The sequence below is a fragment of the Notechis scutatus genome, chromosome 6 (assembly GCF_049901735.1).
Source record: "Notechis scutatus isolate UNSWTSFEM ecotype Mainland chromosome 6, rNotScu1.2, whole genome shotgun sequence".
NCBI lineage: Eukaryota > Metazoa > Chordata > Lepidosauria > Squamata > Elapidae > Notechis > Notechis scutatus.
The window spans coordinates 82206049-82345491 of NC_142014.1; the positions used below are offsets into that span (position 1 = coordinate 82206049).

The 139443-nt window shown below is 48.0% G+C and overlaps 6 protein-coding genes across 8 annotated transcripts; 2 read left to right on the forward strand and 4 right to left on the reverse strand.

The window, feature by feature from the left end:
* Positions 1–9623: 9623 nt before the first annotated feature.
* Positions 9624–20840, reverse strand: LOC113432180 (C-type lectin lectoxin-Lei1). Of its 2 annotated transcripts, XM_087969001.1 has the most exons (5): positions 20736–20840; positions 17444–17541; positions 14540–14677; positions 13339–13453; positions 9624–9890 (listed from the first exon to the last, which is right to left on the reverse strand). In XM_087969001.1, the coding sequence occupies exons 1-5, from the start codon at positions 20791–20793 to the stop codon at positions 9829–9831; spliced, it is 471 nt and encodes a 156-aa protein (XP_087825127.1). In that variant the 5' UTR covers positions 20794–20840; the 3' UTR covers positions 9624–9828. The 2 variants fall into 2 exon arrangements, with proteins under 2 accessions (XP_087825127.1, XP_087825126.1); XM_087969000.1 differs by lacking the exon at positions 9624–9890 and having other exon boundaries at positions 13217–13453.
* Positions 20841–27209: 6369 nt separating this feature from the next.
* On the reverse strand, positions 27210–32751 carry LOC113427842 (C-type lectin lectoxin-Lio1-like). 2 transcript variants are annotated; one of them, XM_026690380.2, is made up of 6 exons: positions 32648–32751; positions 32078–32151; positions 31090–31187; positions 30203–30340; positions 28643–28757; positions 27210–27450 (listed from the first exon to the last, which is right to left on the reverse strand). In XM_026690380.2, the coding sequence occupies exons 2-6, from the start codon at positions 32133–32135 to the stop codon at positions 27362–27364; spliced, it is 498 nt and encodes a 165-aa protein (XP_026546165.1). In that variant the 5' UTR covers positions 32136–32151; positions 32648–32751; the 3' UTR covers positions 27210–27361. The 2 variants fall into 2 exon arrangements, with proteins under 2 accessions (XP_026546165.1, XP_087825134.1); XM_087969008.1 differs by having other exon boundaries at positions 32612–32712.
* Positions 32752–46132: 13381 nt separating this feature from the next.
* On the forward strand, positions 46133–50193 carry SCO2 (synthesis of cytochrome C oxidase 2). The gene is made up of 2 exons (XM_087968996.1): positions 46133–46240; positions 49085–50193. The coding sequence occupies exon 2, from the start codon at positions 49096–49098 to the stop codon at positions 49996–49998; it is 903 nt and encodes a 300-aa protein (XP_087825122.1). The 5' UTR covers positions 46133–46240; positions 49085–49095; the 3' UTR covers positions 49999–50193.
* Positions 50194–53205: 3012 nt separating this feature from the next.
* On the reverse strand, positions 53206–87412 carry NCAPH2 (non-SMC condensin II complex subunit H2). Its single transcript, XM_087968987.1, is given in 22 exon segments — positions 53206–53551; positions 54915–55064; positions 58588–58689; positions 58927–58982; positions 71137–71196; positions 71352–71460; positions 72749–72819; positions 73189–73242; positions 74979–75083; positions 75695–75761; positions 77617–77688; positions 77786–77898; positions 79297–79392; positions 80212–80366; positions 80494–80573; positions 82850–82921; positions 85052–85139; positions 85983–86038; positions 86586–86608; positions 86611–86686; positions 87207–87226; positions 87229–87412. Coding segments are annotated over 22 exon segments (1851 nt in total). The 5' UTR covers positions 87314–87412; the 3' UTR covers positions 53206–53410.
* A 69-nt stretch (positions 87413–87481) lies between these two features.
* On the forward strand, positions 87482–111988 carry LMF2 (lipase maturation factor 2). Its single transcript, XM_087968986.1, is given in 17 exon segments — positions 87482–87642; positions 93080–93333; positions 95427–95455; positions 97458–97654; positions 101924–102102; positions 102927–103065; positions 103879–104004; positions 105310–105415; positions 106435–106531; positions 107770–107952; positions 108709–108726; positions 108728–108878; positions 110044–110155; positions 110453–110561; positions 111593–111815; positions 111818–111856; positions 111859–111988. Coding segments are annotated over 17 exon segments (2145 nt in total). The 5' UTR covers positions 87482–87542; the 3' UTR covers positions 111942–111988.
* A 6211-nt stretch (positions 111989–118199) lies between these two features.
* MIOX (myo-inositol oxygenase) lies at positions 118200–133847 on the reverse strand. The gene is made up of 11 exons (XM_087969160.1): positions 133777–133847; positions 133314–133339; positions 130851–130984; positions 129438–129518; positions 127559–127721; positions 126957–127024; positions 125914–126023; positions 123436–123503; positions 122502–122551; positions 119857–119969; positions 118200–118308 (listed from the first exon to the last, which is right to left on the reverse strand). The coding sequence occupies exons 1-11, from the start codon at positions 133845–133847 to the stop codon at positions 118200–118202; spliced, it is 993 nt and encodes a 330-aa protein (XP_087825286.1).
* Between the last annotated feature and the right edge of the window lie 5596 nt (positions 133848–139443).

Below are 139443 nucleotides of genomic sequence, written 5' to 3' on the forward strand. Positions count from 1 at the left end.
TTTGAAAAAGGTGTTTTTACAAAAAAAACAACAGCTGGGCTTTCTTTGTTTTTCTTGAAGACTTTTTGCTTCTCATCCAAGAATCTCTGCATTCCCACCAGAGGTGGGATTCAGCCGGTTCTGACCAGTTCTGGAAAACCGATAGCGGAGATAGCAGAGAACCGGCCAACCCCGTCTCTTCTCTGCCTCCCATTGAGTCCCAGCTGATCGGCTGGGTCTCCTTTGCTTGCCCTGCCCAGGAGAATGGAGCTGGAAAGCAGGCTAGTGGGGTGGGGAGGGAAGGGGGATTTTGCAGTATATCCTTCTCCTGCCATGCCCACCAAGCCATGCCTACCAAGCGACACCCACCAAGCCACACCCATAGAATGCCACACTCAAGCCACGCCCACAGCTGATTGCCTGGGTCTCCTTTGTTTGCCCTGCACAGGAGAACGGAGCTGGAAAGCAGGCTAGTGGGGTGGGGAGGGAAGGGGGATTTTGCAGTATATCCTTCCCCTGCCACGCCCACCAAGCCATGCCCACCAAGCGACACCCACCAAGCCTCACCCATAGAATGCCACACTCAAGCCACGCCCACAGCTGATCGCCTGGGTCTCCTTTGGTTGCCCTGCACAGGAGAACAGAGCTGGAAAGCAGGCTAGTGGGGTGGGGAGGGAAGGGGGATTTTGCAGTATATCCTTCTCCTGCCAGGCCCACCAAGCCACGCCTACCAAGCGACACCCACCAAGCCACACCCATAGAATGCCACACTCAAGCCACGCCCACAGCTGATTGCCTGGGTCTCCTTTGGTTGCCCTGCACAGGAGAACAGAGCTGGAAAGCAGGCTAGTGGGGATGGGGAGGGAAGAGGGATTTTGCAGTATATCCTTCCCCTGCCACGCCCACCAAGCCAAGCCCACAGAACGCCATGCCCACCAAGCCACGCCCACAGAGGATCGGCTGGGTCTCCTTTGGTTGCCCTGCACAGGAGAACGGAGCTGGAAAGCAGGTCAGTGGGGTGGGCAGGGAAGGGGGATTTTGCAGTATATCCTTCTCCTGCCATGCCCACCAAGCCATGCCTACCAAGCCACACTCACCAAGCCACACCCATAGAATGCCACACTCAAGCCACGCCCACAGCTGATTGCCTGGGTCTCCTTTGGTTGCCCTGCACAGGAGAACGGAGCTGGAAAGCAGGCTAGTGGGATGGGGAGGGAAGAGGGATTTTGCAGTATATCCTTCCCTTGCCATGCCCACCAAGCCACACCCACAAAACCAGTAGTAAAAAATTTGAATCCCACCACTGATTCCCACCATATGGGAGGTACTCAACCCAGGTTAAGAAAATGGAATGGCTGCTCCTGGCTTCCTCCAAGCCGCAGAATAACTAAGCAAGCATTGTGATTTGTGTTCAAACTGCTCCAAGTATTTCTCAGAGTTGGATTTCTCTGCGTGTTTCCTGAATCTAGTTGAGGTTCGGCTGCTGTGAGAAACTTGGCGCAGTCACTTCTCGGGGTTTAACTCTCTTTGAAAGCCTTCCTAGAAGCAGTTTATTATTTCGTTATTTCTTCCAGTTTTGAAATCTCCAATGTTTCAAGCTGGTCCACCCTCTGTAGCAGGGGTCGCCAAGCTTTTGGACCTCAGGGACCACCAAACTCATAATTTCAAATCCCACGGACCACTCATACCAATTTCGACTATCGGTGGCTTGTTGACGTTGGTGGGAAAGTCGGTCCCATATTCCAGAGCTGCAGTAGTCACAGGACTGGCTCTTTGGTCACCCTGGAGCAACTGCTCCTCCACCCGGGTGCACCAGCCTGCCAGGGACTGGAGGAGGAGATGCTCCGGGATGGCCAAAGGGCCAGTCCTGTGACTACTGTGGCTCTGGAATATGGGACCGACTCTCCCACCAACGTCAACAAGCCACCCAGGGGCGGATTTCCCTCCCCTGCCATTGGTCTTACCTTCCAGTTCCAGCTCGCGTGGCTTTACTCAAGGTTTGCGCTCGGTCGAGGGGTGGGAGCCAGCAGGTGGGCGGCACAGCCTTGTGTTCCCACACAGCCTGGATTAATTGCTTTGGGGGGGACATTTCTCTGCGGACCACCAAAATTTTCTCGCGGACCACCAGTGGCCCCGGCCCACTGGTTGGCGACCCCTGCTCTGTAGGATGCAGGCCCATCAGTTCAACCACCCCTGAAGCCTCTTCTGTCCAACCTCCAGGATGGGGAGCCCAACAGCTTTAGAAAGAGGGTATTCTACTGTTGGACAGACCTTTCCCCATATATTAAAATCCTATATTTTCCAATAATTGCACCTTCATAGCCGCACCCATGATTTCTGGACTTAGTTGCCAGAAGAAAAGGTTTGCTAGACAAACCTGCTTGGTGTGGCTCTCCAAAGGGTAGGTTCAGACACGAATTCATTTCTTCAGGACCTGGGACCACCTAATAAGGACCCCCCAAACTCCCAAAGCAGCGAGGGGTTTTTGTTTTAGCTAAGGGTCAGCAAGATCAGTGTTAAGCATTGAACAAGAGAGCCGCACAAAGCGTTGTGACACAATGCTAACAAGCCAACAAGTTGTCTTCTTCCCTTTGAAAACCACAAGAACGACAACAAAATAAAAATAAAAACCCCAGGAAGTAGAGGAGAAGGAACAAGTGAAATCTTTAAGCAATCCAAGTGCATTTGCGGGAATTACCACGTCAAAAGTCTGCTCGTCCATTATTGCAAAATGATTTATATAAACCTGCATTATATTTATGCACACACACACACACACACACACACAAAATCCTAGTCCCAACATGGGATTAGAACTCATAGAGACCGTCTGATTGGCCCAAAGTCACACAGTTGGCTTCCATTTCTTATTTTTACAAATAGAGTCAAGGTGGAGAACATATTCCACACACTATCCTCCTCCACCTCTTTTCCCTACAACAACAACCCTGTGAGGTGATTGGGCTGAGAAAGACGGACTGGCCAGTGGTGGGATTCAAATATTTTTACTACCGGTTCTGTGGGTGTGGCTTGGTGGGCGTGGCAGGGGAAGGAGGCTGTAAAATCTCCAGTCAGAGGTGGGATTGGCCGGTTCTCCAAACTACTCAAAATTTCCACGACCGGTTCTCCGGAACTGGTCAGAACCTGCTGAATACCAAAGTCACCCAGTTGGCTTTCATACCTGAAGCGGGATTAGAACTCCCCATCTCCTGCTTTCTACCCTCATGCCTTAACCACTAGACCAAACTGCCTCTCAAAGATGGCTCGCTTGCCCCGAAGAGGTTGCCTCCTCTCATGTGTTGTATGAGAAGCCCACACAACTGAAACTATGGGTCGCAAAACTTATTTCTTCCCCTGCTATCCTCCAAACAAAAAAAAGCAACAACACCTTGTTGGCATTTGATGCTTGCAGACATCCGGAGGGCATCAGGCTGGGGAAATTGGAGTCCCTTAGAACCATGGGGATGGGCGGCATATACCTTTAACAAATAAATAAGTTGCAAACGGGTTCTTGGCTTTACTAAACTAAAATAGAAAAGATCCTCGAAAAAATCAGGAAAATTTTTTCTCTCCTGCCGACAAACAGCTGATGTTGATGCCAAAGCTGGCTCTTTGGCGATACACTCCCCACCTTCAAACAGGAGCAACTAGGAATGACCCAAAATGATCCTCAGGTGTTCACGGACCTACCTGGGAAGAGGAATTTTGAAAATTGCCATTTTTAGGAGGAGCGGTCAGAGGGCCAAGTCTTCACCTGTTTTCTTCCACCTGTTTGTTTCGTTTAAGCCAGTGGTCACCAACCAGTGGGCCGGGGACCACTGGCGGTCCACAAGAAAATTTTGGTGGTCTGCAGAGAAATGTCTCCCCCCCCCACAAGCAATTAATCCAGACTGCGCGGGAACACAAGGCTGCGCTGCCCACATGGCCCGTGAGAACACAAGGCCTGCGTCACTTGCACTGTGCACAACACGAGGGAGTGAGGGAAGGGGGGGAAGGGTGGAGGGGGGGACTTGCCTCACTCACCTCACGCACCTGGCCTGGCCAGCGGACTGCTTCTTTCCGCTTCTTTCTTCTTCTGCTTTTGGCTGCACGCAAGGAAAGCAGCAGAAGTCTTCCTTTCTCTCCCCCAAACTCTGTCAGAAGTGAGTCTTTGGGACCCTGCAAGGCCTCCTGCTCCAAGAGGCTGCGCCGGCAAAGACTCATTTCTGGCGGAGTTTGGGGGAGAGGAAGAAAGACTTCTGCTGCTTCTGCTGATTTCCTTGCATGAAGCCAAAAGTCTCTCTCTCTCTCTCTCTCTCTTCCCCTGAGAACGGAGCTGGAGACGGCATCCTGAGGTTCCAAATAAAGAACGATCGATCAGTAGGAAAACGGGGTGGGGAATTTTCTTGCAGACTTTTTTGGGGATTTTCCCAGGGTCTCTGGTCTGCAGGATTTAAAATGATGAGTTTGGTGGTCCCTGAGGTCCAAAAGGTTGGTGACCCCTGGTTTAAGCACACCTTGGTTTTAATTGCCTGTTTTGACATTTTCTTTTTCCTTTTCCTTTTTCTTTATCAATGTCAATATGGAAAAAGATCCTTTTTGTTTTGGCCAGGGTAGATTTGTTTGGCCCTTATTCCACCCCCAAGGGAATGGATGCCAACGTACTTACACACTCATTTTTTGTGGGTCAGTGTGAAACTCAAAACTTGGTTTGCAAAGCATTCCAAAGCAATCAATCCAAAGCTGATTTCTTCAATTATGTCCTGGCACATGTGTCAAACAGGTTCAGTGGTGGAGGTCATTGTGGCTGATTGAACCCTATCCAGAAAATTTGGGAAGGGGGCCTGGCTTATTCCTTGACCTTTGCCAAAGGAAGCCACTGTGGACTTCTGACTTTTGGTCACCTTCAGGTGTTAGTTCTATCGTGTTTCTCCAACAATACGACCTTGTCAAGTAGGAAGACTCTGCATGTTTTCTAGGCATAAAATGAAATTAAGACCCTCCCCCCAAATTTAGTCCTATTTTAAAACATGCAAAATGGGGGGAAGGGCGGGCGGACTTGCCGTTAGGAGCGCCCTGCGGGCAGCAATTCCTTGCCACCAGCTGCTCCTAATGGGCGATCATGGCAGAGCGCGGAGAGCTCCCTACTCCTGCCAAGCACCTTTGCGGCAGACCCAAGACCTTCAGCGCCCGCCGCTGTTGATTTCCCTTCTGCCCATGCCGCCGCCGCGTTTGGAGCTACCACTTCCACATTTGGAGCACCACTGCTGTTTGGAGCTGCCGCTTCTGCATTTGGAGCTAACGCTGTGTTTTGAGCTTCCACTTCCGTGTTTGGAACCCCACCGCTGTTTGAAGCACTGCCGCTGTTTGGAGCTCCACCACCATTTGGAGCGCCGCCGCCACTCCAAACACGGCAGCAGCTCCAAACGCAGAAGTGGCAGCTCCAAACATGATGGCGGTGCTCCAAATGGCGGCCGCACTCCAAATGGCAGCGGCACTCCAAACACAGAAGCGGCAGCTCCAAACGTGGTGGCGGAATGGGCAGAAGGGAAAGCAACAGCGGCGGGTGCCAAAGGTCTTGGGTCTGCAGTAAAGGTGGGAGTAGGGAGCTCTCTGAGCTTCGCCATGATCACCCGTTAGGAGCGGCTGGTATCAAGGCTGCCCGCGGGGCACTCTAGATGAGGATAAAAGGGGGGAATTAAGTCACCCCCGAAAAGACGGTCTAGCTGTTTTTTCGGGGCTCAAAAAAATATAAGACCCGGCCTTATTTTATGAGAAACACGGTAAAAGTCAGTAGATCTGTTAGCGTGCCTAAACAGAATCCCAGCCGGAAAGGTAGATTAAAATCTCTTTATTTGTGCACACGAGAAAAGAGAAACATCTCACCCAAAAGAGGAGAAGAGGGACCCCTTTTAAAAAGGTGGAAAGTTGCTTTATGTACAGTTCAAACATTTTGGGTTTGGAATGAGTTATTTCATTTTATCCCTCTGTGATGAAGCATGCATGCTCAATAGCTTTAGTAAGGTGGAGGGAAAGGTTCCCCTCCTGGCACATCCGTGCTAGTCGTTTCTGGCTCTAGGGGGCGCTGCTCATCTCCATTACAAAGCCAAAGAGCCAACGCTGTCCGAAGACGTCTCCATGGTCATGTGGCCGGCAGGACTGAACTGTTCTGACCCAAACCTTGTTCCAAGGAAACAAAAACCAGATGGAGGTAACAGCAAAACCTTTTAATGATACTTTACGAATTCTGTTCCTTCCCGGCTAAAATGCTGTTTCAAATTAATGGTCTCTGATAAGAACGAGCCTTGCCAAGGTGGTGCAAGGCTGCCAAGAACACTAGATAAAGTTGCCAAGAAATATTTCAAAATACAAAGAATCTCCACACACCAACCAAGGTATTCCGAACGTCCACAAGGCTTGAGTGCAAAAACGTCTTTGCTTCCTGCAAAGAACTCCGGTTTCTCAGCTGGTTTTTATCCCTTAAGGGAGGGGGCCATCCCCTTGCAATCTTACTCCCAAGTCGCCCATGCTGTTGCAGCTGCTCTTTCCTTCTAGCAGCCCTGCGCGCATGCGCACTGGGCACAGGCTCCTCGGGGGCCTCTTCCTCACTGCTGCCAGCCTCCACCATCTCCAAAGGCAGCACTCCACTCCCTGATGGTCCTGGCCCCATCCCTGCATCACACGCAGGCCCCTCATCTGAGTCCTCGCTCTCCGAGACCTCAGCCGTCCGCACCTGCTGCCGGCGAACCACAACATAAATGCCAAAGGCGCACTGAGCAACGCTGTGACCTTCCCACTAAAGGGGACCCTATTTTTCTACTCGCAGTTTTTACATGCTTTCAAACTGTTAGGTTGGCAGAAGCTGGGACAAGTAACGGGAGCTCACTCCATTACGTGGCGCTGGGGATTCGAACCACCGACCTTCCTGATCGACAAGCTCAGTGTCTTAGCCACTGAGCCACCGCGTCCCTTCATAACTTTTGTATGTGACCTGTAATATTTCAAAGCATCCCATAATGATCTTCTTTATGCTCATATTCAGGAGGCGTGTTTCCCACATTCTAATGAGTTACTACAGTTCAGGCCAATGTACAATAAAAGGAGAATATTTGTCCTTGGCAAGTTTGAACCAGTTCTTATCCGACTCTGCATTCCTCACAGAGAGCTTCTGGGTGATTTCAAAGACATCTTGATCTACTGGGAACATGAATCAAAGAAACTTCCAGTGACTGAAGGCATTAATCAAAGACACACACACACACACACACACACACACACACAGCCTTCTGCTGATGGGTCTCTGAGAAAGCCTCAGCTAGCATTCTGTGCGACAATAAACTCTCTTTGGAACACATCTGAGCATTTGTCTTTTGTCATGAAGTGGCCTGATGTGGGGCTTGGGGTCCCCCAGGCACTTTCACGGAGACCCTCCTCCCCTGCTTTGGCTGGGGAACCCCGAGGGATCCACATAGCCCCTGGGTCCTATTTGGGGGACATCCCTCTTTTTATTGGCTTATACCATAATAAATAGGGGACAGCACAGCATCCTTTTGGGGTGCCTGTCCTTCAGCCCATGTTGTATCAATAGAGGAGAACCTTTGTAGCTCTGGGTTGAACTGTGGGGTCCTTGGTGGGGTCCTTGGAGCTTGGTGGTTTCTTTGCAGCCGTTACATGACCCAACTAGGTAACATCATCAGTGCTAGAAGGGAGTGAGGTTTGCAAAGAGGAGGAGGAGGTGGAAGACGAAGGAGGGAAGGAAGGAAGGAAGGAAGGAAGGAAGGAAGGAAGGAAGGAAGGAAGGAAGGAAGGAAGGAAGGAAGGAAGGAAGGAAGGAAGGAAGGAAGGAAGGAAGGAAGGACTGTGGGGTCCTTGATGCTCTCTGAGCTTGGTGGTCTCCTTGCAGACATTTCATGACCCAACTAGGGAACATCATCAGTGCTAGAAGGGAGTCGGTTTGGGGGAGGGGAAAAGGAGGAGGATTGTGGGGCCCTTGGTGCTCTCTGAGCTGGGTGATTTCCTTGCAGACGTTTCCTGACCCAACTAGGGAACAATATCAGGGATAGAAGGGGCTTGTATATGAATAGAATGCAAGCTCCACTCCCTTGTGTAAGCACTGCATGATGTTACCTAGTTGGGTCATGAAACATCTGCAAAAAAAAAAAAAAAAAAACCACTCAGAGAGCAACTGAGGACACTACAGCCAAGTTATGTTGTGCTGTCTTTTCTGTGCATCTTGGCTCATCAGCAGGAACTGTGAGAGGGATGTTGGAGTCTTAGTGGACAACCAGGTAAAGAGGAGCCAGCCATGTGCAGCAGCAGCCAAAAAAGCCAATGCAATCCTACGTTGCATTAGCAGAGGGAAACAATCGAGATCAAGGGAGGTACTAATACCACTCTATAAAGCCCTAGTAAGACCACACCTAGAGTCCTGCATCCAGTCTTGTTCACCACATTATAAAAAAGATGCTGAGGCTCTAGAAAGAGTGCAGAGAAGAGCAACCAGGATGATGAGGGGACTGGAGGCTCAAACATACAACGAACAGTTGCAGGAACTGGGCTTGGCTAGTCTAGGGAAGAGAAGGACCAGGGGAGACAGGAGAGCATCTTCCAATATTTGAGGGGCTGCCACAGAGAGGAGGAAGGGGGTCAAGCTATTGTCCAAAGCACCTGAAGGCCAGACAAGGAACAATGGATGGAAACTGAACAAGGAGAAATTCAACCTGGAAATAAGGAGAAATTTTCTGACAGTGAGAACAATCAACCCATGGAACAGAAGTTGCCTTCGGAAGTTGTGGGAGTGCCATCACTTGAGACCTTCAAGAAGAGACTGGACTGGCATTTGCCAGAAATGGTGTAGGGTCTCCCGCTTGGGTGGGGGTTGGACTAGATCAGTGATCCCCAACCTTTTGACGCCGTGGACCGCATCAGCTGGGCGCCGCGCCGGTCGATCACTGGGCGCCGCCATCTTTTCGCAAAAAGATGGCGGCGCAGCAGCTTTTCGGTAGAAATGGCTTTCTACCCGGAAAAGCTCACGAGCGTCGCCGCCATCTTTGATGAAAGCTTCCGTGAGCTTTCTACCGGAAAAGCTCACCGGAAGCACTTTACCAAAAGATGGCGGCGCCCAGCAACCAGCGGCCCGGTAAGACTTGTTCCGGGACCGTCCCGGTCCACGGACCGCGGTTGGGGACCCTGGACTAGATGACCTACAAGGTCCCTTCCAACTCTGATTATCTGTTAATCAAGGAGAGATTCAACCTAAAACTAAGGAGGAATTTTCTGACAGGGAGAGCGATCAACCGATGGAACAGAAGTTGCCTTCGGAAGTTGTGGGAGCTTCATCCCTGGAGGCTTTCAAGAAGAGACTGGACTGCTCTCTATCAGAAATGATGTGGGTCGGGTCTCCTGCTTGGCCAAGGAGGGGTTGGACTAGATGACCTCCAAGGTCTCTTTTAACTCCGATTCTGTCAGCTCTGCAAGGAGCCCAAGCCTCCAATGAAAATGAGGATTGACCAACAAGGAAGCCTCCAAGCATTTTAACGGATGCTCCTTCCGATGAGATCACAGCCCCTCCCCACCCCACCCCCACCCTCCCAATGCCAAGCCCCGCCATGTAGACGTCTCGACGTTTGGACCTCCACCCTCTCCCGCAGAATAAACCAGGCCGGTTGTGCTAAAACAGAGTTTATTTGACCTTCCGGCCCATCGGGGGGAGCAAAAATCAGACCCAAGCTACCGAAAGCATCCATGAAGCGAAGGGGGTGCATGCAAAGCAGAGATTTTTGGCAGGTGGGTTGGGGGGCGCCGTGTATCTGTGCGGCGGGGGCTTCCTTGATTCTCCAGGTTTCCTCAGGTGCTTCCCACGGACTGTGGCTACATCTTGCAGATGAAACGATTCTTGGATTCACACTTGGAAGCTTCCCAACTAGAATGCCCTGGGCGGAAAAAGAGAGAGAGAGAGAGAGAGAGAGAGAATGGCAGTTTTGGGCAGCACAAGAGAAAGTTTTGCAGCGAAATCCCGCAGGTGGAGATGGATCTAGGACATCACTTCAAGGTCCCCTCCCTCTCGGCCAGGGGGACATGAGGGTACCACAGGGGAAGAGGATGAGGGTCCAACAGGGTGTAGTAACTTGGATAATTTACCCGGCTGTCCGGTTTATTTTATTTTGTCTTTTTTTTAATTTACTCATTTGCATCCCACCTTTATTATTTTAATAAACCACTCAAGGCAGCACACACCTTCCTCCTCCTCCTCCTCCTCCTCCTCTTTTTCCCACAACAACGACTTCAGCAATAGAGTGGTCAATGTCTGGAATACTCTACCCGACTCTGTAGTTTCTTCCCCAAACCCCAAAAACTTTAACTTTAGACTGTCTACTATTGACCTCACCCCTTTCCTAAGAGGTCTGTTGGGGGCGTGCATAAGCGCACCAACGTGCCTACCGTCCCTGTCCTATTGTTTCTCTTATTCTTCTTTTATCTTTCTTATATGTACCCATTTCATGTATTCACAACTATGTATACACTTATACTTATTATCTTGTAAACAATTGGCAAATCAAATAAATAAATAAAATAAAATAAATAAACCTTGTGAGGTGGGTTGGGCTCAGGGCTGGGATTCAAAGATCACAGCAACCGTTCACTGCCTGGTTGCTGGGTGGGTGGGGCCTTTTGGCACTTTCTGTTTCCGGCTTCTGGTGGCCCACCAGAGCCTGGGGGAGGCCATTTTCACCCTCCCAAGGGTCTGGAGGAATCCCCTGAGCCTCTGGGAGGGCGAAAACAGCCTCCCTGGGGCTCTGGAGGCCCTCCGGAAGCTGGAAACAGGCTGGTTTCTGGACTTCCAGAAGGCCCATTTTCCCCCTCCCAGAGCCTCTGCACAGACCCTGCACTTACCTGCATCGCGTGGAGACCCCTGGGAGGGGAGGGGCGGGGGGGTCGGGCCAGCGGGGCAGTTGACATACCGGTTTGGTGAACCAGCTGTAACTTTAACATCCAGTTAGCTTGAACTGATCCGAACCAGTAGAATCCCACCCCTGGTTGGGCTTAGAGAAAGCAATTGGCCCAAAGTCACCCAGCTGGCTTTCATGGCTAAGGAGGGACTAGAATTCCTTGTCTCCTGGCGATTGGCCCAAAGTCACCCAGCTGGCTTTCATGGCTAAGGAGGGACTAGAATTCCTTGTCTCCTGGCGATTGGCCCAAAGTCACCCAGCTGGCTTTCATGGCTAAGGAGGGACTAGAATTCCTTGTCTCCTGGCGATTGGCCCAAAGTCACCCAGCTGGCTTTCATGGCTAAGGAGGGACTAGAATTCCTTGTCTCCTGGCGATTGGCCCAAAGTCACCCAGCTGGCTTTCATGCCCAAGGCGGGACTAGAATTCCTTGTCTCCCGGCGATTGGCCCAAAGTCACCCAGCTGGCTTTCATGGCTAAGGTGGGACTAGAATTCCTTGTCTCCTGGCGATTGGCCCAAAGTCACCCAGCTGGCTTTCATGGCTAAGGTGGGACTAGAATTCCTTGTCTCCTGGCGATTGGCCCAAAGTCACCCAGCTGGCTTTCATGCCCAAGGCGGGACTAGAATTCCTTGTCTCCCGGCGATTGGCCCAAAGTCACCCAGCTGGCTTTCATGGCTAAGGCGGGACTAGAATTCCTTGTCTCCCGGCGATTGGCCCAAAGTCACCCAGCTGGCTTTCATGGCTAAGGCGGGACTAGAATTCCTTGTCTCCTGGCGATTGGCCCAAAGTCACCCAGCTGGCTTTCATGGCTAAGGAGGGACTAGAATTCCTTGTCTCCCGGCGATTGGCCCAAAGTCACCCAGCTGGCTTTCATGGCTAAGGCGGGACTAGAATTCCTTGTCTCCTGGCGATTGGCCCAAAGTCACCCAGCTGGCTTTCATGCCCAAGGCGGGACTAGAATTCCTTGTCTCCCGGCGATTGGCCCAAAGTCACCCAGCTGGCTTTCATGGCTAAGGCGGGACTAGAATTCCTTGTCTCCCGGCGATTGGCCCAAAGTCACCCAGCTGGCTTTCATGGCTAAGGCGGGACTAGAATTCCTTGTCTCCCGGCGATTGGCCCAAAGTCACCCAGCTGGCTTTCATGGCTAAGGAGGGACTAGAATTCCTTGTCTCCCGGCGATTGGCCCAAAGTCACCCAGCTGGCTTTCATGCCCAAGGCGGGACTAGAATTCCTTGTCTCCCGGCGATTGGCCCAAAGTCACCCAGCTGGCTTTCATGGCTAAGGAGGGACTAGAATTCCTTGTCTCCTGGCGATTGGCCCAAAGTCACCCAGCTGGCTTTCATGGCTAAGGAGGGACTAGAATTCCTTGTCTCCTGGCGATTGGCCCAAAGTCACCCAGCTGGCTTTCATGGCTAAGGTGGGACTAGAATTCCTTGTCTCCTGGCGATTGGCCCAAAGTCACCCAGCTGGCTTTCATGGCTAAGGAGGGACTAGAATTCCTTGTCTCCTGGCGATTGGCCCAAAGTCACCCAGCTGGCTTTCATGGCTAAGGTGGGACTAGAATTCCTTGTCTCCTGGCGATTGGCCCAAAGTCACCCAGCTGGCTTTCATGGCTAAGGAGGGACTAGAATTCCTTGTCTCCTGGCGATTGGCCCAAAGTCACCCAGCTGGCTTTCATGGCTAAGGAGGGACTAGAATTCCTTGTCTCCTGGCGATTGGCCCAAAGTCACCCAGCTGGCTTTCATGGCTAAGGCGGGACTAGAATTCCTTGTCTCCTGGTGATTGGCCCAAAGTCACCTAGCTGGTGTCAGTTTTGGAAGGCATATTTTACTTAGAAGCTTCCAAGCTGCCACATCTTTGGGCCTGGGAATTTGGGAGGGGGGAATTTCATGGAGAGGTGGAAGATTAGACATAACAACCTTATTCCCATAAAGTCAAGGACAAGTGACCCTGCACCTGCAAAGCTGTGCCTGGAAGAATGTCTCCCGTTGGGACAAGGGTTGATTGGGCCATGGGATGGACTGGTGGGTGCAGGGGATGATGGGTCTCTGGACTTTCCGTTGGGAAGGGGAAAGCCAGAACTCTCAGATTTAGGTTTTCCCCGATGTGCCCGTTTGGCTCCCTTCATAAATTCTTCCTGGAATGAACATTGTTTCTGAGTGCTGAATAAAGTGGGGAGTTTCGTGGGAGTGCTGATAGCTGGCTTCCATGTCTAGGCAGGACTAGAACTCGCAGTCTGGTTGGCCCAAAGTCAACCAGCCAGCTTTCACAGCCAAGGCAGGACTTGAGTTCATGGACTCCTGCTTTCTAATCTGGTGCCTTAACTACTTCACCATCGGTGGCCAGGGGCTCAGGGTTCGAAACAGGGTCCTGTTTGGGTACTTATTGTGGGAAGCGCTCCTTGGGCTCCCTCCCCTCCATCTCGGCTTACCTGAGACACTTCTCAACTTAGCGCAGTACTCCTCATGATCAGTATTGCCGGGTTCAAATATTCCCCAGGATGTATAATCAAAATTGGAGCCATCAGTCCACTCCCAGGTGCGATTCTGTAATGACAGAGGAGCCATGTCAGCCAACTGAGGAAGGGGCTCTGGCTATGCAAGGCCAGGGGGTAGGGGTACACCAAACTCTCTCTCCCCCCTCTCTTTCTCTCCCTCCCTCTCTCTTTCTCTCTCTCTTTCTCTCCTTCCTTCCCTCCCTCCTGCCTCTCTTTCTCTCTCCCTTTCTCTCCCTCCCTCCTTCCCTCCCCTCTCTTTTTCTCTTTCCTCCCTCTCTTTCTCTCTCTTTCCCTCCCTCTCTTCTTTTCCTCCACCCTCCCTCTCTCTCTCTCTCTCTCTCCTCTCTTTCCCTCTCTCTCCTCCACCCTCCCTCTCTTTCTCTCTTTCTCTCCTTCCTTCCTCCCTCCCCCTCTCTCTTCCCTCTCTCTCCCTCTCTCTCTTTCCTCCCTCTCTTTCTCTCTCTCCCTCCCTCTCTTTCTCTCTCTCCCCCCTCCCTCTCTTTCTCTCTCTTTCTCTCCCTCCTTCCTTCCCTCCCCTCTCTCTTTCTCTTTCCCTCCCTCTCTTTCTCTCTTTCCCTCCCTCTCTTTCCCTCTCTCTTTCCTCCACCCTCCCCTCTTTCTTTCTTTCTCTCCTTCCTTCCCTCCCCCCCTCTCTCTTCTCTCTTCCCTCCCTCTCTTTCTCTCTTTTCCTCCCTCTCTTTCTCTCTCTCTTCCCTCCCTCCCTCTCTTTCTCTCTCTCTTTCTCTCCTTCCTTCCCTCCCTCCTGCCTCTCTTTCTCTCTTTCTCTCTCCTTTCTCTCCCTCCCTCCTTCCCTCCCTCCCTCTCTTTCTCTTTCCCTCCCTCTCTTTCTCTCCCTCCCTCCCTCCCTCCCTCTCTCTCTCCCTTTCCCATGTGGGGACTCCTGGGAGGGGCTGAGTGGGGACTCCAAACCAGATGTAAAATTAACATCCGGTTCTCCTGAACTGGCGTGAACCAGCTGAATCCCACCCCTGGTCTTATCCAAGGCAAGAATATTCCATAGGGAGAGAGATCTGTGACTCCCATGGGAGGGCTGGTTAGTAAAAAAAAAAAAAAAAAACCACCATCAGAAACAGTCAAGATAAATCGATAAAGATTAACATCAGAGAGGACTTACTTTCCCTGGATCATTCAGTCCAATCCAGACATCAGTGATGACCAGTCTCCTGAAGATCGCCGTTTGGATGTAACGGGACTCTATTTGGCTGTGGATGGAGGCCAGATGGCTGCTGTTATGAAGCTGCACGCAGGATGCCTGGGAGAGAGAGGCGCAACAGAGAAACATCCTGGTTCAACAGAGAAGGACCCTGCGGTCTCTGTGCATTTGTAAGGAGCCGCGGTGGCGCAGTGGTCAGAGGGCAGTACTGCAGGCTCCTTCTGCTGACTGCCGGCTGACTGCAATTTGGCAATTCGAATCTCACCAGGCTCAAGTTGGACTCAGCTTTCCGTCCTTCCGAGGTTGGTAAAATGAGGACCCAAATTGTTGGGGGCAAGAGGCTGACTCTGTAAACCGCTTAGAGGGGGCTGTGGAGCACTGTGAAGCAGTATATAAGTCTAAGGGCTAAAGAAGGAAGGGAGGAAGAGGGAGGAAGAAAGGAAGGAAGGAAAATAGAAAATGGGAAGAAAGAAAGAAAGGAAGGAAGGAACAAAGGAGAGAAAAGGGGAAGGAAGGAAGGAAAAGAGAAAAGGGGAAGGAAGGAAGGAAGGAAGGAAGGAAGGAAGGAAGGAAGGAAGGAAGGAAGGAAGGAAGGAAGGAAGGAAGGAAGGAAGGAAGGGCAGTGGTGGCACAGTGGTTAGAATGGAGTATTGCAGGCTAATTCTGCCCACTGCAAGGAATTCGATCCTGACCAGTTCAAGGTTGAACTCAGCCTTCCCTCCTTCCGAGGTGGGTAAAATGAGGACCCAGATTGTTGGGGGGACAAGAGGCTGACTCTGTAAACCGCTTAGAGAGGGCTGTGAAGCACTGTGAAGCAGTATATAAGTCAAAGGGCTATGATTGTTAGAGTTTGCAGCAGAAATTCAAGTCCAGAAAACACACAGATAACTGATTCAGCAGGTTCATTAACTTCTTTATAAACATAATTAAACGTACAATACCAGTAGTTTCTTCCAACGCGGCATAAGCAAAAACACGAGCAGAAGCATTTCTCAGCCAAGCCCACAGAGCCAAACCACACCCAGGCTGCCAGCTCCCATTGGCTGGTCTGTTGCCATGCTTACTTTGTTAACCATGTCTCTGCCAGTTAATGAATATACTCTGACAAAGCCTCCATCTTGATTTAGTAGAGACTCGTAGCTGTCCTCAGCTTTTGAACAATTCCCAATTCAGAAGTTAGAACATCTGCTCCCTCCTTTAATTAAGACCCTAGGTTGAACCCATAGATCAACCTTTTGGGTAGTGGGGGTCCACATGCTTCCTGCCAGTGAAGCCCCCTCTGACACAACAAAGGTGTGTGCTCCCCAAAGTTTCTGATAGGAGCAAAAGGAAAAGTTTGCAAAACTTTGGAGGGCGCCCAATGCATCTCAGCCTTCAGCATTTTGGGAGACGTCCATGCCAGCGCCTGTCCGGCTGTCATGCCCTGTGGGAGTCTGAATCGGAGGAGGAAGATGAACAGCTGACAGGGGGCAGAGGAGTGGCTCCATTGGCTGTGGAGGAAACTGGGGAAGGGCAACATCCAGCTGGGCAGAGCAGGGAAGAGGTAGAGCAAGGGAGAGGGAATCTGGAGGAAGACCCAGGCCCACCCCCTCTTCATCCTAGAGCACGCAGGGAGGAACAGAGAAGAGAGCAACGTGGGTTGCATGGCTTACAAGGGAGGAAAGGGCCCTGATTCCCTTCACAAGGCACACCTGGGAAGGGAGTTTAAAGGAGAGGCAGATGGGAGGGGCGATTGTGGGGGAAAACGCTGAGTTTCACCTAGTGTTGGATGCTGTTATCTGAATTCCTGGCATCCTCCCAACCGATTTGATTTACTGCCATGTTACTTCAATTCTGGAATTCCTTATCTTGCCCTGCCGGATTTATTACCTGATCTTGCCTTGTTGGGTTTATAATTTGAAGTTTTCTGTTTACAACGTTTGGACTGAAGTATCTGCAGCCAAAGGCTGTTGCAGGTTTGTGGGTGAGTTTTTCTCCAGACCGGAGAGGAACCGGCAAAGTTGGAGCTAATAAAGGAACTCGTACTTATTCTCTGGCTGTGTTGCATTTGTGCCACACCCCTTTGGGTCATCACACCGGCTTTTCTCAATCCATCTGTCAGATGCCACTTTATGCTCGCTTGCGTTTCGCTGCCAAACAGCGACAGTCTGTCATGAACTCGGGATAGGGCGGATGGGAAGCGGGTGGGGGGGCTTGGGGGGAAAAGCCCTTCTATGCAATACAGCCACTCCCTCTCGGGCCAAGCTATCTCGCAAGGTTGTTGTTGGGAGGAAAATAGGAGGAAGAAGAAGAAGCATTGGCGCCATGTTAACCGATTTGAGTAATTTATAAAATAAAAATAAAGATGGGATATAAATTCATAAACAACAGATAAATACATTGGAAAAAACCACATTAAGGAGAGGCATTGGTGGAGATGGATGGCAGGAGTGGAGGAAAACGAACCAGGAAAGTTGCAATGCCCTGCCCTTCATGGGCCCCATAGGCTACCCATAAGGCTGCTGCCATCTGCCCATCTTGTGCCCAGAGGCAGGGGAGGAATTGGCAGCCAGGGGCAGCAAACTTTTCCCTGCCATTGTTTCCTCCTGGCTCAAAGAGTGGAAAAGGGAAGCTCAAATGGGCCCAGGTCCTCAGAATATCTGGATTTCAGGCTATCCTAAAATGTTGACCTTCGCTAATGTTTGTAGGCAGGCCAGTCGAGAGAATAATTGCATTATTTTTTTTTGCTATTTTTGCATTCACCCAGCAGTGTCCCTCCCCTTCAGCCCAGCCAGAGGGGTCTTTGGGGGGGGGGTCTTCCAGGCTCTGCCTACACTTCTCCTTTGCCTGGGCTAAGAGATTCACAGGCACACAAGCACTTCTAACCTCGGCATCTTCCCAGGACTTCCATTCTCTGATGACCCTGTAGCAAAATGTCCCAAGGGAGATCCAGTCCGAGGGGCAATGATGATCAGCTCCAATTCCTGTGTGGGGAGAGAGGAAGACCAGTGAGTAGGTGGCCAGGAGAAGAGGAGGAAGAGGAGCTCACACAAGAACGAAGCCGAAAGCACCAGCCTGAAGATGGCGAGTGGGACCTCGTCGAAACATCGCCAAGATACTCTCAATCTTACACGGGAAAAGACCCGAACACACCAAGACCCACACACACACACATATATATATAAATTTTTATTGTACATTTTCCTTTATCATCCATCCCATTTCCCTTTCTGCATGACCGTGTATTGTCTATATCAGTGATCCCCAACCTTTTTTATGCCGCGGCCCAGTACCGGCATCAGCTGGGCGCCGCCATCTTTTTGATGAAAAAGTGCTTCCGGTGAGCTTTCTACCGGAAAAGCTCACCGGAAGCACTTTTTCATCAAAAAGATGACGGCGCCAGCAAACCAGCTGCCGGTAGGACTTGTTCCACGGACCAGTACCGGTCCGCGGACCGGTGGTTGGGGATCCCTGGTCTATATCATGTCTTTTTAAAAGGTACATAATAATATAGACCCTAATTATAACCGTTATTGTCATAAAGATGCCATAGAGTCTCCATCTGTAGTCACTCCGTCTACTTGGATCTATAGCCAAGTACCGTCCAGTGGTGATATTACTTATAGCATCGGCAGATGGTCCAAACCTCGGTTAGAGTTAGCCTCGGTTAATTTCCCAGGGGTGGGGCTGCTGGGGGTCCACAGGGGTTCAGGAAATCCCCTAGCGAAGATTCTGTACCGTTCAGAGACACACACCCCCAAATCCCACTCCCGGCTGGCCCCGTCCACTCCTCCCCTCCCTCTCTTCCCGGGAGTCCCCACGGGGCCCCATTTGGATGCAGGCAAGTGCAGGGCACACCTGGAGCCTCCGGGAGGGTGAAAAATGGGCCACCCAGAAGCAGAAATGGGCCCGTTTCTGGTTTCCAGGGAGCCTCTGGAGCCCAGGGCGGCCATTTTCACCCTCCCGGAGGCTCGAGAACAGCCTCCTAAGCCCTGGGGAGGGCAAAAAGGCCCCTCCCCACGATGCAGGAGGCAGGCTAGGCCACACCCACCATGGCCACGCCCACCCAGCAACCGGGCAGAGAACCCTTTGCTCAAATATTCGAAGCCCGCCCCTGTAATTTCCTTGTCTGGGTTGACTCTGTCCACTTGGGTTGCTTTATCATTCAGCCTTCGGTCCGATCTAAGTATATAAAATCATACATTGCAATGTCCTACCTGTCAGTGAATACTTCAGCTTCAACCATAACAACACAAGAGCACACAATAGATGCAAACTCAAGGTTAATCGCACCAAACTTGACTGAAGGAAATACGACTTCAGCAACAGAGTGGTCAATGTCTGGAATACTCTACCTGACTCTGTGGTTTCTTCCCCAAACCCCAAAAACTTTAACCTTAGACTGTCTACTGTTGACCTCACCCCCTTCCTAAGAGGTCTGTAGGGGGCGTGCATAAGCGCACCAACGTGCCTACCGTCCCTGTCCTATCGTTTCTTTTTATTTTTCTTATATGTATCCATGTATTCATAACTATGTTTTTACTTATACCTATTATCTTTAAGTGATTGACAAATCAGATAAATAAAATAAATAAGTGCACAGTGCAAAGCCAGAAAATGGGGGGTTATTTTTAACGAACTAGATTCCATGACAGTGGTCACTTCAGGCTTGCTACACAATCATTTGGTGCCAGTCTGCCATGAACTCGGGGTGGGTGGGTGGAGGCTTGGATGGGAGGGGGAAGTTTTCCAGGGAAACAAGGTATATGGCATCTCCCTGAGACACAACTTCAAGGTCAACTGGCTGGGAACAGGACACACCCAGCTTCATTTGAAGGACATGTGGCTCTAGGGTGCGAAATGCAAACCTTTCCCTGGGAAAGTCTCATGAGCCATCTAGACTACCACAATGGGCTTCATGAGTGGGGGGGCTACCCTTGAAACACGCTCGAAATTTCAACGGCTGAAGAAGGCAGCACCCAAGCTGTGATCCAATGCAACACACAGGACGCCGATCAGTCCTGAATGATTTGCGTTGGCCTCCTCGAAATTGACATAAGTGTGGCCATTTTAGTTAGTCTTAGTATATATTCTTTTCCTTATTTTCTCTTTGTCCGTCGTGGGGGGAAGGGTTTCGGGCTTGATACATTCCTAAGGGGGGAGGAGTGGCGATAGAGAGAGTTGTTTAGGCTAGCTAGGTGGTTCTTCTTACCGTGGGAAACGAGCTGTCCTTGCTTGGGCCCCTTGAGGTGGACTTTTATGACATCAAGCAATGTTGAATTACTTCTATTGGAGAATGTGACTTTGGGGGGTTGTTTCTAACTTGTAATATTGTGGGGTAATTCCGGGTTGTGTCAGATCTGGAATCACCACGGACTTTGCCAATGTGATGTTTTCGTAAATAAAAGAAATCTTTTTTGAAGATGGACTTTGTATTTTTCTTTTTAAATGGATTTCATCACTTGGGAACCTGACATTATAGATGTTCCACAGCTGCTTGAGGGGCTTCAGGGGGTAATTAGTTGGGGGATTGCCCCCCCCTTCTACCCACTGAAGAGGGGGGCCCTTCTGAAGATGCCCAGCCACCTGTTAGGCATAAACTTTTGTGTGGCTCCAATCGAGCAAAATCCCTACCAAGGAGCAGGGCCCCACTCTTCATAACAAACACATGCATTTTTTTTGCCAAACTTTTCACTTTTAATTAATTGTGCATTTCAATTGCATGGATATAGCTGGCTTTTTGCAAATGGAGTTCGGCAGAGGTGTAAGGTGGGATTAAAGAGGAAGAAAAAACAATTTCAGGGAGAGGATTCTGGAGGGTCAAATCAGGAAAGTGTTCAAAGCAGGGGTGGCATTATACCGGTTCGGCCAAACCGGTTGCTCCAAAGGTCAGCTGAGAGGGAACTGGTTCATTCCTATGTTCTTCTGTTTGGCCCACCTGCCCACCTGGGCTCTAGGCTGTCCTTTATTCCCTGCTTTTTCAACCTCAGCTGCTTTGCACGGCACAACTGACTGCGGTGCACACCGTGTGTTGCACACAGGGCTTGCAGGAGAAGGTGGTTTTCCAATGCCGTGCACGCTCACCAAACCAGTTCTTACACACCGGTTGAATCCCACCCCTGGCTCAAAGGCAAGAAAGTTGTCTTCTCCAGACACCGGAGACCCTGTTCAAACTCACCATTTAGGGATAAAGCCACGACCAGCAAGCTCAGGCTCACCAAGAGGAATCGCCCCATGGTCTTCCTTCCTTCCTTCTCTGCAGAGGCAATAAAAGAGGGGAGAAATTAAAAGGGGAGGCAGGCCATTGGGAAGCCCCCCCCCCAAGGAAGAGGGACCCCCACATTCAACCCAGGACTGAGATTGGAATCAGTTGTTCAGCTGGACCCTGTTCTTTCTTCCTTGGTCATGTCACAGCCTTGGTACTTCAAAGACCCACCAAGAACTCACCACATTTGCAGATGATACTAAGCTGGCAGGAATAGCCAAAACCCAAGAAGATGAGCTCAAGATCCAGATGGATCTTGACAGACTAGAGCACTGGGCTGTATCTAACAAAATGAAATTCAATGTAGAGAAAAGGAAAGTCCTACACTTATGCAAGAAAAACCAAAAGTACACATATAGACTGGGTGAAACCAGGCTCAATAGCAGGAACTGGGAGAGGGATCTTGGAGTCTTAGTGGACAACCAGCTAAATAGGAGCCAGCCGTGTGCAGCAGCTGCCAAAACAGCCAACGCAATCCTAAATTGCATTAGCAGAGGGATACAATCAAGATCAAGTGAGGTACTAATACCACTCTATAAAGCCTTAGTAAGACCACACCTAGAGTGCTGCATCCAGTTTTGGTCACCACACTACAAAAAATATGTTGGGACTCTAGAAAAAGTACAGAGAAGAGCAACCAGGATGATGAGGGGACTGGAGACTAAAACATTATGAAGAACAGTTGCAGGAACTGGGTCTGGCTTGTCTAGGGAAGAGAAGGACCAGGGGAGACAGGAGAGCATCTTCCAATATTTGAGGGGTTGCCCCAGAGAGGAAAGGGGTCAAGCTATTTTCCAAAGCACCTGAAGGCCAGACAAGGAATGATGGATGGAAACTGAACAAGGAGAGATTCAACCTGGAAAATAAGGAGGAATTTTCTGACAATGAGAACAATCAACCCATGGAACAGAAGTTGCCTTCGGAAGTTGTGGGAGCTTCATTACTGGAAGCTTTCAAAAAGACATTGGACTGCCTTCTGTCAGAAATTGTGTAGGGTCTCCTGCTTGGGTGGGAGATTGGACTAGATGACCTAAAAGGTCCCTTCCAACTCTGTTAATCAGTTAAACCCCTTCACTGCTGTGTCATGATTATGGGGTGGGGGCTCCTGAAAAGGTCTCTTCTATATCTGTCTGTCTGCCCCAGAGATCCCCAATAGATCCTTTGCTGTCTGCCTGAGGGACCCTCCTGCAGCCCCGCTGCTGCGACCTGGACATCACCTGCAGGGCCCCCCCACAAGAGATCAGAGGGAGGGAGAGAGATGCAGGTGGGGTCTCACCTGTCAAGTGCCCCCAGGTGTGAGAGTCGCACTCACCTGTCCACAGATAGAAAGTCTTCTCAGTGGCAACTCAAGGTGTTTTCCTCCTGCCGAGGGAATGGAGGCATTTATAGGCAAGGCAGGGGGTGGATTTCTTTAGGGAGGGAGGGGGGCACGGAGGGAGAGAAGGAAATTGCTCGAGGAGGAAATGTTTGGTCTAACCACCAGGAAGTGGGAGAAAAGAACTTTAATCCGGCAGGATTTGCATCCCAGCAGGACAGAAAATCCTGCAATGTGTAAAATGGTCCCAGAGGTCATCCAGTCCAGCCCCTGCTCAGCACCCTGGACACATAACTATCCCACTCTAACCTCCTCTGGATGCTGGGGTTGTTGTTGACAGGTCAACTTTCTCTTTTCGTGTGCCAGATATTTCTAACTTTGGCACCTGGAGGGAGGAACAGCCTCCCAGCATCCTCCTCAAGGAGGCCTTCGCTGTGTTCCACACAAGAGGCCAAGACCTCAACCCAGGTTAGGAAGGCGGGTTTTGCTGTGCCTGGCTTCCTCTGCACGACACGCTTGAGCCACTGGGTCGCAAAGCGAGCTTTGGGATTTGCGTGAACTCCAGGATTTCTCCGAGTGGATCAACATGGCGTGCGAATCTCATCGAGGTTTTGCTGGTGTTGAGAGGCTGTGAAGGATCCCTTGGCAGGGTTTCTCCCTTCAGGGGGAGCCACTCGTTTTATTAATCTATTTCTTTCCAGTGTCCGATGTTTCATGGGATCAGAGCTTATCCCCGAGGCGTTTTCTCCTCATATTTCAATGAAATCTGCAACGGGGGTGGGCTTCAAATTTTTTAGCAAGGGGTCTCTGCCCGATTGCTGGGGGGGCATGGCCATGGGGGCGTGGCCTAGTCAGCCTCTGCACCATGGTGGGGGGCATTTTTGCCCTCCCCAGGCTCCAGATGGCGAAAATAGCCTCCCAGGACTCCAGGAGCTCTCTGGGAGCCACAAACGGGCCCATTTCTGGCTTCCCAAATTTCCAGGAAGCCCGTTTTTTGCCCTCCCCGAACTTCCACACGCACCCAGCGCTTACCTGCATCCAAAACAGGCGACGTAGGGACTCCAGGGAGGGGAGGGCAGGGCCAGCCAAGGGTGGGATTTCGGGGTTTTCCGAACTGCACTGAATCTTAGCTAGGGGATCTTCTGAACCCCTGCGGATCCCCAGCAGCCCAGCCCTGGTCTGCACCCACGGGAAGCCTCCCATTCGTAGCTACCCTGGGGCCCAATTAAACTCTAATGACAACAAGGCGCCGTTTCTTTGGAATTTGGGGCCCCCTAACAAGGATTCCCCCCAAACTCCCAGAGCAGCACTTGAGCTATCGTGGTTGGCAAGCTCAGTGCTAACAATGGAACAAGGGAGCCCCGTGAAGCATTGTGACATCCAGGGCCGTGAGCCAAAAGTGATCTTCTCCCTTTGAAAATAAGACCAGGAAGGAGAAGTGGAGAAGGAACAAATAAGCGAAACCTTGAAACCATCCGAGGCTGGATTGGATTAAGTGTCCTGTACGGGAATTATCGCGTCAAAAGTCTCCTCATCCCATATTGCAAAATGTTTTATATAAACACAGATTATATTTATGCACGCACGTCTGCAGAGGTGTGTGTCTGCATGCACACACACACACACACACACTGCTAGTCCCAAGGACTGATAGTGTCCTTCTAAGTGGTCCAAAGTCTTCCAGCCAGTTTTCATGGAACTAGAACTCACCGTCTCCTGGTGATTGGCCCAAAGTCACCCAATTGGCCCTTCTGCCTAAGGTGGGACTAGCACTCACTGTCTCCTGCTTTCTACCGTCGTGCCTTAGCCACTAGACCAAACTGGCTCTCAAAGATGGCTCACTTGCCCTGAAGAAGTGGTCTCCTCTCATGCGTTGTATGAAGCCCGCACGACTCAAAATGTGTATGAAAATACGGAGAAGACCTGCACAATGTTTACTTCACAAGCTGGCTTTGACCCCAAAACTCCTTTGCCACTTGCCAGCCTCCAAACAAACGTGCTGGCATTTAATGCTTCCAGATGTCCAGAGTGCATACAACCTGGGGAAATTGACTGCGTGCTCTTTTGTCAGCTCAAAAAAACCTCATCTGGGAATGGTGTGAGGCAACCACCAATACCCCAGGAGATGACCTGTGGGACAACAGAGGCCGCAGCCCTTTGCTTTCCACCTGTGAATGAATCTGTGTCACCACCATCAAGAATCCTGGAAGTGTGTCTTTGCAGAAAAAGGGAAGAAGGAAGGAAACAGAGGAGGGGGAAGCCCACCCTTTCTTACATCTCATGAAGTTCCCTCTAAGAGCCCCTCACCCTTTTTCCTTCCTTCCTTCCTTCCTTCCTTCCTTCCTTCCTTCCTTCCTTCCTTCCTTCCTTCCTTCCTTCCTTCCCTCCCTGTGGTGACAGTCTGCCATGAACTATGGAAAAGGGGAGCAGAGGATGCTTGGGGAACGAAAAGGAGCCACTGCGCTTTATCAAGAAGCTGCTTCAAGGTCACCCAGCTGGAAGAAGGAGGGAGTGGCATACCAGAGCATGCTTGAACTGACCATAAGGAAAAGTGGACTTCATTAAACTGGACATACCCAGTTCCTGCAACCCTTCTTCAAATTTTAGCCAGAAGTGGTATTCAACCGATTCACACTGGTTTGCACGAACCGGTAGCAATGATTTGGCATGGGTCTCTGAATGGGTGATAACCCCTGGCTGGCCATGCTCTGGACCTGGTCGCCCGGTCACTCACTTGCCTCGGTCTCTCTCCTAGCTTTCCCTACCATGTGGCAGCCATGGCACAGCTTGGGCACATATGTAGCAGCCCCAGGAAATCCACCCAACTGCCCGCCCTCCTGGAGCACCCATTCTTCCTTTTCCTGGCAGACGCACCTCTTCCAGCCCAGCCCAGCCCAGCCCAGCCAGCCAGCAGGTGGGTGGGTGGATTTCCCGGGGGCTTCTTGCCCCTCTTGTTGCGAGAGGCCTGCAGCTGCTGCATGCTTTTTTTTTGGTGAGGCTGGAGTCCAGTCCCATCGAAAAAAGCACGCCCTGTTCTATGTGCCAGGCCCAGCAAGTCCGAGCAGCCAGCGCATAGAACAGGGCGATGCCAGACCTTTGGAGAAGTGGAGCAAAGCCAGAAACCAGTAATTTTCGCTGCAAGAAACCTGCCACTGCCGCGTGTTCTCCAGCCCCACCGAAAAAAGCACAACATGCGCCGGCCCATTGGAGAAGCGGAGCGGCAGCTACAGGGTTCTCACACCGAAAAAGGCGCAGCTGGAAGAGACTCTTTTTTGGTCTCCAGCCGCCTCTTTCGCAGAACTAGAAGCCTCCCCAACCAGCCGGCTGCTCTCCTCCTCCTCGGCCATACAGAACAACCAGTCAGAGAAGGAGGAGAGCAGGCAGACTCGGCAGGCAGTCGCGATCTTTAGTTGGGCGCTTTTTTTTTGTCAGCCCAATGGCGGAGGAGGAGGAGGAGGGGGAAGGTATGTAGGAAATCACCCTGTTTCTGCAGCATCGGTCATGTGACTGAGCGGGTATGGGCCAACTCGACATCACTCGCAGCAAGGTGCCACATCACCTCGCCGAGTTCGCCATGCTCACCGAGTCACATCACCACTAAGCCACACAAGCCACGCCCACAGATCTGGTAATAGAAAAATTTGAATCCCGTCACTGTTTTTGGCCTCCAATTCCCCTAATCATGCTTCTTGCTCTTCTCCCCACTCTTTCTAAAGTCTCTTTGGACTGGACTCTCTGACGGTGCTTTGGGTGTTGGAACTCTGGGCTTGTGGGCATTGCTACTTCCCTCTTTGCCACGTGGGCCTAGTTTATGGAGCATGGGGAATCCAGAGAGAGGGAAAACTGAGGGTTGAAGTTCACTGGCGCCATTGGTGAGTTGTTTGACACCGGGATAAGTGATCAATAAACTGACCCTACTCCGCGTGGCCAGAGTGACTTGGGTCAGAACATGAGGTGGACATGGAAGGAAAGCATTGTAGCACCAATGGTTATTTCTTTGGAGTCACACTGCTCCCACTGCCACATCGTTGGCATCTGCTCGGATGACGAAGGATTGTTCGGGGTCATTCAGCACTGATTCTTTTGCAAACAATTCTTCCAGTGTTTCAAGTGACTTTTGGCAGGTTAGGCCCCACTGTAGGGGTTGTCCCGGGCGGGTTTCCGTTCCTGGGCTCCCTGTTTTTAGGAGGTCTGTCAAGGGTTTGGCAATCTTCGTGAAGGAGGGGATGAATTGTTGGTAGGAGTTTGCGAACCCCAAGAAGCTGTGTAGCTGCCTGTGGGTGAGAGGAAACTGCCAGCCTAAGCCAGCTTTGCTGTGGTTCACTGGCAACTGGTGCAGCCGGCAGCGGAATTGGACAGTGGGGAAGAACGGGGACCAGGACAGGAGTCTGGGGAGGCTCTGAATAGAACAGAATAGAACAGAACAGAACAGAACAGAACAGAACGGAACGGAACAGAACAGAACAGAACAGAACAGAATAGAAAATAGAAAATTATAGAAAATAGTAAATAGAAAATAGAAAATAGAATGGAATGGAATGAGAATAGAATAGAATAGAATAGAATAGAATAGAATGGAATGGAATGGAATGGAATGGAATGGAATGGAATGGAACGGAACGGAATGGAATGGAATAGAATAGAACAGAATAAAATAGAATAGAATGGAATGGAATGGAATGGAATGGAATGGAATAGAATAGAATAGAATAGAATAGAATAGAATAGAATAGAATAGAATAGAATAGAATAGAATAGAATAGAATTCAGGTCAAAATAGAATAGAATAGGATAGAATGGAATGGAATGGAATAGAATAGAATAGAATAGAATAGGATAGGATAGGATAGGATAGGATAGGATAGGATAGGATAGGATAGGATAAGAATAGAATAGAATAGAATAGAATAGAATAGAATAGAATAGAATAGAATAGAACAGAATTCAGGATAAAATAAAATAGAATAGAATAGAATATAGAATTCTTTTTATTGGCCAAGTGTGATTGGACCCACAAGGGATTTGTCTTTGGTGCAGAAGCCCTCAAGACTCTGAAGAATGAAGGAGGCCAGTCATGCTAGATAGATTTTTATTTGACCTTCTGGCCCAACAGGAAGAGCAAAGTCAGATCCAGGATGCAGAAAGCATCCATGTCCACGAAGTGATGGGTGTGCCGAGCCGAGATTTTGGCAGGCAGGCAGGTCTTTCCTTGCCTCTCCAGGCTTCACCCGGTGCTTCCCTCACCCTGCGGCTGGAACTTGCAGACGAAATAACGCCCGGACCTGCAATTCTGGTCGTTCCATGAGAGGTACCCTGGGTAGCAAAAGAGACGTTTCTGACCACCCGGAGAGTTTTCCTGCCTAAGGTGAGCCTGCAATTCACCGTCTGTTGGGGATTGGCCCAACGTCATCCTGCCGGCTTTCGTGGCTAAGGTGGGGCTGGAACTCACCGTCTCCCCTTTTTCTAATCTGGTGCCTTAACCACTAGTCCATACTGCTTTTTAGGCTGCTCTGGTGAGTTATTATTGGCCTGAACCTGCATTAATAGTTCTGTTTTGTATAAATAAGTGGCTGAGATTTATCTCATTGCAGTGCGGTAGACCTTTGACAATAGCAATAGCACCTAGACTTATATACTGCTTCATAGTGTTTTACGGCCCTCTCTAAGCAGGTGACAAAGCCAGCCTCTTGCCCCCAACAATCTGGGTCCTCATTTTACCGACCTCGGAAGGGCGGAAGGCTGAGTCAACCTTGAGCCTGGTGAGATTTGAACTGCCGAATTGCAGTCAGCCGGCAGTCAGCAGAAGTAGCCTGCAGTACTGCACCATGCCACTGTGGTTCAATAATAATTTAATATATTAAATTATTAAATTAATGTATTAAAGCAAGGAAAATGACCATGCAAAGCCAGATGTCCTGTGACAATGATGGGCTGAGGAAGTAGGTCAAGATGGAGATTGTTTGCTTAATTAGGAGTAATTCTGAGTATTACAGGCCCTGTAATTATTTGGGTATACAGTTTGAGGGTTTGAAGAAAGTGTGGCTTTCATTTTTAATGGCGTGCCCCATGGACCTTTTGTCTTCCCTTGTCTGTATAGAGGGTAGGACTGTGGAGGCTTAGAGATTCAGGACGTCAACAAAGGCCATCCGTGGCCAAGGGTTCAGGGTACCAAGAAGGGGTGGGATTCTATCGGTTCGGCCTGGTTCGGAAAAACTGTTATCTCCGAGGATCCGCTGGGAGGGAACTAGTTCGGTTTGCTCTGACGAACAGCAGTTGGACCCACCCTCCCTGCCCGGGTTCTAGGCTGGGCTTTATACCCTGTTTTTCAAGCTCAGCGGATTGCCGCGCATCAGCTATTTAACACACAGGGATGGCTGGAGAAGGCCGGTAGCAAATGCTCTGCGCACGCTCACCAGACTGGTTGTTGCATTCGTTGAATCGCACCCCTGGTCCCCCTGATTGTGGGAAGCACATCTTCCGCTGCCTCCCCTTCATCTGGGCTTACCTGACAAGCTCCACAGTTCGACGCAGTACTCATTCCATAAAGAGTTGTTGGGTTCTCCTCGTTTCCAGGATCTGTGGAGGAACCTGGAGCCATCACTCCACCTCCAGATGCGTCGCTAGAATGACAGGGAAGCCATGTTAGCCAACTGAGGAAGGGGCTCTGGCTGTGAGGGCCCAGAGGCAGAGAGAGAAAAGTTGATAAGTTTCAAGGGGAAGACCCTCTTTCTCTCCCTCCTCTCTCTCCCCCTCTCTGTCTCCCCTTTTTCTCTCCTTCCTCTCTCACCAGAGTTTCAACCAGGTTTAGAAACCAGGTTTAGAAACAAAAGAACAGATTGAGTATAAACCAGAGTCCTTCTTGTTAGGGATTTTCGATAAACAGCTATCAAAAAAAGTGAAGTACATAACAATACACATATTAACAGCGGCCAGACTAGCTTTTGCTCAATGTTGGAAGCTACCTCACATACCTATAGAACAGATGATCATCCAAAAAATCTCAGATTGTGCAGAAATGGATAAACTAACTTTAGCCTTAAAAAGTAAAGATTCTTCAATATATTATAACAATTGGAATTGCTGGTATAAATGGTTAGAACAAAGACAGATTTTATATCATAAGGCAAAAAAGAATAAGACAAATTTATATGAGTGATATATAAACATACATATGGATAAGGTGTGCGTATATGGCATAAACCAAGAAAAGAAACTGTCAAAAACTGTCGAAAATGAGAATGTTTTTAAGTGATTTTCCATTCTTTTTTCTCTTTCCTTTCCTTTTCTTTTTTGCTCTTCTATCTGTGTATGCGTTGTTGATTTGTTTTTAATTGTAAAATTAATAAAATTTGTTTTTTTTTAAAAAAAAGAAACCACCCAGGGGGCCCTCAAGAGGAAAGGAGGCCCTGGTACTGAGATAGGGGCCTGGGCAGGATCCGTCCCTCTGGGGCTTTGAAGACAGCACTCAGTTCTTCAACGGGGCAGGAGGATTTGGTAAGAGGGGAGAGAGAGAGAGACCGGATGGGAGTAAATGTTTTTTTTCTATGGTGTTATCCAGTGGTGGGCTTCAAATAATTTAACAACAAGTTCTTTGCCCGGTTGCTGGATGGGCGTGGCCATGGTGGGCGTGGCCTAGTCAGCCTCCTGCACCATCCTTGGAGCAAAAATGGGCTCTGGAGGGATCATTTTCAACCTCCCTGGGCTCCGGAGTCTCTCTGGGGGCTGGAAATAGGCCCATTTTCACCCTGGGAGGCCCATTTTCCACCTCCCTGGGCTCTACACACCCCCTGCACTTACCTGGGATCCAAAACAGGCCACGTGGGGACTCCTGGGAGAGGAAGAACGGGGTGGGGCCAGCCAGTCGTCGGAGCTACCGGTACGCCGAACCAGATCTAAAATTAACACCCGGTTCGCCCAAACCGGTGCGAACCGGCTGAATCCCATCCCTGGTGTTACCCAAGGCAAGAACAGACAGATCAGTGGCTCCCATGGGAGGATTCGTCAATAAAACCCCTCAGAAACCGTCAAGCTGGATCCATAAAGGTTAGCATCAGAAAGGACCTACTTTCTCTGGATCACTCAGTCCGATCCAGACATTGATGAGGAAGACATTGTGGGAGATCAACTTGGCCACGTAAGCTGACTCTGCCCAGCTTTGGATGGAGGCGAGGTGGCTGCCTTCCTCCTGTTGCCTGCAGGACATCTGGGAGAGAAGGACGACAGAGAAGGAGTGTCTTGCCTCCGCATTTGTGCATTTGTGCATGTGAGAAAAGCTAGAAGCCAAAAGGCTGCGAGTTCTAATCCTGCCTTAGGCATGAAAGCCAGCTGGGCGACTTTGAGCCACTGCCTCCCTCTCGGCACAATCCAGCCCACCGGATTGTTATTATGTGGAAAACAGAAGGTGGAGGAAGGACTGTTGTGAGTGTTGGCCATCTGGAGTTATTTGTAAAATAAATAAAATAAACGTGGGAGAAAACTAAAACAACAACAACAACAACAACCCCACATTAAGGAGAGGCATTGGTGGAGATGGATGGCAGGAGTGAACAAACCAGGAAAGTTGCAAACCCCTGCCCTTCATGGGCCCCATAGGCTACCCATAAGGCTGCTGCCATCTGCCCTTCTTATGCCCAGAGGCAGGAGAGGAATTGACAGCCAGGGTCAGCAGATGCTCCTGGCTCAAAGCGTAGAGAAAGGAACTTTAAATGGACTCAGAGAAACAACCCATAGAATCATTTAAGACTAACCTATAATCATACCCTTTTCATACATCCTCCTCCTCCTCCTCCTCCTCCTCCTCCTCCTCCTCCTCCTCCTCCTCCTCCTCTTCCTTATCCTCCTCCCTCCATTTCATCGTAGCCAGAGGGGTCTGGGGGACTTTGCAAGGCTCTGCTTAAGACTTTTGATTTCTGCCTAGTCTGCGAGATTCACAGGCACACAAACATTTCTAACCTCTGCATCACGCCAGCTCTTGAGATTTTTGAAGACCTTGTAGCAATGCCCGTTAAAGGGGGACCACTCGAAGGGACAGTCGGGATGGGCTCCAGTTCCTGTGTGGGAAAAGAGGAAACCCAATGAAAAGATGGCCAGGGGAGGAGGAGGAGGAGGAGGAGGAGGAGGAGGAGGAGGATAAGCGGGGAGGAGGAGATGGAAGAGAATGAAGAAGAGGAAGAATAGGAGATGGAGGAGGAGGAGGAAGCGGAAGAGGAGAAGACAGCTGGGTCTGCAGAACATGCTTGACCATCTTTTTTAAAAAAATATTTTTATTAAACAATTTTTTCTCATTTTATAACACCATTTTCATTCTTTGCAACTTTTCAGTTTCGGCATACACATGTTTTACATACATTGTCGCTATAATAAAAGCACAAATATTAAGACGTGGGAAAATACCCGAAGAAACCTAAATACCACACCCACACCCATATATAGTTCCACTGTAATAGCATTATATCTACTATTTAACCAATTATACCATGTGTTCCAAATCAAATAATATTCAGTTTCTCCTCTATCTTTTATTTCTATTGTTAGCCTATCCATCTCAGTACATTCTAATACTTTCTTTATCACAGACGGTATAGTAGCCATTCTTGATCATCTTTGATGACAATAAATTCAATCCAGCTTGGGTTACAGACGCAGTGACTGCAATTTGAAAATTGTCCAAAGCCTCGTGAGGTTTAGTCTTGGTTCAATTTGCAGAACTTGGGCCGCGAGTCCCCAACGGAGCCAATTTTGGCCTAAGGGGTTAAGGCACCAGGCCGGAAAGTGGGAGATCTTGCCAACAGAGACATACGGTGGGATCTAAATTGCACCGTAAGCCAAACATGAACAAAAGCAACTTCAGGAAGAGGATAATGGGGGACGACAAATCAGGAAGGGGTTCAAGGCAAGAGAGTTGATCCCTCTGGACACAAGAGACCCTGCTCGAACTCACCCCTTAAGGAGAGGGCCACAACCAGCAAGCCAAGACTTAGAAAAATGAATCGCTTCATGGTCTTCCTTCCTTCCCTGCAGAGAGAAGCAAAGAGGGGAGATGAAGAAGGGGGAGGGGTCAAGGCCCTTGGGAGGGGCTCCTCAGGAAGGGGGACCCCCCATCACCACTAAGCTCCAAGTCGGGAGCCCCCATAGTTTGTCTCCCAGTTTTGGGCTCCCCACCTGGCCCCCATTTCTCCCTCCTTGGTCACACAATGGCTTTAATGGGTTAGAGGAGAAGTCTCCAAACTTGGCAACTTTAAGACTGGTGGACTTCAACGTCTGGGTTAGAGTATATCCTGAACTAGCATGTCTTGATTGGGGGGGGTTCTTAAGAAAGGCTCTGTCCCCCAGAGACCCCCCAAAAAAAGATCCCTTGGTTCTTGCCTCCCAGATCACCTGCTGAATCATAAGCATTGCCTGCAGCCGCCTGGAAGAGAGATCCCTTCAGGTGGAGAGACACAAACATAGGAGTGGTCTGGCACAGGGGCCTCACCTGTCAGGGGTGCACAGGTGAGAAAGCTGCACTCACCTGTCCTTTTGCCTTCACAGGTAGCAACTCTGCTGAAGTCTGGCAATTAGGAGGCTTTCCCTCTTATAAAGGGAAGGGAGGCATTTATAGGCAAGGCGGGGGGGTGGATTTCTGTTTTGGGTGGGGGGGTGCAGAGAAAGAGAAATTCCTTTGTGTGCAAGTTTTGGTCTAAGTGCCATGATATAGCTTGTTTGCGCGCACACACACACACACACCTACGCACAAAAACTTAATCTCACAGGATTTCCAATCTGCCAGGTGAGAGATCTCACAGAGATAAATCTGCAATTTGAGGTCATCAGGCCAAGCCCCAGCGAAGTGCAGCAATCCAAGGGAAAGCCCCCCAGATACATGGCTGATTATAGCCCCCTTGAGGGCATCCAGACAAGGGGAGCCCCCCCCACCATCTGGGTCTCAGGGCTTCTGTTGTCAGATTTGTGAGCGAGATTTCTCAAACTTTCCTTCAGGACCTGCAGGGATGAAAAGCTCCCAGCATCCTCCCCAGGGAGGGCCTTCGCTCCCTTCCCACAACAGGCCAAGACCTCAACCCGGGTTAAGAAAAGGGAACAACGGCCGCTTCATTCACACAATCTGCTGAATGAGCGGCTGGGTTTTGAAGAAAAGCCAAACCACAAACCACACAGGGGTTTTCACCAAGTCTCCCCTGCAAACTCCCTACGACACAGAAGGATAGGAAGCTGAACAGCTGAAAAAGACCTTGTGGTCCATCACAATTTATGTTGTTTTTATTTTATTCCTCTATTTTCTTTGGATGAGCAACTTTATCCCAGCCATGTTCAAACTCAGTTACTGAGGACAGGCCCGTCCCCTGTGATGGATGCTGGTTCCAAGCTTTGACGGCTCTTTCTGTGAAGTCCAACTTTCTAACGTGGCTTCCCAACATCCCTCCCATCCGTTTGACTTCATGCCTCCATGTTCTTCTTGTGTTTTGATGAGCCCAAGGAAAGAGTGAGTGAGTGAGTGAGTGAGAGAGAGAGAGGGAGAGAGGGAGAGAGGGAGAGAGAGACAGACAGACAGACAGACAGACACTTTTCCACGTCATTCTTTTAATTTGGGACCAAATGAAACTCTCTGTCAGGTGATGCTCCATTCAAAATCCAAGAAAGAAATACTTAGACTCTTTTAATTAGAGAAAAGATATATTTTACTGGAAATCAAGTGGTAGCAACAAAAGAATTCTGAATGAGAAAATGGGTGTGTAAATCACATATACAAAGTAATGGCAACGTTCCCACCCCCAATAGTTCAAATGGTTCTTCCAATTAAAAGTTGTGAATATCATCATGTGGGCATCTCCAGGTGGTGATGAAGTTTCTGTCCGTTGAGCTTGGCATAGTTTGACAAAGGGTTGCAGCTGCGCATAGCATAGGATAGAAACCTAAGCAAGAATCTACCCCCCCCCCCAGTTTATACAGTTCTGGTTTGTAACACCTCCAGCTCACTTCCCATAACCATTCTCCCCCTCCTCCCCCCGTTACTTATGACAGCCGAAAGATGCAAAGCAAAGGGAGAAAATCTTGAAGGCTGACATTCGGCCCTCCTAAAAAAAGACGTTAGTCCTACAAAAGAAAAAAAAAGGTAATAGACAATAGACAACAGCAACATACTTATTCTCTTAGGGTTTATCAGGATATTTAGTACGAAATGCCTTGATAAGTGTAGGAGCTCTAACATCCTTCTCATTCACCCACTCAGCCTGGGAAGGAGGAAAATGTTTCCAAGCAACCAAATACTGGAGTCGACCCCTTCGTTTTCGAGAATCCAAAATTTCTTTAACTTCAAAATTTTGTTCACCTTCAATCAGCAATGGTACAGGAGGATCAACCCGAGTTGGTCTCAAGTCGGAGGTATGTTCAGGTTTTAATAAACTAACATGGAAAACAGGGTGGATCCGTCGAAGAGTTTTTGGTAATTTCAGTTGGACTGCCACAGGGTTTACAATTTGTTCAATTGGGAAAGGTCCAACATACTTAGGGCCAAGCTTTTTTGACTTTTGGGTGGTTTGCAAATACCTGGTGGATAAAAAAACCTTGTCACCCACCTGATATGGTTTTTGTGGAGTTCTCTTTTTATCTGCAATTTTTTTATGAGCTTGATGTGCATCATCTAGTGCTTTTTATGTGATTTACGCGCCCATTTTCTCAGATTCAGAATAATGTCAGGTGATGCTCCATTCAAAATCCAAGAAAGAAATACTTAGACTCCATTAATCAGAGAAAAGATATCTTTTACTGGAAATCAAGTGGTAGCAACAAAAGAATTCTGAATCTGAGAAAATGGGCACGTAAATCACATATACAAAGTAATGGCAATGTTCCCACCCCCAATAGTTCAAATGGTTCTTCCAATTAAAAGTTGTGTATATCATCATGTGGGCATCTCCAGGTGGTGATGAGGCTTCTGTCCGTTGACCTTGACATAGTTTGATAAAGGGTTGCAGCTGCGTTCTCCTTTCTGCGTGTGCCACAAAATGAAACCCACCGTCCTGGTTTCCACTTAAGCCTCAGAAGAACTAGCCAACCATTGTAAGTTGTGTTAAAAAAAGAGGTGGGGATATTCCTCAGAGCGGATCAACATGTTGTCTGAATCTAGTCCAGGTTTTGCTGGTGTGAGAGGCTTAGCACCGTCACTTCTCGGGTTTTGAACACTTTTCACAGGGAGCAGCTCGTCTTATTAATTTTATGCCTTTCATTTTTAAAGTGTCCGATGTTTGAAGCCAGTCCCTGGAGCCTCCAAAAGAGAAAACACCACAAAGCATCAACGCAAAGTGCCACAAGCCCAAAGTTGTCTTCTCCCCTTTGGAAAGGAAAACAGGAAGAAAAGTAGAAGGAACAAGGAAGCCATGCGGGACTAAATAGTTTGGTCATTAAATGTCCTTTATCGGAAATACTAGCTCAAGGCTTTGCTCAACCCATATTGCAAAATGTTTTATATAAACCCACATTGTATTTCTGCACAAACATACGCACCCGGACACAGAGATTTATAATCCTGTACCTTAAAACACAAGAACATTTTGTTTCTTCTTCCCAGGCTGTCTACCCTTAAGTGGTGGAACAGACCAAGACATGAACAGTTTCAACTGAAGGCACTTTGGTATTTCGGACCAGCCGTTTGTTTGTTTGAATCTCAACTTTATTTATTTTATAAATCACTCAAGGTGGTGAATAGACTTAATATGCCTCCCTCCACTTTTCCCCCACAGCAACAACAACCCTGCGAGGTGGATTGGGCTGAATCCCTGGCAAAAATTCACCCAGCTGGCTTTCATGTGCTGATGAACCTGGATATTTGCTCTGTTGTGCACACCGTCCTTTCTTTTTTTCTGACCGAAAGAAACGTTCACTCCCAGCTAAGCCTTTAATAACCATAAAGCCACAAAGACCTTCAGGCTAAACGGCAAAGGGTAAGGCGAGAACAAGAATTCAGACATTATTGGCCTTAAGAGGCTGTCTTCGTTTCTTAAAATAGAATAACAAGAGCTGGAAGGGGACTTTGGAGGTCTTCTAGTCCAACCCCCTGCCTAGGCAGGAAACCCTACACCATTTCAGACAAATGGTTAGCCAACATCTTTAAAAAAAACTTCCAGTGTTGGAGCATTCACGACTTCTGGAGGCACCAATTAATTGTTCTAATTGTCATTGTTCTCCTTAGTTCTAAGTTGTTTCTCTCCTTGATTAGTTTCCACCCATTGTTTCTTGCCTTCCTTTCAGGGGCTTTGGAGAATAGCTTGACTCCCTCTTCTTTGGGGCAGCCCCTGAGATACTGGAAGACTGCTCTCCTGTCATCCCTAGTCCTTCTCTTCCCTAGACTAGCCAGGCCCAGTTCCTGCAACCGTTCCTCATATGTTTGAACTTCCAGTCCCCTCATCATCCTGGTTGCTCTTCTCTGCACTCTTTCCAGAGTCTCAACATATTTCTTAGAATAGAATAAAAAAATACAGAAGAACAGAGATGGAAAGGACCTCAGACATCTTCTATTGCAAGGGTCTCCAAACTTGGCCACTATAAGACTTGTGGACTTCAACTCCCAGAATCCCCCCAGCCAACCAAATCTGGTCATTCTAAGACTTGTGGACTTCGACTCTCAGAATCCCCCAGCCAGCCAACCAACCACACCAGGGAATTCTGGGAATTGAAGTCCTAAAAGTTGCCAATCAGGGAGAGGCCTTGTTTAGTCCAACCTCCCCCCTACTCCATAAGGAGGAGAGAATCTCTGAATCAAGGCAGGAGGGCAGAACCACCAATGAGTTGGGGGGTCTCCGATCTCTCCCCCACTTCAGGCCTCCTCAAAGGGGCTTCTCTTTCGGCCAGGTGGCTGTAAAACAGGCTCCGGCCCAGGGAGACTTCCAGAGGCAAAGAAGAGGTTTTTCCGGGGTGGTGGTGCATTTTCAAGTGGGGGGGAGGACCCTTGCAGCCGGGATGGGCTCAGGATCGCCCCGGCTTCATCCAAGCCCATGCAGTCACTCCAGACCTGGATCCTGCACCCTGAGTCCAAAAGAGGGCTGTGAAAATATCTACAGACCTCTCACATCCCAGATTCAACTCCTTCCCTCAAAACGACGCTATAGAGCCCTGCTCACCAGAACAACTAGACACAAGGGGAGTTTTTCCCCCAAATGCCATCCCTCTGCTAAACAAATAATTCCCTCAATACTGTCCAACTATTTACAAAATCTGCACCACTGTTATTATTCTCATCGTTCCTATTACCTATCTCAGTGATGGCTAACCTATGACACGCGTGTCACTCGTGACACGCCGAGGCACTTTGACTGACACGCCTGTTGGTGTGGGGAAAACCTGCACATTTAGAGGCTGCCTGTGCTCTGCTCCAATCCCTGCTCCCTGCTTGTGGCGTGGAGGCGTGGTGTCACCGCTGCCGTGAGATCTTTGCAGCAGAGAGCCAGTTTTAACCGCCATAAACTGAGGTTTGTCAGTTTCATTACCTCAGGAACGCTAACAGGAGGAAAGGAGATCCATGAGGTTCACAGCCCTGTAAGGTGGCCTTCCGATCCCCACATCCTGCACCTGCAGCCCTGATACCAGGGAGACGAGTTTCACAGCCCTGTGTGATCACCCCAACCCAGTCCGTCATAAACCAAATTATTGATATTTCTTGAAGTGACACACGACCCGAGGAAGGCTACACTTTTCCCCGATTTTCGACACACCAAGCTGAAAAGGTTAGCCATCACTGACCTATCTCATCCCACTTATGACTATAACCATGTTGCTTGTATCTCTACAATTTATATTGGCTGTCTCCGACTATGATTTGATTTCTTATTGTACCCTATGACTATATTCTATATACTGTATACCCTATTGAAGCAGTATGGAAAATGCTTAATAAAGAAGATAAACATTTAGCAGAAATCTCCTGACCCCATGCCTTGCTTCTTGTAAAAATATTGTGTAAAACCACGAAACTGCTGAACTAAGGAACTGGAACTAACTACGTTACTGTAAACAAGGGTGGACATGGGAAATAACAGATGGTGTAAGATAACTGAGAAATCAAAAATTGTACTTCTCATTTCCTCTATATTTCCTTTATAGAAATGTATGCATTATTCTCCTTTTTTGGTAAAATGTTTGAATAGAAGGAACCCCAGGCCTAGTCTGAGGTCAGGATACGTATAAAAGTAATGTCTCAGGAAGAAAATCTGAAATGCTCTGAACCTTGAGATGGAAAGGACCTCAGACATCTTCTATTGTAAGGGTTCCAAACTTGGCCAACCTAAGACTTCGTGGTCTTGTGTCCTGAATCCCCCCAGAACCAAATCTGGTCATTCTAAGACTTGTGGACTTCGACTCTCAGAATCCCCCAGCCAGCCAACCAACCACAACAGGGAATTTATTTATTTTATTTATTTTTATTTATTTATTTGATTTGCCAATTGTTTACAAGATAATAAGTATAAGCGTATACATAGTTGTGAATACATGAAATGGGTACATATAAGAAAATAAAAGAAGAATAAGAGAAACAATAGACAGGGACGGTAGGCACGTTGGTGCGCTTATGCACGCCCCTACAGACCTCTTAGGAAAGGGGTGAGGTCAATAGTAGACAGTCTAAGGTTAAAGTTTTTGGGTTTGGGGAAGAAACTACAGAGTCGGGTAGAGTATTCCAGACATTGACCACTCTATTGCTGAAGTCGTATTTCCTGCAATCAAGTTTGGTGCGGTTAACTTTGAGTTTGTATCTATTGTGTGCTCTTGTGTTGTTATGGTTGAAGCTGAAGTATTCATTGACAGGTAGGACATTGCAATGTATGATTTTATATACCCTGCTTAAATCAGACCGAAGACGGCGTAATTCAAGGTTTTCTAGTTCTAGAATTTCAAGTCTGGTGGCATAAGGTATTCTACAACGAGTAGAGGAGTGGAGAACTCTTCTTGTGAAATATTTCTGGACTTTCTCAATTGTGCTAATATCAGATACGTAATGTGGGTTCCAGACTGATGAACTGTATTCGAGTATTGGTCTAGCAAATGTTTTGTATGCTCTGGTTAGTAGTGTGATATTACCAGAAAAAAGCTACGTAGGATTAGGTTAACAACTCTTAATGCCTTTTTGGCTATGTAGTTGCAGTGGGCTCTAGCACTTAGATCATTAGAGGTGAGTATTCCAAGGTCCTTTACAGAGCTTGGGTCATCAACAAGATCTTGACTATTCAGCTTGTATTTTATTTTCTGATTTTTTTTGCCAATATGTAAGACAGCATTTATTTGTTGAGATTTGAAGTTGCCATTTGTTTGACCATTCTGATACATAGTCAAGATCTTTTTGTAGGGTAGCAGTATTGTCTGTGGTATTGAACAGCTTTACATCATCAGCGAAAAAGAACGCAATTGCTCTTAATATGATCACAGAGGTCATTTATGTAGAGTATGAAGAGAGTTGGTCCTAGAACACTGCCTTGGGGGACACCACTATTGACAGGTACAGAATTTGATAGGACGCTCCCAATTTTGACCATTTGTTGTCTGTTTGACAGGAATGCTTCTATCCAGTTATTCATTTGTCCAGAGATACCATAGGATTTTATTTTTAGGACGGTTTCCGGTTTGTCGGCTTCGCGAGCGGTAGGGATTCGCGAAGCTGCGCGATCCCTGCCGCGCTAGCCGTTTTGGGGCTCCGACCCAGACGGGTGCGGAGCAAGGCTGCCCTGCAGGGGTAGCTGAAGGTAAGGGGGATCCGGAGGAAGGGTTTGGGGTGTTGCAGACCCCCCCTGGCCGGCAGAACCCCTGTTACCAGGACGGTGCAGCGGCGGTCCGTAATGGCCGCCACAAAGAAGTTGACAGCCGGGCAAGTATGCGCAGGAGGAAGAAGAGAAAGTTATTGAAAGTGAAAGTTCTTCTTGGTTGACCCAGGGCTTTGAGATTTATCTAATTTAATTCCTGGAAAAGATGGTTTTTTGATGATTTTTTCCACAAGAGAAAAAAAAAGCGGCTATTTTGAGGTGCTGAAGGGAAAGTTTACTCTCCCTCCCGACGGAATTAAGCCGGAAGGGAGAGGATAAAGAAAATATATAAATTTGGATCTTGTTGGAGGAGATGCCTTGAAGACTTGAGGACAGAAATACAATCTTAATAAGGCTTTAAAATATAGATTTGGACTCTTTTTTTTTATTTGTTTGATACCACCCTGGAAGAGGAAGGGGGAATTTTGGCTTGCTTGGATTTATTGAGGATTGTGGATTTTGGGATTGTTTTGCCTTTCTCTCGGAATATTTGGTTGGTGTAAGAAGGAAGAGGAATAAAGAAAAGAAAAGATTTATTTATAATGGCTTTCCTTTTTGAAGACCTGAGGATGAATATGAGCAAACAAAAGCAGCCTGCAAAGATGGCATGGAAAAAGCTTTTTTATTTCTAGAAATGGCGCTGGTCAATTACCAACAGACAATGGAACAGATGGAAACGGAAGAAGAACAACAAGGAAGAGACGAAGACGCCATCTTCATTGAATCCCAAAACTTATCTAAGGAAGAAGGAAGGAAGAGAGTAAGGAAAATGAAGGACTTAAGATTTAAAAAAACATTTGAGAAAGAGAAAAATATGATGCAAAATAAATATAATGATAATAAACAAGAGAAAAAGGAACAAAACAGAGAAGGGATCCCAGCAAGGCAGAGGTTAGAAGAAGAAGGGGGGTAGGAAGATTTGGTGGGGGAAGAAAGAAAGGGGAAAGGCGGAGAAAAGCCTCAAAGCTTTAAAATTGGATGGGAGAAAAGGGATTTTTTTTAGAGACAAAGGATGAAATATAAATTTCTGTAAGAAAGATTCTGCTAAGGTACAGAAGATGGTATTGTAACATTTATATTTGAAATAGTAAATTAGAATGGCTTAAGATTTAATAAGAAATTAAAATGTTGAAGTTTAAAATTGAAATGTTGAAGTTTTTAATAATGATTGATTTAATAATGATTGATTTTAGAAATGTAATAAAATATCGAAGGAAAGGAGGATACAATGTATTTAAACATTTTTGGTGGATAGAATGTACCAAGCAGAACTAAATTGGGTATTTGTTATGTTGAATGTTAATTTTACTAACTTAGGGGGAGGATAGAAAGGCATCATACTCTGATTAGTGATTTCAGGAGAAATTCTTTTTATTATAAGAAGAGATAGAGGGATAATGAATGGGCAAAAGATACAAATTTAATGATTTAATTAAGATGGATTAAATAAGATAGAATTGTGAAGAGTGATATGCGCTATTATTTTAGCCCATGCAAAGAGAGGTAACTGGGGCCAAGGTACTTTACTAAAAGATTTTTTTATGTTTGTTTGTGTTTGTTTGTGTTTTATGAGAATATTGGGGAAATTATCGTAGAAAGACAGGGAAAGATTTAATATGTAATGATTTGTTTGTTGTTGAAACTTTTAATAAAACTTGTTTTAAAAAAAAAAAAAAAAAAAAAAGGATTTTATTTTTAGGAGTAGTTTGTCGTGTACCACTGAATCAAAGGCTTTACAGAAGTCTATGTAGATTGCGTGCTATTGCTTTGCCCTGGTCGAGTTGTGTCGTCCATATGTTTTTTGCAGTGTAAGAGTTGCAGATTACAGGATAGTTTTTTTCTGAAACCAAATTGTTTATTGGAGAGTAAGTTGTTTGTCTCTAAGTGGAGGATGATGGATTGGTTAATAATTGATTCTATGACTTTACAGGTGACGCAGCATAAGGAGATTGGCCTGTAATTTTCAACTAGGCTTGGGTCTCCCTTTTTGAAGATGGGGATGACTGTGGCTTGTTACCATAGGTTAGGCAAGGAGCTGGTCCTGAAAGATTTTTCAAAGATTATGCTTAGAGGTTTGGCTATGGCAGTGGATAGCTTTTTAAGAAGTAGGCACATATTCCATCCGGTCCAATAGATAGAGATGGTTTTAGATTGCGTAGTGCTTTTTCAACATTGTCTTCTGTAAAATCGATATGTATTAGATCATTGTTGTTATCTGTGGTACGGCTAGGAAATACTGGGCATGATCCATTGCTGTTTACAAATACTGAGCCAAAGAATGTGTTAAAGATGTTGGCTTTAATGGTGTCGTCGTTGCAGTCTTTACCATCAGGTCCTATCAAGGGTGGGATGGACCTTGAGTCTTTTAGTTTGTTGTTTACAAAATTGTAAAAAGCACGGGTGGAATTGGTGCTTAGAAGGTTTTCCTCTTGTTTAATGTGATAATTGATGCATTCGGTCTTTATCTGGTGGCATAAATTTTTGTATCGGCTTTTGAAATTGGCAACGTGACCAGATTTGTTTTTCCGCCAGAGTGATCTCTTTTGGATTGAAGTTTCCTTATTGTTATGGGTAATCTGCTTTTTGTTTTGTTTTGGGAGTTGTTGTTGGTACATATAGTTTGATGACTCTTTTGACTTCAAGTAAAAATGTGTTGTAATGGTCTTCAACAGTATTGCATCCAGTGAATAGAGATTGCCAATCAAGGGATGAGAGATCGTTGTCTATAAGATCATAGTTGCCTTTTTGAAGTTACAATTGGGGATTACATCATTGTGGTGATTTTTGTGTGGGCATATGTTGAGACAAAAGTCAATCATATTGTGGTCACTGCTGGAAAAGGGTTCTTTAGTTTGTATTCCGTAAATTAAATTCAAACTATTGCAGAAGATGAGATCGAGGCAGTTGTTTAGTCTAGTGTTGTTGGTTACTAGTTGTTCCAGTCCCAGATTTGTAATAGCATTGTAGAAGGTTGTGTGTATGATTTCAGTTGTACATTCATTTAGGGTCCAGTCAATATGAGGTAGATTGAAATCACCAAGAAGGATAAAAGGGTATGGGCAGGATGCAGCCCATGTTAGTAATGTATTTAGCTTGTTTACATGTTCGATGTCATAATCAGGTGCTCTGTAACATAGTAAGAATCGAATTGTGATATTTAAGGATAGTTCACAGATGATAGTCTCAGGAAGAGCAAGCTCCTGGGTAACTTGGATATTTTTTAGATGTAAGGACTTTTTATAGAAGATAGCAACACCACCTCCTCGACGATTTTCACGATCTGATCGGTAAACATGATAGTCTCTTACTGTGGTAATGGAGTCGGGAGAGATGCATTGAGCCATGTTTCACAGACAAATATAATGTCGAATTTAGGCATATTTAGTAGGAGGAAAAATTCAGGTATTTTATTCACGAGGCTTCTTGCATTGAGTAGTTTGCATTTAAGGCCGGCAGTAGTTGGAATTGAGGTAGTTAGGGCGTGCATGCCTAGTCTTGGGTGATGGTGGATCCGTTGAGGTAGGGTTGTGGTTGAGGGTTAAAGCTGAGTTGCGGGTTGCGTGGCTTACCTTTGATACAGTCAGCATGGTAGTCAATGTACAGGGCGAAACTGGGAACTGAAGTCCTAAAAGTTGCCAATCAGGGAGAGGCCTTGTTTAGTCCAACCTCCCCGCTACTCCATAAGGAGGAGAGAATCTCTGAATCAAGGCAGGAGGGCAGAACCACCAATGAGTTGGGGGTCTCCGATCTCTCCCCCACTTCAGGCCTCCTCAAAGGGGCTTCTATTTCGCCAGGTGGCTGTAAAACAGGCTCCGCCCAGGGAGACTTCCAGAGGCAAAGAAGAGGTTTTTCCGGGGTGGTGGTAGTGGTGGTGCATTTTCAAGGGCGGGGGGAGGACCCTTGCAGCCGGGATGGGCTCAGGATCGCCCCGGCTTCATCCAAGCCCATGCAGTCACTCCAGACCTGGATCCTGCACCCTGAGTCCAAAAGAGGGCTGTGAGAATATCTACAGACCCCTCACATCCCAGATTCAACTCCTTCCCTCAAAACGACGCTATAGAGCCCTGCACACCAGAACAACTAGACACAAGGGGAGTTTTTCCCCCAAATGCCATCCCTCTGCTAAACAAATAATTCCCTCAATACTCTCCAACTATTTACAAAATCTGCACCACTATTATTATTCTCATCTTTCCTATTACCTATCTCAGTGATGGCTAACCTATGACACGCGTGTCACTTGTGACACACCGAGGCACTTTGACTGACACACCTGTTGGTGTGGGGAAAACCTGCACATTTAGAGGCTGCCTGTGCTCTGCTCCAATCCCTGCTCCCTGCTTGTTGCGTGGAGGCGTGGTGTCACCGCTGCCGTGAGATCTTTGCAGCAGAGAGCCAGTTTTAACCGCCATAAACTGAGGTTTGTCCGTTTCATTACCTCAGGAACGCTACAGGAGGAAAGGAGATCCATGAGGTTCACAGCCCTGTAAGGTGGCCTTCCGAGCCCCACATCCTGCACCTGCAGCCCTGAGACCAGGGAGATGAGTTTCACAGCCCTGTGTGATCACCCCAACCCAGTCCGTCATAAAACCAAATTATTGATATTTCTTGAAGTGACACACGACCCGAGGAAGGCTACACTTTTTCCCGATTTTCTGACACACCATGCTGAAAAGGTTAGCCATCACTGACCTATCTCATCCCACTTATGACTATAACCATGTTGCTTGTATCTCTACAATTTATATTGGCTGTCTCCGACTATGATTTGATTTCTTATTGTACCCTATGACTATATTCTATATACTGTATACCCTATTGAAGCAGTATGGAAAATGCTTAATAAAGAAGATAAACATTTAGCAGAAATCCCTTGACCCCATGCCTTGCTTCTTGTAAAAATATTGTGTAAAACCACGAAACTGCTGAACTAAGGAACTGGAACTAACCACGTTACTGTAAACAAGGGTGGACATGGGAAATAACAGATGGTGTAAGATAACTGAGAAATCAAAAATTGTACTTCTCATTTCCTCTATATTTCCTTTATAGAAATGTATGCATTATTCTCCTTTTTTGGTAAAATGTAACAGAAGGAACCCCCCGGCCTAGTCTGAGGTCAGGATACGTATAAAAGTAATGTCTCAGGAAGGGCTGGGGGTTCGAAATCTGCCATGCTAATGCTCTGAACCTTGTGCACAAATAAAACCTGTATTCTCCAACCTTTCGTGGTCTTGTGTCCTGATTTGGAAGTAAGATTTTCTGCAACACTATGACTATATAACCCTATGACCATTATTGTTATATCTTATGATTCTTGGTGAATATATTTTATTTTTTCTTTATGTACACCAAGAGCTTCTGCACCAAAGACAAATTCCTTGTGTGTCCAATCACCACTGGCCAATAAAGAATTCTATTCTATTCTATTCTATTCTATTCTATTCTATTCTATTCTATTCTATTCTATTCTATTCTATTCTATTCTATTCTTCATCTTATTCTGTTCTATTCTCTCCTGTTCTATTCCATTCTCTTTATTCTGTTCTTTATTCTATTCTATTCTATTATTTTTTTCTATTCTTTATTCTATCCTATCTTACCCTGTCGTATATTTTCTTTTCTTTTCTATTCCCATTTTTCTATTCTATTCTATTCCGTTCCGTTCCATTCCAAAAGCTGCTCCTGGACTCTATCTATCTATCTATCTATCTATCTATCTATCTATCTATCTATCTATCTATCTATCTATCTATCTATCTATCTATCTATCTATCTATCTATCTATCTATCTATCTATCTATCTATCTATCTATCTATCTATCCTACCTCTCTTCCTGTATCTATCTATTCCAGGGGTCTTCAAACTTGACAGCTTTTAAGCCTTGTGGACTTCAACTCCCAGAATTCCTCCTCCAGTCACGTTAGCTCAGAAATTCTGGGAGTTGAAGTCCACAAGGCTTAAAAGGTGCCAAGGTTGAAGACCCTTGCTCTAGGGGCAATGCTGATCCTGAATTTGAGGAGTGGGCGGGGGTTTTCCTTTGGGGGACCCCACCGCTCCCCAAAGCCCTGGCTCCGAGGAAGGCGTGAGGGGTGAGAGAGAGAGACCGCCCCCCAGCCGCCCCTATGCACAAGGGGGAGCGCGAGCTCTTTAAGCCGATCCACAAAGCCGCGTCCGCGCATCGCCTGGCTTGCGCGCCCCCTGCCGGCCTCTTTGCAAGGCGCTGAAAAAAGAGCAGGAGGAGGGGCAGACGGGGCGCATGCGCAGGAGGAACGATTCTGCCCGGGCTCCCGGCATCTCAGAGCTGCGAGACACGGAAGTGAGTAGGGAGGGGGAAACACGTGTCTGGAGCAAATGGAGGGGGACAGGCGGGGAGCGCATCTTTGGAATCCTGCGCTGCAATAAGTCATGCCTCGCGTGCAAGCGGGCCGGGGAGGATGGGACAGGGAGTGCCAGGCTGGGCGGGGGTGGGGGAGGGGAGGGAGTCCACTGGTCCCTGAGCATGCAAACAACCGGGGTGGCTGGGTGCGCAAGGGGGTCTCAGGATCGGGGCAAGGAAGCGGCGCTGGGGCTCCTCCTCTCCCTTCCAGGAAGGGGTCCAAGCCGCAGGAGCTCCAGCCTGGGGATCCCCTTCATGTGGGGGTTGGGGGCTTCAGGGCGGGGTTGATCCCGGGACCCCCTTTCCCCCAAGATCTCCGGGATCGGGGTCCGCGTGGCCCAGCAGCTCCTCAGGGTTGCAACGGACCGCGGGTTCGGCCGGAACGACCCTCAAGGAGGGCAGATTTGGGGCTCCCCACCCGGGAACCCCAACGCTGGCAGGCAACGCTGAATAGCATCCCCCTAAAAGCAAGCGGGGTTCCCCCTCCGGAGCCCCCAAGTCGGGGCTGCTGCTCCTTTGCCCCTCCCAAGTTGAGCAAAGTCCTGCCAAAGTTTGGCACCCCATTCCTCAACCTCGGCTGCTTGAAAGGGGGGGGGGGAAACGACTTCAACTCCCAGATTTCCCCTTCAGGGCCCACCCTTCCCCCCCCCGGGGGAATTCTGGGAGTTGAAGTCCACCCGTCTTCAAGCAGCCGAGATTGAGGAACCCCAAAGTTTCCCCCTTGTATTCATTCAATCAATCAAAATAAATCAGAACAGAGCTGGAAGGGACCTTGGAGGTCATCTAGTCCAGCCCCTGTTCAGGCAGGATGACCCTGGGACCATTTCAATCTATCAATCAAATCACTCAATCAGAACAGCTGGGAGGGACCTTGGAGGTCATCTAGTCCAGCCCCCTGCCCAAGCAGGAGACCCTGGGACCATTTCAATCAATCAATCAATCAAATCACTCAATCAGAACAGCTGGGAGGGACCTTGGAGGTCATCTAGCCCAGCCCCCTGCCGGAGCAGGAGACCCCTATATCATTTCAGACAAGTGGCTGTCCAGTCTCTTCTTGAAAACCTCCAGTGATGAAGCACCCACAACTTCCGGTGGCAAGCAGTTCCCCTGGTTAATCGTCCTCACTGTGAGGAAGTTTCTCCGGAGTTCCAGCTTGCATGGCGAACGAAGGAAAAGCAGCTGTTTCCGTGATAGGGAAATGCAAACTGAGCCAGCTGTGTTGCAGCAGCTGCCAAAAAAAACCCACACAGTTCTAGGCTGTATAAGCAGAGCGATAGGATCGAGATCAGGTGTAGTGTTACTCCCACTTTACAAGGCCTTGGGAAGGCCACCTTTTGAACATTTGCATCCAGTTTTGGTTATCACGATGCAAAAAAAAAAAAGATGTTGGGACTCTGGAAAGGGTGCAGAGAAGAGCAACAAAGAGGATTTTAGAGGACCGGAGGCTAAAACACATGAAAAACGGTTGCAGGAATTGGGGAGGTCTAGTTTGATGAAAAGAAGGACTAGGGGTGATACAATAGCGGTGTAACCAAAATCTGAGGGGCTGCCCCAAAGAAGAAGGAGTCAAGCTTTCCTCCAAAGCCCCTGAAGGCAGGAGAAAGAAGCAACGGGTGGAAACTTCACCAAGGAGAGAAGCAGCTTAGAACTAAGGAGGAATTTCCTGGCCGTGAGAAGAATTAACCAGTGGAACTGCTTGCCACTAGAAGTGGGTGCTCCAACACTGGAAGATTTTTAAAAGATGTTGGATAACCATTTGTCTGAAGGTGGTGTAGGCTTTCCTGCCTAGGCAGGGGGTTGGACTAGAACAGCGGTCGCCAACTGGTGGGCCGCGAAGAAAATTTTGGTGGGCCGCAGAGAAATCTTACCCCCCCAAAGCAATTAATCCAGGCTGTGCAGAAACACAAGGCTGCGCCGCCCACATGGCCCGCGGAACCCTCCTCCCACTCACTCCTTACCCGCAAAATTGCCTGCTAAATTGCTATTTTTCCTTTTTCCGACCATTGTCTGTTCTGCTGCGCCGGGAGATTTAGATTAGCTCGGAAGCAGGAAATGGTTGGATTTCTTGCTTTCTAGCTAGTCTTTAGATCTTCGGCTCTGCTTTTAAGCACAGCCGAACCTCCCTTAGGACTGAAGGTTCTATTATTCAGTGCAGACTCACCGCAAGTAAATTTTATGTGACAGGCTGAGCTAGCCGATGGCAGATAGATAAATCTCTGAATGATTCTGTGAGCAGGTCAACCTGCCTGCCTGCTTTGCCTGATTTTGGGTAATATTTGCATACATGGTGTGTTGTGAGTTAATTTTGTGAGAGTGCTTGCTAGCAAATTTTATGAGTTTGCTTGCAAGCTCATTTTATGTGACAGACTGAGCTAGCCGATGGCAGATAGATAGATTTCTGAATGAATCTGTGATTCTGTGAGCAACTCAATCTGCCTGCCTGCTTTGCCTGATTTTGGGTAAAAGTTGCTCTTTTTTTAAATAAAACATTCAATATTTATATAAATATAATATTTACATACAAGCCATCCCAGCCAGTCACATGACCACCAAGCCACACCCACAAATTAGGCCACGCCCACAGAACCGGTTAGTGGTCCCCGGGATTTAAAATTATGATGAGTTTGGTGGTCCCTGAGGTCCAAAAGGTTGGTGACCCCTGGACTAGATGACCTCCAAGGTACCTTCCAACTCTGTTATTCTGTTCTGTTCTATTCTATTAAAAAGTGAATCCTCCAGTAAATTTCCTTTTTGGCGCTGATTCCTGCATTTTTGTCTTTCCAGCTCTTTGAGGGATGTTTCAGTGCCGGGCCAGGCTGAGGCCTTGGCGGCTGGGAGCCTGCTCCACCCTCCGGGGGAGGAGCCTGGCCAGCAGTCCCCGCCCACCACCACCCTGTCTAAGTCATCTGGCTTCTTCTGGCCGCCACCTGGCCTGGCGGTCTTCTCCGTTCTGGAGGGTGGGCGATTTCCGCCTCTTGGTTCCTGCCACCCAGCCTGCTTTGACCCTCTGGAGACCCTCCTCCCAAGACCGCTCGTGGGGCCCTCGACCGGAGCCCCATTATCCTCTGAGGACCCGCCTGCTGGTCTTCTCCCTCGTGACCCTCCAGCTGGTGCTGGCATGGCTGTATTTCCGGTCGGAGAAGGAGAAGCAGGACAAGCAGAAACGCATCGAGGAGTTGAGGAAAGTGGCCATCGGGCAAGTCAACTTCCAGCTGGTGGACCACACCGGGCGTCCTTGTTCCAAGGAGGACCTGAAAGGCAGCTGGATCCTCCTCTACTTCGGCTTTACTCACTGCCCGGATATCTGTCCGGAAGAGCTGGAGAAGATGAGCCGGGTGGTGAACATGCTGGACGCCGACCCCAAACTGCCCCGTCTCCAGCCCATCTTCATCACCGTGGACCCTGAGCGTGATACAGTGGAGGCCGTGGCCAAATACGTGAAGGAGTTCCATCCACGGCTGCGGGGGCTGACTGGCACCCCGGAACAGGTGAAGGAGGCTGGACGGTCCTACCGCGTCTACTACAGCACTGGCCCCAAAGATGAGGACAACGATTATCTGGTGGACCACACGGTCATCCTCTACTTGCTCGCTCCGGATGGGCTCTTCTTGGATTACTACAACCGCTACAAGACGGACGTGAAGATTGCGGAGAACATACGGGGACACATGACCACTTACAAGAGCCTCCTTGCCTGAGCCGGGGATTATGGGGTTGCGGGGGGTTGGGGAGAGAACCGGGGGATGGGAGGGGTTTCATTTGGGAGGCTCCAGGCCTTGTGAAAAGACAGGCTGTGGGTTGTGCGCGTGTGTGTGTGTTTTTGCAGACTTGCGTGCTGTTTTGGATGGCGGGTTGGGCGGGGATTGTCGCGGTAACAATCACGCTTGGAAACAGAGTTTCGTATCGTCTGTGTATTCGACTGGCGTTTCGCTTTTTTAAAAAAATGTGCATCCAGGTGGTGTTTGTAGAACACAGCTACTCCTTGACTTAATGACCACAATGGAGCCCAACGTTTCAATTGCTAAGGGGGACTTCTTGTTCACTGACCCTTTGTGATGACCCAAAGGGGCGTAGCAAAACGCAACACAGTCAAATAAGCAATAAGGGTCCCTTTAATACCTCCAACTTTGCCCCCAAGGTCCAGGTTACCTTTGGCTGGAAAAAAAACGCTCCCAGGAACAGCCTTTGGCTGTAGAAAATTCAGTCCAAAACAAGGGACACACAAACTGTAACTTAAAATCCAAACAAACCAAGCTGAAGTAATTAACTTGACAGGGCAGGAGCAGGAATTTCAGACTTGAAAGCACAGCAAAACTCAACATGTTTGGGAAGATGCCAGGAACTCAGATCTAAGTCTCCACGATAGCAGATAACTCATGATTTGGTCCCAGAAACGTGCCGTGCGCAGCTTCCCTTTTTATACACTGTGTTCCCAGCTGCAGCTAATGAAGGGAATCAGGGCCCTTTCCTCCCCCGTAAGCCATGCAACCCACGTTGCTCCCTTCTCTGTTCCTCCCTGCATGCCCTAGGATGAAGAGGGGGCGACCCTGGGTCTTCCTCTGCACTCCCTCTCCCTTGTTCTACCTCTTCCCTGCTCTCTCCAGCCGGACTTTGCCCTTCTCCAGTTTCCTCCACAGCCAATGGAGCCCCACTCCTACTCCCCGTCAGCTGCTTGGCCTCCCCCTCCGAGTCAGATTCTGGCAGGCATGACACCCTTGCCTGATTCTATGACCTTTCTTGTCACAGTTAAGTGAACCGCTGCCATTCTTTTAGCCGCACGTTTGTGAAGTGAATCCAGCTTCCCCCGTTGACTTTGCCGGTCAGAAGGTCGCAAAATGGGGTCGCGTGACCAACACCCACCCACCTCTGGGACACTGCGACCATCGTACCTATGAGACGGTTGCCAAGCACCTGAATTTTGAGCACACAGGGATCATGCAACAGTCCGTAAGTGTGAGAAACGATCGCCAGTCACTTTTCTTTCAGTGGTGGTGTAACTTTGGTCACTAAATGGACTATTGTAAGCACAGGCAGTCTTTGAATTACGACCGACTGAAAAAGGGGACTCGGGACCTGGGCTCGAGGGTCTGGTGGTTGGCCCCCTCCCTCCCCCTGGGGTCACGTGACTGAATTTTGGGCAACACGGCTATCCCAGGACTTGTGTTTTACAACGGTTTTTGCTGAAAACTTACTGTTCCCGTAGTGAACCATTGGGTTCACTTGAGGCCTGCTGCAAAACTGGTCATAAAATCAGGGAGGCCAAATGACCGACCCGTTTTATGACCCGGAGCCCCAGTCGTATGTCAAGTAGCTTTTCCCCCTTCTGTTCCATCATACCAGGAGCTGCCTGATATGGCTTAGATTCACACAACATCCCTTCTTATTCCCTCCCTTTCTTATTTTTCCGTGGTTTCTTTTTCCTTGCTATTTTATACTTTGACGAACTAACAAGAAGTTAAATCACAAAAAGGAACCAAAAAAAATGGAGACGAGGAGGAAGGATGATCAGGTTGCGCAGAGCTCTCCAAACTTGGCAACTTTAAGACTTGTGGACTTCAACTCCCAGAATTCTCCAGCCAGCAGCCCCTGAGGTTGCGCATTCTAGCTGGGGAATTCTGGGAGTTGAAAGTCCAGACCACTTTTTAAAAAGTTACTTAAAAGTCGAGAAACCACCGTTGAACCGTTTATCCAAGATGCCACAGGGCCGTGTTTCATTTCGGCAGCCACCTCCCTCCCCCTCCGAAGTAGCCAAGCAAAAGGGTTTCCTGGCCAAGGAACATGGAAATTGTAGTGCAGGCTCCTGGAAGAGCAGCTGACTCCTACCGAGTGGCAAAGCATTGCAAGGGGCAAATGTCTGTCCCCACCCCACCCCTCTGAAGGCCTCGTCCGGGTCTTGGTCGAAGGGGTGGGGGCTGGCTGAGGAATTCTGGGAGTTGAAGTCCACAAAAGCATGCCTGGTTTGGAGCGTTGAGGCCGGCCAGCGGAGCTGGGGGCAGAGTCGGACAGTAGTGAGGTTGGGGAGGAGCATGGGCCAGTCCTGGAGTTTGGGGGAGGCTCTGTGTCGGAGGCAGAGATGGGGACCAGGGCCGTCGGACAGTTATCAGCTGCCTTCGGAGTTGGAGATCAGTGGGGCAGAAGAACAGCTGGAGCCTGTTCCCAGTGCGCATGCACAGAGCTGCCAGAAGTGAACAATTACAAACCAAGGGTCGATGTGGGAGTAAAGCCACAGGTGGGCGGTGAATGCCCTCCCCATAGAGATTAAAAGAGGAGCGAAAGGGGAGGGGGCTTTTGCAGGAAACAGCTTGCTTGTTCGGCCATGGGTTTGTTCCAGCCTTGTGGATCTTGGCCTGTAAACCAGTAGTGGGCTTCAAAGCAGTTTACCACCAGTTTGGCGGGCGCGCTTTGCACACTTTGCACTCCTGCACACTCCTTGTAGCTTCAACAGCTGACACGTAGCAATCTGCTGTGCTGCGCAAAGCTGTGCTTCAATAGCAGGGAATGGAGGTCAGTATGGCAGTCCCAGCGGGCGGGCGGGCCCAACAGCAGAGCATTGGAGACTCAGAGCAAGCCAGTTCTCTGCCAGCTGATCTTCGGCGCTCCTGGTACGCCAGAACCAAGAGAACCACTGCTGCAAACCCAGCCTTCCCTGCCAACAGTGAGCGTGGAACGGTTTACCGGCAGCGTTCCCAGGATTGATAACCGTCTTGAGATCATCAATCCGCCTTCGGCGAGAATGTGGGCCAAGCTGCTGCCCGAGTGTGAATGAACGGATTCCCATTATTCCCAGTAAAGAAAGAGGCTTTTGCTGGGACTCAGAATTGACTGGGTGCTTTGGGGGGAGGCCTAGGACGGAACAGGGAGATTAAAAGGCGTGGGGGTTCAAAAAGGAACACGTACGGCACCTTCTACAAAGCCCCTTTTATTGGGGGAAAGCACAGGTAGGTATAGAAAGGACCTGCTGATGAAATACTTGGTTGTTGTGTGTGTAGTGCAGGAGAAGCTACACAAATTTCATACATTTACATACATTCAAATATACACACACACACACACACATATATATATATGGACATATGTACACAAATACAGACACGGCGCAGAGGCGAGACGTCACTGCTTGCTGAGTGAGGGAGCCGTGTATGTCTGGAAGCGCTGGTGGGCCCTTTCCTGGGTCAAGAGGCGCAGCGCCATGGTGTCGACGGCCTCTTCCAGGCCTGGCTGTTGGGAGATTTCCACGGTGTAGTCGTTGGCCTGGAGGAACACACAACATCTCAGGGGTGAAAGGATCCTCTGTGTGTGTGTGTGTGGGGGTGTCCTCAGTGTACTCTCTCAGGTCGTGTGTGTGTGTTTCCTTGTAGATGTTTCATGACCCAACTAGGTTACATCAACTGAGCTAGAAACATTCACTTTTGTTGATAGGATCCAATTTTGCGCAGGAAGTTCTAGAGCCCCAGAATTGGGGCAACCTTAGAGATCAACTAGGCTCACCTCCCCCACCCCACCCCCCAACTGCCTGGGGAGAATCTCCTGAAGCTGTGTTACTTAGCTTTGGACACTCAGGGGAGGTGGGCTTTTAAGTCCCACAATTCCCCAGCCAGCCAGCTGCCCAGATTGAAAAACGCGGCCCCTAGAGGAGGGGGGTCTCCAAACATGGCCACTGTAAGACCTGTGGACTTCAACTCCCAGAATTCCTCAGCCAGCTTCTGGGAGTTGAAGTCCACAAGTCTTAAAAAGTTGCCAGGTTCGGAGACCGCGCCCCCAAAAGCATCAGCAACAGAAGTTCAACTGGGCGCAAAGACTTTCCACGTAGGATAGGCCTCCCCTCTATGGGGCAAGCGTGTCCCACTGGCTGCCGATATGCGCCAGCTATGAAGTTCTTTACATGTTCTGACCCGGGGCGTGGCACAAAGGCAACACAGAGAATAAGTCTGGGTCCCTTTATTAGCTCCAACTTTGCCCCCAATGTTCCGGTTGTCTTCCAGTCTGGAGAAAAACTCTCCCCCAAACCTGCAACAGCCTTTAGCTGCAGATATTCCAGTCCTAACGTTGTAAACTGAAAAGTTTAAAGTATAAATCCAACGAGACAAGATAAGGTAATAAATCCGGCAGGGCAAGATAAGGAGTTCCAGAAGTGAAGTAGCACGGCAGTAAATCAAACCACTTGGGTGAACTCAGCGTTTGTTCCCGACAAATGCCCCTTCCAACTGCCTCTCCTTTAAACTCCCTCCCCAGGTGTGCCTTGTGAAGGGAATCAGGGCCCTTTCCTCCCCCATAAGCCATTCAACCCATGTTGCTCCCTTCTCTGTTCCTCCCTGCCTGCCCTAGGATGAAGAAGGGGTGGGCCTGGGTCTTCCTCAGAACTCCCTCTCCCTTGTTCTCCCCCTCCCCTGCTCTGCCCAGCCGGGCTTTGCCCTTCCCCCGTTTCCTCCACAGCCAATGGAGTCATTCCCCCGCCCGACATCTGTTCATCTTCCTCCTTGGAGTCTCCTCGTCGGATTCAGACTCCGACAGGGGCATGACATTGCACTTTTAGCCTGCTGGTCCTGGTCTTTCCCTGTGAGGGGCAGCGGCCTGGCCCAGCCTCCTGCCTCCCAGCCCCTCTATACATCCTCACCAGTTGCAGGGAGGCCAACATGGCCTGGCAGACCTCGAAGGCCGGCTGCCCTGCCAGCAGGCTGGCAAAGGAGTGCCACTCGCCCACGCGGCTGAAGCGGGACACCAGCTGGTCTCCGTAGCTGTGGATGTCGAAGGCGGCACGTGCTTCCTGTGCAGGGAGAAGGATGGGGATGCTGGAGGTCATATAGCCCTAGCACGTCAGGACTTCTATGCCGCTTATATAGCGCTTCACAGCCCTCTCTAAGCGGCTTTACAGTCGGCCTCTCGCCTTCCCCCAATAATGGGGTTCCTTGTTGAACTGACGTCAGAAGGATGGAAGGCTGAGTCAGTTAGAATGGAAGAATTAAACTCCTGGCAGTGGGCCTGCAATACGGCATTCTAACCACTGCACCACAACCCTTCCTCCCTCCCTCAGCATTTAGCAATAGGATTTATATACCACTTCATAGAACTTTGTAGCCCTTTCTAAGCGGTGTACAGAGTCGGCCTCTTGCCCCCAACAATCTAGGCCCTTGTTTTACTGACCTCGGAAGGATGGAAGGCCAACCTTGAGCCAGTCAGGATCGAACTGCTGGCAGTGGGTAGAGTCAGCCTGCAACGCTGCTTTCCCACCACTACGCCACCATAGTCTTCCTTCCTCTTTTCTCTTCCTTCCTTCCTTCCCTTCCTTCCTTCCTTCCTTCCTTCCTTCCTTCCTTCGCACTTAGCAATAGCACCTAGACTTATATACCGCTTCACAGTGCTCTCTAAGAGGTTTACAAAGTCAGCCTATTTCCCCACTGGGTCCTCATTTTACCGACCTGGGAAGGACGGAAGACTGAGTCAACCTTGAGCCAGTCAGGATCGAACTGCTGGCAGTGGGCAGAGTCAGCCTGCAATGCTGCTTTCCCACCACTGCGCCACCAGTCTTCCTTCCTTCCTTCCTCTTTTCTCCTCCCTCCCTTCTTCGCTCCCTTCCTTCTTTAGCACTTAGCAATACCACTTAGACTTAGATACCACTTCATGGGGCTTTACATCGTTCTAACCGTAGCGCCACCACAATTCTTCCTTCCTTCCTTCCTTCCTTCCCGTCCTTCCTTCCTTCCTTCTTTCCTTTCCTTCCTTCCTTCCTTCCTTCCTCCCTCCCCTTCCTTCCTTCCTTCCCGTCCTTCCTTCCTTCCCATCCTCCTCCTTAGACTTAGATACCACTTCATGGGGCTTTACATCGTTCTAACCGCAGCGCCACCACAATTCTTCCTTCCTTCCCGTCCTTCCTTCCTTCCTTCCTTCCCGTCCTTCCTTCCCATCCTCCCTCCTTAGACTTAGATACCACTTCATGGGGCTTTACATCGTTCTAACCGCAGCGCCACCACAATTCTTCCTTCCTTCCTTCCTTCCTTCCTTCCTTCCTTCCTTCCTTCCTTCCTTCCTTTCCTTTCCTTTCCTTTCCTTTCCTTTCCTTTCCTTTCCTTTCCTTTCCTTCCTTCCTCCCTCCCTCCCTCCCTCCCTCCTCCCTCCCTCCCTCCCTCCCTTCCTTCCTTCCTTCCTTCCTTCCTTCCCGTCCTTCCTTCCTTCCCATCCTCCCTCCTTAGACTTAGATACCACTTCATGGGGCTTTACATCGTTCTAACCACAGCGCCACCACAATTCTTCCTTCCTTCCTTCCCTCCTTCCTTCCTTCCCGTCCTTCCTTCCCATCCTCCCTCCTTAGACTTAGATACCACTTCATGGGGCTTTACATCGTTCTAACCACAGCGCCACCACAATTCTTCCTTCCTTCCTTCCCATCCTTCCCCTCCTTCCTTCCTTCCCGTCCTTCCTTCCCATCCTCCCTCCTTAGACTTAGATACCACTTCATGGGGCTTTACATCGTTCTAACCGCAGCGCCACCACAATTCTTCCTTCCTTCCTTCCCATCCTTCCCTCCTTCCTTCCTTCCCGTCTTTCCTTCCCATCCTCCCTCCTTAGACTTAGATACCACTTCATGGGGCTTTACATCGTTCTAACCACAGCGCCACCACAATTCTTCCTTCCTTCCTTCCCATCCTTCCCTCCTTCCTTCCTTCCCGTCCTTCCTTCCCATCCTCCCTCCTTAGACTTAGATACCACTTCATGGGGCTTTACATCGTTCTAACCACAGCGCCACCACAATTCTTCCTTCCTTCCTTCCCATCCTTCCCTCCTTCCTTCCTTCCCGTCCTTCCTTCCCATCCTCCCTCCTTAGACTTAGATACCACTTCATGGGGCTTTACATCGTTCTAACCGCAGCGCCACCACAATTCTTCCTTCCTTCCTTCCTTCCTTCCTTCCTTCCTTCCTTCCTTCCTCCTCCCTCCCTCCCTCCCCTTCCTTCCTTCCCATCCTCCCTCCTTAGACTTAGATACCACTTCATGGGGCTTTACATCGTTCTAACCACAGCGCCACCACAATTCTTCCTTCCTTCCTTCCCATCCTTCCCTCCTTCCTTCCTTCCCGTCCTTCCTTCCCATCCTCCCTCCTTAGACTTAGATACCACTTCATGGGGCTTTACATCGTTCTAACCGCAGCGCCACCACAATTCTTCCTTCCCTCCTTCCTTCCTTCCCGTCCTTCCTTCCCATCCTCCCTCCTTAGACTTAGATACCACTTCATGGGGCTTTACATCGTTCTAACCACAGCGCCACCACAATTCTTCCTTCCTTCCTTCCCATCCTTCCCTCCTTCCTTCCTTCCCGTCCTTCCTTCCCATCCTCCCTCCTTAGACTTAGATACCACTTCATGGGGCTTTACATCGTTCTAACCGCAGCGCCACCACAATTCTTCCTTCCTTCCTTCCCATCCTTCCCTCCTTCCTTCCTTCCCGTCTTTCCTTCCCATCCTCCCTCCTTAGACTTAGATACCACTTCATGGGGCTTTACATCGTTCTAACCACAGCGCCACCACAATTCTTCCTTCCTTCCTTCCCATCCTTCCCTCCTTCCTTCCTTCCGTCCTTCCTTCCCATCCTCCCTCCTTAGACTTAGATACCACTTCATGGGGCTTTACATCGTTCTAACCACAGCGCCACCACAATTCTTCCTTCCTTCCTTCCTTCCTTCCTTCCTTCCTTCCTTCCTTCCTTCCTTCCTTCCTTTCCTTTCCTTTCCTTTCCTTCCTCCCTCCCTCCCTCCCTCCCTCCCTTCCTTCCTTCCTTCCTTCCCTCCTTCCCATCCTCCCTCCTTAGACTTAGATACCACTTCATGGGGCTTTACATCGTTCTAACCACAGCGCCACCACAATTCTTCCTTCCTTCCTTCCCATCCTTCCTCCTTCCTTCCTTCCCCGTCCTTCCTTCCCATCCTCCCTCCTTAGACTTAGATACCACTTCATGGGGCTTTACATCGTTCTAACCGCAGCGCCACCACAATTCTTCCTTCCTTCCTTCCCATCCTTCCCTCCTTCCTTCCTTCCCGTCCTTCCTTCCCATCCTCCCTCCTTAGACTTAGATACCACTTCATGGGGCTTTACATTGTTCTAACCGCAGCGCCACCACAATTCTTCCTTCCTTCCTTCTTTCCTTCCTTCCTTCCTTCCTTCCTTCCCATCCTTCCCTCCTTCCTTCCTTCCCGTCTTTCCTTCCCATCCTCCCTCCTTAGACTTAAGATACCACTTCATGGGGCTTTACATCGTTCTAACCGCAGTGCCACCAGGGCGCTCTCTCCCCCTGACCTCACCTGTTCCTCCAGCTGCGGTCCCATCATCTCCTCCCAGTCGCGCACCCGCCGGGACAGCACCGTCTCTCGGGCGTACTTCTGGGAGTAGGCCATGAAGAGCTCCTGGAAGCAGCAGGGAGAAAGAGAGCGTCTCTTCCGGGGAAGGGAAGGGAGCAGCCCGCCTGGCCAAGGGACGCTTGGAGAGCCTTGTGGGAAAAGGAAGAGGAGGAGGGGGGCGGGGGCAGCCCTCCCTCGGGGAGAACGGTGTTCCACAAAGAAGCACATCCCCCCCCCCCCCAGGAGGTGGTTACATTCATTGTCTAATTTGTTTTTCCTCTGTGGGGGGGGGAGGGTACCTACCACGTTCTTGCTGACCAGCTCCTCGTAGCTCAGGGAAGAGGGGATTTCCCCAGGATCTGAAAGCAAATGGAGAAATCGAGGGGGTCCCTTCCAGTTTCTCACGAGGAATCTCTGCGCCTCTTTATTTCTTTTCCCGGCCCGGAGGATGGATGGATGGTTGAGTGGGTAGGAGGATGCAGGTACGCATGGATGATTTTGGAAGGAGGGATGGATGATTGAACGGAAAGATGGTTGAATGGAAAGATGGATGACTAGATGATTGAATGGCTAGATGGATGCATGCATGTATGATTGGAAGGTCGAATGGATAGATGGATTGGTGGGTGGATGATTGGAAGGATGGATGGTTGAATGGAAAGATGGATGGGTAGATGGTTGGATGCCGGGATGATTGGAAGGATGGTTGAATGGAAGGATGGATGGGTAGATGGACGCATGGATGATTGAAAGGATGGATGGATGAATGGAAACATGGATGGATGGATAGTTGGATGGAAGGTTGGGTGAGTGGATGGGTAGATGGAAAGGGGGATAGATTGATGGAAGGATGGTTGAATGGATGGTTGGATGGCTAGATGGATGCATGCATGGATGATTGGAAGGTTGAATGGATAGATGGATGGGTGGGTGGATGATTGGAAGGATGGATGGTGTTAGGGATAACATTGTTTTACCCTAACTGTTTTGGGTAAAGATAATAAAATGATGAATCATGGTTTGTCAGATAAAGTGTATGTGACTTTAAGCTAAAGGAATGTAATTAAGGGTGCAGCTGTAAAAGTACTATATAAGCAGCAAGGCACTCTCTGGCTCTTACTGGCTGGCTTATTGGAGACTGCATTCTTGCTGGATCGGGGAGGAGAAGAAGTGTTGGATTAATTTGAAGATATTTCTCAACGGAGAGAAGATAAGTTTTGGACAGATTTATTATATGTGTACTGACACTGGCTATTCGACACGGACTTTGCAAATAGAGTATCCTCGACAAGACTTGACTGAATTTGGTATTTGACTAATGGACTGTTTATAATGACTATGCTATAATTCTTAAATGGAATAAATTATAATTTTGATAGCACAAGCGTATCTGTATTTTTACTGCGTGTTAACTAGAAAACTTATCTCACACATTTACCTATCTTCCTATCTGACTTCGCTGCACATTCTGTTTAGTTTGTTTTCCTTAACACCAGTTGGGGAATCCAGGCTTAACACTGGTTATGGGCCCAGAGAGACTGCAAAGCCAGTTTAACTAGGATAAAAACAGGTTTATGTAAAAAGTGAGATTTTGTGTTGTTACACGTTACAGTAAACAGACAGCTGTGTTTTATCAATTATATTTTTATATCCATATAGTGAAATATGGCACAAGACAGTCTACAGAGTTTGTCCCTTATATCCAAGCTGGATGGAACAAACTATGTTTCATGGTCTATGAAATGTAGTCTACTTCTACGAAGAGAAGGTCTGTGGAACATAATTGAAAACCCACCAAACGTAGAAGAATGGGATCCTGAAGATGAGGAAGATAGTCTAAAGATAAAAGAATTTAAAGAGAAAAATGAACAAGCATTTTGCATCATAGGATTAACATTAACTGATCAGCAGCTTGTTCATATACGAGGAGAGCAAACTGCAGTTGGGTGTTGGCAAAAACTGAGGAGGATTTATGTTCGAGATAACGTTGGTAAATCTAACACGGAAGCTTTTCCGTACGTATCTCCAAAAGAATGGTGATATGCTGAGTCATTTGAATACTATGAAAAGCATTTTCCAAGAACTGCATGAGAAGGAATTAATTTTCTCTGAACTACACCAGGTCTACATAATTCTATCTTCATTAGACGAAAGTTTTGATGACTACGTAACTTCCCTTGAAATATTGCCTAAAGAAAGCCTAACTTTAACTGATATCACTGGCAGATTGATTGAAGAGGCCAGAAGAAGGCTTGAAAGAGATCAGTTAAGGAGGGAGCAACCTCAAAAGGAAAATAATGGAGAAGGCGGAGTCACGTCGCCGCGTTACAGCTGTAATTTCGGGGCTCCGAAGTTACAGCTGATATCTTCGCCCCTGGTCGGTCCCAACGGACCTAAACCGTCCCGTAGAGACGGTGATAGTAAGGGGCGCGTTCTGTTGATCACAGGGACACCGCAAGTCCCTGGTGGATCCAGAAGAAGCCCCTTTACCATCGGCGGAGAGGCAGCCATTAAGCTGCTGAAGCAGGGACAGCTCCGAAAGGAAGAGAAGAAAGAAAGAGAAAGTGTATCGGCTGGTGAGATTTTTTTTTTTTTATTTGGGATAAGGACACCCTAGAAGAAGAAGGAATCTGTAAGATTTTTGACAGAATTTGATAAGATGGACTTAGTGGCGATTTTTTAGGAGATGTCAAAATGAGGCTTGGCTTTTTACTTTTTTTTTCTAGCGAACTTCTATTGTGATTAGTAATTGTAACCAGACTGGTTTTTTTTTTTCTATAATTACCTTTCCTTTTTGACTGTTTATATTTTTAAGAGGCTTCCTTTAGTAATTTTTTTTTTTTAAATATACATATATATATATATACATATTTTCTTTTTCTATTGGGTTTTTTTTGGGGAGGAAGAAGGGGAGTGGAGTTGAGAAACTTTGTAACTCTGCAACACTGCCAACTAGAGGCTTGAAAATACTTTACTTGAAGTTGAGAGAACTGTGAGAAACTCTCTCCCAAGGACACTGAGTTGATAAGATAGAGAGAGGAACTCTGGAGAATGTTTTCACAGGTGTCTCTTTGGGATTTCTACAATCAACTGAATGTTTGAAGCTTGGCTTTGAAACTTGTGGAGAAGCCATAATAAGAGCCTTGGATGTTTAAATAAAATGCAGTGTGCTTTTTGCTTTACTTGTTGTTAGCTTTTATCCCTCCTCCTCAACTCTATAGTATTTTGTAATATTTGTACACTTTTGCTTATTACTATTATTATTATTTTTCATTTTTTTTTTCCTAAAGGGAAAGCCTCAGAATATTGTTTCTTTTTTCCTTTTTCTTTTCTTTTTGGGGGGGGGACTTTTGCTTTTTTTTACCTTTGTATGTATATACTCTTTTTTTGTGGCCATGTTTTTTTTTCTTGAGATTTCGCAATTGGATTAAGGTGTGAAGAACCTGAAGAATTTTTCTTTTTTTTCCTTTTATTATTATTGTTATTTTTTTAATATTATTGGGTTTTATTCTCCTTTTGACTATTGCAACTGAGGATTAAGGTCTAGAAGAACCTGAAGAAAGAAATTTTCTTTTTCCTTGAAACTTTTTTCCTTTTTAAATTTTGGGTTTTTTGTTTTTTTTTTTACTGATTTTTCTTTTTTACGTTTTTCCTTTCCCTAATTGGATTATAATTGTTACACTGCCAACTGGATTAAAAGAGTGGGAAGATTCTGAGCTATTCAAATGAGTAAGAAAGTTCTACCTTCTGGCGCATCAACTTCTGCTCCTGCCTCCCCATCAACTGGAGGACGACTTTCAACAATGGCGAAGCAAGATAAAGGACAAACGGATCTAACGACGGTTATGCAAGGAATTCAAGAACTTAAAATGAGTATTGAACAAAGGATGGGGAGTATTGAACAAAAATTGAAAACATCCAACAGATGATGGCGAAGTATGATGAGAGACTGCAAAAATGGAAGAGAAAGACAATCAAAGAGATGAGAAATTGCAAAAATTGGAAGAGAAAGACAATCAAAGAGATGAGAAAATTGGAAATATTGATGACAGAGTGACAACGCTTGAACAAAACAAGAATGAGATGGTGAAGTGGGAGATGGATAGATCAGAATATTACCTCAGATTTCAAAATATAGAGGAAGAAAAAGGACAAGATCTTGCTGCAGTAATGATAGAAATCTTGGCTGGAGCTTTGGAAATAACAGAGGAAAAATGATGGATGGAATAGATGAGATATACCGAGTTTTTACAAGATATGCATCGAGGAATAAGTTACCAAGAGAAGTTCATGTTAGATTTACTAAAAAATCTATCAGAACACAGATATTACAAGCGGCAAGAGAGAAGACATTGAAATATGGAGATAAAGAGATTGGGGTTTTAAAACAAGTACCCAGAAAAATTAGAGAGATGAGGAGAGAATATCGTTTCCTGACTAAAGTATTATTGGAAAAGGAGGTGAATTACAGATGGTTGATTCCAGAAGGATTAATGGTTACATGGAAAGAACAGAGATACAGAATTGGCTCAATTGATGAAGCAGAATCGTTTTATAAGGAATTTTTAAAAGAAGAGAAACAGAGATAGAAGAAGAGACTACCTTAACTGAATTTCAAGAGGACCAAATAGAGATGGGAAAAGAAGAAGGTGCAGTAGGTGGACAAGTGGAGACTAAAGAACAACGTGAAGTAAGATCAACGAGAGCCGTTAGACCTAAATATAAATCATAACTATGGAGGAAAAAAAATTGATTTCTTTGAATATAAATGGACTGAATTCAGCTACTAAAAGAAGGAAAACTTTTCATAAAATAGAGAAATTAAAATTTGATATAATTTGCTTACAAGAAGTACACATTAAAAAACAACATCAACAATTATTGGTGCGACCAAAAATAGGGAAAATTTTTACTTCTTTGGCCCAGTGTAAGAAAAGAGGAGTGGTATTGTATATTAAAGAAACCATTTCAGCAAAATTGATTTATACTGATGAAGATGGAAGAGTACTAATGGTTGAAATAGTGGATAACAATACAAAGATACTTTTGGTTGCAATCTATGCTCCGAATGATAAACAAAAAGATTTTATAAAAATTACATATGAAAATAATTGAATTGGACTACGCTAATATATTTATAATGGGAGATTTTAATGGAATTGTAGACAATGAATTGGACTACACAGCAAAAATAACACGACAAAATAGGAAGATCCTCCCTAAATCCTTTTTTGAAATGATAGAGGAACTAAAACTAAAAGATATATGGAGAGAAAGAAATACTAAAACTCAACAATATACTTTCTACTCGAATAGACATTCATCATGGTCCAGAATAGATATGATGTGGACGTCAACAGAATTATTATCTAATATTCAAGAAATATATATTGAAACAAGTACATGGGCAGATCATAACCCAATGACAATTAAATGGAAAGGACAAAAAGAAGATCTAGATGGACATTAAATAATACTATTTTAAAGGAAAAAGATTTTACACAGTGGATGGAAAAAGAACTGGCCTTCTTTTTTAATGAAAACAGAAAAGAAGATACTTCAATACAGAATGTTTGGGACACAATGAAGGCATATGCAAGAGGATTGATAATGGAATACACAAAGAAAAAAATATTAGAAAGAGGCAAATGATTAAAACTTTAGAAGATGATTATAAAAATTGGAAAAAGAATTACAGAGAATGCCACAGAAAAAGATATTAAATTTAAAATGGACATAATTAAACATAAAATGGATCAAACAGAGAAAGAAGAATTGGCGCAAAAAATTAGAAGTGCTAAACAGAACTATTTTGAGGATGCAAACAGGCCAGGTAGATGGTTAGCATACAAACTGAGAAAAGAGAAAGAATCAAGGAGAATACTACAGTTAATGGATGAACAGGGTCTAGTCTGTCATGGTAATAAGGAGAAAAAGAGAATTATTCGAGATTTTTATGCACAATTATATAAGCAGGAGGATTTTGATGAGGGAAAATTAAACAGTATTTACAAAATGCCAACCTACCCAAGATATCTGATGAAACTGGGAAAATGTTGGAAAATCCTATAACAATGATGGAATTAACTGAAGCACTTAATAGACAGAACAACGGGAAAGCACCAGGACCAGATGGTTTCCCGGCAGAATTTTATAAAACATTACAAGAATCATTGAGTATTTCATTGTTAGAAATTATGAATGAAGTTATGATAAATAAGAAGATACCTAAAACATGGTCAGAAGCTTATATTACGCTTATTCCAAAAGAAGGGACTGACCCATTACAAATTAAGAATTATAGACCTATTTCTTTATTGAATGCAGATTATAAAATATTTGCTTCAATTTTGGCAGAAAGGCTTAAAAAATACTTAAATAATTTTATTCATTCTGATCAGAATGGATTTCTACCAAAGAGACAAATTAAAGACAACATGAGAGTAATTTTGGACACTTTGGAATATTATGAGGCACACCCTGAAAAGCAAATGGCTTTGATATTTTTAGATGCTCAAAAGGCATTTGATAACGTGAATTGGAGATTTATGTTATTATTTGGAACAGATGGGTTTTGCTAGAAAATTTATTCAAGCAATAGAAGCTATATATCATAAGCAAACAGCAAAAGTGATGATGGAGAATTTACAGACACTATCAATATTAAAAAAGGCACAAGACAAGGATGTCCACTATCCCCTTTGTTATTTGTATTGACTTTGGAAGTATTAAATAGAAATATTAGAGAGGATACAAATATAAAAGGAATGAAAGTTAAAAAGGAGGAATTTAAATTGCAAGCCTTTGCGGACGATTTGGTCTTTATTCTGGAAGACCCTCTAGAGACAGCTTTAAAACTACTGGAAAAGATAGAGACGTATGGTGAGATGGCTGGCTTGAAAATAAATAAAGACAAAACAAAGATTCTGACAAAAAATATGTTATTAAGGCAAAGAGAAGAGTTGGCAGACTTATTGAAAATTCAAGTTACGAATAAAGTTAAATACTTGGGGATAATTTTGACGTCAAGATGTACTACACTGAAAGAGAATAATTATATTAAACTTAAACAGCAGATAGCATCTGACTTGAAAAAATGGGAAAATCTACAATTATCTTTGATAGGTAGAATCTCAACAATTAAAATGAATATTTTACCCAGAATTTTATATTTGTTTCAAACAATACCAATTAGGCTTGGTAAAGACTATTTTGATGAATTAAATAAAATGGTGTTGAAGTATATATGGCAAGGTAAGAAAGCGAGAATAAAACTAAAACTTTTACAGGATGCTAGAATTAGAGGAGGATTTGGCCTTCCTAATTGGGAGTTGTATTATCAAGCTGCAAATTTAATGTGGGTTAAAGAATGAATAACGTTAAGAAAGTCTAGATTACTGGCATTGGAAGGACATGATTTATTATTGGGTTGGCATGCTTTTTTATGGTATAAGGAACTAAATCGCAGGGTTATTTCAGAAGGCACTATATACGGGAATCGTTATGGTTGAATTGGGAGAAAATTAAGAAACAATGTTATTTGAAAATTCCGGTTTGGTTATCAACTATTGAAGCTTTTTCCTATCCCATAATTTATAAGAAGGAACAAACAGTTAGATATGGGGAAATACTGGATGAAAAGGGTGAACTTAAAACGATGCAAAAGCTAGAAGAACAAGATATAAAGATGAATTGGTTTTCATATGCGCAAATACACTCAAGTTATCTTAAAGATTCTAAAACAGAAGGATTTTATGATAAATTGACTGATTTAGATGGGATTTTGACAGGTGCTGATGAAAAAGTGATTAAAAAACTATATAGTTATTTGTTGGAAATTAAATTAGAGGAAGAACAAGTCAAAGAAACAATGATTGTTTGGGGGAAGAACTTTGGATATGGGATTGATTTAGAAAAATGGCAAAAATTGTGGTCTCAAAATTATAAAATGACAATGTCAGTAGCATATAAAGAAAATTTGTATAAGATGTTTTACAGGTGGCACTTTCCCCCGACAAGAATAGCAAGAATGTTCAAGAATAAATCCGAAAAGTGTTGGAAATGTCATCAGATCCCTGGCTCATATTACCATATGTGGTGGACTTGTGAGGAGGCCAGGAAATACTGGACTAGAATTCGCATATGGTTGGAAGAAATGACAAAAAACATATAGATTTGAAACCAGAGATTTTTCTATTGGGAATCTTACCTGATACATTTAATAAAAACTTAAAGTATTTGATTGTAAATGTGTTAACAGCGGCTAGGATTGTATTTGCTAGAAATTGGAAGAGTGAGAAAATACCATTAGAGGAAGAAATTATTAAGAAAATACTGGAATGTGCTGAAATGAGTAGATTGACATTTGAAATTAGAGAACAAGAAGATAAACAATTCTATGAAGTTTGGGATCTTTTTTATCAATGGTTAGATAAAACAATATAATAATAGAATATATATATATTTTGGTTTTGATAATATTTTTAGAATATTATATTAAGATAGATTTGGTATGATTTTACGATTTGTTATAAATTAACTAAATTATAGTTATCTCGCTTAAGCATGAATTAGTTAAATTATAGTCAAATGATTGTTTAATAAGGATATTAGGATATATAATTGTTGATTGATAATATGAGTTATTATGTAACATAATTATTATGATGACTATGAAATAGATGCACAAAAAGGAGTGATAAACCAACCGATACACTGTCTGTAAATTTATGAAGAATGACGATGTTCTTATGTTATGTTTTATGTTTTATGTGTTTTTATTTGTTGTTAAAATCAATAAAACTTTTATAAAAAAAAAAAAAAAAGGAAAATAATGAATCTCCTACTGCATACGCAATTAAAAAGTGTTTTAATTGTGGGAGGAGAGGACATTTTGCAAGATTTTGTAAGAAACCAAAGCGCAAGAATGCAAGCCAGAATACTGGAAGACATCAAAGAAGAAATAAGAATTATGAGTTAGCAATGTATAGTAATGGAGTTGTAAAAAATAATTTATGGGTGGTTGACAGTGGTGCGTCCCACTGTATTACAAATGATAACAAAAAATTTGTAAAAATGTCTATGAGTTCACAACATATGTCATTGGCAAACGGATGGAAAATGAAGGCAAAAGGACAAGGTATAGCCCATTGTTCTAGTATAAATGAGAACATAAAAATGTTATATGTACCTCAACTTAAATTTAATTTGCTTTCAGTTAGAATGTTGGTTAGATTAGGATACATAGTTACCTTTAGGGGAGATACTTGTTTAATTGAAAAAGAAGGTAAGAAAATTACTGCAACGTTAAGAGGTGACTTATATGTGTTAAATGATAATGGTTTAGAGTTGGCTAACAGAGTTTATGAAAATAAGAAACCTCATAATAAATTCCAGAATAGACTTAGAATGGCAGGTATTCAACATAAAAGGTCTGAACCATATAGGCCTCAGCATAATGCATTTATAGAGAGACGAGGCCAAACACTGCAATCAATGGGAAGAACTATGTTATCTGATTCTGGATTACCTGACAATTTGTAGGGAGAAGCTATAATGTGTGGGAATCACATATTAAACAATGTTGTTAATTCAACAACAGGTGAATTACCATTCACACTGTGGCATGGTAGGAAACCTGATTTAAGTTACATTCACACATTTGGTGCACCAGCATGGGTGCATATCCCTACACAACTCAGGCACAAAGGACAACGTAGAGCTAAAAGATTAGTTTTTGTTGGATATCAAGCAAACCATAGATCTTATAGATTCTGGGAACCAGGTACATCTAGAGTATACTGCAGTGCTAGTGCACAATTCCTAGAACATATAGGATGGAATAGATTAGAGCAGGATTCAGATAATGATGTTATTATAGAACCCTATAAGAGGCAGAAAGAAAAGACTAGTTATAAGAAAAGTTCAATTAAAGAAGAAATCCATGAAGAGCAAATAGAATCAGATCAAGAGGAGATAATTGATCAAGAAGAAATAAATAGTCAAGAACAGGAAATAAAGGAAAGTCCATCTGTAAGTCCAGTTATACCTAGACGCACAACACGTATAACTAAACCACCTGATAGGTATCAGGCCAGTATTGTTTGCCAAGTAAATAAAGTTCCTACTAGCATAGATGAACTTAAGATGTATCCTGCTAAGGACCAGGAGAATTGGCAAAAGGCAATGGAAAAAGAGTTAAATTCATTAAAGGAAATGAAGGTTTATGAAGAAACCAAATTACCTCCAGGAGAAAAATCCATTGGGTGCAAATGGATATTTAAAGTAAAGACTGGAAATAATGGGAAAGTAACTTATAAGGCTAGATTAGTAGCACAAGGATTTAACCAAAATGTATTTGATTATGATGAGGTATTTGCACCAAATCTTAAGGCTACAACTTTAAGAGCAGCTTTAGTGTGGGCAGCTAAGAATAATTATATAGTTAACCATTTAGACGTAGAAACTGCATATCTACATGCACCATTGCAGCATACAATATATTTGAATAAACCAATTGGTATAAATGATAATAAAGTAAATAGCAATGATTGTTGGAAACTCAAGAAGAGTTTATATGGATTGAAACAATCTGGCTATGAATGGAACCAATATATTGTGAAAGAATTAAACAATATAGGGTTTAAATCTGGTTTAGCAGATCCATGTATGTTTAAAAGAGAAAATAATGGAATGGTGTCATTATTGTTATTATTTACAGATGATATTGCTTTGATTACTAAGACCAATAATGAAGCTACTGAGATTATTTCATTATTAGCCAAAATGATAAAATTAAAGCATTTGGGTGAAATTAAAAAGTATCTAGGATTGACAATTAACAAAACCACAAAAGGATTTAAGATATCTCAAGAGGATAAAATTTGCCAATTAATTAAATTATATAAAATGGAACTTTGTAAGCCTGCAAAGACTCCAATGAGTCAGGAAATTTGCAAAATTGATGCTCAAAGTCCCAAATTTGATAAGACCATATATCAATCTTTGACTGGTAGCTTATCATATATAAGCAATTGGTCTAGGCCAGATATAGCTTATAGTGTTAATCAGCTGGCACGATATAATAATGATCCACATCAATGTCATTGGCAAGCACTAAAGAGAATTTTAAGATATCTTAAAGGAACAATGCTCCATGCATTGTATCTAGAGCCAAAAGGTGATTTGAATCTTAGTGCCTATGCAGATGCCAGTTTTGCAACTGACATAAACACTAGAAAATCAACATCTGGGATGGCTATATTATTTGGTAAGACACTAATAGGGTGGAGGTCAATCAGGCAACAGCATATTAGCTTGTCAACGATGGAAGCAGAATTTTCATGTCTGTCATTACTATGCACTGACTTAATTCTGTACAAACAGTTATTATTAGACATGGGTATAACTGTTAAAGATTCTATTATTGTATACGAGGACAACCAGGCAGCTATACAATTAGCTACTAATATTGCTGTAAAGACTAGATCAAAGCATACTGATTTAAGATACTTAAATGTTAGAGAATCTGTTAAAAATGGTCTAATTAAACTTGAGTACTGCATGACAGAAGAAAATATTGCAGACCAGTTTACAAAGGCACAAGGTGAGAGTTGTGACAATTATGATTTGAAAGTGTAAATGGATATATTATTGTAATATTTATTATTATTACCCAAAAGGGGAGAATGTTAGGGATAACATTGTTTTATCCTAACTGTTTTGGGTAAAGATAATAAAATGATGAATCATGGTTTGTCAGATAAAGTGTATGTGACTTTAAGCTAAAGGAATGTAATTAAGGGTACAGCTGTAAAAGTACTATATAAGCAGCAAGGCACTCTCTGGCTCTTACTGGCTGGCTTATTGAAGACTGCATTCTTGCTGGATCGGGGAGGAGAAGAAGTGTTGGATTAATTTGAAGATATTTCTCAACGGAGAGAAGATAAGTTTTGGACAAATTTATTATATGTGTACTGACACTGGCTATTCGACACGGACTTTGCAAATAGAGTATCCTCGACAAGACTTGACTGAATTTGGTATATGACTAATGGACTGTTAATAATGACTATGCTATAATTCTTAAATGGAATAAATTATAATTTTGATAGCACAAGCGTATCTGTATTTTTACTGCGTGTTAACTAGAAAACTTATCTCACACATTTACCTATCTTCCTATCTGACTTCGCTGCACATTCTGTTTAGTTTGTTTTCCTTAACACCTGTTGGGGAATCCAGGCTTAACAGATGGTTGAATGGAAAGATGGATGGTTGAATGGAAGGATGGATGGGTAGATGGATGCATGGAAGGATGGATGGTTGAATGGAAACATGGATGGATGGATGGTTGGATGGAAGGGTGGGTGAGTGGATGGGTAGATGGAAAGGGGGATAGATTGACGGAAGGATGGTTGAATGGATGGGTAGATGGAAAGATGGGTGAATGGATGGTTGGATGGGTAGATGGATGCCTGGGTACAGGAAGGGGCCAGTTCGTCCGACCATTACCTGCCACGCCACCTGGCACCTCTTCCAACGGGGGGATCTCCTCATCTGCCACAAAGTCCTCTGTGGAAGGAAAAGACGTTCCAGCCAAACCAGACCCAGTATCGTCTTCAACTTACAACCGTTCATTTAGTGACCGGTCAGCGTTACAACAGCACTGGAAAAAGTGACGTTTCCATCCCCAGTCATGTGATCAAAATTCAGTCTGGAAGACCTACCTGCTCCATCGTCGGCAGCTGCAGCATCCAAGTCCTCCTCCTCCTCCTCCTCCTCCCGGTCCATCTCCAGGGCGCCAAGCTCTGGGAACTGCATCCCCACATGCGGAGCCTGGTTTAAGGGGGGAAAAGGAGGCTTAACCCGATCTTGCTTTGGCCTTAGATCAGGAATGGGATTTTTTCTTCGATCTATCTCAAGGGTCTGCAAATTGTGGACCTGACAGGAGGAGGAGGAATTCTGGGAGTTGAAGTCCACAAGTCTTAAAGTCGCCAAGTTTGAAGACCCCATAGATAGATAGATAGATAGATAGATAGATAGATAGATAGATAGATAGATAGATAGATAGATAGATAGATTAGAGAGAGATGATGGAATTAAAGAGAGAATGATAAATGAGAGGAGAGATGATAGATTAGATAGCTAGATAGGACAAAGACAAATAGATCAATATGACAGATAGATAATAGATGGGAGAAAAATCAATATGTACACAACATAATAGAGGGAGAGAGAGAGAGATAGGAAGGATGGATGGATGTGTGAGAGAGGATAGGATGGATGGATGGTCCAAGGTCCTTTCCAACTCTGTTATTCTGCTATTCTTTTTCCTTCCTTCCTTCCTTCCTTCCTTCCTTCCTTCCTTCCTTCCTTCCTCCATCCCTCCCTTCATCTTCCTTCCTTCCTGCTCCCCCTCTCCTTCCTTCTCACTTAGCACTAGGCCTTAGTCTTCAAACTTGGCAGGTTTAAGACTTGTGGACTTCCAACTCCCAGAATTCCTGAGCTAACATGACTGGAGGAAGAATTCTGGGAGTTGAAGTCCACAAGTCTTAAACCTGCCAAGTTTGAAGACCCCCCTGACTTATCAGGTCTCCAGGCCACAGCCAGGTGGAAACGAAACCCCCCGCGAGAAGGGGGCTGCTGTATTTAAAAAGAGGCCCACTTTAGCATCACATCATATAAAGAATCAATAGATTTGTAGCTCAGGGCTTAATTGGTCCCTGGTGCTCTCTGAGCTTGGTGGTTTCCTTGCAGACGTTTCATGACCCAACTAGGGAACATCATCCAACTGGGAAGGCCCTTACTGTTGGAAGAAAACCCGAGAACCTAAGCCAGAGAGAAGGAAGGAAGGAAGGAAGGAAGGAAGGAAGGAAGGAAGGAAGGAAGGAAGGAAGGAAGGAAGGAAGGAAGGAAGGAAGGAAGGAAGGAAGGAAGGAAGGAAGGAAAGAGATGAGATTGAGGAAGGAAGGAATGAGATTGAGGAAGGAAGGAAGGAAGGAAGGAAGGAAGGAAGGAAGGAAGGAAGGTTCCTCTCAGTTGCGTTGCCCCCCCCCCCACTTTCTCTGGGCCAGTCAAGAATGCCAGCCGTTGTTTCCGCGAGCCGCTCTGCCTCCAGACTCACCATCCTCTTCTGCAATTTCCTCTGGGCCACCAGACGTTCCTTGGCGTTCTTCCAATACAGAATCTCCAGGTCTGCTCACAAATGAAAGACTTAATTCAATCTTCTACACCGCCCGCCATACCTAAGTGACTCTGCGTGGTTTATAACATTCTAATAAAACCCTGTAAAGGTACCATATTGTTGGGGCCCACCAGCTGGCACCAGGAATGCCCTCAAGGCACCAGTGATGCCAGCATCGGGGGGGGCGGGGGGCTAAGAACCAGGCCTCTCCCAGCCCCCAGCTCACTCTGCCCCCCCCCCAATCAGCCAGTGCCTCTGCTTCTGGGCAAACCCTGCAGGAACCAGTGGCCTCCTCCCTGCTGCTTCCCCAACCCCACACAAAGCCAATGCAGGGTGTGTATGTGTGTGTTTTCCTTTCCCCACAAGTCACACCTACTCACCAGGGAACATGGGGTCTTTCCTGCGGCTTCTCTGGCTGCCGGGTTGGGTGGGCTCTGGAAAGCAAGCAAGGAGCCTCTGAAAGGTGGGAGGGGGTGTGTGCACAAGGTTTTTGGGTTTTGGGGGGGGGGGGGACACACACAGCAACTGAGAGGCTGCTGCTTGTATTTTGGCTTATGCCACATTGGAAGAAACTACCAATGGTATTATTGTAAACCTGACTTCAAATTGTTATTATGCGTATAAAGAAATTATCGATGACTGCTGAATCAAGTCATCTGTGTGAGCTTCCCTGGACTTGAATTTCTGCTGCAAACTCTCACAAACACCCAATCAATTTAACATTTCATGCAAGGGCTCTTCAAGCTTGGCCGCTTTAAGGCTTGTGGACTTCCAACTCCCAGAATTCCTGAGCTAACGTGACTGGAGGAGGAGGAGGAATTCTGGGAGTTGAAGTCCACAAGTCTTAAAGCTGTCAAGTTTGAAGTGCCCCTGATTTAACGTATAGCATCCAGCCTGGCTGGGAGCTGAACCAAGGAAAAAAGAATGAATTCTCCTCCTCTTTTATATACATACAATATGTACATACATACGTATACACACACACACACACACACAATTTAACATATAGAATCCAGCCTGGCTGGAAGCTGAAAAAAGGGGAAAAAAATCTCCTTTTACATACTTACATATATGCATACACACAGACACACAGACACACAAATACACACACACACACATATTTAAAAAAGGAGGAAAAAGCAGTCAACAGATTAAACTAAACATTACACTCATCTTCAAATCCCTGTTAACCATTTTGTGTACAGCTAGTTCTTAACTTATGACTGATTGCTTAATGATCATTGTTATATGTGGCAATTATATATATTGTGAGTTACACCCGAGAAAATGAAGGACAGAAGAGATGCCATGTTTATCCAATATTTGAAACTATGAAATGATTATTGGACAGTCATATAACTATATCTAATAAACATGTACTGTTTTGTAACTTGTTATGTTCTAAACTAATGGCAAGTCTGTATTTTTTGGCATAAGGATATGAGAAGGAGATGCTAGGTTATTACGACCCGAAAGGAACTGGTTAATGACCTATTGTATTACAGATGGTCATAACAGGACCATAACAGGAAGAAGAAGCCATGAGAACAAGGGTGGTTTCCAAGAACAAGGAAACAGGTGTTACGCAACAATAATATGAGCGTTACGCGAGTAACAATAATATGGGTGTTGTAACAATAATATGGGTGTTGCGTAGGGAGATACGTAGCTTGGATAAATTGTGAACCCAGGAAAGGGGCAGAGAATGTATATTGAACCTTGTATATAAACCCCAGCCTTCCTGGGAACCATGTCCTCTGCCCATGAGCAGAATTCCCTTTTGCAAAAGCTTAATAATAAAATTCTTCTTCACTGTCTTTGGTTGTTTTTGTGATTATCACAATGACCAAAGGGGTGACATAACTGCAAAAAAAAAAAGGGGGGGAGAGGGATACACCCCTGTTCTGATGGTCACCCTCTACCCTGGCCTCAGGTGACCCCACTTCAAATGCTCAACAACACAGCATTTGCAGCCGTTTGTAGTGCCCCGCAACCCCGTGGCTTATTATGGTTTGGCCCCAAAACTGGACGCTCTTTCCAAAAACCTCCACTGGTTGTTTTTTTTGGTTTTTTTTAGAAAGGATGGACAGGGGAAAAGAAAGATCTGCCCCTGAGCCCCCCACCCACCTTGAGCTAGTGGGCAGCCTGGGCCCAAGCTGAGGGCACTCACCGGAGGACGAAAACCACGACACAAAATCCTGCAGCGCGGAGGGCCGTCTCTTGCGTTTGCCGCCGGACGAATCTTCCAGGCCGCGGGGCAGGGTGAAGGGTCTTCCTGAAGGGGGGTGGGGGAGAAGAGCGGGTGGGAGCCCCCGATGCTCCTGCTATCAACTCATGAAACGTTTTTTAATGGCCGTTTTAGAGTGGCCAACAGAAAGGGAGGGGGGGGGGAAAGGGGTTTGAAAGAGCAGCGCGGCAGCTTGGAAACCAAAAGCGCAATTCCATGCATAGTTTTTCCAAGATTGTCACCAGGTGACTGAAGTTTCTGCCGTGCAAAAACCTAACCGGAGAACTGGAGACCCTCCTCTCTTCGGGGCAGAGGCTGCAGGAAGGTTTCCTTTCGAGGCCAAGGAAGCTGGCCGCCCACCTGGCCCTATCGGCTCACGAAGTTCTCAAGAAGATCGGGATAAAGACTCATAACCTAACCTGCCTTAGACTTCTTGGGACTACAACCCCCATAACTTTCACCAGGCATGGGAGGTGTGGCCCACACGCCAGGTGTTGTCCACAGAATGTGGTCCAACGGTCAAGATGGAGCCAGCATGACATGACTTTCTGACTGCTCCCCGAAGACAACCCCGGTCTGCTCCTAGAGAGGCTTCTAGGGCTGAAGGTGCCGGGTTCAAGACCCCCCCTCCTCCCCCTATAGGCCTGGAGGATCCGTACCTTTCTTAAAGGGTTTGTTTTCCGAGGAGCTGAAGGGGTCGAGGCCTTGCCAGGGGTCCCACGTGTCCTGGAAGAGAAGGAGAAGCAGCGGGTGGGTCTCAGGTGGTCACCTGGGGGCTTCAGAACTGGGCCTCAGCACCACAAAAGCCAGCCAGCCTAGTGAAGAGGTGGACCAGGGGGTGGGCATGATAGCAATCTTCCAATATTTGAGGGGCTGCCCCAAAGAAGAGGGGGCCAAATTGTTCTCCAAAGCAGAGGTCTTCAACCTTGGCAACTTTATGACTTGTGGCCTTCAACTCCCAGAATTCTTCAGCCAGCAAAACAAAGCTGTTTGAGGAATTCTGGGAGTTGAAGTCCACAAGTCGTTCAGTCGCCAAGGTTGGAGACCCCCTGCTCCAAAGCACCTGAAGGCAGGCCAAGAAATAACAGATGGAAACTCATCAAGGAGAGAAGCAACTTGACAACGGTGGGAAAAGGAAGAGATCCCCACAGTAATAAATAAATATAAATATATATGAATACACAGAGGTGGACAGATTAACACTCAAAATAAAGGAGAAGGAAGAAGCAGAATATTTTTAACATGGTATTTGTTTGGTTAGTTAATAGAAACAGAAGTTAGAGACTCAAAAGTTTAAGAGAATGATTAACTATACAATGAAGGTTTATTGGTATGGATAAGCAAGTATTATCATCACTAGGTGATTATTATCAATGCTTTGAATATTATTATTGCTATTATGTTTCAAAATTAATTGTACCCAGACAACACACCATTCGTGCAGATAGTGTTTTTATGTATTCTAAAGAAAAATGTATGTACACACACACACAACCTGGAACTCAGGAGAAACTTCCTAACAGTGAGGACAATTAACCAGTGGGTAGCTTGCCACCAGAAGTGGTGGGTTCTCTGTTAAGGTATTGAGATTTAAGAGCTGACCAGTTGTAAAGCTGATGCAACGTAAGAGGAATCAGCATTGGTATTGCCTCTTTAAGTCTAAGAGTGAGCCCACAGAAGTTTTACCCCTTTAAGAGGTGTTTATATAAGGCAGCCATTAGAGGGTTCGTTTTCTCTCTCCTTGGGTCCAGTATCCATTGCAGAGTTCTCTGTGTAGAGTTAAGAAGATTGATTGCTTGTCAGGTATTTGCCTACCACGTATATTACTGTATCTAACTGTTGCATATAAGCCATTGTTAAATGTCTAAGTCTCTGTGTGTTGTGTTTTGCTCCTGGGTTGTCTTATAATAGTAGTCATACTGCAAACGCTCTGACATCCTCCATCATGGTATATAGGGTCTCCTGCTTGAGCAGGGGGCTGGACTAGAAGACCTCAAAGGTCCCTTCCAGCTCTATTCTGATTCAGATCAGGCAGAGACGTGGCTCGGCCTGGCACATCCTCACACCTGGAAGCTTCTCCACGACAGAGGGGAGCAGCTAAACTTCAGGGCTCACAGCCGCTGAGGGACCTTTCGCTACAAACTACCAGGCGAAGATAAGGTTTGTTTTAATGACCATTCAGAGTTACAACAGCCCTGAAAAAGGGACTTATGGCCCATTTTTCACACTTACGACCGTTGCGTGGTTCCCCGTGGTCACGTGAGCCAAATTCAACGTTCACATACTAGGCAACTGACTTCGCACTGACGACGGCTGGCAGCATCCTGGGAGAGTCACGCAATCCTCCCCTCTTGGGCGAGCTTTTCTGACAGCCCGATTCCCTCAACAACCGTGTGACTCACTTAACGACTGCAGGACAGCTCTTCACCACCATGGCACGAAAGGACGCAAAACGGGGCAGGACTCGCTTCACAAACGTCTCCACTTAGCAACGAAGAGGCGGGGCTCCCTTGCGGCCATTAACGGTCGAGGGCTGCCTCTGCCAAAAAGGGCCCCTGGCAAAACATGGGGTGCTCCTTACCTGGTGTTGGGGATTAGCCTCCAGGGCAGGGAATCTCTCCCGCAAGGCGTAGCCTTTGCTCCGGGGGGCGCTCTAGGAACAGAGAAAGTGGGGGTGGGTCTCATCTCCGGATCGTACCCAGAGCCCCCTCTGTCCTTCCCTTGTGGGCCGCCCTCCTGCCTCCGAGTACCGTCTGGTGTGCCGTGTGCTCCTCTGCTCCGTTGGAGGGGCCCTCCTCCAGGATGTCTGCCAGGAGGTCCTCACCGCCCTCTTCATGGTCATCCGCGGGGTTCGCTGCTCCTGCTATTAGAGGGACTAATTAGAGGGACTGTTACCACTCTATAGAGCCTTAGTAAGGCCACACTTAGAAATACCACATCCAGTTTTGGTCCCCACACGATAAAAAAGGTGTTGAGGCTCTAGAAAAAGTACAGAGAAGAGCAACCAGGATGATGAGGAGACTGGAGGCTAAAACATTATGAAGAACGGTCGCAGGAACTGGGCCTGGCTAGTCTAGGGAAGAGAAGGACCAGGGGAGACAGGAGAGCAGCCTTCCAGTAGTTGAGGGAGGGGGGTTTGTCTGTGTCCTCAGGATCACACCTGAGTGGTACAAATGGGTGTGGAGCCTTCTTGGAGCTGCTGAAAGGACTGCGTTGTAGATTGGAGGTAGAGGGAGGGTTGTTCAACCTCCAAGTGGCCTCAACGGCCCTCTAAAAGGAAAAAAAAAATGACCCGCTGTCTGCCAGGAATATCAATCCTTCCTTTCCCCCACCATCCAGTCAGAGCTGAAGAAGCTTTTGGGGGGAGAAGTGAAATGTCTTCAAAGAAAAATCGGAAAGTCCAATTGCCTCCTTAAAAAAATCACCTTTCGGGCAATCATGACCTGGATGTCATCTAAGCCCCTTGTAGCACTGATGATGTTCCCTAGTTGGGTCATGAAATGTCTGCAAGAAAGCCAAGCTCAGAGAGCACCAAGGACTTTGCAGTCCTCCTCCTCCTCCTCCCCCCCTCTGCAAACCTCACCCCCTTCCAGAACTGATGATGTTCCCTAGTTCGGTCATGAAATGTCCAAGCTCAGAAAGCACCAAGGACCCCACAGTCAGTCAGTCCTTCCTTCCTTCCTGTCTCTTCCTTCCTTCTTCCTCTCCACAAACCCCACTCCCCATTCCCTTCTAGCACTGATGATGTTCCCTAGTTGGGTCATGAGACGTCTGCAAGAAAACCACCCAGCGCAGAGAGCACCAAGGATCCTATAGTTCAATCCTGACCTTCAAAGATTCTCTCTTCTATCTAACTCAGAGGTCTCCAAACTTGACAACTTTTAAGACTTGCGGACTTCAACTCCCAGAATTCTCCAGCCAATTCTCCAATTCTGGAAGTTGAAGTCCACGAGTCTTAAAAGCGGCCTAGTTTGGGGACCCCTGATTTAACTGATAAGAAATCCCTCCTCTATCCAGTGCACCAACCTGTAGAGGCCCCCAGCTGGCTCTAAATTCTCATAAACCACCTATACAGGGTCTGCTAAACCAAAAGACCACCTATTAAAGGCTCCCAAGACGGTGAGCTTAAGCTACGCGATTTGAGCCGGCATCCCATTTCCCAGCTGGGATTTGGTCATCGGGGCCTCTCCTTAGCTCGCCTCCACTTTCTTGGACATTCATTTTTCCTACCCCTCAATTCATTGGGTCTTTTGTGACTCACTTCCTTCTCCAGAGAAGTCCAGAGCAAGAACTGGGGTCTCGCACGCGCTGACCTCCATGGGTACGGAGCCAGCTGTTGGAACCAGGCTCTGGGTCCCTGCGCAGAAGCAAAGAGAGGGCGTGAGCACACCTAACACAACTCTACCGCTAATCAGCCGGTTCTACAGGGCACCCCGATCCAATTTTCTTTACGGGTGGGCAAATCTTTTGCAGGCAGGGAGATGCATTATAGGAGAGCAGGAAGCTAGGAGCTACGTTTGCTGCTTTTCTTAGATGTCTACCCGGTTCTTGACAAACCACATGCTTAAAATAATAGTAAAATAAAAAAATAAAAAATAAAACTAAAAATAATCACAAAAATAAAAAAAATAAAATCAAGTAGTTAGAATTAATGCTAAAATGCTAAAGTTGAATGAAATTAAAAGGTTACATAAATTTAAAAAAATAAATTAAAATTAAACATAAAACTATGCAATAAAAATGATTTAAGTCAAGGCTCACCAAAATCAAAAGCTGAATTAAACTCAACCAAATGAAATAACTAAAATAAAATTCAAAACGAAACCAAAGTAAAATTTAAAACAAAGTAAAACAAAATTAAATTTAAAAACAAATACAACTTAACGGTGAATAATGAAAAGGTAAAATCCAAGTAAAACGAAATGAATAATTAAAAAGATAAAATCCAAGTAAAACGAAATGAATAATTAAAAAGATCAAATCCAAGTAAAATGAAATGAATAATTAAAAAGATCAAATCCAAGTAAAATCAGACAAAACTCACACTAGAATGAAATCAAAGCTAAACTAAGCCGAAACAACAACAAACATTGAAACTAAAAATAAAATAGAATAAATTGAAAGAAGAAGTTAAGAGGCATCCAAGTGGGATGCACAGGGGTGACCCCGGCTGTACCGGTGGGGTGGTCGCGGCCCCAACCGCCGTCCCTGCCTGCGTGGCACTGGGTGGGCGAGAGGCCTGCCAGCTCCAGCATGAAGAGCCCGCTGTGGTGGGGGGTGCAGGTGTTCATACGGAAGTCCTTCCGGCTGGCCAGCAGCTCTCCCTTCCGGCTGCAAGGAAACGAGCCCAGATCAGCTGGCGAGAAGGCCAGGGGATGCCGCCCCTCGTGCCCCAGGGGCTGGAGAACGGGGGGCCTCCCCCCCAACGCCCCTGGAGGACCCCGCGGGAGCCTCTTACCTAAAGAGGGGGTTGTCTTTCTTGTCCAACTCTTCGGGAGGAACCAGAGCCATTGGGGTCAAGGGCACAACAGCCACCGTCTAAGAAGGAAGCAGAGCGTCAGGATTCTGGCAGTGACCCCCCATTTAAATCCTGAGTCTCGAGCCAAACTTCCAAAAACTTCAAAAGGATTTATTGGGGAGTTAACATGCCAGCACTGCCTGGGTATAGCCGACTCTGAGACACATTATTCATTGTTGTGGTTCGCCGGCAGCGGGTGCGGACGGCTGAGGTCTCGGAGAGCGAGGACTCGGATGAGGGGCCTGCGTGTGATGCAGGGATGGGACCAGGACCATCAGGGAGAAGAGTCCTGCCTTTGGAGGTTGTGGAGGCTGGCAGCAGTGAGGAAGAGGCCCCCGAGGAGCCTGTGCACAGTGTGCATAGGGCTGCTAGAAGGAAAGAGCAGCTGCAGCAGGAACAGCCTTTGGCTGTAGAAAATTCAGTCCAAAACAAGGGACACACAAACTGTAACTTAAAATCCAAACAAACCACGCTGTAGCAATTAACTGGACAGGGCAGAAGGAATTGCAGACTTGAAAGGCCAGCAAAACACACACAGTTGGGAAGACGCCAGGAACCCAGATAAGCCTCGACAGTAACAGATAACTCACGATTTGCTTCCAGCAACTTTGCTGTGCATAGCTTCCCTTTTTAAACACTGTGTTCCCAGCTGCAGCTAATGAAGGGAATCAGGGCCCTTTCCTCCCCCGTAAGCCATGCAACTCACGTTGCTCCCTTCTCTGTTCCTCTCTGCGTGCCCTAGGATGAAGAAGGGGTGGGCCTGGGTCTTCTTCTGAACTCCCTCTCCCTTGTTCTACCTCTCCCTTGCTCTGCCCAGTCGGACTTTGCTCTTCCCCAGTTTCTTCCACAGCCAATGGAGCCCCACTCTCACTCCCTGTCAGCTGCTCGGCCTCCCCCTTGGAATCACATTCCGACAGGGACATGACATAGCATATTTAATTATACATGTTTTGACAGCGGTGAGAATGATATACGTGCAATGTTGGAAAAATGAAACCGCACCACCAGAAAGAATAAAGAAAATAATGGCTGGGGCAGAATCGGATAGGTCAACCTTAGAGTTGAAAAAGAAGGGGGAAATCGGCTTACTATGAAACATGGAATAAGTTTAATCAGGGGCTACAAAAAAGGGAAGGTCAGGGGGAAAAAAGACAGAACGAATAGAACCAAAAAGCAAATACTGTGTCAATAATATGAAAGTTAATGGTTTAGCAATATCTTTGTATGTGTGGTATATGTAACGCCCAAACGGCAGCACCATCGTATATTTGCAGTTGTAAACAATAAAAAATATATATTAAAACAAAAAATTTCAGATGCTTGGCAACTGGCACGGACTTATGACAGTCCCAGGGGTTACGCAATCCCCTTTGGCGATCTTCAGGCAAGCAAACTCTATGGAGAAGCCAGATTCACTTAAGAACCCTGTGACTAACTTAACCGTTGTGGCGATTCACTTAACAACGGTGGCAGGAAAGGTCGGAAAACGGGGCAAAGCTCAACTTAACTGCCTTGCTTAGCAGCATAAATTTTGGATTCAACGGTGGCCGTAGATGACCAGAGGACTTTATATTCTTCTTTTTTAATTTTTAGTCCTTTTATTCCTGGGTTCTGTCTAATTCGTGTAAGTAATGTTTCCAAAGATAATACGAAGAGCAGGGGGGATAATGGACATCCCTGCTTGACTCCTTTCTCTATTTTTATTGAGCGCGTGTACTCTCCATTAATTATAATATTCGCCTTTTGTGAATCATAAATTGTAGTCACGATGTTTTCAAATTTAGTGCCTAAATTCATATTATAAATTTGTTGAATTAGGAATTGCCAGTTTAGATTGTCAAAGGCCTTCTGTGCGTCCAAGAATACAAGGGCTATTTGTTTTTCCGGATGGGCTTCGTAGTATCCCAAAACATTTCATACTATTCTTAAATTGTTCGTAGTTTGTCTATTAGGAAGAAATCCATTTTGATCTTTACGTATATATTCATTCCCCAACCTCCTTACTGTCCAACTCTGCTGCCAGCTCCGTCAGCCGCCGGCAGGCCGCAAACCCTGACCATGGGGATGCCGCAATGGTCATAAGTGTGAAAAACGGTCATAAGTCACTTCTTTTCCGTGCCGTTCTAACTTCAAACGGTCACTAAGAAAATGGTTGTACGTCATGGAGTACCTGTTAACCCACCAAGGTGTGTGTGTGTGTGTGTAGTCCTGGGAGCAGACAAAAACTGCGCAAGGCTTCCTTATGCACCCCGCCCTCATCCAGAAGCTAACAAAAGGGAGCTGTGGAGCCACTAACGTTGTGTTGTTGGTCGTCCCTCAGGTCCATGTTGGCTCTGCTGGCCTGCTGGATGTCGTCCAAGGAGAGGAACTACGTAGAGAAAGAGAGGCTGCATCAGAAAAGAAGCCAAAAGGGCCGTTTGGGCCAGAAAGGGCCTTCTACTCCTGCTTTGGAAAACTGACCCAAGGACAGACGGGTCATGGGAAATGACCACACGCTCCTTCATTTGCCTTTCGTTTACAGTTCAGATACAATTCAGGTAATCATCATCTTTTAACTACCCCATAATCCCTTGCGGGGCGGAGTCTGGGCAACTCAACGGAGCTAGCAGTGTTTTACTGGCCGGATGCCCTTCCCTGTCACCAGTGCAGAGTTCAAGCATGATATTCCGCTCTGAAAAAAAAATCGGGCCGGCCAAAGAGACCCCCGCCGCGCGCCGGGAGCGCCGCTGCTTTCCTCGCCAGGGCCGGGCGGTGGCGTGTTGCACGGAGGCTGGTCTGTGGCTGGCCCAGCTCCCTTTTCCTGCCGCTCAGCGGCCTCCGCCGCACCGCCCGGCTCCGCTCAGGTATCCGGCTGGGGCTGTCAGGAGTTGCTAGCGCCGGCGCAGCTCCACGCGGCTCAGTCCCGCGTTGCCTCGGGAAGGGAAAGGCAAAACCAGGAGCCGCTGCTGCCGTTGCAAAGCGCCGCCGCGGCTCTTCCTTTTGCCTTTCCCTTCCTGAGGCAACGCGGACTGGAGCGCGCGAGCTGCGCCAGCAACTCCTGACTCGGGCCTCCGAGGGGAGGGGAAGGAGGAGAAGAAGGGGTGGGGGAAAGGAGGGGGATTCCCCCAAAAATCGGAATTCCGATTTTAATCGGAAGAATATCATGCCTGAGAGTTAAATTCTCATCTCATATCTGCCTCTACCTAGGATTGAACTCACAGCCTCCTGATTGTGAGGCGAGAGCTCCACCTCTAGGCCACCACACCACACTTGAGATACAGACTGGTAATACAAATCTTATTTTAAAACTACTAGCCCCTTTTAATAATTTAAGCAATACAGTTAAAAGCGGGAGAGGCAAGCATGCCGTATTGACTCAGTCCCGATGTTACAATAGGGTGGTTAATATCAGCCTAAAAGAGAAGATCTAGCGAGACATTAACGAAGCCTGTAACGTGCGGCCAAGCAACCGATGACAGACCTCAAGCCCATGGGAGGCATAAATTGACATACAGCTTTTTCTGCACTGAGAAGGGAGGCTTCAGTTGGTTAATAGCCAGGGTGGATAAAAATCAAGGGTTGTTTTATTTTAAATAAAAAAAATCAGATATTTTTTTATTTAAATTGGATTTTTTAAAATTTTTTATCAAATTTATTTTAATAAAATGCGTTTGGAGTAAAAAAAGATACCTCTAAAGATAGTTTTCTATTGAAGATACATTAATAAATTTAGTTTATTCAGCATAGAATGGAGCTTAATTACGTAGCACAAGGCTGCATACGTTCTGCAATATTTACATTTTTAGTAAGTTCGTTTCAGCGAACCCAAGCTCTGCAAACTGAGATAACATGCCCCGCACTGACGCATTCACACAATTTCACAGCAACCGTGAGATGAGAAATCATAAAACAAAGTTCAGGAATAGTTCTTTACTCTGTTGTTTTGCAAATCTATGTACACTACAAAGCGTACGATTGTTTGGAAGAGAAATGCATCTGTGCCATGCCTCTAAGTGCGAGGAGGAAGGGCAAGCGGTAAAAATGAAAGCGGAACCTTCTGAGCAGCTTATAAATGTAATATTAAAGAGCGCCTGTCATTTCAGATCCATCATGGCTGAGCCTGCTAGCGGGCATCCACTCACCTGCTGCCCGTCATATCCCTCACCTTGTTGGTGTCCCTGCCACATCACCAGCCGTCCCATTAAAGTGAGTGGGATGGTCGGTGAGTCAACAGCGGGTCAGAAGAGAACGATGACAGTTGCTCCTTAAAAATTAGGATTTAAATTGATTGAAATCAATTTACTAGGGGGTTGAAATCAGGGGTCTCCAACCTTGGCTGGCTGGGGAATCCTGGGAGTTGAAGCTGCCAAGGTTGGAGACCCCTGATTTCAATCCAACCCACAACGGGAGGAAACGAGAGTTCCTGTGGCGCAGGAAAACTCCCAACGCAGAGTTTGGATCCACCTGTCTCACGGCCACGATTTGGTGCTGCTGTTGGATCCAACACCCCGGAGCTCACCTCTTCTTCTTCCGCTGCTGCTCCTGGCCCGGCGCTGACATCCCCGTCGTTCCCATCCGCACCGACGGACGTGGGCTGTTTCTCACGCCTAGGTTGTAAGAGGAGTTACAACAGAGAGAGACAGAAGGGAAACGAGCAGAGTTTATTCCAGAAAATGCAGGCGGTGCTCACATTATAACCGTAAAGAGCCTCACCGTTAGGGCAACTGACCTGATTTTATGACTTTCGCAACTGTCGTTAAGTGAATGCAGTGATTGTTAAGCAAACACATTACTGGAAGGGATTGTTCCCCTTCCCCTTCTTTTCCTTCCCTCTTTTTTCTATCCCTTCCTGCCTGCCTTTTTCCTTCCTTCCTTCTTTCCCACCTCCCTCACTTTCTTCCCTTCCTTCCTTCCCTTTTCCTTCCTTCCTTTTTTTCCTATCACCTCCTGCCTGCCTCCCTTTTTCCTTTCCTTCCTTTTTCATTTTGTTCTCTTCCCTTCCTTCCCTCCCACCTCCCTCGCTTTCTTCCCTCCCTCCATTCCCTTTTCCTTCCTCCCTTCCTTTTTTTCCGATCCCCACCTGCCTGCCTCCCTTTTCCTTCCTTCTTCCTTTCTCCCCACCTCCCTTCCTTCCCTTTTCCTTCCTTCCTTTTTTCTATCCCCTCCTGCCTGCCTTTTTCTTTCCTTCCTTCTTCCTTTTTCTCTTCCCTTCCTTCCCTCCCACCTCCCTCGCTTTCTTCCTCCCTCCCTCCCTTTTCCTTTCTTCCTTCCTCTTTTCCCTATCCTCCTGCCTGCCTCCCTTTTCCTTTCCTTTCTTCTTTCCTTTTTTTCTTTTCCCTTCCTTCCTCCCTCCTTCACTTTCTTCCCTTCCTCCATCCCTCTCTTTTTCCCTATCCCTTCCTTTCCCTCTTTATTTCCCTTCCTCTCTTCTTAAGGAGGGGCTTACTCACTTCTTATTGGAGATAAAATCGAGGGCTTGGTACACCAGTGTGTAAAGATACTCCACCTGAGAAAACAAATGCAATAGATCAGAGAATGAAATGGAGAATAATCCCCCAGGGAGTTTTCTCTAAAAAAAAAACATTCTGTAAATGAAAGCTATGTCAGAATCTTCAGAGTTTGATGGAGGTCAAGGATTTTCATCACCTGCCCCTGGTGACCAATCACCCAAACAGTTCCTATTTCCCCGTGTTATCACCCCCCATGGGGCCCTCCACTAACCCCCCCGACCATTTCCTGACCTGGCCATCTTCCCCAGGCATGCACCCCCACTTTAGCCCCGCTCTCTCCCCCTATGGGGCCATGCTCTTCTCCCCTTACCAGGCCACCCACCCACCCCCATGGGTCCATCCTCTGTCCTGCCCACCCCACACCTGGCCATCCTCCCCAGGAGGCCCTCCCTCTCACTTAGCCACCCTTCCCCCCACGGGGCAATCCTAACCCCTTACCTGGCCATTGCCCACTTCCCCAATGGGGCTCCTCCCCTGACCCCCCAGCACACTTCCCCCACCTGCCCCTCCCCCCAGAGCTCCCCCAGGCCCCTCCCCACCCACCTTCTTGCTGTAGATGCAGGCGGACCCTGGATGAGCAGCGCTGCTTCGATGAAGTTCATGGTGGTCTTCCCGCTGTCGAAGGAGATGCAGATCTGGTCCAGCTGCGGGAGGAAAAAAGAGGAAGAGAAGAAGAAGGGGATAGGGAGGAGGAGAGGGAGGAAGAGGAAAAGAAGAAGGAGAGGGGGAGGAGGAAGAAGGGGAAGAAGGGGAGGAAGAGGAAGGGGAGGGGAAGAGGAAGAAGGGGAGGGGGAGGAAGAAGAAGAACAGGAAGAAGGGGAGGGGGAGGAAGAAGAAGAACAGGAAGAAGGGGAGGGGAGGAAGAGGAAGAAGAGGAAGAAGGGGAGGGGAAAAGGAAGAAAAGAAGAGAAGAAAAAGAGGAAGAAGGGGAAGAGGAAGAGGGGAGGAAGAGGAAGGGGAGGGGAAGAGGGAAGAAGGGGGGACGAAGAGGAAGGGGAGGGGAAGAGGAAGAAGGGGGGACGAAGAGGAGGGGGAGGAAGAGGAAGAAGAAGGGGAGGAAGAGGAGGGGGGCGGTCACCATCCCCGCTTCCTCTCTCTAGCCTACCTTGCGGGGTCGTTGTGCGAGGACCTCCCCTCCCCCCCTCTACCTCCCCGTCCCCCTACCTCCTCCAGGTACTCCCCAACTGCGTGGCCACGTCCACCTCCCAGTTCTTGGTCAGGTCGCGGATGGGCTGCAAGAAGTGCATGAAACGCGACTCCACGTCCTCCATGGCCGCTGCTGCTGCTGCTACTGCTGCGGCGGCGGCGGCGGCCGTTTTGCTTTTCCCGCCCGGCCGCTGACGCCATCGTCGCGCGACGCGGAGGGGACGGCGTCGTCATAGCGCGCGGGCGACGGCGGTGACGTCACGCGTCCTCGGCCCGCCCCGGCGTTCTATCCCCGCCCTCCCCCCCGGCTACATTGTAGCGAGGCGGGGAGGGAGCAGCGGGAGCGAAGGCGCGATGGGTTCGGAGGCGCCTCGCCTGGCCCGGCAGCTCTTCCTGCGCGGCACAGCCGCCGTCTTCCTGGCCGCCTTCGCCTCGCTTTACGTCCAGCTGCCCGGTGAGCCTGCGGCGGCGGCCACAGAGAGCGGGTGGGCGCTTTGCACATGCCCCGGGCGCCCTCGCCCTGCCCGGCGGTGGCGGCGGCCAAAAGTCCTCGCAGCCGCGGCGTCCGGGGAAGGAAGAGTGCGGGGAGGAGGAGGAGGGAGGGCTGTGTCCCGCTTAGTGACCTTGCGGGGCCCAGAGTTCCGCGGCTTCTCGGACCCGCTTCCCACGACCAGTTCCGAGACTGACCCGCGACCCGCTTGTGTGAATGCAGCGCTTCCTCCGCCCGGGCGAAAAGAAAGCGGCTTCTCGCGGGAGGGGGGGGGGGGAAACGGGGTTTCTCCCCCACTTTCTCCGTCCGCCTCTGGGTCCAGCTGCGGCTCCGGCCCCGTCCACGTGTCCCCGGGGATGGGAGGGGCCTTGGCAGCGGGCAGGTCCCGGGGAAGGAAGGGCTGGGGAAGGGGCTGGCCTCTCCTGGCAGAGGATCCTCCGGCTTTGCTTTGGGAGGGGGCCCGGATTGCGGGCAGGAGAGGTGGGGGGGCTCTTGGGCCGGCTGGGGTGGAACACCCGGGGGCGAGGAGGGTCTCCTGGCCCTTCGGAACGTCTGAACGGGGCCCCACTCCCTCACCAAAGGAACCCCGTGTCCTCACGTGCCCTCCAGAGCCCTGACTCGTGTCTTGGACCCCGCTGAGGGGCCAACATTAGCATTTCCCGCCCATATCTCCTTGCCCCCCAACCCCCTATATCTCCTCCCACCATATGACTTTGCCCCCCCCCGACCCCCCATCTCCTTGCCCCCTCCCCAATAAAACCTGGGTTGAACCAAGCCTTGTTTGGGTGGGCTTCATCTTATATGAGGTTCTCCCCCCCCCTCTACAGTGCTGGTGGCCCCACTCACTTTGGGGATGGGGGGGGGCTTCAAAGACTTTTAAATGGGGGGAAGATGGACCCATGGGGGGGCTTTCCTGCTTGGGGACCCCCGCCTCCCCTTTTCACAGCAGCCCCTGGAAGAGAGTGGGAAAGGGGGCTTGGCCTGGCTGTGAGGGTCTCTCTCTCTTTTTCTGCATCAAAGAATTGCTCTCCTCTTCTGCCCCTCCCTCTGCTTTAGCCCCGCCCCTTTTCCCCATATCCCAGTTGGGTGGTGTGTGTTTTTTTTTAAGCCTGCGCCCCCACTCCCTTCCTGTCTGTCCCAGGATCTCCACGTGGCACTGGGGCTGCAGCGGTTGTGCCAATCCTCTCGCACCCACGTGGAGTGCAGGCGTTGGTGTGGCCCACCAGCCCCCTCCCCTGTTGGCCTCAGCCTTGGGGGGGGGCGCTCCAAGCCCCCACCCCCACCCCAAGCTGCCTTTCCTTCCTTCCTCCTCCTCCTGCTAAGAAAAGATTTCCCCCTTTCGGATTCGGGGAATGGGATAAGGCAGGAGCGGGTTGGACTAGAAGACCTTCCAAGGTCCCTACCAGCCCTAACAGAATAAGAGAGTTGGAAGGGACCTTGTCCAACCCCCTGCCCAAGGCAGGGAAGCTTATACCATCCCAGACACATGGCTGTCCAATGTTTTTCTTGGAAACCTCCCGTGATGAAGCACCCACAACTTCTGGTGGCAAGCAGTTCCGCTGGTTAATTCTTCTCCCTGTCAGGAAATTTCTCCTTAGTTCTAGGTTGCTTCTCTCCTTGATGAGTTTCCATCCGTTGCTTCTTGTCCTGTCCTCGGGTGCTTTGGAGAATAGCTTGACTCCCTCTTCTTTTGGGGCAGCCCCTCAAATACTGGAAGTCTGCTCTCATGTCACCACTAGTCCTTTATTTTCATTAAACAGAATAATAGAGTTGGAAGGGTCCTTGGAGGTCTTCTAGTCCAACCCCTTTCTCAAGCAGGAGGTCCTACCCCATTATGGACAAATGACTGTCCAGTCTACTCTTCAAAACCTCCAGTGATGAAACACCCACAACTTCCCGAGTTAAGCTTCAAGTAATCCACGAATTAATTCTTCTAACTGTCAGGAAATGTCACCTTCCTTCTAGGTTGCTTCTCTCCTTGATGAGTTTCCACCCGTTGCTTCTTTTCCTGCCTTCGGGGGCTTTGTAGAATAGCTTGACCCCCTTTCTTCTTTGGGGCAGCCCCTCAAATACTGGACACCTGCTATCATGGCCTCCCTGGTCCTTCTTGTAATCAAACTAGACATACCCAGTTCCTGCAACCTTTCTCCGCATGTTTATATTCTCCAGCCCCTTAATCCTCTTGGTTGCTCTTCTCTGCACTCTCTCCAGAGTCTCGACATCTTTTTTATATCATGGCAACCAAAACTGGATGCCAATATTCCAAGCGTGGCCTTACCAAGGCCTTGTAAAGCGGCATTAACACTTCACCTGATCTTGATTCCATCCCTCTGTTAATGCAACCAAGGGTTGTGTTGGCTTTTTTGGCTGCTGCAGCACACAGATGGCTCCTATTTAAGGGATTGTCTGCTAGGACTCAGAAATCCCCCTCACAATGGCTACTGTATTAGCTACTACTACTAGTAGCCCTAGGATTCTACGATCCTATGTTGTACATATGCATTCAAGATTACCATTGGATAACTATTTGTCGGGGATGGCATAGGGCAGGTAATCATCGACTTACAACCCCAATTAAGTCCAGCATTTCCATTGTTAAGCAAGATAGTTGCTAAGTAAACTTTGCTCCGTTTTACGACGTTCCTTACCCCTTACTCCTTGTTCCTTACTCCTTGTTTAAGTGAAACACCACAGTTGTTAAGCAAGGGACATGGGCATTGTAAGCAAATCCAGCTTCCCCGTTGATTATGCTTGTCAGAAGGTCATAAAAGGGGATCATGTCACCCCCGCCAGAGGACGCTGCGACCGTCATAACTATGAGTCAGTTGCCAAGCATCTGGATTTTGATCACGGGATGCAGCAACCGTGTAGAAAAAGGCTGACAAGTCCCTTTTTTCAGCGCCGTCGTAACTTTGGACTGTTGTAAGGCGAGGACTGTTGTGAGTGAAGCGTTGTAAGGTGAGGACTATTGTGAGTGAACCGTTGTGAGGACTACCTGTAGGAAGAGGAAAAGCAGCAACGAAATGAATCTCAGGAGTTGTTTACGAGAATTCGTAGCTAAAGGTTTCAGAAAGGTGAAAACAAAAGTTTGTGAAGGGCAGTGTGACTTTCTGGAGGGTGCGGTGTGTGTGTACCTTCGAGGTGGAGCTGGTGTGTTTGGCAGGGAACAAGGAGTAGACCGTGGCCGGCGACCTGTAAGTGGGGAAAAAAAATGTAACAGCGAGTAGTAGATGGTTTATTAAAATGCTGGAGAAGTTTTTAAGGCATGCCATGGTGAAAGAAAATAAAGGAATTAATCTTGGATTGGGAGGAATATTGAAAGGGAGAAATCCAAGGGGGCTTTAGCTCTTAGCTGGTACTAAGTGGAGCTGGTACTAAGCTGGTACTGAGTGGAGTATCTCAGGAGGAACTTTCGAGTAAGTTGAGTTTTTGAAACCTGCAGCAAACGAATTGGGAGGAATCTAGGAGAACCATTTCTGGCCAAGCTCCTTTAGAAGTACCCTTTCCCCCCGAAAATACGACCTACCCTGAAAGTAAGTCCTAGCTTGATTTTTACATATGTGCCCAATATAAGCCCTACCCTCCAAAATAAGCCCTAATTAAGATCCCGCCCACTCCAGAGTGGATGGGTAAAAATTAAGCTAGGGTGGGGATCGGATTGTGGTGGAGCTGCTCTATTACTTACCTTTGGACAGGTGTAGCCAGGCCTCGCACACCCCGACACCTGCCTGGCGGGCCCATTTCTTCTGCAGCCGGCAAGGCTGGCAAGGCTTTCCTGAAGGCCTCTGTAGTAGCTAAGAACAAAGTTCTGGATCGATCCTGAGCTCTGTTATTGGCTGCAGAGGCCTTCAGGAAAGCCATGCCGGCCGCAGGAGGAGGAGTTCCTGAAGGCCTCGGACAGCGAAAAGGAGGCTGGGGGCGATGCGCGCAAGTGAGGTTAGTCAGTGGAGGACGTCCCCCGAAAATAAGACCTGGTGCCTTTTTTGGTTGCAAAAGAAATATAAGTCAGGATCTTATTTTTGGGGAAACAAAGTATTCATTTTATCAATGGTTAGTTGACAGAAACAAGTTAGGAAATTAAAACTTTAAGAGAATGATTATCTGTACAATGAAGGTTTATTAGCGTGGATAAGCAAATATTATTATTAGGGGATTATTATCAACCCTGCGAAGAATATTGTTATTACTATTATTATTTTTCAAAACTAATTGTAGCCAGACAACACACTGTTCATGTAGACATTGAGTTATTATGTTTACTAAAGAAAAATGTATACATAAAATATATGCATAAACAAAGAGGTATTCTCCGGTTACAGCCATTCCTTTACTGACCGTTAATGGCACCAGAAAAAAAGCGACTTATGACCGTTTTTCACACTTATGACCGTTTCAGCCATCCCCATGGTCACGGGATCCAAATTTGGACCCTTGGCAACTGACTCACATTTACAACGGCCGCGATCCTCTTTTGCGACTTTCTGAGAAGTGGAGTCAGTGGCACAAGCCGGACTCACTGAACAACAGTGTGACTCGTTGAACAGCCGCAGTGATTCGCTTAACAACGGAGGCAAGAAAGGTCGTCAAAGGGCGCAAAACTCACTCCGCAGCAGCCTTGCTTAGCAGCAGAAATGTTGGCCTCAATTCTGGTCGTAAGTCGAGGATTCTGCATTACAAGGCACCAGTTCCTTTTCTTGCTTAATGGCTCCATTCTGGTTGTAAGTCAAGGATTCTGCATTACAAGGCACCAGTTCCTTGTCTTACTTAACGGCTCCATTCTGGTTGTAAGTCGAGGATTCTGCATTACAAGGCACCAGTTCCTTGTCTTGCTTAACGGCTCCATTCTGGTTGTAAGTCGAGGATTCTGCATTACAAAACACCAGTTCCTTGTCTTGCTTAACGGCTCCATTCTGGTTGTAAGTCGAGGATTCTGCATTACAAAACACCAGTTCCTTGTCTTGCTTAACAGCCGAAATGTTGGGCTCCATTCTGGTCGTAAGTCGAGGATTCTGCATTACAAGGCACCAGTTCCTTGTCTTGCTTAACGGCTCCATTCTGGTCGTAAGTCGAGGATTCTTCATTACAAGGCACCAGTTCCTTGTCTTGCTTAACAGCAGAAATGTTGGGCTTCATTCTGGTCGTAAGTCGAGGACTCCCTGCATTGCAAGGCACCAGTTCCCTCTCTTGCTTAGCAACAGAAATTTAGGGTTCAATTGCCATAAAGCGAGGACTCCCTTGCATTGCAAGGCATCAGCTCCCTGCCTCGGATGCCTGCAAAAGCACTATGGTGTCGTGTTTTGTGTTGTGTGTGTGTGTATGTTTGTGTCATGTGTGCGTGTGGCGTTGCACCCGTTGCCAAGCTGCCCTGTTCGAGCCCCTCTCTCTCCTTTTCTCCCTCCAGGCCTCTATGGCAAAGATGGCATCCTGCCCGCCCGGAAGATGCTCCGCTTCACGGGCAAAGGCTTCTGGGAGCAGCTGCGGGACTCCCCGACGCTGCTGTGGCTGGGCCCCCACCTGGGGCTGGACACGGAGCAGGGCCTGGAGCTGCTGTGCCTGATGGGCACGCTGCTCTCCTTCGGGGCCCTGCTGCTGGAGCCCCTGCGGGACAGCCTGGTCTTCCTCGCCCTCTGGGGCCTCTACCTCTCGGTCTACCAGGTACACGGGGCGGGGTGGATGCTGCCCTCCAGGTGTGCTGCCTGGGGGATTCTGGGAGTTGAAGCCCATACTTAATAAAGGGCTAACAAGGAATTCTGGGAGTCGAAGTCCTCACTTATGGTGCTGGCTGGGGAATTCTGGGAATTGAAGTCCATACTTAATAAAGGGCTAACAAGGAATTCTGGGAATTGAAGTCCTTAAGACTAGAGAAATCTGGGAGTTACAAGTCCACACTTCCTAAAGGGCTAAAAAGGAATTCTGGGAGTTGAAGTCCTCACTTACGATGCTGGCTAGGAAATTCTGAGAATTGAAGTCCTTAAGTTGGTTTGCTAGGGAATTCTGGGAATTGAAGTCCACACTTTACAAAGGGCTAACAAGGAATTCTGGGAGTTGTTCTTTTTAAGGTGCTGGCTAGGGAATTCTAGGAATTGAAGCCCACAGTTCTTAAGGTGCCAATTGGGGATCTCTGGGAGTTGAAATGGGCAGTTTTTAAAAAGCTGCCTGGAGAATGTTGGGAATTGAAGTCCTTAGTTCTTAAGGTGCTGGCTAGGGAATTTTGGGAATTGAACTCCATGCTTTCTAAAGGGCTAACAAGGAATTCTGGGAGTTGGAGTCCTCACTTCCGATGGTGCTGTCTTGGGAATTCCAGGAATTGAAGTCCATACTTAATAAAGGGCTAACAAGGAATTCTGGGAGTTGAAGTCTTCACTTATGGTGCCGGCTGGGGAGTTCTGGGAAGTCTTTAAAACTAGGGAATTCTGGGAGTTGAAGTCCATGCTTTCTAAAATGCTAACAAGCAATTCTGGGAGTTCGAGTCCTCACTTCTGATGGTGCTGGCTGGGGAATTCTGGGAATCCATACATTATAAAGTACTAAGAAGGAATTCTGGGAGTTGAAGTCCTTACTTTATAAGGTGCTAACTGGGGAATTCTGGGAATCCATACATTATAAAGTACTAAAAAGGAATTCTGGGAGTTGAAGTCCTTACTTTATAAGGTGCTAACTGGGGAATTCTGGGAGTTGAAGTCCACACATTTTCAAATGGCCAAGTTTGAAAAACGCTCCTCTAACGTTATTCGAACCAGGTCCCCATAAATTTTTTAATCCATCTTTGAGGCCCCAGCAAGCTCCTTCCCAAATTCCTAGCCAATAGGAGTCACCACTGTGGGGTGGAGTGGAAATGTTGCACTACAACCTGAGTTTAAGCTGTACCTTCTTCCTAGGAGGTCCATGGAAGCCATCAGGCATGCTTGGCCCAGCCTACCTTACAGGGATATTGTGTGGGGAAAAAATGTTCTCGTCTCAGAGTAGCCCATTTCCAAATTCCTAGCCAATCAGGGTGGACAAACTGGAGTGAGAGAGGAAGTGTTGCACTGGGGTTAGTTAAGAGTTCCCGTGTTTCCCTGAAAATAAGACCTGTCTGATATATATTTTTTTGCCACCAAAAAAGGCACCAGGTCTTATTTTCAGGGGAAATCATCCACTGACTAACCTCACTTGCGTGCGTCGCCCCCGACTTCCTTTTGGCTGTCTGAGGCCTTCAGGAACTTCTTCTACAGCCGGCAAGGCTTTCCCGAAGGCCTCTGCAGCCTTCAGGATCGATCCAGAGCTTTGTTCTCAGCTCCAGAGGCCTTCAGGAGAGCCTGGCCAGCCTTGCCGGCTGCAGAAGAAATGGGCCGGCAAGGCAGGTGTCGTCGCAGGGTGTGCGAGGCCTGGTTACAACTCTCTAAAGGGAAGTAGTAGGGCAGCTCCATCCTCCCATCCACCCTACCTTAATTTTTACCCGTCCACCCTGGAGTGGGTGGGATCTTAATTAGGGCTTATTTTGGGAGTGGGGCTTATATTGGGCGCACGTGTAAAAAATCAAGCTAGGACTTACTTTCAGGGTAGGTCGTATCTTCCGGGAAACAGGGTAGTTGGGTTCGTGGGCTAGTTAATGGCTGGGTGGAGGATAGAGACCTTTGCAGGTAGATTGAGCAGGTGGGATATCCATGTTTTACATCAGGAAAACCAGTCTGAACTCAGGTAAAAGGCACCTGATGAGCCAGTCCAGTTTCTCATTTGATTTTTCTTCCTTGGTTTTCTCTCTGCAGGTGGGACAGGTGTTCCTCTACTTCCAGTGGTAAGTGGCCCTGGGCTTCTAACAGGTAGGGCTCACCTTACGACCCTAATTGAGCCCAAAGCTTCTTGTCGCTGAGTGAGACATTTGTTCAGTGGGTTTTTGTCTTGTTCTACAACCCTTTTCTTGCCACCGTTGTTAAGTGGATCACGGCACTTGTCAAATTAGCATCGGTCATAAGCGTGAAAGACAGCCAGGGGGTCACTTTTTTTCAGCGTCCCTTCATGGGCTGTTGTAAATCAAGGACTCCAAATCTCGCGAAGGGTCAAGTAGCGCTTTGTAAAGGCTTAGTAAGGCCACAACTGGAATCCTGCATCCACCACGTTACAAAAAAAAAGAAAGAAAAAAGATGTGGAGACTTTGGAAAAAGTGTGAAGAAGAGGAAGGAACGAAGGAACTAAGTTGATCAAAGAAAGATGGGAAGAACCGGGCTTGGCCAGTCTAGAGAAAAGAAGGACTGGGAGGGGGGTGAGGACGTGATAGCAGCCTTCCAGCATTTGAGGGGCTGCCCCAAAAGAAGAGGGAGTCAAGCTATTCTCCAAAGCCCCTGAAGGCAGGAGAAGAAGCAAAGGACGGAAACTCATCAAGGAGAGAAGCAACCTGGAACGAAGGAGAAACTCCCTAACAGGGAGGGCAAATTAACCCGTGGAACTCCTTGCCACTAGAAGTTGTGGGTTCTCCATCACTGGAGGCTTTTAAGAAGAGACTGGACCGTCACCTGTTTGGAATGGTAGAGGGTCTCCTGCTTGAGGAGGGGGCTGGACTAGAAGACCTCCAAGGTCCCTTCCAGCCCTAGGTTTCTTATGATTCTGTGAGACAGATAAGATACATATGATGGATGGATGGATGGATGGATGGATAGATGATAAATAGATGATAGATGGTAGATAGATAGATGATAGATAGATAGATAGATAGATAGATAGATAGATAGATAGATAGATAGATAGATAGATAGATAGATAGATAGATAGATAGATATGGATGGATGGATGATAGACAGACAGGCAATATTAGACTCTGCGGAAATGGATAGGTCAACATTAAAAATAAAGGACAAAGAAGACACAGAATATTTTTTTTAACTTGGAATTTGTTTTATCCATGGTTAGATCACAAAGGTAGAAATTAGAAGTTGGAAGAATGCTATTATGTACAAGTAAAGAATACTCCTACTACTATTACGTATATGTGAAATGACCCAGACAATACACTGTTTGCTAAATAGGTATAATATGTTTAAAGAAAAATGTATAAAGAAAGAAAAAAGACAGGATGGTTTTAAAACCCTTGCAGCAAAGTTTTGACAGCTGATGAAAAGCAAGAACGGTAAGAATATATATATATTACAAACTATTCTAAAAATACAAGTTCCGGATATACTTGTAAAAGAAGAAACATACATCTTGCAATCTTCGGAACTAAAATTATATTTACTTAGTGAGCTTTCGTCGGTATTTGGATAATGTCAGCAGAGGCTGACAAAAGCTTAGTAAGTAAATGTAATTTTAGTTCTGGAGATCGCAGGACGTCTGTTTCTTTCTTTACATACATACATACATACATACATACATACAGAGAGAGAGAGAGAGAGAGAGAGAGAGAGAGAGAAGATATACAAACAAACCAAAAAAAATGGGTAGATGGAACAGCTCCTGAAGTTGTGGGGGTTTCTAAGAAGAGACTGGACACCCCCTGTCTGGAATGGCACAGGGTCTCCTGCCTACACGGCCCCTTCCCCTCTCTATTCTCATTGACACTGACTTAAGCCCTTGCAGTGATTCACTTAACAGCTGTGGCAAGAACGGTCATAAAACGGGTGGGCAGCCAATCCCACTGAACCCCCCCGACCCGCTCAGCCAGGGAAACGTTGGGCCCAAATGGTGGTCATGAATCAAGGACTGATTGTGGTTTCCAGGCCCTGGGGAGTGGGGCCCCTTGGAGCCTGGGCAGGGGGAGGGGTGCCCTAGCCATGCTCCCTTGACCCCCCCCCTTCCTCCCCCAGGGACAGCCTTTTGCTGGAGACGGGCTTCCTGGCCGTGCTGGTGGCCCCCCTGCACCTGCTCCGGGGTCCCTCCTCCGCCTGGAGGGCACATGACGGGGTGACCTTCTGGCTGGTGCGATGGCTGCTCTTCCGGCTGATGTTCGCCTCCGGGGTGGTGAAGCTGACCAGCCGCTGCCCCACCTGGTGGGGGCTCACAGGTGAGTCGGACGGCACAGAAACCCAACAGGAGGGGGGCAGTGGCATTCAGACCGATAGGCCACTTGACGGCTCTCTTTAGGCGGTTTACAGGAGAAGGGAAGAGAAGGAATCAGAGATGGAAGGAGAGGAGAGAAGAGAAGAGAGGGTGTTAGGGATACACCCTAGCAGAATTTGCACGGCAGTCAGGCAGGCAGGCAAATATGTGAGATAAACGTTTTTGTAGCTTACACTCAGTAAAACAGATACACTGTGCTAGTTAAATAGTTTATTCCAGTAAGATTTTTAGCATAGTCAAACAGTCCATATATCATTCAGTAGTTCAGTCCGTTCGGGGATTATTCAGTTGCAAAGTCCAGTGTCGAAAAAGAGGTTAGTAAACTTACAAATATCAGTCCAGTAATATATCTCCTCGCAGTAGAGATATAAAGAAGTCAAACCTCCTTTCTTCCTTCGACGTTCAAAAACTCAGCAGCAGGGAACACGCAGTTAGCAAACCATCAATCCAGCATAGTCAGCAATCCAGCAGGTTCTCTTGCTCCCTCTTATGGCGGTTTTACAACCGCACCCAAAATTACATGCTTTGCAATTTAAAGTGACACACACTTAAACTTACTATCATAGTTTATATATATTATTTTACCCAAACTGCGTTAGGTAACCTTGTTATTCCTAACAGAGGGCTTAGTTGCATTGACTTGGAGAGGAGAGGAAAAGAAGAAAGGAGTGAAGAGAAGAGAGAAGAGGAGGGGAAATGGAAGGAAGAAGAAGGGAAGGAGAAGAGAAGGAAGGAGAGATGATAGAAAGAATGGTAGGAGAGAAGAGAAACAAAACAAAACAAAATAGATGAACAGAGCAGAATGGAATTTAAAAGAATTGAATAGAAAATATAGAATATAGTACAGAATATATGAATAGAACAGAACAGAATAGAATTGAAAATAGAATAGGAATAGAACTGGAAGGGACCTTGGAGGTCTTCTAGTCCAACCCCCTGCTCAGGCGGGAAACAGAATCAGCCTCTTGCCCCCAACAATCTGGGTCCCCATTTGGCCCACCTGGGAAGGAGGGAAGGCCGAGTCAACCTGGAGCTGGTGAGATTCGATCGGCCAAACTCCACGCAGCTGGCAGTCAGCAGAAGGAGCCTGCAGTACCGCACTCTGACCACTGCGCCACCGTGGCTCATATAGTAGTAATTGTGAGAGGGGATCTTGGCATCCCGGTGGACAGCCCCTTAAACGTGAACAGCCAAGAAAGCCAACACAACCCTTGGTTGTATAAACAGGCCCCTGGGATCAAAATCATGTGTGAAGTGTTAATACCGTTTTTGTAATGCATTGCAAAGGCCACACATGGAATATTTGCATGCAGTGTTGGTTACCCTATCATAAAAAAGATGTTGTTGAGACTCTAGAAAGAGCGAAGAGAAGAGCAACCAGGAGGATTAGGGGACTGGAGGCTGAAACATACGATGAACGGTTGCAGGAACCGGGCCTGGCTGGTCTAGGGAAGAGAAGGACCAGGGGAGACAGGAGAGCGGCCTTCCAGTATTTGAGGGGCTGCCCCAAAAGAAGAGGGAGTCAAGCTATTCTCCAAAGCCCCTGAAGGCAGGACAAGAAGCAATGGATGGAAACTAATCAAGGAGAGAAGCAACTTAGAACTAAGGAGGAATTTCCTGACAGGGAGAACAATTAACCAGTGGAACTGCTTGCCACCAGAAGTTGTGAATGCTCCCACACTGGAGGTTTTTAAGAAGATGTTGGATACCCATTAGTCTGAAGTGGTGTAGGGTTTCCTGCCTAGGGAGGGGGTTGGACTAGATGACCTCCAGTGATCGGCTTAACAGCTGGGGCAAAATGGTCGTAATATGGGGCAAAAACTCACTTGACCAATGTCCTCGCTTCGCTCGACTATGGTCACAAGTGAAGCACTAGCTATATTCCCACCCCTCATGACTTGCTTAAGGAGAGATTTGGTTAGCAATAAACATTTGGGGCTGTTTTGCATCGGTCAGTCAAGGAGTGATTATATTTCCACCTTCTCTCCCTCCTCTCTCCTCTCCTCTCCTCTCCTCTCTCTCTCCTCTCCTCTCTCTCCTCTCTACATTCTCCTCTCTCCCTACTCTCTCACATTCCTCTTTCTCTCTCCTCATCTCCGCCTTCTCTTCTCTCTCTCTCCCTCTCTCCTCTCTTTCACTCTCCTCTCCTCTCCTTCTCTCTCCTCCTATGCTCTCTTCTCTCTCCTTTTTCCTTCTCTCTCCCGCTCTCTCCCACTTTCTACTTCTCTCCTCTTGTTCTCTCTCCTCCCCCCTCTCTCCTTCTCTTTCTCTCCTCTCCTCTCTCCCTCTCTTTCACCTTCTCTCCCTCTCTCTCTCCTTTCTCTCCTCCTCTTTTCTTTCTCCTCCTCTCCTTTCTCCTTCTCCCTCCCTTTCTCTCTCCCACTTTCTCCTTCCCTCTTTCTTTCTCCTCTCTCCTCTCTTTTTCTTTTTCCTTTCCCTTTTCCTTCTCTCCCCCTTTCTCCCACCTTCTCCTTCCCTCTTTCTTTCTCCTTCTCTCTCCTCCTCTCTTTTTCTCTTTCCTTCTCTCTCTCTCTTCTTTCTTCTTTCCTCTCTCCTCCTCCTCCTCCTCTCTCTTGTTCTCTCTCCCTCTCTCCCTCTCTCCTTCTCTTTCTCTCCTCTCCTCTCTCCCTCTCTCTCTTTCACCTTCTCTCCCTCTCTCTCTCCTTTCTCTCCTCTCCTCTTTCTTTCTCCTTCTCTCCTTTCTCCTTCTCCCTCCCTTTCTCTCTCCCTTTCTCCTTCCCTCTTTCTTTCTCCTTCTCTCCTCCTCTCTTTTTCTTTCCTTCTCTCTCTCTCTTTCTTCTTTCTTCTCTCCTCCTCCTCCTCCTCCTCTCTCTCTTCTCTTTCCTTCACCTCTCCCTCCCTCTCCTTCTCTCTCCTCCTATGCTCTCTTCTCTCTCCCTTTTCCTTCTCTCTCCCCCTCTCTCCCACTTTCTATTTCTCTCTTGTTCTCTCTCCTCTCCTCTCTCTCTTCTCTTTCTCTCCTCTCCTCTCTCCCTCTCTCTTTCACCTTCTCTCCCTCTCTCTCTCCTTTCTCTCCTCCTCTTTTCTTTCTCCTCCTCTCCTTTCTCCTTCTCCCTCCCTTTCTCTCTCCCACTTTCTCCTTCCCTCTTTCTTTCTCCTCTCTCCTCTCTTTTTCTTTTTCCTTTCCCTTTTCCTTCTCTCCCCCTTTCTCCCACCTTCTCCTTCCCTCTTTCTTTCTCCTTCTCTCTCTCTCTCTCTTTTCTCTTTCCTTCTCTCTCCTCTCTTCTTTCTTCTTTCCTCTCTCCTCCTCCTCCTCCTCTCTCTTGTTCTCTCTCCTCTCCCTCTCTCCTTCTCTTTCTCTCCTCTCTCTCCTCTCTCCCTCCCTCTCTTTCACCTTCTCTCCCTCTCTCTCTCCTTTCTCTCCTCCTCTTTTTCTTTCTCCTCCTCTCCTTTCTCCTTCTCCCTCCGTTTCTCTCTCCCACTTTCTCCTTCCTCTCTTTCTTTCTCCTCTCTCCTCTCTTTTTCTTTTTCCTTTCCCTTTTCCTTCTCTCCCCTCTCTCCCACCTTCTCCTTCCCTCTTTCTTTCTCCTTCTCTCTCCTCCTCTCTTTTCTCTTTCCTTCTCTCTCCTCTCTTCTTTCTTCTTTCCTCTCTCCTCCTCCTCTCTCTTGTTCTCTCTCCTCTCCCTCTCTACTTCTCTTTCTCTCCTCTCCCTCTCTCCCTCTCTCTCTTTCACCTTCTCTCCCTCTCTCTCCTCTCTCTCTCCTTTCTCTCCTCTCCTCTTTCTTTCTCCTTCTCTCCTTTCTCCTTCTCCCTCCCTTTCTCTCCCACTTTCTCCTTCCCTCTTTCTTTCTCCTTCTCTCTCCTCCTCTCTTTTTCTTTCCTTCTCTCTCTCTCTCTTCTTTCTTCTTTCCTCTCTCCTCCTCCTCCTCCTCCTCTCTCTTGTTCTCTCTCCTCTCCCTCTCTCCTTCTCTTTCTCTCCTCTCCTCTCCCTCCCCTCTCTCTCACCTTCTCTCCCTCTCTCTCTCTCCTTTCTCTCCTCTCCTCTTCCTTTCTCCTTCTCTCCTTTCTCCTTCTCCCTCCCTTTCTCTCTCCCACTTTCTCCTTCCCTCTTTCTTTCTCCTCCTCTCTCCTCCTCCTCCTCTTTTTCGCTTTCCTTCTCTCTCCTCTCTTCTTTCTTCTCTCCTCCTCCTCCTCCTCCTCCTCTCTCTCCTCTCTTTCCTTCCCCTCTCCCTCCCTCTCCTCCCTCCCCAGCCTTGACCTATCACTACGAGACCCAGTGCATCCCCACGCCCAGCGCCTGGTTTGCCCACCAGATGCCCATCTGGTTCCACAAACTGAGCGTGGTGGCCACCTACGTCATCGAGATCGCCATCCCACCTCTCTTCTTCGTGCCGCTGCAGCGCCTTCGCCTCTTCGCCTTCTACGCCCAGGTACGGCCGGGCGCTGGGAAGGTTAGCCCGGCAACTACTGAGGGGAGGCGGGGGAGAAACCGGGGCCGAGCGCCAGCCAGGGTCCAAATGCCCCCCACCCCCCACCCCAAGGAGAAGGGGTGGAAAGGTTCGCAGCCAAACTCAAGGGGGAGAATCCGGATCATCGGCACAGTCGGGGGCAGACCGACCTCAACTTACGACCTGAACTGGGTGCAAAATGTATGTCCTTTAAGTCAGGGGTCCCCAACGCTGGTCCGCGGACCGGTACCAGTCCGCGGAACAAGTCCTACTGGGGCGCTGGTTGCTGGGCGCCGCCATCTTTTTTGGTAAAAGTTCCGGTGAGCTTTTCCGGGTAGAAAGCCATTTCTACCCGAAAAAGCTCACTGGACGCTGGCGCCGCCATCTTTTTGACGAAAAAGTGCTTCCGTGAGGTCACCGGAGCACTTTTTCGTCAAAAGATGGCGGCGCCAGTTGATGCCGTACCGGCCGCAGCGCCAAAAGGTTGGGGATCACTGCTTTAAGTGAAGAAATCCCTTAAGTGAGTTTTGCTCCAAATTCGCTCAGCGAATCCCTGCTGTCCTTCAACGAGTCTCCCGGTCGTTAAAGTGAACCTGGCTGGTCAGACGGTCGTAAGGGGGGAGATTGGGGGACACACTGCAAAACCCTCGTCCCAACTGAGCTGCAGCGCTTCCCTTAACGACGGGTGTGTGAGGCAGGCCGTGCAATGGCGCGCGACGTTCGTATGGTACGACGGTCTGGCTTAGCGACCGGCCCTGGGGCCTCCGTGGTGGTCGTTAAGGCGAGGCCTTCTCCCCCTCCGGCAGGTCCTTCTGCAAGCCCTCATCATCCTCACCGGCAACTACAATTTTTTCAACCTGCTGACGGTGGTGCTGAGCTTCTCCCTGCTGGACGACGAGCACGTGGGGCTGTGGCTGGGCCACGGGCGGAAGAAAGCCAGTGGCGGTGAGTCCTCAAGGCCCTCTTCTTCCCTCCCCCCCCCCCCCGGAGGAGGAGGAGGCGCTTCCCTGGGGCGTTGGGCTCGCTTTGCTCCTCGGTTGATTTATTATTCTGCGCCTGGGCTGCCCATTTCCCTGTCCGGAGTGGCAGATGGGAGCTGCAGTCCTGTCGCTGTTCATGGGGGGGGTGCATGATGGGATTGATGGTACTTGCACAGTGGGTTTGGTGGGAGTTTCATGAAGGGGTTGATGGGAGCTGCAGTCTTGTTGCTTTTCATGGGGAGGTGCATGATGGGATTGGTGGTACTTGCATGATGGGATTGGTGGTACTTGCACGATGGGCTTGCTGGTACTTGCATGATGGGTTTGGTGGGAGTTTCATGAAGGGGTTCATGGGAGCTGCAGTCCTGTCGCTTCTCGTGGGGAGGTGCATGATGGGCTTGCTGGTACTTGCATGATGGGTTTGGTGGGAGTTTCATGAAGGGGTTCATGGGAGCTGCAGTCCTGTCGCTTGTCATGGGGAGGTGCATGATGGGATTGATGGTACCTGCATGATGGGCTTGCTGGTACTTGCAGGATGGGCTTGCTGGTACTTGCAGGATGGGCTTGGTGGGAGTTGCCTGAAGGGGCTGATGGGAGCTGCAGTCCAGTTGCATCTCATGTGCCTGATGGGTTTGATAGTACTTGCACGATGGGCTTGATGGACGCTGTAGTCCAGCCTCGTCTCCTGAACGTGGCACGATGGGTTGGATGGGAGCTGCGGCCCAGCCTCCTCCCTGGGGCCCATAAGCCTTGACCCTCCCCCCCTCCGTCTCTTTAGGCTGGGCCTGGCGATTGGGCCCCTTGCTGGCAGAGCTGGCAGTCTACGGCCTCCTGGTCTTCTGGACCAGCCGTTACTTCGGGCTGAGCATCAACTGGGAGAAGAAACTCCTCGAATCCAAGACAGGTATTCCTTCCGGGGGCGGGGGATTCTGTGGGCAGCAGGGGGGGTGTCTTGTTTTATGGAGGGATTCCTGAAAGTCCCTCAGCTGCAGTGGGGTGACCTCCTCCTCCTCCTCCATTTCGGCCTGCGGGGGGCCCAGCCCTGACCCACCAGCCCTATTCTCACATTCTGTTCTGGCCCAGGCTTCCCGAGGTCACGAAGCTGACTCCTCGTTCCCAATAAAACCCCTTTTATTGAATTGACCGTGAATTTCCCTCTCCAACAAAGTCCCGGCCAACAGTCTTTTAAGAGATTTCACAACGATAGACCTTTATCAGGCTGGGAGAGTTGCCAGGCGGATAGCTTCCAAACGCCCTGCTGTAGCAGCAGTGACTTGGCAAGAAGTCAGGAACAGATCTTCACACTAATTAAACGAACTAATGGTCTCCTGCAACCTCCACTCCCCTTTCGCTCCTTTTTATTCCCTCTGGGAGGGGCCATTCACCGTCCAGCTGTGCTTTTACTCCCGAATCGACTCTTGTCCCTTCACTGTTCCCTTCTCCTGGCAGCTCTGTGCATGCGCACATTGGGAATAGGCTCCAGCTGTTCTTCTTCCTCGCTGATCTCTGACTCCAAAGGCAGCTGATAACTCTCAGGAGGCCCTGGCCCCATCTCTGCCTCCGACGCAGAGCCCTCATCCGAGCCTTCCCCAGACCCTTCATCTGGCAGTTCTGTGCATGCGCACATTGGGAATAGGCTCCAGCTGTTCTTCTTCCTCACTGATCTCTGACTCCAAAGGCAGCTGATAACTGTCAGGCGGCCCTGACCCCATCTCTGCCTCTGAAACAGAGCCTCCCCCAGACTCCAGGACTGGCCCAGGTTCCCCCCCCCAACCTCCTCACTGTCCGAATCTGCCGCCAGCTGCACTGGTGGGCCACAACACATTCCCAGACTTAACCAAGGATTTTCCCCCCTTCCGCCCCCCTGTGCTCTGTGTGTGTGTGTGTGTATAAGATTTCTCCCACACCCCAACAACTCTGCTCCCTTTGCACCCCCTCCTCGCCAAGGGGGAAGGGGCCTTACCCTCCGAAATACAAGGCATGAGAGGGGTCTGTCCCCAACCCACCCCTCGTGTTTTAGAGCTGGGGGGGGGTACAATTCCTGGCCTGGGGTCCTCCCCCATTGGAAGAGGGGTGCAGTAGCAGTCGTTGAGGACAGCGGCATGTGTGAACCTGTTGCATCCGGGCCGAGAGAGAGGAGGGTGGGCAAGCAGGGTGCCTTCCTGGCCCGCTCGTTCACACGCGCCCTCGACCGGGTTTCTCTCCCCAGCGTTCACCTACCACGAGTTCACGCAGTGGCTGAAGGCGGTGACCCTCCCTCTGGTGGCCGTGGGACTCCTCTCCTTGCTGTGGGAGGTCCTGCAGGCCGGATACAGGTGAGTCGGGGGTCCCTGCAGAGACGATTCCGAAGGGATCCTGGGCAGGGAGGGGGCGGCGGTTTTTGCCAAGCATGATGTCAGCCCTGGAAGGCAAGAAAGGCGCCATTGGCCCTACTCTCCTTCTCCTTCATCTCCTCTTCATCATCATTTTTTCCTTCCCTTCCTTCACCATTTTTTCTCCCCTCTTCCTCTCCGCACCCAGTCCTTTCTAGCACTGATGATGTTCCCTAGTTGGGTCAGGAAAACATCTGCAAGCAAACAATCCAGTCCAGAGAGCACTAAGGAGCCCACAGTCCTCGTTCTCCTCCTCCTCCTCCTCCTCCTCCTCCCTTCTTCTCTTTATCCCTTCTCATTCCTTTTTCCTCTTCTCCATTTCCTCTTTCTCCTTCTCCTCCTCCTTCCTGCAAGCCCCCTCCCTCCTGGCACTGATGGTACTACCTAGTCAGGTCATGAAACATCTTCAAGGAAACCACCCAGCTCAGAGAGCAACAAGGAGCCTATAGTCGTCATCCTCCTCTTCCTCCTCTTCCTCCTCCTCTTCCTCTTCCTCCTCCTCCTCTTCCTCTTCCTCCTCCTCCTCCTCCTCCTCCTATTTCTTCTACTTCCTCCTCCTCCTCCTCCTGTTCTCCTCCTCCTCTTCGTCCCTCCTCCTCCTCTTCCTCCTCCTCTTCCTCCTCCTCTTCCTCCTCCTCCTCCTCCTCCTCTTCCTCCTCCTCTTCTTCCTCCTCCTCCTCCTCTTCTTCTTCCTCTTCCTCTTCCTCCTCTTTTTCCCCACAGTCCATTTTTCAGATCCACAGACGCCATTTCACACAATTTAACTGGCTGTGTTATTATTCTTTAAATCAAGCGTTTTCCAAGCCTTACTCGCTTTAAAATAGGTGGACTTCGAATGCCCAGAATTGGCTGTTCTTTTGTCTTCGTCTGTTAAAGGGATGTTCCCCCCCCCAATATCTGGGGGGGGGTGCATTCCCCTGGGGTTCTGCTGCCTGACGCCCCCTTTCCTTCCCTCCCCCCAGGAGCGCCTGCGTCCGGGGCTTTTTCTGGAAACTCTGGGCTGTCGTGCAATGGGCCGTTTTCGCCACGGCTGCTCTGGGCATGTTCACCATCAGCCTGGTGAGTCTTGAGAAAGGGGGCGGGGGGGCAGGTGGGCCAGAGTGGGCCTACCTGGTGGCATCAGGCTGGGAGGGGTTGCTGTGCCTTCGTGGGCTTCATGCCGGGTGGGGTGTAGAAATTGGGGTGAATCACACCGTCAGAGGAAGGCTGGGAGACCCCGGAGCCACAACCCCCCAGAATCCCTAAATAAGTCGGTATACTTTATGAACCCGCCTTGCTTTAAAGCGTACGGCCCTGGTGGCCCAGTGGTTAAGAGGGCAGGACTGCAGGCTGGCTCCGCTCACTGCCAGCAGTTCGATCCTGACCGGCTTAGAGGTTGACTCAGCCTTCCGTCCTTCCGAGGTCGGTAAAACGAGGACCCAGGTTGTTTGGGGGTAAGAGGCTGACTCTGTACGCCGCTTAGAAAGGGCTGGAAAGCACCTCGAAGCAGTGTATAAGGTCTATTGCTAAGTGTGAAGGAAGGAAGGAAAATGAGAGAAAATGAAGGAAGGAAGGAAGGAAAATGAGAGGAAAATAGCAAGGAAGGAAAAACGAGCGGAAAAATAGGAAGGAAAATGAGAGGGAAAATGGAAAGGAGGAAGGAAAATAGGAAGGAAGGAAAATGGGAGGGAAAATAGGAAAGAAGGAAAATGAAAGGGAAAATAGGAAAGGAAGGAAGGAAGGAAAAATGAGAGGAAATATAGGAAGGGGGGAAAATGGGAGGGAAAATAGGAAAGAAGGAAAATGAAAGAAAATAGGAAGGAAGGAAGGAAATATGAGAGGAAATATAGGAAGGAGGGAAAATGGGAGGGAAAATAGGAAAGAAGGAAAATGAGAGGGAAAATAGGAAGGAAGGAAAAAATGAGAGGAAATATAGGAAGGAGGGAAAGTGGGAGGGAAAATAGGAAAGAAGGAAAATGAGAGGGAAAATAGGAAGGAAGGAAGGAAAAATGAGAGGAAATATAGGAAGGAGGGAAAATGGGGGGGAAATAGGAAGGAAGGAAGGAAAAATGAGAGGAAATATAGGAAGGGAGGAAAATGGGAGGGAAAATAGGAAAGAAGGAAAATGAGAGGGAAAATAGGAAAGCAGGCAGGCAGGCAGGCCCTGGTGCTACAGGGATATGCCCACAGCCAGAAGTTCGATTCTCATCAAAACATCTTGGGCTGAGATCCGGGTTGGACCGGCTGGGCTCTCTTGATGTCACTGCTTTCCAGGAGATGTTGTGGGTTCAAATCTAAGCCCCCTGTTCCTTCCCCAGGTGCCCTTCACGTACATTGAGTATGAGTCCAATGGGAAGCTCTGGCCGGGCATCCATCAGGCCTTTGGGGCTGTGGATCGCTACCAGCTGGCCAATTCCTATGGGCTCTTCCGGCGAATGACGGGCGTCGGTGGGCGGCCGGAGGTGGTGCTGGAAGGCAGCCACGACAAGGAAACGTGGACGGTGAGTGGGTTTGGGGTGCGGGGGGGTGGGTGCTGGGGGCTGATCCTCCTTGACCCAAGCTAAACCCCCCAAACAGTCGCAAATTCCTGGAAACCTGGCCTTCGGACAAGTCGGCCATCAACAGGCACATGGGGATAAATAACATCTACCCCCCATTTGAAAGAGACAACCATAAAGCTAAGATACCCCCATTCAGGAGCTACCCAATCGGACAAACACGCAGTGAACCACAGCCTAATGAAGGAACCACCGAGGAGGAAACACGTCCACCAATGTGATGGAACAAGCCACTAGTATATAAACGAGAGCAAACCCCGCACCCTTCTAGCCCTGATGAGATTCCCTAGTTGGGTCATGAAACGTCTGCAAGGAAAGCATCACACTCAGAAAGCACCAAGGACCCCACTGTCGTCATCGTCTTCCTCCTCCTCCTCCTTCCCCTCTTCCCACACTCCCTTCTAGCAGTGATGATGTTTCCTAGTTGGGTCATGAAAGGCTCAGAGAGCACCAAGGACCCCACAGTCCTTCCTCCTCCTCCTCCTCCTTCCCCTCCCCCCTCCTCCTCCTTTCTGCAACCCCTCCTCCCCGCTAGCCCTGATGATGTTCGTGCTGAGCATTGACCCGATCCATATTCCTGGTCGGTTGACCCAGATGTGGGGGGCTGCTGGCAGGGAAGAGTGGGCAGAACCACGGGGCCCGGTGGGGGGCGCTCCTCTAGGCAGCCGGGAACAGAGCCGGTCTCTCCCGCTTCCCCAGGAGATCGAGTTCATGTACAAAGCCGGGCAACGTCAGCGCCGTGCCGCCCGTCGTGGCCCCTCACCAGCCCCGCCTGGACTGGCAGATGTGGTTCGCCGCCCTGGGCCACCACAGCCACAGCCCCTGGTTCAGCAGCTTCGTCTACCGCCTCCTGCAGGGCAAGAAGGAAGGTGAGGAGCGGGGGACACCCCTCCCTTCTTCTTTCTCCTCCTTCCCTCTTTCTCCTTCCTTCCTTCTCCTTCTTCTTTGTCCTTCCTTCCTTTCCTTCCTTCCTCCCTCTTTCTCCTTCCTTCCTCACTCCTCCATTTCCTTCCTCTTCCTTCTTCCCTCCCTCCCTCCCTCCCTCCCTCCTTCCTTCTTTCTCCTTCCTCCTCATTTCTTTTTCTTTCTCCGTCCTTCCTTTCCTTCCTTCCCCCTTCCTTCTCTCTTTCCTCCCTCCCTCCTTCCTTCTCTCCTTCCTTCCTCCCTTTCTCCTTCCTTCCTCACTCCTCTATTTCCTTCCTCTTCCTTCTTCCCTCCCTCCTTCCTTCCTTCTTTCTCCTTCCTTCTTTCTCCTTCCTCCCTCATTTCTTCTTCTTTCTCCGTCCTTCCTTTCCTTCCTTCCCCCCTTCCTTCTCTCCTTCCTCCCTCCCTCCTCTGTTTCCTTCCTCCCTCTTTCTCCTTCCTCCCTCATTTCTTCTTCTTTCTCCGTCCTTCCTTTCCTCCCTTCCTTCTCTCCCTCCCTCCCTCCCTCCTCTGTTTCCTTCCTTTCTCCTTCCTCCCCTCCCCTCTTTCCTTCCTTCCTTTCACCCTCCCTCCCTCCTTCTTTCTCCTCCTTCGCTCTTTTTCCTCCCTCCCTTCTTTCCTTCCCCCTTCTTCCAAGCCCTATTCTCAGGCTTCCAGAGAGACCACAGAGGCAGCACAGTTCAGAAACGGGTACCCAGGACGGGGATGGCCAGGGAAGGGGTCTGAAGGAGGTGGGGGCGGGCGGATTGGGCCCGAGAGGACCCCCTGCAGCCATTCAACGTTGCACTTTGCACACCCAAAGGGAGCCTTGCACGCCTGGGAAGCCCGGCCTCTCCTTCAGGAGGGGGATGGAGCTGCAACATCTGGATAAGGGTTGCTGGTTGCAGCTGTTGGAGGGGAGAAGCGAGGAGGGGTCCTCTGGGCTGGTGGGGGGGGGAAGGGCTCCAATGGGGGGCCCAGACAGGTGAGGGCCTCCCTGTGGGTCCTGCATCCATCCCCAGGATGACGGGGATGTCGACGGGGGGAGGGCAGAAAGAGAGCTGGAGACCCTCCGTCTTCTCCTTCCGGCTGACCAACTGACCAATCTCCTCCCCCCCAATTTCACCGCAGTGATCCACCTTATCCAGGTAGACGACTCCAAGTACCCCTTCAGGGACCAGCCACCCACCTACATCCGGGCCCAGCTGTACAAGTACTGGTTCACGGAGGCCGAGACGGATGGGTGAGTGGACGGGGGGAGGGGGAGGTCAGGTGGCTGTGGGGGGAGGAAATCTATAGTCCAGGAAAATGGGTTTTTTCCCCTCCCCCATTGGGAAAGGCCAAGCAAGGCCAATCGAACCCATGAAAGCTATGAAATATTCTCCGTGCCTCGAGGAGGAGGAGGAGGAGTTGGCTTCCCCAGCAAGGCCCAGGGGGGGGGGGGGGACTGTGCCCTCCCCCAAGCCACGTAAGGGAGAGGAGGCTGCCAGGCTGCCAGTGCACTGGCTTCACCCCCTGTCCCCCCCTTTCCTCCCGGCAGGACCCTCCCTCAAAATTGGTGGCGTCGCCAATGGATTGAGGAATTCTACCCGGTGGTCTTCCTGGGAGACCCCAACCTGGAAGCCCAGCTGGCCCAGCACGGGCTCAAGGTGAGGAGCATGGGTATTGTGGTTGGGGAGGGTGGAGCAGCCAGCTTTAGGGAGGAGGCGGGGGGAATATATGTCGGCCCTCTCTGGAGTACCGACCAAATTTAAAGCCATAAAATATTTCCAACATCAATATTTTTTTTTTTTTTTTAAAAAGAATTTCGCAATTGGGCAGCCCCCCACCCCAAAAAAATTACAAGCAGTCCTCAACGTAGGACGGCTGTTGAGCCCCCAATTTCCATCGCTAAGCATGGCCGTTGAGTTTCGCCCCAGTTTATGACTTTTCTTGTCCCCGGTTGTTAAGCCAATTGTTGCCGTCGTTAAGTTAGTAAAACGGTCGTTCAATGAATCGGGCTTCCCCGTTGGCTTCGCTCGTCCGAAGATTCGCAAAAGGGGCTCCCGTGACCCCAGGACTGTCAAAGAAATATGAGTCAGTTGCCAAGGGTCTGAATTATGGCCAAATGTATCCATGGGGCTGCTACGACGATCCTAAGTGTGAGGGAGGGTCGTAAATTCCCTTTTTTTTTCAGTGCCGCTGTAACTTCAAACGGTCACTAAACGAATTGTTGTAAGTTGACAACTTCCTGTAGCCTCCACTGGAATCCCCTTCCATCAGAGTGTTTACAGTGTGACTACTATTGGGGAGCACAACCCCAACACACAGAACCTTTGTCTTTTTAATGGTTTATGTGCAAGACTACTATATACATACACACACGTGTTAGGCAAATACCAGGCAAGCAATCGATCTTCAACTCTACATGGAGAACTACAATGGAGATAGAACAGGAGGAGAGAGAGAGAGAGAGAGAGACGGACGTCCTCACATGGCCTCCTTTATATAGACAGCTTCTTAAAGCGGCAGTACCCTGCTGACTCACCCTCTTGGCTTACAGCCTTACAGCAGCCAGTCAGCTATGAAATCTTCATTACCTTCACACCCTCCCCTTCTCTTGCTGACCCCAAAAATTCCTGAGGGGAGTTGGGTGGGTGGGAGCCTGTCCTACTGAAGTTTTTCCCGACCCCCTTTCCAGGACAAGTCCCCCATGAAGCGCCCGCCGGATGCCCTCCTGCCCAGCCTGCTGCAGCGAGTTCGGGTCCACCTCCGCCCATTCACCGGTCCAGCCATCATCTGGTCCTTCTACCTGACGGCAGCGGCCGTGGGCATCCTGCGAGGACTGGGGGCCCGACTGCCGGCCGGAGGGCTGCCTCCCGGAGGCAAGCAGAAGGCGAGTCGGCTGGGCGACGCGGTGGCCGATCCCGTGGCGGCGGAGACCAGTTAGGCGGAGAGAAGAACGGCAGCTGCGGAGGAAGGAGGAGAAGGCCCGGCCGGCCGGAGAGGCCCCCTCCAATGGGCTGCGGCATACGAAGAAGAAGAAATAAGTTGGGGGCGCGGCTCCAGGAGACACCCCCTCAAAAAAAAAAAATAACCCTGCCTCTGCGAGATGCCAAAATGGGATGTGAGCTGGGTGGGAAGAAACTTCGCCACCCTCTCGGACTTTGGTCGCCTTCCTTCCTCCCGTCACACCCTCACACGCGCACGCACGCACGCCAACTGTGGGGTGGAAGCCCCTTTGAACACACACACACACACACACCCGCGAAGGTCCTCCCTGTCACATTGAGGGAGGGGCGAGGCTGCAGATGAGGCTGTTTGGGCTGAGACCCCTGGCCCGCTCACCCTTCTGCATCTCTTGAATCCGCGGCCCCCTCCTCGCTCTTCGACGGCACGGGGGGGAGTGGCGCCCTCTGGTCAGCTGGGAGCAGCCTGGGTCAGTTGCCGGGGGTCTCCCGTGTTTGGGGACCAGTGGGGGGGGGCTATCCTGATGGCTGGGGAGCTGCCTTTTGGCCTTTGGGGGTCCCCAGGGAACTCCTTCCGGGTGTGGTTGGATGATTGGCAAGGGGGGGGAAGGAGGGTTGGATCTTGGCAGCCCCCTCCCATTACTCCCCTTTCTCTTCCCTCCTCCCTCCCTTCCCTCCTCTCTATTTTCCTTCTTTCTTTCCTTCCTTTTTCCTCCCTCCCTTCTTTCCCCTTCCTCCCTTGCTTTCCCTCCTTTCCTCCTCCTTTCTTCCTTCCCCCACCCCTCCCTTCTTCCCTCCCTCCCTTCTTTCCCTTTTCCTTCCTCGCTTCTCTTCCCTTCTTCTCTCCTTTCCTCCTATCTTCCTTTTTTTCTCCCATCCTTTCCCCACCCTTCCTTTCCCTTTCCTTTTCCCTTCCCTTTGCTTCTTTCCTTCCTTCTATCTGCCTTCCTTCCTTCCCCGATCCCCACGCTCCATTCTTCCCTTCCTTCCCTTTCTTTTTCTCATTTCCTTCCCTCCTTTCCTTCCTTCCTTCCTCCTTTTTCTCATTCCCTCCCTCCTTCCCTTTTTGTGCTTTCCTTTCTCTTTCTCATTTCCTTCCCTCCTTTCCTTCCTTCCTTCCTTCCTTTTTCTCATTCCCTCCCTCCTTCCCTTTTTGTGCCTTCCTTTCTTTTTCTCATTTCTTCCTTTCCCTTCCTTCCTTCCTTCATTCCTTCCTTCCTTCGTTCGTCCTTCCTTCCTTTTTCTTTCCTCCCTCCTTCCCTTTTTGTGCCTTCCTTTCTTTTTCTCATTTCCTTCCCTCCTTTCCTTCCTTCCTTCCTTCCTTTTTCTCATTCCCTCCCTCCTTCCCTTTTCCTGCCTTCCTTTCTTTTCCTTCTCATTTCTTTCCCTCCTTTCCTTCCTTCCTTCCTTCCTTTTTCTCTTTCCTTCCTTTTCCTTCCTTCCTTCCTTCCTTCCTTTTTTCTCATTTCCTTCCCTCCTTTCCTTCCTTCCTTCCTTCCTTCCTTCCTTCCTTTCCTTCCTTCCTTTCCTTCCTTCCTTCCTTCCTTCCTTCCTTCCCCTTCCTTCCTTCCTTCCTTCCTTCCTTCCCTTCCTTCCTTCCTTCCTTCCTTCCTCCCTCCTTCCTTTTGTGCCTTTCTTTCTTTTTCTCATTTCCTTCCTTTCCCCCTTCCCCTTTTCCTTCCTTCGTGTTCCTTCCTTCCTTTTTCTCATTCCTCCTTCTTCCCTCCTTCCTTCCTTCCTTTTCTCTTCCTCCCCTTCCTTTTTGTGCCTTCCTTTTTCTCATTCCTTCCTTCCTTCCTTTTTGTCCTTCCTTCCTTTTTTCCCTTCCCCTTCCTTCCTTCCTTTTCTCATTTCCTTCCTTTCCTTCCTTCCTTCCTTCCTTCCTTCCTTCCTTCCTTCCTTCCTTCCTTCCTTCCTTCCTTCCTTCCTTTTCTCCTTCCCTCCCTCCCTCCCTGCCCCTGCCCCCCCACATCCCACCAGGCTCTTGAACCAGAGGTGGGAGAAACGTGGCTGAGGCCAAAGTTTCAGCTTCTGCTTTTTGGGGGGGAGGATCTCACCTGCCGGCCCCAACCCCCTCGCCCCCCTCCTCCCAGCCCTCCCCTGGACCTTCTTTGAGGGGGGGGGCACGTTCGCTGCTCCCTGCTGCATCCTTGAGGCCGGGGGGGGGGCAACGGGCACCCCCACCGGACTCCTCACTTCACGCCTTGGGGGAGCAGAGTTGGCGTTTCTCGCACTTGGCACCCAAGAGACGGCTCCAGTTTTCTAAATAAACCCTGTACATTCCAGCTCTTTGTGTGTGTGTGTGTGTACTCGCATGCATACAGGTAGTCCTCAGCTTACGGCCACAATGGACCCCAACATTTACGTTGTTAAGTGAGACATTTCTGAAGTGGGACATTTGTTAAGTGGATTTGCCCCGTTGTACGACTTTTCTCACCTTGGTTGTTAAGCGAATCCCCGGCAGTTATTAAGTGAGTCACACGGTTGCCAAGCGACTCTGGGATCCCCTGACACCCCCCCCCAGGGAACACTGCGACCGTCATAAGTGTGAGTCAGTTGCCAAACATCCAAATGTTTGACCCCTTGGCCATGCAACGGTCGTAAGTGTGAAAAACGGCCCTAAGACAATTTTTTTTCAGTGCTGTTGTCATTTTGGTCACTAAGTGGACTGTTGTAAGTCGAGGACTGCCTGCATTTGATGGATGGAAGCACGAAAGGGGAAGGGGGAGGAGAATTTGTCACTGAGTGAAGCAACTTACGAAGCAACTTACGAACTTATGAGTGAAGCAAAATGTCTGTTGCTAAGCGAGATGGTTGTTAAGTGAAGTATGCCCCATTTTGTGACCTCCCTTGCCACTCGTTGTTAAGTGAATGCAGTTGTTACAACAGCACTGGGAAAAGTCACTTTTGACCGTGGCAGCCTCCTCCGTGGTCGCGTGATCAAAATCCAGGCGCTTGGCAACCGACTCATAGTTACGAGGGTCGCAGCGTCCCTGGGGTCACGTGATCCCCCTTTGGCGACCTTCTGACCAGCAGAGTCAATAGGGAAGCCAGGTTCACTTAACGACCGTGTGTCTCACTTAACAACTCCACCGATTCACTTAACGACTGGCAAGAAAAGTCGTAAAAAAGCAGACAAAACTGAATCCTGCTAAGTGATTCCCAAACTGAATTGATTCTCAATTATGGGAATTATGTTGGTTGTAAGAATCTCAGGAACACGGTGGCTCAATGGCTAAGACGCTGAGCTTGTCGATCAGGAAGGTCGGCGGTTCAAATCCCCAGCACCGCATAACGGAGTGAGCTTCCGTTATTTGTCCCAGCAGCTTCTGCCAACCTAGCCGTTCGAAAGCACGTGAAAAATGCAAGTAGAAAAATAGGGACCCCTTTGGTGGGAAGGGAACGGCGTTCCTCAGTGCGCCTTCGAAGGCGTTGAGTCATGCCGGCCACGTGACCACGGAGACGTCTTCGGACAGCGCCGGCTCTTCTTCACTTTTGTAATGGAGTGAGTTCCCTTTATTTGTCCCAGTTTCTGCCTACCTAGCCGTTCGAAAGCACGTAAAAAATGCAAGTTTCAGGATTCCGGCAGTTACTCTAGGAGTAGCCGACTCTGAGACATGTAATTCACTGTCACCCTTGACCCTGGTTTCCCCCCACCCCACCCCCTTTGTGTATCGTAATTCATATTCTCCAATGGGACACCTCCATAGCCCAGAGTCATCCATCAGGCTCTCCAGTTAGAATTTTGTACAGCAGAAACTTCGGTCACCTAGTTACTATCTTGGAAAACATTAATGGAATGCAGTTTTGGTTTGCAAGCTGCCACACTGCTCCACCCACCCTTTCTGTTGGCCACTCTAAAAAGACCCTAGAAATATTTTTATGTCAGGATTCCATCGGTCCCCCCCCCCCATTTAAATCCTGAGTCTCGAGCCAAACTTCCAAAACTTCAAAAGGATTTAATTGGGAGTTAACATGTCTGGCACTGCCTGAGTGCAGCCGACTCTGAGACACATCATTCCTTGTCACCTCTGACCCTGGTTTTCCCCTTCACCGCCTGAGTGTATCATAATTCATATCCTCCAATGGGACCCATCCATAGCCCAGAGTCACCAATCAGGCTCTCCAGTTAGAATTTTGCACGGCAGAAATTTCAGTCATCTAGTTACTATCTTTGAAAACATTTATGGAATGCACTTTTCGGTTCCCAAGCTGCCACACTGCTCTTTCAAACCCCCCCCTTCTGTAACTCAAAAACCCCAAAAAATTTTTTAAAAATTTAAAAAAAAAAAAAAAAAAAAATTTTGTAACTGTTAGCAACTCTAAAAATCCTAGAAATATGAGTTGACAGCAAGTAGGAAAAATAAGGACCCCTTTGGGGGGAAGGTCACAGTGTTCCATGCGCCTTCGGCATTTAGTCATGCCAGCCACATGACCACAGAGACGCCTTCGGACAGCGCCGGCTCTTCTTCGGGCTTTGGAACGGAGATGAGCAGCGCCCCTAGAGCCGGAAACGACTAGCATGGATATACAAGGAGGGGAACCTTTTATCTTTTAAGAATCTCAAAAGAGTTTGGATTCTGTGGGCAGAAGACCGAAGACCCCACTGCCCATCTTGGGTACAAAACCTGGGAACAAAACCAACCAACCGAAGAAAAAAAAAGATTTGATTAACGACCGTGTGGCTCACTTAACAACTCCACCGATTCACTTAACGACTGGCAAGAAAAGTCGTAAAAAGCAGAGAAAACGAGCTTCCCCCAACTTTTGAATAGCATTTTATTTATTAATATTGAGATAAAGCTCCTGGGTCAGCATGGATGAAACTCTATAGCTTTAAAAAGGCACGAAACAGCATCAGAATTGGCGGCTTGGAACTTGTGGCACAAAGCACAGGCAATCCTTGACTTATGGCAGTTTCATTTAGTGACCGAAGTGACAACAGCACTGAAAAAACTGACGGCCATTTTTTTCACACTTAACACCTGTTGCAGCATCCTCGGTCATGTGATCTACATTCAGATGCTTCACCAACCAACTCGCATTTATGACGGTCACAGTGTTCCCGGGGTGGGGGTGGAGTCAAATGATTTCCCTTTTGCGACCTTCCAACGAGCAAAAGTCCACAGGGACGTTGGATTCACTTAATGACCGGGTGACTTAACGAGTGCGGCGATTTGCTTAATGGTAACGAGAAAGGTCGTAAAGCAGGACAAAACTCTGTTATAAAATGTCTCCCCTAACGACGTAAATTTGAGGCTCAGTTGCCGTAAGTTGAGGACTACCTGTGCCGTGGACAGCCAGAGTGGAGATGCTGAATTACATAAAACCAGACACTCGAACCAGAAGCTAAAATCACGGATACGTCCAGGGGTGCAATTCAGCTGGTTCGACCCGTTTGACCAAACCGGATGTTAAATTTACACCTGGTTCCCTGAACCAGTAGTTGAACTGACCAGCTGGCCCTGCCCGCCCCTCCCCTCCCAGGAGTCTACAGGTGGCCCGTTCTGGATGCAGGTAAGTGCAGGATCCGTGCAGAGGCTTTGGAAGGGGATAAAAATGGGCCGAATCAGAACTCCGGAAACGGGCCTGTTTCCTGCTTCCTGAGGGGCCTCCGGAGCCCGGGGGAGACCATTTTCACCCTCCCAGTGACCTGAGGGAAGCCTCCGGACTCTGGGGAAGGAGAGTAGGCCACACCCACATGGCCACGCCCACGCAGCAACTAGGTAGCGAACCGGTGGCTGGGAGTTTTGAATCCCACCCCTGATGATGTCCGTTTACTTTGGACCATGTCACGAATGCAAATTCACCGGAAAAAGTCAAGTGATGCTAGGAATGGTTGGGGCAGGGGTCTCCAACTCCTGGGTCTGTGGACCACCACTGAGCCACGGCATGCCAGAAACCGGGCCACGCTAATGAGCGAAGCCCCCTCCGTGGGATGCAGGCGGGACACGAAACCACGTCCCCCTCTGGTCCACGGGGGTGGGACTCCACAGAACCGGTCCTCGGTGCCCAAAGAGTTGTGGAGGAGGGCGCTGAGTGAGTGGAGGAAGAAGAAAGGGGGCGAGCGAAGACCACGCCGGCTGGATGGCATCCAAACGGATGCAAAAAGTTGGACATACGATGTCGATTGACAGGGTCGAGTGGAGAGAAGATGCTAAGAATCGGACGCGGTTGAACCATTAAAATAGCCAGCATCGGTTGGATCCCAGGAGCCTTTGGCCTTCTTGGGAGGGGGATGATGGAAATAGGGGGGTCCAGCACATCTGGAGGGCAGCTGCTGCTAGTGCAGGGAAGAAGCTGGAGCAGGAGGACCCAACGCGGTTGAAGACCAGGCCATCACCAGTCCAGTTGGCCCGGACAGTACTTGGCTATCAAGCCTTCGTAGTAGGGCTTCAGCTGCTGCGGGTCCGGAAGCTGTTCACACTTGGTGTAGAGGTCAAATTTGCTGCAAGGGAGGGACAAAGAGTTGTGGGGGGGGGGTATTGAAGAGGCGGGGCAGAGAGGTGGGGCTCCCTGTTATCCTGAAACCATACTGATGTTGGGTCTCTTCCGAACAGGATTTGATAAGCCAGGGAGAAGCCAACATCTTGCTCCAGAGATCCCCCAAGGCTTCTCGAGGCCACCAACGTGGAGGAGACTGAGACAGGAAGTGAAGCCTTAGCTAGAAAAAAGGGCCAACAGGCCGTGTTGGGAGGGAAGGAGGCGGCACCAAGGCAAACTAACAACTATTAAACCAGCAATAAATCATTGTTGCAAATGATGATCTGCAAATCATTGTTGCAAATGATTATCTGCAAATCATTGTTGCAAAGTTATCTGCTAAGCCAGGGGTCCCCGAACTTTTAAGGCTTGTGGACTTTAACTCCCAGAATTCCTCAGCCCAGCTTTGGAATTGTGGGAGTTGAAGTCCACACAAGTCTTAAAGTGGCCAAGTGTGGAGACCTCTGTGATAAGCAGATGAGCTGCTGTGCACCTGAAATCTTGGTGCACAGGTACCTTCTTGAAGGTGTGAGACAGAGGTTGGGCGCTGCCACGCCTCCACTCTGGTCTAACGGAATAACCAGAATTGGGAGGGACCTTGGAGGTCTTCTAGTCCATCCCCAACTCAAGCAGGAGACCCTATGCCATTCCAGACAAATGGCTGCCCAGTCTCTTCTTAAGAACCTCCAGGGATGGGAGCCTTCACAACTTCTGTCCCACCGATGAATTGTTCTCACCGTCCGGAAATCCCTCCTTAGTTTGAGGGTGGAGAAACAACGGGTGGAAACGGAGCAAGGAGAGAAGCAACCGGACAGTGAGAACAATTAACCAGTGGAACTGCTTTGCGCCAGAAGTTGTGGGGGCTTCAACCATAGAAAGTTTTAAGAAGAGACCGGACAACCATTTGGGACGGGATGGGAGAAGGCAGAGATCTCCAAACTTGGCAACTTTAAGACTTCAACTCCCATAGCTGGCTGGAGAACTCTGGGAGTTGAAGTCCACAAGTCTTAAACGTTGGCAAGTTTGGGGACCGCTGGTATAGGGGTTCCTGCTTGAGGCAGGGGGTTGGACTAGATGAGCTCCAAAGTCTCTTCTTGTTCTATGTTTCTCTCCTTGATGAGTTTCCATCTGTTGTTTCTTGTCCTGCCTTCAGAGGCTTTGGAAGATAGCTTGACTCCCTCTTCTCTGGGGCAGCCCCTGAGATATCTGGACACTGCTATCCTGTCTCCCCTCGTCCTTCTCTTCCATAGACGAGCCATGCCCAGTTCCAGCCACCGTTCTTAATATGTTTTAGCCTCCAGTCCCCTAATCAACCTTTGTTTCCCTTCTCTGCACTCTTTCTAGAATCTCAAACATCTTTTTTAATATCGTGGAGACCCAAACTGGATGCCAATAATCCACGGGCGCCCTTACCAAAGCAGTACTAACAATTCTGGGAAAGTGCTGACAAGGCATTCTCCGCTACCAACCCTGGTCTTTCGACCCACCCCCCCCATGGCTTGGAGCTTCTTACTTGAACTCTTGCACCCAGGGTAACATCTGGAGATCCTTGGCGTTGCACAGGTGCATGTAATCCCCTCCGGTGTGCCAGGGGTAGAAGGAGTGGAACCGCACCATGTAGTAGGCCTGCGGGCAACAAGGAGATTTGGGGGTGGGTGGGGAGAAACATTGGAAGGACCTGGGCAGCAGCTGATCCCACCTGGACCTATTACCAAGAAGTTGCTAAGAACGTACAATTCGATTGTCCGAAATCCACTGGGGGCAGCCGAGCATCCATCAGAACGTTGAATCTGGGTTCATAAATACCCTTTGGGGGAATCTGTCCTAACTTTGAATCGCCACTAAGCAAGTCCTATGTTGAGGATTACCTGTAAGGCAAGGGCAATCGTGTGCCCCTGGGTTTTGGGGGGATCTTGAGGTTTACTGGCAGCAGGTGCGGACAACTGAGGTCTCGGAGAGCGAGGACTCGGATGAGGGGCCTGCGTGTGATGCAGGGATGGGGCCAGGACCACCAGGGAGTGGAGTGCTGCCTTTGGAGGTTATGGAGGCTGGCAGCAGTGAGGAAAAGGCCCCCGAGGAGCCTGTGCCAAGTGTGCATGCGTGCAGGACTGCTTGGAGGAAAGAGCAGCTGCAGCAGCACGGGTGACTCGGGAGTAAGGCTGCAAGGTAATGGCCCCTCCCTTAAGAGATAAAAGCCAGCTGAGAAGCCAGAGTTCTGTGCAGGAAGCAAAGAAGTTTTTGCACTCAAGCCTTGTGGACGTTCGAACTATCTTGATTGGTGTTTGGAGACTCTTTGTGTTTGAAATATTTATTTGTAACTTTATCTAATGTTCTTGGCAGCCTTGCACCACCTTGGCAAGGCTTGTTCTTCTCAGAGACTATTAGTTCGGGACAGCCTGGTAAGCCCAGGAGTAGCACCATCAGCTAGAAGGTAGGTTGCGACAAAGGGTGGTTCATACTTGGGTTGAAAGAGCTGGAAGCCACTGAACCACAGAAAAACCCGTTTATTTTTGGTGCAGAGGGCGTGTCTCCGGAGCATCCTTTGGCATCATGGGCACCAACTCAACACTTGTGCCCAGAATAGCGGGCTGGGCCACGCCCTGCTGTCCTCTTTCTGCTAGATCTGTTCTTCCGTCCATGGTGAGGGGTGGGATTCTACCGGTTTGGACCAGTTCTATAGAACTGGTTATGATTCTGCACAGTTCAGAGAACCAGCAAATCGTGCCCCTGGCTGGCCCCGCCCCTCTCCACCCCACCCAATCAGTCCTTATCACGCAAGCACGACATCACTGACTGCATTCTCCCCTGCTCAGTCACTCCTTAAGGTATTTTCCCCCTCCCTCCCAACAATCGGCTGTTCCAATGATCAGCTGTGCCAATGATCAGCTTTGCCAATGATCAGCTGTGCCAATGATCAGCTGTGCCAATGATCAGCTGAGCCAATGATCAGCTTTGCCAATGAACAGCTGTGCCAATGATCAGCTTTGCCAATGATCAGCTGTGCCAATGATCAGCTGTGCCAATGATCAGCTGAGCCAATGATCAGCTTTGCCAATGAACAGCTGTACCAATGATCAGCTATTCCGATGATCAGCTGTGCCGGGATCCCCCTCGCTGTCTTACTGCTTCACCCAGGAGGTTTCCCTGAGGCCCAGGAGGCAAAAAAAGTGTGTGTGGGGGGGTGCTGCAAAAAAGAAGAAGCCATGCCCACACAGTCACCTGGCCACACCCACCTGGCCACGCCCACCTGGCCACGCCCACCTTGTCATGCCCACAGAACCGGTTGGTAAAACATGTTGAATCCCAGCCATATTTCTATCTTTGCAACTCCTCATCGGCGGTGGGTTCCCAAGCCCTAGATTTTGATCATCCTCAAGGATCGTTTAGTTGGACCCCTGTGCAAAGCAGAGAGTTGGGACCTCGAGGCCCGTCTTGGATTAATTATGGAGTTTTACAACACCGTCTCCTTTGAAGATGCCTCAATTCCCATCTTCTCTTGCTTGAGGATCTGAGATTCTTGGGCCTTCAGATATCCCAAAGGAGCTTTTCCAAAAGACAGTTGGACTTTTTTTTTCTTTCTTTGAAAACGTTTTCCCTTCTCAGCCAAGAAGCTTCTTCAGTTCTGAAGGACCGAAGGCCTTCTAGACCCCCAGGAAGCAGCTCGTAATGGACTTTGGCCTGGAAGAGGTGTGTGCGTATTCTCCAAACGTGCGTGACTCTCTGCCACTAGAACTGGACGCTTGATAGGGTTACCAATACAAGAGAACTGAAGAAGCTTCTTGGAGGGAAACTTTTTCAAGGGGAAAAACTTGAAACAAGAATCAAGTTGCCTTTTGGAAAAGCACTTTTGAGACAGCCATGACCTGCATGGTTGAGAATGTCTGTAGATATTTGGCCTTCAGATAGTTTTGGGGTGAGATCAAAGCAACCTATCGCAGGTCAACCTGGACCAGGAGAAGGATAAATCTCCAAAAACATACTTTCACAGCCTCCCCATCTTGAGTGAGGCGAGTAAACTGCAGTGAAGGCAGCTGGAGACCTCAAATTCAGGTGGCGCCCTGGAAATCCCCCCCAAGAGAAAAGAAACTCTGGGGATTTGTTCCCCCACGTCCACCTCAAGGAGAATAAGGAAGTCGAGTGGCCTTCTCAGTCGCCTACCTCGTCTGGAAGGACAAATTTATTTTTCTTCATCACTTGGTACATGTACTCTGGAGCAGGTAGGAAAGAAAGAAAGAGAGAGAGAGAGAAGGGAAGGGGAAGAAAGAAGGAGGAGGGAGAAAGGAAGGAAGGAAAGGAAGGAAGAACGGGAGAGGGAGGGAAGGAGGGAGAAGAAAGAGAGGAAGTGAGGAGGGAGGAAGGAAGGAAGGAAAAGGAAGGAAGAATGGGAGAGGGAGGGAAGGAGGGAGAAGAAAGAGAGGAAGGGAGGGAGGGAGGAAGGAAGGAAGGAAAAGGAAGGAAGAACGGGAGAGGGAGGAAGGAGGGAGAAGAAAGAGAGGAAGTGAGGGAGGGAGGAAGGAAGGAAGGAAAAGGAAGAAAGGAAGGAGGGGAAGAAAGAGGAAGGGAGGGAGGGAGAAAGGAAGGAAGAAAGAGAAAGAAAGAAAGAAAGAAAGAAAGAAAGAGAAAGAAAGGGTAGAGAGTTATTTGCAGAATTGCAAACTGCCAATGTGAACCACCCAATGTGATGTCCAGGTAAGTTGGACTTCAACTCCCATAATTCCTCTGATTTTGTAGCATGAGGAGAACACCCAATCAGAGAAGGCAGAAGTTGCAGTCTAGCCTCAACTGCCTTCTTCGTTGCTCATTCATCTGTCTACTGCATTGCAGCCTCTACAGAATGACCAAGTTGGAAGGGACCTTGGAGGTCTTCTAGTCCAACCCCCTGCTCAAAAAGGAGACCCTATACAGTTTCAGATAAATCGTTGCCCGGTCTCTTTCTGAAAGCCTCCAGTGACGGAGCACCTACAACTTTGGTGCAACCATAACCTGGATGACTGTGAATCTCTGGGGACAAACAAGGATCTGTTTTGGCTTCCACTTAGGTGTGTGTTGGTGGGTGTGTTCTCTGAGAAGGGCAGTTGAGTGGAGGGCTTACCGTCATGACCCCAGGACATCAGGACATTTTCCAAGCCACAGTGGGGCTGATACATCCCATACTTGGTCCTGAGGAGGTAAAAAGGGAGAAACGTCTCAGCTGGAATTCTGTGGAAACTTTAGCAAGAGGGAAGAAGCGGGAAGAGCCAGTGTCTCTCACTGGCATTTGGAAGAAGGTGACGAGAGTTCGGAGGGCCACCTGCAAGTGGAAGATCAGGCATTGGCCAAGCCTTTGGTAAATGCCAACGGTAGCCATCCTTCATGCCTCTGGTTTCACAGCAAACGTGATGGAGCCAGGTTGTAGGTCCAAGGAGATGCAGAACAGTACTGGTACAATGGCTAGTAACCCTCACTAGATAGTGTCCCAAACGTGCTTTTTTTTTTTTTCCTTTCCAAGAGGCAACTGGACTTTCTGGTGTTTCTCTGAAGACGTTTCGCTTCTCATCCAAGAAGCTTCTTCAGATCTGACTGAATGGCGGAAGGATTTATGTTCCTTGCAAGTCCTCTGGGCGTTAGCGCGCTTTCTGAGAGTCGTTGAGGCCACTCGGAGTCCCAAAGGGGCAAAAACAACCTTGCTTTTTCAGGAGGCAACTGGACTTTCTGGTTCGTCTTCGAAGACGTTTTACTTCCCATCCCAGAAGCTTCTTCAGCTCTGACTGAATGGTGGAGGGTGGAAGGATTGATACTCCTTGCAGACAGCTGGTCATTTGCATCCTTTTAGCAAGTCGTTGAGACCACTTGGAGGTTTCTCTGTTTTCCTCAGGGTCACACCTGTGTGATGCAAATAGGTGTGAAGCCTTCTTGGAACTGTTGAACGGACTGTGTTGTAGATCCCTCCCCCTCTGTTGAGAGAGAGCTGTTCGGTGTTGACATAGATGGCCTCTATGACCCCTCTTTCAAACCAGCTATCTTCTATGTCCAAAATGTGGACTTTGCTGTGTTCAAAAGAGCGACCTTTGTCCAGCTTGGCAGAGCAGGGGAGAGGTAGAGCAAGGAAGAGGGAATTTGGAGGAAGACTCAGGCCCACCCCCTCTTCATCCTAGGGCAAGCAGTGAGGAACGGAGAAAGGAGCAACCTGGGTTGCATGGCTTACAGGGGAGGAAAGGGCCCTGATTCCCTTCATTAGCCACACCTGGGAAGAGAGCTTACAAGAAATGCAGGATGCGTGTGGCAGCTGCTGGGAACAAATGTGAGTTTATCTTGTGTTGACTTTGGTTATCTGCATTCCTGGCTTCCTCCCAACCATGTTGAATTACTGCCATTCCTTCACATCTGGAATTCTTGCCCCTGCCCTGTCGAACTAATGACCTCATTTTGCTTGGGCTTATAGTTACAGTTTTTGTTGACCATGTTTTGGACTGAATTTCCTCCACTTAAAGGCTGTTCCTGGGAGAGTTTTTCTCTAGCCCAGAAGGTAACCTGGACATTGGGGGCAAAGTTGGAGATAGTAAAGGGACTCTTCTTGCTTGTCTGACTGTGTTGCCTTTGTGCCATGCCCCTTTGGGTCATCACAATTGCTGTCTAGGTGTTTTGTCTGTTTTACCATTCCCCAACCATCCAGTCAGAGGTGAAGAAGCTCCTTGGATGGAGAAGCGAAACGCTTTCAAAGAAAAACCAGAAAGCCCAGTTGCCTCTTGAAAAAGCACCTTGGCCACAACCATGACCTGATGGATGACTGACAACCTCCATAGACACCTCGGCAGATAAGTTCTTCCATCAGAGATGGAGAGGCCACTGTGGAAGGAGGACCAGGGAGACTAGGAGCCAAACTTCTGCTGATCTCAGTGTCAAGAGAATCGGCTTGCTGTCAGGATTCCAGCGATCGCCCTCATTAAATCAGGAGCCTTGAGCCAAACTTCAACAACCTTCAGAGAATTCATGAGGCGTGACATACTGGCATGACCTGTATGAAGCCGATTCTGGCATACGTAATTACAGTCCCCTGTGACCCTGTTTTTTCCCCCTTTCCTCCCTGGGCGTGCCATAAACCAGTTTCTCCAATTAAGCACATACACAGGCTAGGCATCATCCATCACATTCTCCAATTGAAGTTTTTTCCTTGGCAAAAGCTTCAGTCACTTAGCTACAATCTTTTTAAAGATAAAGTTGGAATGTGCTTCTAAGTTCATTTGCCACATGCTTCTCCAGTCTTTTTTCCCCCTCCTTTCTTATGCCAACTTGGGGACAAGTGTAGGAATGTTTTACAAGTTGACACTCAGCTCCACATGTCCTACCTAGTAGCCCTCTACATCAGTGATGGGATTCAATTTTTTCTTTACTACCATGGCTTGGTGGGCGTGGCAAGGGAAGGATACTGTAAAATCTCCAGCCAGAGGTGGTGTTTACCGGTTCTCCAAACTACTCAACATTTCTGCTACCAGTTCTCCAGAACTGGTCAGAACCTGCTGAATAACCACCTCTGCTCTACATCCATCCAAGGGTGGCCTCCAACTTCAAGCAAGGTCAAGCAAGAACTTACGTGTACAGAGGATTCCTTGTGTCTGGATTGTCGTGGAAGGTGGAGTCCCTGAAAACGATGGAGTCCTCCAGCTTGCAACCCACTGGGAAGGTGTCTCCCACCACAGCCCACTGTAGGAACAACCAAGATCGGAACACCCCGTAACACCTCGGTTCCTCTTTGTTTGATACGGTTGTCCTTGGACCGAACCACTTTTTTCTATCCTCAGTATCGGCAAGCGTGCAACCAAACCCCCATTTCATTTAGTGCAGGTGGTCTCCAAACTTGGCCATTTTAAAACTTGTGGACTTCCACTCCCAGAATCAAAGTGTTCTGACCCAGCTCCCCAAACACAACAAACCCTCTGTATTTAAATCAACGATTCCTTTGTTAGGAGTTCCTGGCAAAACGGTTTTCAATGCAGGCTAAAAAAGTCTGTCCATCCAGAAGATGATTAGTTGTCTGCCACATCTATTCATCTCCGCCCCCTGCCTTTTATCCCCAGAGCTCAAGTGGGGCTTCACTAGCAGCAGTGGTTCTTCCGTCCCGAGGGCCAGCCCATAGATTTCCACTGCTCTCCTCTCCTCTCTGCCTTTTGCACATCCACGCGTCAGGCATTGGACCCAGCTGTTCCTCCTCTTCCCCTTCAGCCACCTCCAGACCTGTGAGCTGTTGACTCTCCATCTGAGGGCTGATGGACAGCCCAGGCTCCGCCTCTCTCTCTCTCTCTCTCTCTCTCTGACAGCTCCGTCCCCTCTTCCTCCTTGTAGCTCCCAGGTTGTCTTGATGCTGACCCTGACTCCCACACCTCCTCCTTCTCCTCCTCCAATCCAGCTGCTGGAGGGGCTGGCGGCCAACAGGCCACAACATAAAGGTGCCAAGTTTGGAGACCCTTGATTTAGGGATTCCTCAATGTGTATCGATTAGAGATGCTGGGACTTTAGGTTCTTCACCCATCCATGAGCATAATTCTCATTTTTCTGCCCCCCAAATAAAGACTGGATATTAAGGGGCGGGGCTTGGGAATGTTGAGACTCTTCCACACTCCTTGTTCTTCATCTCACCTGTGGTTCGCCAGACAGGGCCAGAATTTTCCCCAAATCATGGAGCAGTCCAACCAGGTGGAACCAATCTAGAGTGGGACCAGAGAGAGCGAGAATCTGTTTCTGTCCTTGTCAGGTCCCTCCGACCTCAGTTGGGACATCCGCTTAGGCACCCGGTGCCTCATGGGACCTCTTGATGCCAGGGTCAGAGCCTGACCTAACTATGTGGAAGATCTGGAGGGCGAGGAGGAAAGGGGATCTCACAGAGAAGCATCCAGCTGAGCAGTGTCCTTTCCTGGTGATAACAAGGTGTGCTGATGGCTCCCTGGAAAACATCTCTACTCTGCTTGAGGTCTTCATGTGTTGAAGACACACTGAGATGGCATCACTCAATGATCACCAATGGACCCAGAGCACCTCCTGCCATGATAGATGGGGAATTATGGATGATGGACTCCATCATCTCTTGGAATTGGAAGCTAGACATGACCTGACATCCAAGTAATTTGATCCTCCTAATTTCTGCAGGACCCCAAACCGCCTCCTATGATTGTCATCTTCTGCATCTGTATAGAAATGGGGAGAGTCCTCCTAGGGACTATAGGTCTAACCAAGGAGTTCACCTTTCTCAGGATGTTTCTCCCGAATCCCCTCTGCTGTCTGGTAGGCGTGGTAGGAGTTGGGGAAGTCCACATCGGGGTCTGATTCATCCACCACATTGTCCAGCAACTCCAGGGCCTCCATGATGGTCATCTGACGGAGGTTGCAGCCACCATATTGCTCGTTCTAGGGAGAGGGAACTGTGAGGACACTAGGATGGACTAGAGCTATGATGCCCTCTTCAAACTTGAGGGAACTAGGTAAGTCTAGTCCAAGGGTCGGCAACCCGCAGCTCTGGAGCTGCATGCGGCTCTTTGGTCCCTCTGCTGTGGCTCTCTGTTGGGTGATCCCACCATTGGATGGCCACGCCCCTCACCCTCCCCTCCCAGTCACTCCTCGCAATACCTGAGAAGGTAAACACAAAAAAAGCAGAAATGAGAGAGAGAGAGAGAGAAACACCGGGAGCCACAAAACCTGGGTAGGTGTGTCTGGGGTGTGTGTCATGTGACTGGGTGGGAGTGGCATTGAGTTGGCCACGCCCACCCAGGTTTTGTGGCTCCAAATGTTTTCTTTTCTGTGGGAAACAGGTCCAAATGGCTGTCAGGTTTCCAAGCTACATATAAGTCAATTTCGGGCTTGACAATGGCTCTTTCAGTGTTTAAGGTTGCAGACCCCTGGTCTAGTTTAATGAAAAATACTAGGTATGATATGGTGACAGTCTTCCAATACTTAAGGGGCTGCCACAAGGAAGAAGGGGCCAACCCCTGAAGGCAGGACAAGAAGCAACGGATGGAAACTAAACAAGGAGAGAAGCAACCTAGAACTAAGGAGGAATTTCCTGAGAATGGAAACAATTAACCAGTGGAACTCCTTGCCTCCATAGGTTGTGGGTGCTCCATCACTGGAGGTTTTTCAGAAGAGACTGGACAGCCCTTTGTCTAAAACAGCAGAGGGTTTCCTGCCTGAGCAGGCGGTTGGACTAGAAGACCTCCAAGGTCCCTTTCAAGCCTATGGTTCTATATTCTATTTAGGAGAATGAAGGAGAAATTTCCTTTGAGCGAGAACATTTAATCAGTGGAACCGCTTGCCTCCAGAAAGTGTGGGTGCTCCAACAAGGGTGGCTTGGAGCAGAGGGTTGGATTAGAAGACCTCCAAGGTCCCTCCAACCCTATTATTCTATGTTCTAACTCAGGGCTCTTCAAACTTGACATGTGTGGACTTCCACTCCCAGAATTCCTCTTCCAGTCATGTTAGCTCAGGAATTCTTGGAGTTGGAAGTCCACACGTCTTCAACTGGCCAAGATTGAAGTCCCTTGTTCTAACGGTTTAGGCAAATTTTGAAAACGAGGCAGGATCTTAGGAAGAGCAAGTCATCTGAGACTAAAATGGTGGGAAACCCAGCAGGTATTCTTTTGGGAGGGAGGGAGGGAGGGAACAGACTATTGCTGGCAACCCTTGATATCCGTAGCAGAAGTGGGAATTCAGTACTGACCAGTTCTGGAGAACCGGTGGCGGAAATTTTGAGTAGTTCGTAGAACCAGCCAATCCCACCTCTGACTGGCCCCGTTAACCCCATCTCCTCCCTGCCTCCCATCGAGTCCCAGTTGATCGGCTGGGTCTCCTTTGGTTGCCCTGCCCAGGAGAACGGAGCTGGAAAGCAGGTTAGTGGGGTGGGGAGGGAAGGGGGATTTTGCAGCATATCCTTCCCCTGCCACGCCCACCAAGCCACGCCCACAGAACCAGGAGTAAACATTTTTGAATCCCACCACTGATCCATACAGCCCCCAAAGAACTGGAGATAGGCCTCTCTTGTGGCTGGTATCACCTGGATGTATGGAGCCATGCTTGGTGCCCAAGAGACCTTCCCCAGCCGAGAGGTGAGCTCTGCCTGGGCAAACCCACCTTCTTCTGCACAAATTCCACCGTCTGGTTGGTGTGCATGAGCAGGTAAGTGTGGTACACTCGGTCAATCAGCGCCCCCTCCTGAAATGACAATTCCAAAGTATTGCGGCGAGTGACAATCATTAATCCAAGGCAGAGGTTGGCTTTTCCCCCCCAAAACTTCAAGATGGGTGGGCTTCAATTCCCAGAAGAGGTGTTGTCCAAAAATGCTAGAGAATTCCTGGAAGCCGGGCACTCAGACAAACTGACCATCAACAGGCGCAGAGAGTGAAACAACAGCTACCTACCATTCGAAAGAGGCAACCGCAAAGCTAAAAGACCACAACGCCCCCTGACCAGCGATCTATATATCCTGATAATCAGAGTTTAACACCAACTGGTAAGCAATGCCTCCATCAAGAAACTACCAATTCAGTAAAGGACAGATTAATCAAGGAATGACCAAGAATACTCCCACCAACACCGACAGGGTAAGCCACTAGTACATAAGCAACAATCCCTTCTAGCACTGATGATGTTCCCTAGTTGGGTCAAAAAACATCTGCAAGAAAACCAACATGCTCAGGGAGCACCAAGGACCCCACAGTTCCCCTCCTCCTGCTCCTGCTCCTCCTCCTCCCTTCCTTTTCCTCTCCTCCTCCTCCATCCCTTCTCCTTTTCATTCTCTTCCTCCTCATCTTCCTCTAACCTCTTCTTCTTCCCTCTCCCCTTCTCTTCCCCATTCTCATTTCCTTCCTCTCCTCCTCCCCTCCTTTTCCTCTACTTTTCCTGCTCCATCCCTTCTCATCTTCCTCCTTCTCATCTTCCTCTATCCTCTTCTTCCCTTTCCCCTTCTCTTCCCCATTCTCATTTCTCTCCTCCTCCTCCTCCTCCTCCCTCCTCCTCCTCCTCCTCCTCCTCCTCCTCCTCCTCCTCCTCCTCCTCCTCCCCTTCTCCTCCATCCCTTCTCCTTTTCATCTTCCTCCTTCTCATCTTCCTCTATCCTCTTCTTCTTCTTCTCTTTCCCCTTCTCTACCCCATTCTCATTTCCTTCCTCTCCTCCTCCCTTCCTTTTCCTCTACTTTTCCTGCTCCATCCCTTCTCATCTTCCTCCTTCTCATCTTCCTCTATCCTCTTCTTCTTCCCTTTCCTCTTCTCTTCCCCATTCTCATTTCCCTCCTCCTCCTCCTCCTCCTCCTCCTCCTCCTCCTCCTCCTCCTCCTCCTCCTCCTCCTCCTCCTCCTCCCTCAACCTCTGGCTCTCCGTCTCAGAACAGATTTTACACACTTTTGCACTACGGGCGGCCTCTAAAGTATGAAGTGTTTTCAAAATATGTTCATAGTTTTCATTCCAATCTCCTACCCAGCATTTTTTCCTCCTGGTCCTCTGGGACAAAATAGAGACACGGTCCATCTGCCCCTGGATTTCACTGACCTTGAAATTCCTGAAGTTTTCTTTGGACTTTGGGTTCTCCGGGGGATCATCAGCCTGCGGAGGTTCTGAAGACTGACAGGCCTGAGGGAAGAGGGTCTCGGAGAGGTTAGCTGGACCAGCACATCCTTGGTTTGCTATAATACAATATCAATCAGAATAGAGCTGGAAGGTACCCTTGAGGTCTTCCAGTCCAACCCCCTGCTTAAGCAGGAGATCCTATGCCATTCCAGACAAATGGCTGTCCAGTCTCTTCTTAAAAACCTCCAGTGATGGAGCAGCCACACCTTTGGGAGGCAAGCTGTTCCATCTATCCATTTTTGTCTGTATATTCTCTCTCTCTCTCTCTCTCTCTCTCTCCAGTATCTATATCTGACTATCCATCTATCCATTTTTGTCTGTATATTTTATCTTCTCTCTCTCTCTCTCTCTCTCTCTCTCTCTCTCTCTCTCTCTCTATCTATATCTGTCTATCCATCTATCCATCTATCCATTTTTGTCTGTATATTTTATCTCTCTCTGTCTCTGTCTCTGTCTCTCTCTGACTCTCTCTCTCTCTCTGTCTCTGTCTCTGTCTCTCTCTCTGTCTCTCTCTCTGTCTCTGTCTCTCTCTGTCTCTCTGTCTCTGTCTCTGTCTCTCTCTGTCTCTCTCTGTCTCTCTGTCTCTGTCTCTGTCTCTGTCTCTCTCTCTCTCTCTCTCAGTATCTATATCCATCTATCCATCCATCCATCCATCCATCCATCCATCCATCCATCCATCCATCCATCCATCATATGTATCTTAAGTGGCTTCAGTAGCTGCTACCACAATTTTTGGGTCAATGATAGGGACACGGGAGGCCTTGTTCTGCTGTCATGACTTGTCACCATTAACCATCCCCTTGCAAAAAAAGAAGCTTTAGGAAGGGGCGAGATGCTTTCACGGTTTGATAATAACACTTTATACCGCGTTTCTAAGACCACCCTTGGAATATTTCATCTGATTTTGGTCACCATGATGTAAAAAAAGATGTTGAAATCCCAGAAGGAGTGCAGAGAAGAGCAACAAAGATGATTAGGGAGCTGGAGGCTAAAATGAATGAAGAAGGGTCGCAGGAGTTGGGCAGGTTTAGTTTAATGACAAGAAGGACATGTTTGCAGTCTTCCACTCTTTGAGGGCCTGCCCCAAAGAAGAGAGGGGGGGTCCATCTATTCTCCAGAGCCCCAGAAGGCAGGACAGATGGAAGCAACAGATGGAATCAAGGAGAGAAGCAACCTAGAACTAAGGAGAAATTTCCGGACCCTGAGACCAATGGACCAGTGGAAATAGCTCCCCTCCAGAAGCTGTGGGTGCTCTTATCACTGGAGGTTTTGAAGAAGAGATTGGACAGCCATTGGTCTGGAATGGTATGTAGGGTCTCCTGCTTGAGCAGGAGGGTTGGACTAGATGACCTCCAAGGTCCCTTCCAACACTTTTTTTTTAAAAAAAATAAATTTTATTAATGTTCTATTTATTACATTTCTCAGTGCTTAATAAACATCGTGTTGTCTGAATATTAGAAAATTTTAAAGCTATACTAAATGGAAGAGTAAAGCAACAACGTGGGAACTAACAGAAGCAATAAAAAGACAGAAAAATGATAAAAACCCCAGGCCCAGGACGGGCTCACGGCAGAATTAAGGGGCGTGCATAAGTGCATCGTTGTCCCCATTTATTCATACCTATTTCCTGTATTCTTACTCATGTTTATACTTATACCTATTATCTTGTAAGCGATTGACAAATCAAATAAATCAATAAAATAAATAAAAAAAGGAAGGAAGGGGGAAGGAAGGAGAACAGAGAAGGGTAAGGAAGGAAGGAAAGAAGGAAGGGGAAGGAAGGAGAACGGAGAACAGGGAAGGAGAAAAGGAGAGAAAGGAAGGAGAAAGAAGAAGGGAGGGTAGCAGAGTCCCAGAAAGAAAGGGAGGGGAGGAAGGAGGAAGGGGAGGAAGGAAAGGAAAGGAAAGGAAAGGAAAGGAAAGGAAAGGAAAGGAAAGGAAGGAAAGGAAAGGAAAGGAAAGGAAAGGAAAGGAGGAAGGGAGAGAATACGCATTCCTAAGAGGTCTGTAAGGGGTGTGCATAAGTGCCCAATCGTGCCTACCGTCCCTGTCCTATTGTCCCCATTTATTTGTACCTATTTCCTGTATTCTTATTCATGTTTATACTTATATCTATTACCTTGTAAGCGACTAATAAATCAAATAAATAAGTAAATTCAATGAATGTTTTTTAGACACCTTAAGCCCACCACTGAAGATCTCTTCCGACACTTGTTATTCTGCGTTCTCTAAGTTTACCAAGCTGCGTGGTCCAGCACATTGTACGGACACTGCCTCTTGTTACCCAACCGGGATCCTTCCTTTCCTCCTACTGTGACTTCTCCTCCACCAGAGACTTGTGTGTGTGTGTGTGTGTGTGTGTGTGTGTGTGTGTGTGAGACTTACCGAGCCAAGCACCTTCATCCTTGCAGCTGGGGGAGAGGCACAGGAAGGCAGCTGTCTTAGGAGAGGCTCTATCTGTTTGCCTGCTTGCTTTTCTGGGGTTTATAACGCTTGGTTTTTATGCAAGAGAAGCCGGTGTTAACGGGACAATAAGTCATCCGTTAACCCACCGGGGCCAAACTCCTCTTGGGCGTGGGTCCCTGAGCAAACGATTAATGCCTGACATTCACTCGAAGGAGAAGGGCTCCACGGGAGACCCTCCTTGCCCCTGGGATTTGAGCCATGGCTACCTCCAAGCCAAGCCAAGGTTGGGACTGGGTCACTGCCTTTGCCAGGGCACGGGGCAACCGAAGGAGCATGACCAAGGCCTCCGCCCATGAGGCTGGACTGGGTTCAGATGTTATTTACTTCATGTAGGTCAAGGGCGGGGGGCTGGTTTAGAGGAGGAAAACAGGACAAAATTCACCAAGCCACCAAAGATTCTTCCAAGAAGACCAGATTCACGTGGGGTGTTGTGCTGAAGGGAGGTTGGGCCATTGGTGGAAAACTTCAGGAGGACATCACGTGAAACCAGGATTTCCAGCGTGTGAGGACAAGCCATGTTGCTTTGCTAATTTTGTGGGAACCCAGAGGAAGGTCCTCACCATGGCCCAGATGCTTCCGTGGAAAGAAATATATTTTATTTAGGGGTCCTTGGTGCTCTCTGAGCTTGGTTGCTTTCTTGCAGACGTTTCATGGTCCAACAAGATAACAGCATCAGTGCTAGAAAAAAGGGGGTTTTCAGAGAGGAGGAGGAGGAGGAGGACAGATTACAGATAATCAGAGTGGGAAGGGACCTTGTAGGTCATCTAGTCCAACCCCCTGCCCAAACAGGAGACCCTACACCATTTCTGACAAATGGCAGTCCAATTTCTTCTTGAAAGCTTCCAGGGATGAAGCTCCCACAACTTCCGAGGGCAACTTCTGTTCCATGGGTGGATTGTTCTCACTGTCAGAAAGTTTCTCCTTATTTCCAATCTCTCCTTGTTACGTTTCCATCCATTATTCCTTATCTGATCTACAGGTGCTTATAAAATAGCTTGACCCCTTCCTCCTCTCTGGGGCAGCTCCTCAAATATTGGAAGTCTGCTCTCCTGTCTCCCCTGGTCCTTCTCTTCACTAGACGAGCCAGGCGCAGTTCCTGCAACCGTTCTTGATATGTTTTAGCCTCCCGTCCCCTAATCATCCTGGTTGCTCTTCTCTGCACTCTTTCTAGAGTCTCAACATCTTTTTTATAGTGTGGTGACAACTGTGGGGTCCTTGGTGGTCTCTGAGCTTGGTTGCTTTCTTGCAGACATTTCATGGCTCAACTAGGCAATAACATCAGTGCTAGAAAGAAGGGGGGTTATGAGGAGGAGGAGGAGAGGAGAACTGTGGGGTCCTTGGTGGTCTCTGAGCTTGGTTGCTTTCTTGCAGATATTTCATGGCTCAACTAGGCAAAACATCAGTGCTAGAAAGAAGGGGTTATGAGGAGGAGGAGGAGAGGAGAACTGTGGGGTCCTTGGTGGTCTCTGAGCTTGGTTGCTTTCTTGAAGATATTTCATTTCCCAAACTAGATAATATCATCAATGCTAGGAAGAAGTGGTAGAAGACTTCTAAGCACTGATGATGTTCCTTTGGTAGGGAAGGCTGGTCACAAATACTATAGGTCTTAGCATATGCGCTGATATGGGCTTTGGGATTTTCTGCTAGAAAGGATCCATCACCAACAGCATCTGTTACTGTCTCCAGAGTCCTGAGCACTGCAAAACGGTAGCCATCTACTGAACGAATGTGTCACAAGGTCTCAATCTTGTGGCTGAGAACACTAAATAAAACTCGCATTCTCCTTCCTGTTGATGCTTTTGTCAAATGTAGAGAGAATGGTTATTTTAACGCAGAATGTTCAGAGTTCAGATTATGAAACCGGGTGTAATTTGTTCCAGAGTTTACTTTTTTGGATTAGAGGTTTCCTCGTGCTGGTTCCTGACCCTTCAGTGTATTTTCTGAAAGAAAGACCTGTACTTCCTGTGCCAACCAGAATCTTTGGAGATGAAAGTATGCCATAATATTTTGACAAACACCTGGATTTTCTCCAAGAGGCCTCCAGCCAGCAGAAATAATGGATGCCGTGAAGCAAAAAACAACAGTGGAAGTAGATCTTTAATTTTAATTCCAACTTTAGCATTAAGGGAAAGTTGAGTTTAGCAGGACGAAGCACCTCCAGATCTAATCTTAGATCATCTAGACCAGAGTTTTTCAAACACAGTGACTTTGAGATGTGTGGATTTCAGCTCCCAGAAATTGCTTCGATGGGAAATTCTGGTTGTTGAGGTCTTCTTCTTCTTCTTCTTCTTCTTCTTCTTCTTCTTCTTCTTCTTCTTCTTCTTCTTCTTCTTCTTCTTCTTCTTCTTCTTCTTCTTCTTCTTCTTCTTCCTTCTCTCTTCTTCTTCTTCTCTTCTTCTTCTCCTTCTCCTTCTTCTCCTTCTCCTTCTCCCTTCTCCTTCTCTCTTCTTCTCCTCTTCTTCTTCTTCTTCCTCCTCCTCCTCCTCCTCCTCCTCCTCCTCCTCCTCCTCCTCCTTCTACTTCTTCTTCTCCTTTCTCCTTCTCCTTCTCCTTCTTCCTCCTTCTCTTCTTCCTTCTCTTTTCTTTCATCTTCCTCTCTCCTCTCTCTTCTCCCCTTCTCTTTTCTCTCCCTCCCTTCCTCTTTCTTCCTCCTCCTTCTCTCTCCCTCTTTCCTCCTCTTTCCCTCCCCCTCTTCTTCTTTCTTCCCTTCTCTCCTCCCTCCCTCCCTTCCTCCTCCCCTTTCTTTCTTTCCTCCTCCTTTTCTTCCTCCTCCTCTTCCTTCTTTCCTCCTCCCCTCTTTCTCCTCCCCTCTCTCTTCTTTTTCTTCTCCTTCTCTCCCTCCCTCCCTCCTCCTCTTCCTCCTCCTTGCTGGCAAATTCTGGGAATCCATTTAACCTAATCATTCAAAAATCTGGCATATTTACTTAATTTTAACCTCTCTTGAGCTTCGGTCTGTTTATTTAAAATGGGTTATGCAGTTGGGTACTTAGCCAATTTATGCCTCAACAGATTGGGTGATCCCAGAAAACGGGATAATTTCAGGGATGAGGATAAGGGTGGGTTGTACAACAGCTGCTTTGGAGATTGCCAGGGACACCGTGAGAGAAATTAGCTTTGAAGAGAAGTCATTGAAAGTGGGGAAAGAAGAAGCCAACAGAGGTCTACTCTGAGTTGCTTTGTCGATGGCTCCTTCCCAAAAAGGCTCCCCTTAAGACAACTGCAACAGAGGCAGGATCATCCACGTAGGCCTGTTGGCTGATTCTTCAGCTCCAAACTGTCCCCACCCACTGTGAATGGCTAATAAATCACTCTGCAATGAGGAAAACAAATCTTTTTTTCCCCCAGCTGCTTATTTCTGCAGAAGCCCCACATGCTTGGGACAGGAGTCCATCCCAAACTCAGCACATAAAAGCTGGCTCAGATATTTATTAAAGAAAATTTTGTTATTTACACCCTGCCGATCTTTGCGATTTGTTGCACAAGATTTGTGTTCACACTCGGTCAGTTTCCTTTGCCATGTTTGAGCCAAAATTGCATTTGCCCTCCTTGGTACGAGATGATTCACAGCCGGCCTTTGAAAACTTACTAATCTGACCTATGGCATTATCGGAGGTTTCCTGATGCCTGTTTTTGTGTCTTGGTTGTTGTCAGTTTCACAAGGAAGCTGGCAAAGAGAGGGGAAGATTGGCCAGCCCAGTCAGTCATTTCTAATTTTTGCTGGCTTCTTTGTACATGTTTTGATTAATACTTGGCTGACTGGGTGTTGAAAATATTGTTTGTGAACTTTTATTGTAATCAATGTGATTCTTTTCCTATAGAATAGAATAGAATAGAATAGAATAGAATAGAATAGAATAGAATAGAATAGATATTGGAATGAAGAATAGGATAGGATCTAATAGAATAAGAATAGAATAGAATACTAATAGAATAGAATGGAACAGAACAGAATTGAATATAGGAATAGAATAGAATAGAATAGAATAGAATAGAATAGAATAGAATAGAATAGAATAGAATAGAATAGAATAGAAAATAGGAATAGCAAAGGATAAGTTAGAATAGAAAGGAATAAAATGGAATGGAATAGAATAGATATTGGAATGAAGAATAGAATAGGATAGGATATCATAGAATAATAATAGAATAGAATGGAACAGAACAAAACAGAATTGAATATAGGAATAGAATAGAATAGAATAGAATAGAAAAGAAAAGAACAGAACAGAATAAAAAATAGGAATAGCAATAGGATAAGATAGAATAGAAAGGAATAAAATGGAATGGAATAGAATAGATATTGGAATGAAGAATAGGATAGGATAGGATAGGATATCATAGAATAATAATAGAATGGAATGGAACAGAACAAAACAGAATTGAATATAGGAATAGAATAGAAAATAGGAATAAAATGGAATGGAATGGTATGGAATGGAATAGAATAGAACAGATATTGGAATGAAGAATAGGATAGGATAGGATAAAAGAATAAGAATAGAATAGAACAAAACTGAATATAGGAATAGAGTAGACTAGAAAATAAGAATAGGAATAGGATAGAATAGAAAATAGGAATAAAATGAAATGGAACGGAACGGAACAGTTTCCACCGGTTGCTTTTTCTCCTGCCTTCAGGTGCCATGGAAAATAGCCTGACCCCTTCCTCCTCTCTGTGGCAGCCCCTCAAATATTGGAAGACCCCCCCCCCACTGCCCAGTCCTTCGATTCTCTAGACTGGCCCAACCCCTCCGCTTTAACTCCTGTAGCTGTTGTGAGGATGGCCCGTGCAGCCACCTCCGGACTCGATTCTGCTGCAAAACCTTGAGAATGACAGGCAGCACAGTATTTTAACCAGTAACCCGTATTTCCCGTTTTCTGGGCTCAGCTATGGTGAAAGTCCAGCTGACGGGGCAAAGGGGCAAAGTTAAGGAGAATTTGGGCCTGGATTAGTTCTGGCCAGACAGACAAGCCAGAACTGGTTTCTCTGCCTCAAGGATTCCCCCCCCCCGCCCCAATTCTTTACTTCTCTGTGGCTTCCTGACCACCAAGTTGAATTTCTCTCCCTTCCAAACTTCCCTTTTCTCTGGTTTTTAATATTAAGTGTTTAAACTACAGGTGTTCTTTTTTTTAAAAAAAAAAATTGGCCCCCTTTAAGATGGGTAGACATCATCTCCCAGAACTCCCCAGTTACAAGGACTTAGAGCAGGTGGTTCAGAAATCCAATCACCGAATTTCATTTCCCAGAGAACTGGTGTGAAGAAGCAACTGTAGAAGCCACCTTGACCCATAAGAAGAGCAAGACAGGGGGATTCTGGGAATTGAAGCCCACCCAGCTTCAAGTGGGCCAGGTTGAGGGGAATTCCCACCCCAAGACTGAGGAGGGTCTGTGTTTCAGAGGAGACACACACACACACCCCGCCCTCCCTGGCCTGGGTCCAGCTGTTGAGTTCATTGGCTGCATCTTTTCCCCCTCCTGTTCACACCTGGGGGAGTGGGTGGGGATGCGCTGATGGAGTACAACTCCCACCTGGCTGGGGATGTGGGAGGCATCTGTCTGGCACTGCCATGCAGAAGGTTGGCACTGGGAGAGGGTGTAACGGAGGGGATGCTTGGTTTGTTGATAGAAGGTTGATTGATGCCTCCTCATGTACGTTTGGAGTGTGTGTGAGATAGTTCATGCCTATGATTCGTTTATTTCTCTTTCCTCTCCTTTCCTCTTTTTGTTTCCTTCCTTTTTCTCCCTCTATTCTTTTCTTTTCTCTTTCCCTTCCTTCCTATCCCTCTCCCACTTTTTCTCTTTTCCTTCTTTCTTTCTCTCTCTCTTTCCTTCCGACTTTTCTTTTCCATCTCTTTTTCTTTTTCTCCCTTTTCTTTCCTTTTCTCTTCCCCTGCCTTCCTATCTCTCCCCTTTTCTCCCTTTTCCTTTTCTTTCTCGCCTTTCCTTACTTTTTCATCTCTCCCTTTTTTTTCTCCCTTTTCTTTCCTTTTTTCCCCTTCCCACCTCTCTCTTTTTTCCTTTTCCCTTTCCTTTTCCTTACATTTTCAT

Excerpts from the sequence above, each read along its gene's own strand:
- LOC113432180 (XM_087969000.1), bottom strand. The coding sequence starts at position 20,793 with ATGGGGCGATTCCTCTTGGTGAGCCTGAGCTTGCTGGTCGTGGCTTTA. Across the intron at positions 17,542-20,735 it reads CGTGGCTTTATCCCTAAATG|GAATTGGAGCTGATCATCAT; the intron begins GTGAGTTTGAAC and ends CTCCCCACACAG. Across the intron at positions 14,678-17,443 it reads AGTCCTGGGAAGATGCCGAG|GCATCCTGCGTGCAGCTTCA; the intron begins GTTAGAAGTGCT and ends TCTCTCTCCCAG.
- LOC113427842 (XM_026690380.2), bottom strand. The coding sequence starts at position 32,135 with ATGAAGCGATTCATTTTTCTAAGTCTTGGCTTGCTGGTTGTGGCCCTC. Across the intron at positions 30,341-31,089 it reads AGAGCTGGCGTGATGCAGAG|ATGTCCTGCAGGCAACAGGA; the intron begins GTTAGAAATGTT and ends CTTCTCTCCCAG. Across the intron at positions 28,758-30,202 it reads GACTGAGTGATCCAGAGAAA|CGACGCATCTGGAGGTGGAG; the intron begins GTAGGTCCTTTC and ends CTGTCATTCTAG.
- SCO2 (XM_087968996.1), top strand. The coding sequence starts at position 49,096 with ATGTTTCAGTGCCGGGCCAGGCTGAGGCCTTGGCGGCTGGGAGCCTGC.
- MIOX (XM_087969160.1), bottom strand. The coding sequence starts at position 133,847 with ATGGCCCAACCTCCCTTCAGCACAACACCCCACGTGAATCTGGTCTTC. Across the intron at positions 127,025-127,558 it reads GGAGAAACATCCTGAGAAAG|ATTGGTTCCACCTGGTTGGA; the intron begins GTGAACTCCTTG and ends GTCCCACTCTAG. Across the intron at positions 119,970-122,501 it reads AATTTGTCCTTCCAGACGAG|GCCTACTACATGGTGCGGTT; the intron begins GTAGGCGACTGA and ends TGTTGCCCGCAG.